The 140,779-nt window shown below is 47.3% G+C and overlaps 3 protein-coding genes across 5 annotated transcripts; 2 read left to right on the top strand and 1 right to left on the bottom strand.

The window, feature by feature from the left end:
- The first annotated feature begins 9,505 nt into the window (after positions 1 to 9,505).
- PAPSS2 (3'-phosphoadenosine 5'-phosphosulfate synthase 2) lies at positions 9,506 to 36,945 on the top strand. Its single transcript, XM_086616204.1, has 13 exons — positions 9,506 to 9,526; positions 24,571 to 24,676; positions 26,870 to 27,105; positions 27,949 to 28,087; positions 28,352 to 28,470; positions 28,584 to 28,697; positions 29,298 to 29,409; positions 31,422 to 31,442; positions 32,769 to 32,974; positions 33,533 to 33,668; positions 34,805 to 35,073; positions 35,938 to 36,167; positions 36,804 to 36,945. The coding sequence occupies exons 1-13, from the start codon at positions 9,506 to 9,508 to the stop codon at positions 36,943 to 36,945; spliced, it is 1,851 nt and encodes a 616-aa protein (XP_086472330.1).
- A 4,124-nt stretch (positions 36,946 to 41,069) lies between these two features.
- Positions 41,070 to 58,480, bottom strand: ATAD1 (ATPase family AAA domain containing 1). Of its 2 annotated transcripts, XM_086616327.1 has the most exons (10): positions 58,458 to 58,480; positions 54,653 to 54,828; positions 52,855 to 52,953; positions 52,454 to 52,574; positions 50,492 to 50,692; positions 49,970 to 50,076; positions 46,680 to 46,769; positions 44,401 to 44,451; positions 42,124 to 42,260; positions 41,070 to 41,589 (listed from the first exon to the last, which is right to left on the bottom strand). In XM_086616327.1, the coding sequence occupies exons 2-10, from the start codon at positions 54,812 to 54,814 to the stop codon at positions 41,469 to 41,471; spliced, it is 1,089 nt and encodes a 362-aa protein (XP_086472453.1). In that variant the 5' UTR covers positions 54,815 to 54,828; positions 58,458 to 58,480; the 3' UTR covers positions 41,070 to 41,468. The 2 variants fall into 2 exon arrangements, with proteins under 2 accessions (XP_086472453.1, XP_086472454.1); XM_086616328.1 differs by lacking the exon at positions 44,401 to 44,451.
- Positions 58,481 to 65,961: 7,481 nt separating this feature from the next.
- On the top strand, positions 65,962 to 116,798 carry PTEN (phosphatase and tensin homolog). 2 transcript variants are annotated; one of them, XM_086617057.1, is made up of 9 exons: positions 65,962 to 66,079; positions 81,970 to 82,054; positions 85,673 to 85,717; positions 90,482 to 90,525; positions 93,929 to 94,167; positions 100,965 to 101,106; positions 102,785 to 102,951; positions 113,851 to 114,075; positions 115,022 to 116,798. In XM_086617057.1, exons 1-9 carry the CDS (start codon positions 66,001 to 66,003, stop codon positions 115,205 to 115,207), a joined length of 1,212 nt encoding a protein of 403 aa, XP_086473183.1. In that variant the 5' UTR covers positions 65,962 to 66,000; the 3' UTR covers positions 115,208 to 116,798. The 2 variants fall into 2 exon arrangements, with proteins under 2 accessions (XP_086473183.1, XP_086473182.1); XM_086617056.1 differs by lacking the exon at positions 113,851 to 114,075 and having other exon boundaries at positions 65,967 to 66,079.
- The last annotated feature ends 23,981 nt before the right edge of the window (positions 116,799 to 140,779 follow it).

The following is a 140,779-nucleotide window of genomic DNA, read 5'->3' on the forward strand; positions in this document are numbered from 1 at the left end:
GGAGAGCTTTCAGGGCGTTTTTAACTGTATTGTGGTTGTTGAGGCCACGTAGTTTGCTGTACCATGAATGTCAACTGACATTTCATCCTGTTGAAAGTTGAAGGGCTGTTACTAAGAGGCTTTTCTTTGTCCTGAGATTCTTCCCAAGCAGTTCAATCTGACTGATGAGGTTACCTGTTTGCTGTCAGGTGCCCCCAGTGCTCCAAACTCAGTTTTCTCTGGTGCTGGCATAAACCAGTAGCTCAAGGCCAGCACAAAAAGACCTCAGCTGGCTTGTTGTGGAAGTCCAGTGGCTGTGCACGATGTTGGACTTGGAGTGAGAGAAGGTTACTGGAGGTGGGTGGGAGGTTTTCCTTCAAGTCACGGAAGCGTAACGGGTGAGCGGCTAAATGGATGTAGATGCTTCACAAAAGAGCTGAGCATAGGAGGAGAGTGGAAGTGTCCACTGTGGTCTGCACTACTTCTGATTACCCCAGACAGAGATGGGCTGAGATCTGAGCCAACATCTCCCCAGGTGCCTTTGGAAAGATGATGGAAGTGTTATAGGTCAGGTTATAGCGACAAAGCAGGGTGAACAAATAAACAAAATTCTCTTCTTTCTCCATCTCTCTTTTTTCTGCTGACAACAGGGCTTGAGTGGCTGGGTCAGCAGTGTAACTCCAGGTGATGTGCTCTGCTTGAAGCCTGGTACAACAGAACTCTCAGAGCAGGGAACCTGCCATTCAGTCAAGTCTCCTGCTTTCTTTCCAGCAAGCAGAGCTTGCCTTATAGTTGTTGCTTTGGTTCAGTGCACTGTATTCTTCTAACTTTTAATGGCTTTTTAAAGGTGGGAACTGAAGCACACCTTGAGGAGGTACATGCTCAGTCTAATGGCATCCAAGACTTGCAAATGCAGAGCCTTCCGCCACCCAGGGATGCTCTGTTGAGGCAATTGAGCCGATGTGAACCACTGAACTGGTGGTCTCATCTGCCTTCTCGCTGGACGTGGGGTGAGCTAACAATTGTGTGTGGAGACAGCCATGGCCCTTTATGAGATGTCCTGGTAGAACATCGGTTCTGCTGTGCCCATTTGCTACAAAATAAAACATTCAGTATGTCTCTTCTCCCTCCTGACAGCTGCCAGGAGCAAAACGGTTGTTTGGTCACCTCCATCGGGTTGCAAGTGCTGAAGATGTGCTTGTTCTCATTGCTCTTTGCCTGTTCCTCCTTTGTTCCAGTGATGCAGTTGATGTTTGAGCTTCATGGGAGGAGGTACTGCTTGCTGTTCCTTTGCCAAAGGACTCCTGGCACACAGCTGGCAGCATGGGCTTGGGCATTTTCCTAGTGACTCGAAGGAAACAGCTAAGAAGAAAAGAAACATTATTTTCTGGTATTTCCTTGTATGCAATATGCATTTTCAAGGACACTCCTTGTCTTGTAGGAAATCGGTGTGTTTGGATAAAGCACCCAACACGTTTCACAACCAGTAAATAATGACACCCTGATTTTTTTTTTTTTAAAGCTCATCACCTATAATTAAGGGTGGCTTTTCTAGGAGAATGGTAAAAAGAGTTGTCTGTGTTATTCTAAAAATTACAAACTTGAGATAAGTTCACCAATCCTAAAGTCTTACAAAAGTTGTCCTTAACGTGGTTTCCTCTAGGAATGGTCATTTATCTCAGTTGGTGGCAGGGTACATCTGTCTTGGTCAGCCTACCCGTGGAACTCCTTACAGCAGGAAAAAGCACGCAGAGAAAGCGCTGCAATTCCACAGTGTGTTGCAGATCCTAAAACGTCTGGCCTTCCACAGGTGTAAAGCCCGAGGAAAACGGGTGGACAACAAAGCCGGTGAGCACGGAGCGGGTGTTCACCGTGCTGGCTGAAAAAGTGCTTGGTGCCAGAGAGAGCTCGTGTTCGTAACCGCCCGGAGACAAGGCAGGGAGCAACGGGTGGGAGCTGCTCCCGTGCGCTGCTGGTTTCTTTGCAACAGGATTAGGATGAACTTAGATTTCAAAATGTTGGGATTTTGAAAAGCTGGCTTTGCTACCTGCCCCTGCTTGTCCAGCTGGAACACCACCTGGCCCATGAAAGGCTGGATTTCCTTGGCTCTTCCTTCACCTCGGGTGCCTCTCCTTCGATCCCGACTGCTTTGGCGACAGTTTTATCTACAAAGATACCAGGCTGCCTATGCCTGAATTCCCAGGTTGCAGCAGTCTGTAGGGAGAGTGAGTCCGTGAAAATGAGCCTTTGGGGTAATTTCAGGATCGGAGATGTTTATTCCAGTATTGTAAAGGGGATAAGGTAGAGATACAGGCCAAAGTCTGTGGCAGGGACAGGAAATCACGTAGGGCAAAGGCAATGGATCTATAGCAGAAAATTACACACAATAAATAAATATCTTTACTGCAATATGACACACCACAAAAAAGATACCCCTTGCCTTGCTTCCAAAGAAATTTGTAAAGTGGATTGTTATTAATTCATGATTCAAGGTGAGTGCAAAGAAAACAACATCCTTTTATGAGTAGAGCAAATTGCAGCATCAAACACTTGCCTTGGCTGAGTTCCTCTGTGTTTGGATCTACAAGCTGCCCTGACCAGCAGTGAAAAGTCAGTCAGGCAGAAATTGCTGGCTTTTTCTGCTGCTATTTTCCTGAAAAATGTTCCTTTCCTTGTAGAACGTCGTCTAAGCCCCAGTAGGGATATATTTTATACTTGTCTTGCTGAGATCCAACCTAAAGATGAGGCAGTGCCAGCAGCCTTCGGGCAAATAAAAGCCCTTTCAGTTCTCATTCTGCTTTTGGCTCCATCACCTTCACCATCTCTGCGTTGTGTCTTCAAAACCTCACCGTGCATGTCTGTGTCCTGAGATGAACACCAGCTCCTGCGCTGCGAAAGCAGCCGTTGCTCCATCATCTCCGTGCCAGCTCACTGGGTGAAGCCGCGTCCGCACTGGGACGTTGAGCCGTTCGGATGGTGGTTTGGAGCCTCCCGTCGGCCCGGACTGGGGGATGGTTTGGGTTTGTGATGCACTTTGAAGTGCCTGCTCCTTGGAGTGAAATCCTTGGCTGTCCTGGGCGCATCGCCCGTTGTTGCCCTTGTAGCAAGGTGCGGTCTGTCTGCAAAAGGGAGCCGGGATCCCTCTGGCTTCCGCAGGGCTGCCAGAAAAATCCATAAGGGTTTAAAGGCAAGCAAAGGAAAGAAGAGAAATATGACCAAGGAAAAAAGAGAAATAAGAGTGAGTGAGGACCCCTGTCAGAACTTAGTTTAGAGATCTGGGTGTTGAGCGGTGCTCAACGGATAGGGCCAATGCTTGTACCTGCTCTGAAAAGGAGAGTGAAACAAGCAGCTGTGTGATGGTACATTTTCCATTATTATAGAATCATAGAATGGTTCGGGCTGGAAGGGACCTTCAAAGGTCATCTAGTCCAACCCCCCTGCAAGGAACAGGGATATCTCCGACTAGATCAGGTTGCTCAGGGCCTCGTCCAACCTGGCCTTGAACGTCTCCAGGGATGGAGCGTCCACCACCTCTCTGGGCAATCTGTTCCAGTGTTCTACAACTCTCATGGTAGAAAATTTTTTCCTAATATCCAATCTGAACCTACCTCCCTCTATTTTAAAACCATTACCCCTTGTCCTATCACAACTGGCCCTCCTGAACAGCCTCTCCCCATCTTTCTGGTAGGCCCCCTTGAGGTACTGGAAGACCGCTATAAGGTCACCCCGGAGCCTCCTCTTCTCCAGGCTGAACAGCCCCAACTCTTTCAGCCTGTCCTCATAGGAAAGGTGCTCCAGCCCTCTTATCATCTTCGTGGCCCTCCTCTGGACCCTCTCCAACTGGTCCATGTCCTTCTTATGTTGAGAGCTCCAGAACTGGATGCAATACTCCAGGTGAGGTCTCACGAGGGCAGAGTAGACTGTTTTCCTAATGATTATGGGGGTTTGCTACGTGCAGGCTTGCTGTGTGGGGCTGTCATTCCAATGGCTGGACCAGTTGCACTGGGAACCTCCAGAGCTGTTGGTTATGGAGCAGAGGGGGTGCAGGGAGGCAAGAGCCTGATGGTGAGCAGTAGCACTTGTGTCGCTGAGGCAGAGTGCTTGGAAAAAGCCCCCTGGAAATCCCAGAGCTGGGTGGGTTCAAGTGAGCCCTGGAGCAGTATGAGAAGTGGGTAGAGGGACAGAGGACAGCACATCTCTGGGAATTGTGTGGAGCACGGCGGTGGCTGCTAAATCATTAGAGGCAGAGACAGTCGTGAAGATAGCAGCTTGTTAAAAGCTCTTCACCCTCGCCCTGCTCTCTGGTGGGCACTACAGGAGGATGCCAAGATGTCCGAGAACGTAAGCTGAAGTTTAATCCATCTCCTGCCTCAGTGATCGGAAGACACTGATTACTGTGACACACTTTTTCCTCTTCTCCCTCCCCTCTTTATTCTAAAACGAGAGCAGTGTTTTGTTTTCCTGACTTCTGGATGGTGCTTTAAAGATGCAAAGACCAAGGTCAGTGCAAAGCTTGTTCCTGGCTCGTTTCTCCCGTTGTGAAATCTTGGCAAACTGGTTTTGGACTTGGAGTTTCTGGCTGGCTGTAGCAGTCCCCAACAGCAGTGGGTGTTGCCAACACTGGAGGTTTCCGTGGCTGATCTGTTGTCACTTCTGGAGCTTTTGTTTATCTCCAACAGCTTTCCCAAAGTTGGGGATGATCCCACGTGTTTGAATTGTAGGACAAGGAGAGGAAAAGATGTTTCCTGCTCTCGTTACGAGGCCTAATTGCTTATGCCAGCAGCTAATGCCCTGCCAGCCTGCCTCTCTGGTGCTTCCACCACCCTGTGCTTTGCTTTTGTAGTTTATAAAACTTTCTGATTTGACATTTCACGAGTGAGGTTTTAGGATCCAGACTCGACTTCTACACAGGATTCCAAACTATTTGTGAAAAGTCACGGGTGAAAGGTGAGGTAGATAAGCTGGAACTGCATGTTCAGTGTCAGAGCTGGTATCTTTGTGGGCTGATGCCAAAGGTGTTACCTATTTTATTTTGTGGAATATTTTTATTTTTCGGAATATTTTTATTTTTCGAAGGTATCAACCTTAATGCATTCGGTATTTGATGAGCAGAATTTGTGAAGGCTCCTAGTGACGGAAGGATGCTCCGTTAACTGGGGCAGCAGCCTCCCCTGGGACTTTGCTGTCTGCAATGACCAAAAGCTTCTGAGCCTGGGTCTGCCTTTTGCAGGTGTTTGTCCACTCCTTTTCCATGTGAGCTCCCTCCTGGGAGCTGTCTTTAGGCTGTTTGTCCTCCGTAGGATCTCTTCCTCACTGCTTGCTGGTGGTGAGTAAACACTCAACTCGCAGAATGATGCTGTGGTGGCTGTGGGCTGGGGGAGCACGGCGGTGCAGGTGCTTCACTCATCACGTAGGAAAACGTCGTCCGAACAAAGCTGGAGAAAGAAGCTGAGAAGAAACGGTGCTGAGATGACAACTTTGTCTCCATCACTTGAAAAACTGAGGCACTGAAGCCTTCGTCTGCAGGTTCCCCAGTGTTAGGAAAGCAAATAAACTGGAGTGGAGACCATCTAGTGATGGAGCTGTCTGAGTGTAGGGGGGATCACTCATCCATCTAGCATAGCCCTGGTGTGCCGGGGAGCTTGGCTTCCATGGCACACAAATTCAAGACTGGCCATCCTTCCCGCTTCCTTGGCTCCTGCTTTGCCAAACATACGACGCGGAGAAGCTGGGAGCCGTGGAGGGTGCGGTGTCACTAGTAACGTTGCAGCTGGTCTTTGGGCTCCTTCTTCTGAGGCTGTGATGTTCATTTGGGTGTTGCTTTTCCAGCGAGGTGTCAGCAAGGTGAGGGAACTCATGCAAGGATTTAAGAGTGCCTAGTTGTGCAAAATCAAGGACAGTGACCTCGCCCTTGACATCTTTCATGTGGGAGAACGCCGCAAGGGACACCCCTCTCCTTCCACGCCACTTGCCCAAAGGCTGCAGTACTTCTGGGATTGATGCCATCCTATGAGCAAAAAGGATGTGGCCTGGTTTGATTTCCACCTCCGCCACGTTACTGGTGGGCAGGGGACTGGGAGTGATGTTTCGTTGGTGGTAGACTTGTCACACTGGACATGTTGATGTTGGTACTGAGGAAAACGGCGGTTGTGTCTGGCTTGCAGGCGTTCACGTTGAGCCTTGGCACCTCGGGGTAATTTCTTGGGTTATTCTGGGATGGCGTTTTTGATGTGGAAGGTGCTGCAGTGGATTTTGAACTGGGAAGATGCTGTAGCAAACGCCTCACAAGCAGCTGCTCACCAGTCCTGTTTGGTGGAGTTATATATAGATTTTGCTCTCTGTGGGCCCTGTTAGTGCAACAGTAGGTTGCACAACGGGCTCTTAAGAAAGCTTTTTGTCTAAAGATTTATTGTCTCTCTGAGATTGAGGTGTCAGGGCACTACCAGCTTTCCAAGACAGCGCTGAATAATCCTTGTTCTGCTGGCACAAGGGCAGATAGCCAGGTCATAACTCCTCCCAGTAAGGAGAGGAACAAAAGTTCTCCCGTCCTGGAAGCAGAGTGAGGATACCTGCGAATAAAAATATTCCCTGTAACGCTTTAGTGTATGTCATAGGGCCCCAAAGTTGCCAAATCATTCCTGAAGGTGCTTTTAACCAAGCTTTTTTTTTGCCATCTGCAGAGATTTTTGACCCCCCTGCCTGCTTTGCTGTGGTGCCGCTCCTTTCCCCAGCTAAACGTAGGCTTAAGCTCTTAATAGCCCGAGTTCTTTAATGAAAATTAATTCAGTGTCACTAATTTGCGTGTCTCTTGAGGTAGGCAACTAGATTTTTTTTCTTTTTTGTGTAATTTCTGCTTCTGTTCCATCAATTACTTCCTTGAAAAGCACACACAAATTAAAACTGTCGGCAATAACCACATATATTTAATTATTAGAAGTTAACGTTACAGAGGTTGATACCATTTTCTGCATTGTGCCTGGGAAAACAGAGGGGAAAACCACCCTCCATCTTTTATACCAAAATGTTTCTTAATTGCTGAAATTCTGAGACAGTCAATTTAGTTCCTAGAACTTTGATGAAGTAAGAAACGAAGAGTGATGCAACAAATGGAGATAGCATTGACTACTTTTCTGTCTCACTGATAGGTATCTAGGGAAACACGGAGGTGTGACATGTCCTCGATGCTATTTTTTCTGTTATGTAGTTACACTAATTTTCTGCCTTTCTACTGACCTTTCTACTGTTCATTTTTAATGAGAAAGAACTTTTTTCCTTCAAAAATGCCCTTACTGGAACTAGTTGTACGTCAGACCAGAATGGTTCGATAGTGGGCTGTGGTTACAGAAGCCCCTCTTTCTGCCTTTTCTTTTACTCAGACCCCTTCTCGCAGCTCCTTTCTTCAGGAAATGTATTTCCCCACTTGCTTTCGTCTCCCAGGCACGTTTTCAACTCTTTTTCTTTACTCAAGATACACAAAGGAAAGATGACATGGTAAGGATGTAAAGATGTCAATTTAATACTCATCCCGTGGAAGAATATTAAATAGTTTTTATCCAACTAAACAGCAACAAAAATAATCTGCCTAAAAGCATTACTTACAGAAATTGAGATGCATAATTAACTCTCATCAGACATAATAACAGGCTCTTCTATGCTCCTGTAGAGCAGAGCCACAAATACGATGACAACTATGGTTAATCTGTCATCAACTGTATTTTCCCTGAGATTTTACATGCTTTTCCTGCCAGGTCAGCATTGATTTGGTCAGTTCTGAAGCTCTCACATGAACATATTTACTCAAATCCGTGTGCAGATAAAAAATGAGATGCTGACTCTGGGTGCTCTGCTTTGAGCATGGCCTAAAGTCACTTCTGAAAGGCACGAAAAGAGAGATGCTAAAAAGTGACCCTGGTATTATTTAGCCGAGTTAATCCCAAATGTAATACCATGGGTTTAACTGGAATTACACTGGGGATTAGTTCAGCTGATACCTGATTGCACTGTAATAGCTGCCTGGCTTCAGGAGTTGGTCGATCAGGTGCTACTGGTCTCCTTCCAGCCCCATTCCTTCACCTTCATGTTGTCCCTGCTTCTCCTTCCCCACACTGGGCCCTGTTCCTCCTCCAGCAGGACCCCATTGGAGGAACCCCATTTATTCCCCTGTCTTTCCTTTCACCTCTCTCTTGGGGTTTCCCATTTTCTGTTTTTAAGGCTCCGTCTCCCACTCATCTCCGGGAGCTTTGCAAAACCCCCCCAATCTTTTTCCTTTTCCATCAAGGGGCTTCATTTGGGGCACCAGCATTTTAAACTCTGCCAGAACGAAGGGCAAAGATAAACCAGGAGTATTTTTATGGTGAAGGACATGTATGGCTGCTGGTGATCGTGTGATGAACAGGTACCAGGAGATGCCCACAACTCCTACGCCCAAAGCAGGCTCTGCATCTTGGACCTAGAGAGAGTGCTTGCTCTTCTGGGCATGATTAGAAGTGAGTTATGTCCTCCTGGAGGAGCGGCAGCACTGTTTGCATAGCTGTCCCCATAGCTCTGGTGGATTCAAGGATGGGCAGGGATCAGGATGAAGTGGTCGGAGCTGGTGCCACGCTGGGTCGGGCCGTGCGTCCCCAGGGGCACACAAATAACATGATGGGCAGATCTACACATCCACGGGGAACGTTTCTGCCTTTGTTGCTGGCTCACGGGCCATCCCGAGGATGTAGCGTGGTTTCCCTCCACCGGGATGTTGCCTGTCCTCTGGTTCAGCACCATGCTGGGAGTTGAGCTTTTCCAGTGATGGACAATTGAGGATTTTTGGCAAAGCAGTCAGGCATGGGCTCCTGTTCCCCTCACCTGCTGAACTTTATCTGCCCATGGACTCTCCTGTGTGTTTCTTTCTACCTTCTCGGTGCTTTGGCCATATGGTTGGAGGTGTTTGGTTTTAGACGTTACTACTCTCCTCCAGAGGTGATTTTTTCGACTCGTTTCACGTGGGCTCCTCTTCCTCCTCTCTCTCCTTGCACGCACGGGCGGTTCCTGGCCTGGATGATGCCAGCTGTTAGGGTGGGGGCCCGCAGCTGGGCCCCACGCCCCCATTTCGGCAACGGAACGGCCCGTGCCCCGCTCCGTGCCCCGAGGGGGCGGGCAGCGCGCTCCGCGCCCGAACTCCTCGGGCAAGTCAACGCGGAGGGAATTTTGGATCCGGGGGGGGGGAGGGGGGTCGTGTCGGTGGGTGTAACACCCCGAGCGGCGACTCGTCCCTCGGGGGGGCCGGAGACGCCGCACCTCGGAGCCCGCTCGCCGGGGCGGGACGGGACGGGGCGGAGGAGGAGGAGGGGGCGGAGGAGGAGGAGGAGGAGGAGGAGGAGGAGGAGGAGGAGGAGGAGGAGGAGGAGGAGGAGGAGGAGGAGGAGGAGGAGGAGAAGGCGGGGGCGGGGGCGGGCACAGGCCGGGAGGGGCCGCCCCCGGGCCGCGCTACGTGTCGCGACAGCCCTTATAGCCGCGGCGCGACGGGGCTCCGGCGCCCGTCACCATGTCGAGCCGGCAGCAGACGGTAGGGCCGCGCCGCGGGGCTGGGGGGGGGGCGCTGCGAGGCGCGTCCCGCTCTCCCAGGGGACCTTCTCCCGGAGCCCCGGGATCGCCGCTTTCCCGGCGGGTGCGCGGGCTCCTGCGGCTCCCGGGAATGTCGCCCGGTGGGACACCCGGGAGTTGTTTCTCCTGGGGACGCCCATCACCTGGCAGCAGGGCGCTAAAACACGTTAGGGTGCTGAGGACGAGCGGTCTCGGTGCGTGTCCGGCGGGTCGGTCGCGCATCTCCCCGCGGGAGTTTTGGCGAATCCACTGGTCGTGTTCGAGCCCTCCGTGGCTGTGCCGAACGCTGCCGGGGCTACGCCGGTCCTCGCCCAGAGCAGCAGCCCCGGCAGCTTCTCTTCTTCCTCTTGGAGGCGGTGCGAAGGCTGAGAGCTGCCCCCCGCTCGCAGCTTTTCGGGATTCCTCTGCCCGGGTCCCACTGGGCAGGAGAAACTGGGCAGCCAGCCGCCACCAGCGCCGGTGGGCTCCCGGCGCTGGTGCAGAGCCAGTTTCAAACAAAACGCCACCGAAACCAGCGCGCAGCAGAGAAGAAAATCTAAAAACCAGAGCGAAACGCAGTTAGAAATTAAAATTGCAAATCGCAGTCGTGGCCAGAAATCAGTTTTCTGCCTGCCGGCTGCCCTCCCTAACTTCTTGGATCTGGGATGCGAGGTCTGTGTCCCTCTGGCTTCCCATGAATTTTTCAGGTTTTAAATCAGAACCATAAGAAATCTTGACGTAAGTCTCTCGGGCTGCTTTTGCTGGTTGATTTTTTATTATTTTTTTAAAAATCTCATTCTAAATTTTTCAGAGGGATGTAATGCTTTTCGAATACACTGGTAAGCTGTCCGGGTAGGAATGCCACCAAAACCACGCGTAACAAAGCACGCCTGTGCGGCGGGGTGTTCTTGGGAATGCGAAAACCTGTGGTTTAGGGATTATTTGAGGGAGGGGAGGGACGAGACGTGAGCCATGTATGGGAGTTTTGTTCATTGCTGTGACAGGAGAGAGGCATTACTGAACTTCCAGAATAATCCCTCTCCTTTACCTCCACCCTGGTCTGGAAAATGACCTTTACAAGCCAGATTGTGGCTAACCTTCGTACCTTAACTGTCAAAACAGGTGACAGTTCAGGCGTGTTTTCACGTGCTCGTCTGCCAGCTATGTGACAGAATGAGAAAAGAGATGATTTCACTAATTACGAGAGTTTTTGGTAATTATGACGAAACAGCGATGATATCCCATGAGCGAACCCTCTGGTCTGTTGCCAGGGACGGGTGTTGCACAAAGCAGAGATGTAGTTCTTGCTCCTGACACAGTCTCCGTGGCTCCTTGGGTTCGGCCATCTCCAGGCACGGGATAAGGCATTTCACTTTGATACGGGGCCCTTGATCAGCACAATTATTTGCAAAGATGTGTTGGAAAACGAAGGTGGGATGCACAGAGTAATTTGCCCCGCTGAGATCCCTGTTATTGCGGCAGCTCGTCCTTCTGTTGCCCCTTATTTCATCCCTGTTCTTCATTCTCCCAGTAACATGAATCCTTATTGCTCCTAAAAATCCTCGTTACTAATAAAATCTTTAATTTTTGCCACTTCTTCATGGTGTGGGTGATGCGTTAATCTTCCTCCCACAGACAAGGTTTTGCGAAGCCGGATTTTTCCAGCATTTTTCACTGCCCGAGAATATGTCAAAAAAATGGGTTTTGCAGGTGATGTGGGTTAGCTGTCAGCTTCTGAAAGGTGCAGTAGTTCTAGCTGTCACCAGACAAACTGGCTGTGTTATTGGACTGTGCTCCTCTTTTTGGAAATGGAATAGTTCTGAGCTCAGGATTTAACCCCCAAATGCAGCCTGAATGTTCTCAGGAGTTTGAGGCTAGCTCGAGGATGTTTTAATTGCACTCCCATTTATTAGTAGAAGCTTATGGTCAGGTACAGAGAAGAAAACCTAGAATTCTTTCCTTCTGCACGTGTTGTCCTTAAAAATTAACAAGGCACCTGAATTCTGCTGAAGACCCCAGGCTCGGTGTGCAGGAATTGATCTTTTGCTGGTTAGTATGGAAACGCTCCCTTCTTTTTTGCTTGTGGAATTGCAAGAGGCATGAAGTCCCGGGCAGTATCCTTCCGTTCAAAGACCTCGTTGACAGAAAGCAGTTGCTTCTGACCAGTTTCAGGACTGAACAACAGTCTTTAATGATGACCTTAAAGACTTAAACGTTCCTTACACAGGCCTCCTGTGTGCCCCAGTGGCGAAATCCTGCTCTCAGGAGTAAGCACACCGTGGAGTAATTGCAGTGAGGAGCACGGAGCTGTGGGACTGCCCTTGTTTATTGTGTGGGCTCTTGCACACTGCAGCATTCAGGGCTGCTGAATTCTTTTAGCCCCGTCGAAACAGCAGCTTGTTCTCCCGACTCCCGGTATTTCCGCAGCTCCTGACCTCTCCCTGCCAAGCAGCGTTTTCCTACCGAGCAGGAGGGTACACATGGCGTAGTGTGCTCCGGAGAGACAGCTTGCCACGCAGCCCCTGGAAGGGCTGGCCACTGGCGGGGGCGACCGGCTGCGTGGCTCGCGTGTCCCCGTGGGCGCGTGGAAAGCGCAGCTCGACGTGTCTCATGAGATCGGTGGGTTCAGAGCCCGGTGCCGGAGTCCTGCCCCTGGCTGTCGGTGGGTGTCCTTAGGGGAGAAGGCAAGCTTGGTGCTGAAACAGCCTTTTTCAAGGTGAGTGTTACAGCTTTGTCATCTGCCTGGTCTTGGAACAGTGTCTCCAGGAGCAGTGTGGCGCGTGGCATCTCTCGCTTGCACCGGGATGCTGTTTCGGTACCCCGGTGGATTCCAAAGCTGTAACTTCTGACAGTTCAGTTTTGCTCGTGTGCACAGTTGCAAACTCTGTGGTCGTACTTAAAGATAAATTAACATGTGAAAAAGCCACACCATCAGATGGTGACCCCGAGGAAATAGGAAGAGGCGTAGTTTCTTTGCCAAAAAAAACTATCTCATGTTGAAAAAACTGCAGCCACGGGGCAGAGTTCAGACGGACTGAGTGCCGTACCGTACGTACAGCTCCGTCAGCTTAATTGCAAAGCAATGGGAAATAAAAAGTTTATTTAAAAAAAAAAAAAACCCAAACCCACCCGTTCATCTCCTTGCACGCTTATTATTGACTCTGTTGCCTTGAACGTGAAGACCAGAACGTCTTTAAGGATGTTCATGTCTGCAGCAGTTGTGGGCGGCTCGTCCCGGTGACGCTTGGCACAGGCGACAGCGCAGCAGAGCCCTGATTTCGGGGAATCAGCGGGGCTTGGTCTGGGTCCAGTTGCTCCAGACACTGGTTCTGATGTTTGATCCAGCGATTCAAAAGTCATGGATTTACGGCCGTGACTTGTTTCATGGAACACCGTGCTCAGCTCGTTGCCCCGTGGCCGCGAAAGGTGATTGTTTTCGGGTTGCTCATTGCGTGCTCGGTATTTCTTGGTTTGTTTTCTGCCACTTTTTTGGCTTTGTGTCTCTTTTCTTCGAAGATCGTGGAAAGGTCAGCGGATTAACTATTTCGATATGCTCTCGTTTCGACTTCTCTCGTTTCCTATAGCTCTCTCCTCTTTTCTCCCTGTTTCTTTTGAAGTCCTTTGCTATTAAAAAGTTACCTTTCCACTCTGTTGCCCCCACCTTGCGCTGTTTTGCGTGCCGGACCAGTATGGTTTATTAACCATACCCTGCTCTGTAAGAGCAAGGATGTTCAATTTGGGGAATTTCAGAGAAGAAAAACTGGGAAAAGTTGCAGGCTCCTAAACATGAATGCTTCTTTCTTTCCGTGGTTCAGGGAGGCTGAGCCCTCCAGGGGATGGGGAGTGGAATAATCAGCTTGGTGCGGTCCAGCCCCAGAAGCTGCAAGCTGGAGACCACGGAGGACCTTCCTCAAGTGCGGGAAGGCTTGGCTGGTGTCCCGTGGCAGTAGGAGCAGCAGGGTATGTTTTCCAGGAAGCTGTGTGCACAGAGCATCTCCTGAGGCTGTACAAGGGTGTGCACGTGGAAAAGTGGAAGGTTTTTTCTGCTGGAGCGAGTGGTTCCTGCCTGAGCACCCCTTCCCTCCAAGGGGAGAGGCAGGTGTGCTCGGAGGTTAATCTTTTGCTTTCCCAACAGGACTGGTGGCTCTTTGGGTTTTACCTTCATCTCCCAGGAGCCTCGTTTGGAGGAGCGCAGTTGAGCACCGCTGCTGGTGGCGGTGGTCATTGTGGTGGGCGCTGCCTGGGGTGGTGGCAGGGGCACCTAAACCTGACCTTAATTTCTCCAGCTCTGAGTCAAAGCACTTTGAGTCAGCGTGTTGTATCCTGTCCTGCTGCTGGACTCCTGGATAAATACAGACTCCAGCCTCGTCTGGTTTTCAGGTCGCATCTGTTATGTCATGGCCAGTCACAAATCTCTGCCAAAACCTGTAACTCAGGGATAGGTTTCCATCCACAGTCTCCTTGGGCAGCCCCTACCAGTGGTTTTAGACAGGACAGCGAATGATTTCCAAGACCTCACGCTACCCAGACACGTGCACTGCAGCTGCAGCTCGGATTCAGGCCACAGGGATTTTGTTTTTCTGGAGGGTTTTGAAGAGAAGCACTTGCATACTTGCATTTTTTTTTTTTTTTTTTTTGGAACTGGGCTCGTGTTGATCCTGGAGGGTGTCTCTAAATAGCCTTCAAAAATGAAAAGGCTTCACCTATCTGAAACCAGGTGTTGTAGATAAACCCACAGCTCTACGTGCCCACAAAAGATAAGTGCAGGGCCCATATTAATGCTCCCAATGACATGTGCTGCCTTGAACTTGTACTTTGGTCACAGTGCTCATACGTGTTGGTATCTTGAAAGTCCATTAAGAGAAACGCCACGTAATTGTTTATTAATTCACTGTTATCGCAAGCACGGTGACTAATGGTTATCTCTGCTTTAGCTCTCAATCCCAGCCGTGAGAAGTGAGAAATAGTTCCTTAATGGTCTTGCAGCTTAATCATTTCTAAGTGAAAATTTGCTCGGAGTGTATCATTAACGAAAGGAGGGATGCAGAGCAGCTCGGTCAAGGCGTTCGGCGTGGATGCGCGGCGCGAAATGGGATGCTGGGAAGTTAGGGTTTTGCTCGTGGGGCTGGTGGCTCGTTCCCAGTGCTGCCTCCTGGCCCTCGCAGAATGGTCCTTTTTTATTTACTTACAGCTTGGCTCGGGGCAACCACGTGTGTCGAAAGTTTTATCTGCTGAGTGGGTGCCAAAACGTGGTGGCCTGTTCGGAGAGCAGGGCTTGAGAAAGGAGCCGGTTTGTGCAAATTTTATCTTTTTTTCTTTTTTTTTTTTAACGTGGCTTCTCTTTAAATGCAGCACTTTGGGTTTGTTGAGGTGAGCTTTTTTTGGTGCGTCTTTGGAAAACCACCGTTTGTACTTACATTTCCAAGACTTTCTGACCTTGAGGTCTTTGCGGCCTCTCTGGCAGAACAAAATGTTTTCTTCGATATCAAACCATTTTTCAGCTTTCCATTGTGGTGCAAAAAAGTGTGTGGGGCAGGAGGTCATTTGTCAGGCTTGCCCAGCCTTCTGATGGGAAGATCTTTTGTTTCTGTTGCCAGTGGGTTGGGAAGAGGGGAAAAAAACCCTCATTTTAGAGGAGGTGACTGCTGCTGCAGGGGGCTGAGTTGTGTGCTTGCCTCTGCTGGGGACCTTGGACATGATGCTGGAGGAGTCACCTCAACCACGGCCGGGGCAACTCATTGCATCTGCTGGTCTGAGACCATGGGGATGGATGTGAGGAGCGTCGAGCTCTTTGAAGCGCTGCTTGAAGTCCAGGGGAGAGCTGCTCTTCAAACATGTGTCATTTTTATAGGGCTTCAACAGGAGCTCAAGTCTTCATCTGCTGTTTGCCTCACTCTCTGCTACTCTCCCGTGGCTGTAAAATTGGGGATGATGCCACCCTCAGAGAGATACTGGGAGTTTGCGTGAACTTTTGAGGGACCAAGTAAGAATAATTCCCAAGGAAACTGTGTGGCTGTCCTTCAACCAGCCTTTGAGTAGCGTGTAAGGACTAAGACTTGTGCCTACACCTGGTTCAGGGAGGGGTGTGGGCAATGCTGAGTAGTCACTCCTTCCAGAAGAGTATGACGTTCTCGGTGCTGACTTAGGCAAGAGTCTGGGCAACCCCGTGTGTGCTCACGTAATTAAAAGCCTGTCTTGCAGCCTGTGTGGGTCAGATGAGGCAGGAAGCCTTTATCGTGGTGTCTCCGAACTTGAGTCCTCAACTTGGACTTGGCTCGTGAAGCTTTTCGTGTAGGTTGGCACATTCAGTGGGATTACGGTGAAAACAAGCCCGCCCTCAGCCGACAGAAACACCGAGGGGATTGAGGAGGTACTGAGGGAGGGGAAGGTCTCCTTGACCCCCTCTGTAGTTTCCAGCAGCAGCTGAGAGTGGGGACCAGGGAAGAGCTTATGGTTGGGACACCATGGTGCATTGTCCCAGCTTCCATTGATTTATGACTTGACATACCAGAGTCGTGCCTTTCTTCCTGATAGTCCTTGATAAAATTTCCTTCCATGAATTCATCTTAATGATTTTTTCCAGCCAAGTGAACTTCTGGCCTGCCCTGCAGAGTTCCTCCATTTAACCGTGTCCTGCGTGGTGGGTCCGGACGAGTTTCCCCGCAGTCCTTCGGACTGCTGCTTTTACACTTTGCAAACCCTAAAAAAAAAATCCCTGAGGTAGAGAGAGATCTCCTGTCACCTCCTGCTGACCACTGACCATTGTAAAGTCAAGTGCATGGCGTTCAGGACGCTGAGTTCAAGGCCACGTGTCCATCCTGAGTATGGAATGAGGCAGGGAGAGGCAGCGTGTGGCCACGACGCTGAGTCCCCACCAACCTGGGCTTGTGTCCAGCTTCATTCTTTCAGCAGGCTGCCATGATGTCCTGTAGAGGAGAAGTGATGCAAGAGGGTTAGTTCTTTCATGGAAATATATATATATTTTAAAGCCTGATGAAGCTGTCTGAAATACAGATCTTCTGTAGCTCCTGCTGCTTATGAAACTGCTAGAAGTTCTCCAAAGGTACAGGATTTCTTTCCTGAAAGGGGTGTGATGGGCATGTTAAAAATAAGTATCTTGTCCCCATGTTGTTTAGAGCCAAGAGGGGCTCGATTCAACCTGTGGTAGCTTGGAGGAGTGGAAGGAGATTCTGCTTTCTTCCTTAGCAGAAGATGGAGCTGGTGTCCCACCTGCCTGCTCATAGCCATGGTTAGATGTTGGCCTCCGAGTTTGAAAGCTTATTGCAAACTGAGTTAACAAGGACACACGGATGCCGTTGCGCCAGTTCAGCGGGCTGTCGGTCATGGATCTGTGCACCGTCGGGCTCCGGATTTGCTGGTGAAGGTCACTGGGCTACACCATCTCTGTGGTTTTTAACTAGTCACCTACCTTCTGGTCACGTATTTCCCTTCTTTTTGGTTTTCTCAGACGTTAAATAGCTATGCTTGATCACTTCCTATGGGTGTTCAATCCCAAAACTTACCTATACTGTAGTGGAGGGCATCCCTGCCCATGGCAAGGGGGTTGGAACTAGATGATCTTTGAGGTCCCTTCCAACCCAAACCATTCTATGATTCTACGATTCTATTTATGTTCCCTCTTTTTGCAAGATAACCATTTTTTTTTGCATTGAGGGTGATCCTGGCATGATCCAGAGCAGCCTTGTAACAGACCCCGGGCATCAAAGCGAAGCAGTTCTCCTTTTGCAACCTCAACCCTGTTGTTTGCAAAGTGAGCGTGAGCCTCGCTGCTGAAACGGGTTCATTCAGGGGAGGGAATTTAGCAGAACTGCTGGACTAGATGACCTTTGAAGGTCCCTTCCAGCCCTAACCATTCTATGATTCTATGACTCTGAAAAATAGGGCAGCCGTGGAAGGATTTCTTGTGGAAATTGTGATTTTTGTCAGCGGCTGACACGATGCTTTGTTTGTCAAATATTTGTTGCCCGTGCAGCTGTCCCTTGTGATTTCTGGAATGAAGACGGGAAGATTGTTTTTAGAACATCTGCCCCGGCCTTGCAAATTCATCCCGAAAACGTAGGAGCGTGGGATGACTCACTACTTTTCCTGTGTCGAGGAAATTAAGAGTAGTGACGTCATCGAATTCAGAGATAAACTCCTGATCTGATTGCCTTCGGAGAGGCCGATTTTTTTCACCCAACCTGCTGATTTGAAGCCACACAGTCTAGAAATTGGCATCTGATTTGCGAGGTTGACCGAAACGTGAGCCTGGTGTTGCTGTTGGGTTGTTTGGGTTTTTTTAATTTTTTTACCAGGGCTGTATAAAACTTGATTGTGGCAACCCAAAACATGCAAATTTATCCCAAGAGAAAAATATTTTAGCTGCGATCGAAAAGAAAGTCTTGCTCAGAGCTCAGAAATTCCTGTGGGTTAAGAAAAAACCCACTTTAGCCAACACCACCTTGAAAACCTCGTGTGTCAGGGATGTTTGGCATCCCCAACCGTCTGTCTCCAAGCTGAAAGACCGCTTGTTTCGGGTAACTGGGATGTCTCTGCTGGTCTCCTGAAGATCTTCTGTGTTACGTTCGTGGCAGGGGACAGGGGCCAAGGCAGAGATGCCAAAAGGAGCGAGTGCCAAAGGCAGAGGGTGCCAAGGAACCCTGTGGTTTATTCAGAGCGCTGAAGGAAGAAGAGGATCCCAGTTCAGCATCCTGCCCGGCGCGAGGGAACGCTGGAACTCCAGCCCCGCAGCCTCTGCGGGGTGTTTGGTGGCACGTCGCTGTGTCACTCAGCCAAGTCTCCAATGAAAACACGTTGTTTCAGCTCAGGTGCAGCTGGTGAGAGAGGAGACGAGTCCCACGTGGGACAGAGAGGGGACAACAGCACGGGAAGCAGGAGGGTGGGTGGTACGGTAGCATGTTGGCTGCTGGAGAAGTCCCACTTCCCCATCTGGACCTTCAGGCTGGGCTCCGTGTCGTGGTGGTGGAATCCTGGGAGGTGGAACGGGCAAAATTTCCAGGGTAACTCCATCTTGGTGGGGTTTTTCCCTGGGAAAGAGTGGAGCTGATTTTGAAACGTTGGCCATCTTAGTCCATTCAATGAATCAGACTCAAGTTTGGGAAAAGTCCGTAGGTTTAGGGTTAGGAGAGCTCAGTCGGGACTTCAGAGACTCTGAGGTTTCTCCACCATTCTTCAGTATGATCATAATCAAATCTTTGCTTCCTCAAGAAAAACCCCGCTCTTCCCACTCTTCCCTCTTTTCTTTTGAGTATAATAGTTTTGCTTCTCGGTGGTCAAGGACTCTTTTTCAGCAGGTTTTTCTCCCATGTTGGTGATGGACACTTTGTCTTCTCAATGACGTCAGCTTGCTCATATGAAAGCGCAGCCGTGGGAATTGCCCTGGTAGAAGAAAATAATTTTTTTTTAAGGAAAAGTCTCATAAACTTAATTTTTATGCATCTGATAGGACAAAAGAAATTTTTTTTTTTTTTTTTTAGTGAGATGGCAGGGTTTGAGAGAGGGTTTTAAACAATAAGTTAAATCAGTCTTTGGAGGCTTGAAGCAGGTGTTTGACTTCAACCTTGAAAGCTTCCTTGATCATTTGATTATTTTAAAAGCCTATTTTACCGTTTGCAAATATGATCAGCTGAAAACGTTTTCAAAGCCTCTATTTTTATTTTATTTTATTTTTTTTTCCCTTCAGGAGAGAGGTCCAGGCTGCAGTCCCAAAATAGGGCGTTTATTAAACGCTTGAGTGGAAAAAAAAATGAATCATATTCCAAATGATGTAAGATAGCCCTAGGAATAAAAACGCAGCTGGGGGAGTCCTGACCCTGCCCTCGCTGTTGGGTCAGGGTTTCCGGGGGGGCCGTGGGCGCTGCCAGTTGGGTGCTGACCACCTTCGTAGGAGACTGCCAGTTTTGCCAAACGAGCTGGACGCGTGATGAACGTGCCCTTAATAGCACCATGCTACAGGAGTGTTTCTCTGCTGGCATCGTTCTTGGGCTGATCTGCGTTTTCCAGAGGGCCTCCCCTCTCCGGAGCAGAATGAACCACGAGCTATGGCTCTTGGACCACTTCCAGCAGTTGGACCTCCGCAGCGGCGGAGGGAAATTAAGGGCACGATGAGGATGTTGGTTTAGACCTTATTGGCCGTTGCGATGACCAGCACGGCTTCGCAGTGACAAATCTTTCCTCCTGCGACATCGGAGAGCTCTGCCTTCTATGGATGGCTGTGAGCAAGCGTTGGCCTGAGGATGTTGCATGTGCTTAGGGGATCTCGGGAATGTCCTGCTCAGCCCCTGTCTCTCCTCCTTTGTTTCCACTCCTTGGCTGTGGCACATGGCACTCGCACTTGGTTCTTGCCCTGGTTCCATTCGTTATGCAGCCGTGGAGAAACGGATAGGTTTGGGCAGGGAAAGATGCTGCCTTGTGTCCTAAAGTCCAGAATTTGTACATAGAATCATAGATTCATAGAATGGTTAGGGCTGGAAGGGACCTTCTAAGGTCATCTAGTCCAACCCCCCTGCAAGGAACAGTTGAGTTTCTAGTGGAAGATGGCAAATTGTCCATATAATTCATTGGGACAACCCTAAATGCTGTTCATGTAGGGCATTTTCTATTAATTGTGCAGTGGTTCTGCTCCTAACAAATGTCAGCCATGGTTGGGAGAGGCCCCCAGTTATGGTGCATTTAGCTCTCAGATGAGAGAAGGTGCTCCCTGATAACACCTCTCCTGTGGGTAGCTACGTGTGACCTACGATTTATATGGGCAAGCTCAGCTGCCCCCTTTTAGGGGCAAATACTTAAGGAAGAGCTGAGGTTACTTTCTCAGATGCCACGAATTGAGAAGTGGTAGCTCTCGGAGCAGAGGACACTGATGGTTCCTCGTTTCCAGCAGGTCTGTGCTATGGTGAGCTCTCGTCCCAGAGGCCCCATCTCTTTATTCAGGAGGAGACTAAGGAAAAGACTTCTGCCTCTACGCGTAACCTACCTTCACAAAGCAAGGGAGCATGTTGTCCCACCAGGGTGGTGGATGAAAAACCTTATTCCTTTTAGAAGCTGGACCAGGAGATGCTTGGCAGGTGGCTCATTCCAGCCTGATCTTAAAGACACCTGAGATCTTGGTGCCTGCCAGTTTGCCAGCCTCATGGAAGGATTCAGTAGGAGGCAAGACCAAAAGCAGAGCTAGGATTTGGCTTCTTGGTCCTGCTGCAGCCTTGGCACAAGGTTTGGAGCCATGTCTTATTTTTTTTTCTCATTTCCTGGATGAGGTAAGCCAAGGTGGGCTGAGGAATGAGATCATGCAGACGTGGCCAAACAGTAGATTTCCAAGGAAAGGAGAGAGTGTGGCAGTGTCCTTCTTAACCATCTTGCTGGCAGAGGCTGCACGGCTCTTCTCTGGAGGCGCTGCCGGCTCGTTTATCGCCTTGCTGGGAGCCTTGTCGGGGGCTGAATTATAGGTAAGAAGTTCCTCTCCCAAACCTCACTTCTTTGATCTAGACTACTGCAACAGTAGCTTGATCTCTGCCTCCCAACACTCTTGCAGTGTACTCTCCTTCTAGATGACACCTCGCCAGGGTTTGCTCTCGGGCCATTGATGCTTATTTTGGATGATGCCTTCACTCCGTTCGATCGTGCTTCATCTCGGGCTTCCCAAGCCGTGTCCCAGCTGGGAGGTGATGAGGTGGGAAGTCAGTGTTTCCTGCTGAACTGCCTGTTCCTGACCAAGCAAGCTGCCAGCCCAGCCTTCTGCCACGTGCTCCCGTTTCTCTCTACCTTTTTTTACTTTTGGTTGTAACCGGCGACAGGAATTCGAGTCGGTGTGTGGCAGGTGGTTGCTCAGGGTTAGGAAGAGTTTACTGGCAAGATTATTAACAAAACAGAAAAATCAGGGATTTGGTACCGTTTGGAGGTCCCAGCAGGTAGGAGAGGTCTGACAGTGTTGCTGAATGGCAAAAATGCCCTCAGTGATGCTTTCCCAAGCTCCAAAAGATGCCAGCGTGCAAAATAAAAGCTCTGAGATGCGTGCACAGCGCAGATTTACGGCACAGCAACGTGTACCTTTAACATAACGATCTCTTTACATCAGCCACGTAGGAATGTGTTGGTTCCTGCATCTTCCCAAGGCACGGACGTTATCGTAGCTCATCTCCCGCAGAACAGATCCAGCAGATGGACATTTTGCCAAAGCAAGCGTGCAGCCGGAGCTCCCACTGCTGCAGAGGGAGCGCAAGAGAGATTTGAAGCACGCAGGTTCGTAGAAGCTCAACATGAGCTGGCACCGTGCGCTGGCAGCCCAGAAAGCCAGCTGTGCCCTGGGCTGCATCCAAAGCAGCGTGGGCAGCAGGGCGAGGGAGGGGATTCTGCCCCTCTGCTCTGCTCTTGTGAGACCCCCCTGCAGTGCTGTGTTCAGCTCTGGAGTCCCCAGCACAAGAAGGACATGGAGCTGCTGCAGCAGGTCTAGAGGAGGCCACAGAGATGATGCGAGGGCTGGAGCACCTCTGCTATGGAGACAGGCTGAGAGAGTTGGGGCTGTTCAGCCTGGAGAAGAGAAGGCTCCGGGGTGATCTTATTGCAGCCTTCCAGTACCTAAAGGGGACCTACAGGAAAGCTGGAGAGGGGCTTTTTATAAGGGCGTGTAGTGACAGGACACGGGGCAATGGCTTTAAACTGAAAGAGAGGAGATTTAGATTGGATAGAAGGAAGAAATTTTTCCCTCTGAGGGTGGTGAGGCACTGGCACGGGTTTCCCAGAGAAGCTGTGGCTGCCCCATCCCTGGAAGTGTTCCAGGCCAGGTTGGATGAGGCTTTGGGCAACCTGGTGTAGTGGAGGGTGTCCCTGCCCATGGCAGGGGGGTTGGAACTGGATGATCTTGGAGGTCCCTTCCAACCCAAACCATTCCATGATTCTGTGATTCTATGCACAGAAATATCGGTCTTGTCTGTTGCAGTTTGCAAACAAATTGCAGAATTCCTGCTCTGCGTTTTTTGGAGCGCCGCGCTCGAGGAGCGCGGAACGAGCGGGCAGGCTGCAGCAGGGCAGGTCTCGCTGCAGGGCTGAGCGGTGGCGAGCTGGCGGGACGGCGAGTTTGGGCGCTCGTGCTTTGCTGGGAGTCCTTGGCCAGAGATTTCAGAGCGTTGCCAGAGCTCAGCCAGGAGCAAACACAGCAGAAACACCCCCGTGTGTCCTGGGAGAAGGGTTTATTTTTGGCTGCATGTGCTTGTTTAGTCTCGACACTGAAGCCTGAACCCCTGGGGACGGGTGGAAATTAACCCCACGGTGGTGCCATCTCACCTCTGCAAGCTCAAAATGTTCAAACAGACTTTTGATGACTCCCTGCAAAAAAAACCCCACAAAAAACAGATCTCAAGCTACTTATCTTTTGTTTTCTGAGTCGCCAGGATGTGTTGAGCTCACTCACTTTTCAGGGTCGGGTCTAGAGAAGTTTTGGGGTTTTGGTTTTGTTTTGCTGTGATACCCGGGCTCTGCGTTTCGGGCAGCATCTCGTCCATCCCCTGCACTCCAACCGCTGAATAATTGATTTTATCCCTTGAAACAACCGCGGAAGGGGGAAGTGATGTCAGGGACCCGCTCCCGTGACTGCAGCAATGAAAATGGGAAGTGAGAGTCCTGGAGCGAGAAGATGTGTTGCTGGAGGTGGTTTGAGACAGCAGCCCTGAAAACCTTTTTAGCCCGGGACTTCCCAGCAAGTCGTATGGTGGTGGCACGGGGTGGGAACTGGTCACCTTGCGCCAGCTCCGGAGCAATTACTTCTCTCTCCCAAGCTTCTTCCAGCGTAATTTACGGGCGTAAAGAGACTGATTTGGGAGCCTTTTGCTAGAACTGAATTGAAAATGGGCATGAAATTCTGAGTATGGTTATAAATGGCTGTGGTGGGAGATTGGTCTCCGCAGGGATGCTGACCTCTCTGAAAGATCACCGAAACAGGTGAGGAGAGGAGGCTGTTTATTCTCTTCCGTTACGGAATAATTTTCATTCGGATTTCTGCGCAGGCAGAGCCCTCTGTTCCATACCAAATACCAAGCCTCCAACTAATTTCAGAGATTTCTAGGTTGGAAAAGACCTTAGAGATCATCCAGTCCAACCGTCCCTAATCCCCCGTTATGATATAATTCAGCCTTTGCTTAATCATGTTTAAGTGTTAAAAAATAAATAATGAAGGCTATTTTACCAACACGTTTAAAAGTGACCTTTTACTTTATTGTCTCTCCCATTTTTTTTTTTTTTTTGTTTCCCTGCCAAATTTGCTTTCTGAATGAAAGACGACCCCTTCCCTGCGGTGACTTCAGACGTAGGGATACTTATCTAGCAAGATGGGAATCGTGGGAAAGCCCAGACCCACTCTTGTAGCGATGATACGAAACGGAGAAACCTCCGTGGGTGAAGAATCTGGCTGGGGAGAAAATATTTCTCTCTCCTTCTTGAGACTTTTCCTTTGGCTGCCTCAGTTGAAGACGTAACCCTCGCAATGAATAAGGTCCTCGTAGATATTTTATGTGCAAAAAGTCTTTTGTTGAAGTGCCGTTGCTGGAGCTCTTTCAGTGCTCTTTCAGGCTGCTCTGCCCACATCAGGCTGACGTTGGGAAGCACCAAAATTCAGTCCTCGGGCTCGGCATCGTGCCGGTCCCTTGTTTGCACCGGGAAGTGCAGGCGGAGGCGTTGGGTGGTGTTTTCTCTACTTCCCATCCCACCGTCTTCCCCGGCTGGCTCTGGGTTAAACGACGCAGGCAAATGAGCACCTTGATTTTTTTTTTTCTTTTGCAAGAGTAATTAAAATAATAGGTGGGTCTGCCTGCGTTTTACAACGCCGAGGAGGCAGGGAGTGTGCCGCCCGCATCTCCGCGTGCCTCCGTGTCCTGCCAGCTGAAGTTGGCTGCAATTGGGTCGTGCGGATTTTTACTGAATTTCTGTTTCTCTCCCTGATATTAGTCCCAGCTGAGATTTCCTCTCGTGCAGCGAGCGACAAGGTGATAAAAGTGGTTTGCTTCGCTTTGTTTTCCTCAGGGATCGACCAACGTGGTTTACCAAGCCCACCATGTCAGCAGGAGTAAAAGAGGACAAGTCGTCGGGACCAGGGGTGGATTCCGAGGCTGCACGGTTTGGCTGACAGGTATTTTCCTGGCTGTGGAAGCATGGTTTTGTGTGTGAAACCCACTTGCCTACATAAGTATGGCTCAGAGGTGGGGATTTGGGATCTGCTGGAAACGTCAGCGTTCCTCGGGAACTGGACATTGCAAACCGTTGACACGTGGGAAACACCGACGACGCGGGGCTGGCACAGCAGGATGTTCTCCCTGGCAGCTGCTGCCCATAACTGATGTTTTTATGAATTTCCCAGCTGTTATCGGGCTCCTTTGAACACGTCAGATGCCCTAAGGGTCGCGCTCGTTGTTCCCAAAGCGTGTGACGGAGGAAGCCTTGGCTCGAATCCAGCCAGTCCCTGGCAACGGAGACGTGCCCAGGGTTGTCCAAAACAGCACGCGGATGTTTTCCTTCTGGTTTGGTGGGAAGTTTATTGGGAGACCTGGGTCTACTGTGTCTAAAGTGACCTCGTGAGCAGCACAACGAGGCGGTCATCTTGTCCGAAGAATAAATACTTCCCAGACAGCGAACCGCCCCGGAGGCGGTTCCTTGCGCAGCCGTTGCGGGTTTCTTCCATCATTTCTCATTCCGTACGGCTTCCGATGGGTTGCCCTTCTCTTCTGCTTGGAAAGATAAACTCAATGTTTGGGGATTAGGGGCTGCTAGAAACGACTGCATTTATTCTGCTCTGCTAATATTTACACAGCTCTGTCTTTTGTTGCTTGTCCAGTTGTTTCTTTGCTTGTTAAATATTGATATTTTCTTTGCCGGAAGATGTTGATAGATGTACTTGGCAGGGTTGGTAAAGCCCTTCTGATTTGCCCTCATATCAGCTTGTGTGCTAGATGTTGGATTAAGGCATGCTCCTCTTTTGTTCTCCTCTTTAATTTCGAAAAGACCAACGCCTAATCTGCTTTACTACCATTTCTGAAGCCAAAAAAAAACCCCTATCCAAGACAATTTCATTCTTTTTTCAAATATCACTCAAAGATCCTGTGTCTGAAAAGTTTGAGCTTCTCTGGCTGGTGATTGTTCTTTGAAAAAGACAGTGGGCTCCTAACTTTCTAACAGTTTAATTTTAAGTGACTATATGGAAGGACATTTCTTTGCATGGATTAAATGGAAGGGGGTTGCCCTGTATTGCCAGCTCAGGAGAGCTATCGGTGAGTCTGTTGTGCTGCAAAACCCAAAGGCATGGCCAGCAGCATTCACCTCTGCCCAGCCACGTTTCCTCTCCAGCACAAACACAGCTGTTCTGCATCAGACCAAAAGTCCACCTCGCCCAGGGTCTTGTCACCATGAGTGGTCAGTAGTAGATGTCATGCCAAGGGTATAAAAACAGGTGAGCAGACGATGCTGTCTCCACAGGAGATTCTCCAAGGCGAAGTGTTTCCTGTAACAGGTGCGGTGTTTGGAGGTGTTCTCTCTCCTAAGTCAAGGTCCTCTTCCACTTCAAGGAGTTTTCAATGTATGGATCCCCACCCAATGGAAAGGAGGAACGTGGTGCTCCAGGTGCACTTGCCGCTTTCTGACACAGCCAGTAGCAAGTGGTTTTTGTGCGAGGGAATGGAGCCGGAACGAGAAGGACCCATCTCGTTTCAAATTGTCGTCCTTCTGGCTGATGACACCAGGAGATGCACGCAGCTGAAGATGCGCTGCTGGTCTACACAACCATCCTGCTCGCGCAGATCCGTGGTTGCTGGGCCTGCAGAAGGAGGTGGCCATGGATGCAGAGAGGCCATTGCTGCTGGAGCCCGTCCCACCCCACACAGTTGCTGCAAGAACCTCTCCTTGGGTTCAGTCTGGGGGAGCAGTTGGCTGTTCATAGGGGGAATAGGAGGAGGAAGAGGAAGATGCTGTGAGACTTACAAGCAACAAGCATCCTTTCAAGCTCCACCTACTTACTGGTACCTATTTGTCCCACCATGGCCCAGCAAGAGATACTTTTGCAGCACTGCTGGGTCAAACCCCTCCAGAAGTTGAGATATAGCAGCTTTTCTCATGGCATTGATGCCACCCCTTCAAAAAGAAGGGTTGGCCAGGGCTTTGTGGTGGTAGCCGTATACTAAAACGATGAGTCCAACTTCCTTACCTCGTTCCTTCCTTAAAGCAACTTCTGGCAGAAGGAGTCTCGTTGCCAGTGTCCCAGGAGGTATCGCGTTACGCTGTCGTTTTCACTCTTTTGACCTCAAACCTGAACCTCACTTTTCTGTCTCCACAGGCCTCTCCGGAGCTGGCAAGACAACCATTAGCTTTGCTCTGGAAGAGTACTTGGTCTCTCACAGCATCCCGTGCTATTCCCTGGACGGAGACAACGTTCGGCATGGCTTGAATAAAAACCTGGGTTTCTCGGCTGGGGACCGCGAGGAGAACATCCGCCGCATCGCGGAGGTGGCCCGGCTGTTCGCCGACGCCGGGCTCGTCTGCATCACTAGTTTCATTTCTCCTTTCGCAAAGGTGAACCTACTGCATCACATTCCGCTCTTTTCTGGGCAGCCTTGGTCTCGTGATTGTTCTTAGGGAAGAGAGATGACGTAGAGGACTTCCTGTTGGATGCTCCTTGTAACTTCTCCGTTCTTTTGTAAAACACCACCGGTACGCAGAACCACACGCAACCGGTACAAACTTCTGGAGGGCAGTTTGACATGACCCCTTTGAATATATTCAACGTAACAAAGAGATGAAAACCTAAGAGAAGTTTAAAATCTCCCTACTATTAACTCCTAAGGAGGCTTGGAAACAACAGCCTGTCGTAGCACTATCACTGCTCTGATGGAAGAAATATTGATTGTGGTTTTGTGCTTCCTGAGAACACCAGGTGGCTGCCGTCGTCAAGCCAATGGAAGCATTCATAGAGTCATTCATAGATTTCTAGGTTGGAAAAGACCTTAGAGATCATCGAGTCCAACCGTCCCTAATCCCCATTAAACCATATCCCTAAGTAGATCATCCACCCTATTCTTAAACACATCCAGGGATGTGCAGTTCCTTTTTTCAACATGGGGCAGATAATTATTCCCATTCCAAAGTTCTGCTGTCCTGCTTAGCGAAGAAATCTTCTCGATGGTTTGGATGGAAAAAAGCTGAAAACAGCTCAAAGTTGTAGATTTTTTGTATTTTTTTTTGGTTTTTCAAGTATCTTTAAGGAAAAGGGGGGAAGGGAGATGAAAAACTGTTATTAGAGTTAGTGCAAATTTCAAAGATCTGCACCAGACTTGCATTTACCTGCGTCCAATTCCAGGGCACATCGTGCTTGCTGCAATTCAAACACAAACCCTTTTCCTGTCTTTCTTCTACCAGGATCGGCAAAACGCACGGAAAATTCACGAGGCAGCTCGACTTCCTTTCTTTGAAATCTTTGTAGACGCTCCTCTGAATATTTGTGAAAGCAGAGATGTGAAGGGCCTGTACAAAAAGGCAAGAGCTGGAGAGATCAAAGGTATGGAAGAGCGAGCTCTTATTCCACCTTTTTCTTTCCGAAGCGTTGGAAAGCCTGTCGCTGCGTCTCTACGCGGAGAAGTGGGTCACTAAAGGCTCTTTGTAGTGCATGAGAGTGTCTTGTTTCCCTAATCTTGCTGTCACAAGTGCCACTTGTAGTGCCCGGTGTGGTTGAACGCTCCCTGGTTGGTTGTACGGGGTTGTTGGCTCTGGGGCACCGAGTATTGACGTTAAAAGGATTCAGTTTGGGTTTCGTTGTCCGTAGGATTCACAGGCATCGACTCAGAGTACGAGAACCCCGAATCTCCTGAACTAGTGTTGAAAACAAACGTTGCGTCGGTCTCCGAGTGTATTCAGCAGGTTGTGGAGCTCCTCCGAACACAAGTAGGTCCTTTTTGTGCCACAGCTCGTAAACCTGCCCGCGGCTACTGACTTCTTGGCGCGCGTGTGGAAACCGGCACGTGGCTTACGATCGCTGTCTTGTCTCTCTCTTCCAGAACATCGTGCCCCGCAGCTCCACTAAGGATGTTCTTGAGCTGTTTGTGCCCGAGAACAAGCTCAGCAGCGTCCGAGCGGAAGCGGAGACGCTGCCGTGCGTAGAGATCACCAAGGTACCGTCCCGCGCAGATGCTGCGCTGTGATTCGGTCGCCCTTTCGCTGTTTGAAGGGCAGAAGCTTCGATGAAGGTGTTGCTTGAGGGGGCCTCTGTTTCTCTGAGGGCTGTGTCCTTTTGTGGCTGTGGTGAGCTGAGACCACTTTCTGCTGTGTCTCCACCCTGCGCTGTAGCAAGCCAAGGCCATCGGTCTCCTTTTGTGTTAGTACAGCCCCGCAAGCAGTTGTGCTGTCAAAGTACATAAGTCTGACTTAAAAATCCCAAACAAAACCCAAACCAACCCCTCTGTGGCTTTCTCCCCCTTTCTGAATGTCCTATGTTGGAAGAAAAGCAAATGAGCGTGTCGTTGGGGCAGAAGGGAGGGAGAAGGTGAGCCGTGACCCGGTGACAGGAATCATAGAATCATAGAATGGGTTGGGTTGGAAGGGACCTCCAAGATCATCCAGTTCCAAGCCCCCTGCCATGGGCAGGGACACCCTCCACTACACCAGGTTGTCCAAAGCCCCATCCAACCTGGCCTTGAACACTCCCAGGGATGGGGCATCCACAGCTTCTCTGGGCAACCTGTTCAGCAGTGCCCTCTGGGTTTGTTTTGCAGCTGGATCTGCAGTGGGTGCAGGTGCTGAGCGAAGGCTGGGCCACTCCGCTGACCGGCTTCATGCGCGAGGTGGAGTACCTGCAAGTGATCCATTTTGGCACCCTGCTCCATGGTACGGACCCCCGCGCCCTGTGCCACCGTCGGCCAGCACGCGATGCTGGCCCCGCCGCGTCGCAGCGTGCGGAAAAGCGTAACGCTCGGCCGCGCCGTCCGTCCGTCCGTCCTTCCTCTCGCGCGTTCACTGGGAGGGCTGGTGAAGGACCGTGCCAAAGGGGATGGAAGGTGCCAAAGTTTACCGTGCCATGGCTCAGGTCCTGGCTCACGGCTTTGACACCTTGCGTGGTGCTGATTAAACATCTCGGCAGCCATCGTGCAGCTCTTTTCATGCTCGGTTATACCAGGGTAAATAAAGATGCAAGCCCAAAGCCAAGTAAGCAGGAAGGCTGCCAGATGAGGTTTGAGGTGGGAGGAGCAGAGCTGGATTTCACTTTCCCCTCTCCCAGTTTCATAGAATCACAGAATCGTAGAATGGTTTGGGTTGGAAGGGACCTCAGAGACCATCCAGTTCCAACCCCCCTGCCACGGGCAGGGACACCCTCCACTACACCAGGTTGCCCAAAGCCTCATCCAACCTGGCCTGGAACACTTCCAGGGATGGGGCAGCCACTACTTCTCTGGGCAACCTGTTCCAGGTTTTTCTTCTTATCGGTTACCGTAGCTTGAAATAATTCAGATTTACCTACTCGTTAGCACCATGTTAGAGGTGCTTCATCCCTGGCAAAGGCCAAGGGTGTTCAGGCAGTGATGGTCTCCAGCTGAGAGCGGAGCAGTGGATAGTTCCATCCCGTTTCACAGCTGTAGGTGCCGTCACTGTGAGTTCACGTGCACGCAGGGCGCTCGCGCTGGGTTTGGTAGACCTGATAGCGATCCCTGGCCTCGGGGCTCTGGGATCTGGGTGAGCGACTCCCTTTGAGTCGTGCCCCGCTTCTAGAGGATCCCGTGGTCATGCTGGCCAGCGACTTGCTGCTGTTAGTAGGACTTGGGCACCGTGCAGCAGGTGCAAAGCTCAGGACTGCTCCCTTTGGACCACAGGAGTGTCCGCGTGGGGGTTTCTGCTTTCAGACACGGCGTAGCCTTTCACCTCCCGCCTGGTGTGCAGACGGTGTTCAAAAGCACGTGTCCTTCTTATCAGACCCTGCTCCGTGGTCTTTGAGCTGTCTGTTGTGCCTGACCAGGTCACAGAGGCGCCCTGTAATGACCGCGTTGCTCCGGAGCTCCGCACTTGGTGCCAGAAGGTCGGCTCAGCGAGTGTGTTTTACCCACAGCAAACCTGTTGGCATCACTGAGCACGGCTCCTCCGGGGTCCGCGGGCATATGTTTAGGGTTTGTAGAGCTCAGTGGGGCCAGGGACAAAGCCCAGGACACCTGCTTTGCTGGATGGATGAGCTTTCCAGAGCAAGATCTGTGCAGTAGAAGGCATCAACATCAGTCCCTGGTCCGCCTTGTCTCCACTGAGGTCTCCAAACTGAACATCTGCATGTTCGGGCCTGCAGGGTGACATCTGGGCAGGAAGAGGAATATCCCTCGTTGGCTTGGATGAGCTTTAGGAAACGGTGGAGAGTTTCCTCGTGGTGCCGAGGCTGGTGTGCGGCATTGCCAAAGGGAGGTTTGAGGCTGGTCTTTCCCGAATCATTAGTCCAGCCCTTTTGCCCTGGGGTGTGGGTGATGTTTTTTGGCAGCTTCTGCTGTGCCCGGAAGGGCTGCGATCCATTTTGATGGACTCGTGCAAGTCAGCGCTCCTCTCGCTCAGACGTGGAGCAGTGAATCCCACCTCGGTGCTCCGAGCAGTTGGATGGGTGAGGTGCTTTGTGTAGGGCCATGATGGCCACCAGGAGGAAAGGTGGATCTGCTGGTGGTAGGGCAGCTCTGCCCTCTGTGCCAGCATGACCCATGTTGGATGGGTGAGTGCCGGGGAGGACCATGACCGTGCCAGCAGCACCCGACCTGTGGTTGGGCCGTGCTTGCTGGAGGTTTTACACCAGCAGCTTTGGTTCTTGCAATGGCTACTGCAACTGGTGCCCGTGAGTGTTAATTATCTTAATTGTTTTTTTTTTATTCTCCCAGGAAGGAATCTCTCTGTAGGTGGTACGTATATAAATGTCGTTAGGTTGTACAGAAATTACGTCAATTTAAAATTTTTTTTTGCTATAAAGTAATTTTTTGAGATTTATTAAAAAAAAATAAATAAATTATGAAGACTAGACACAGGCACGGCCTGTTTATGATTACGCAGTGGCATGGCACACCCCGTGCCCTACCGCCCGGTCTTCACAAAAATCCCAGTCGTGTAATTTCATAATTACCTTCTCTGGAGTGATTTTTTTCTTTAATTCTGCATCTCATGGAGATCCTCAGCTTCAGCTTTTTCCATGCTGACCTTATTGACTGTTCACTGCTGAATAGAATTTAAATGTATGAAGTTCGTATCGATTCGATCTCGTGGGACTGTAGTTATGATTATTCATGAAGGTGCTTGAAAATTGCTGTCCGGCAGACGAATGATGCCTAGTCGTGAATTAAACACAAATGCAAACATTTTAATAAAAGATTTAAAAAAAATCAGAGTCAAAATCCACCAATTAAGACTCTCAGGGGTCCAAAATTTCCTTCGGTCAGATCAGAAGAAATTGAATCGGTGATTTGTTCGTTCTTGTTTGCGAATGGAAACCCACGGGAGAGAGTGGTTCTCCTGAATTCATACCAGGTTATCCCAGGAGAAATGGGAGGAACTTAGTGGAGGACTGGGAAATTGGGGGAGTGGGGATAAAACCAACATGACTTCAAGGTATTTAGGGACAGCGCTGAAATCCGAAGCGACGCGCGCCGACGGAGGCTCGCTGTGTACACACCGAAAACAGATTAAAAGTGGACTCTGCAGAGATACAAAGGAGGAGGAGTAACAGTGTGGAGATAACCAGAAAAAAAAAACAAAGACAAAGACACAAAGCAAAGCGTGGTGGTGTTCTCTCTGTTGGAGGTGTGCAGGGAACGAGATGCCTCAGGGAACACCAAGCTGGAGCCACCTTGGTAGAGGTGGTATTCCTGGCCCAGGAGGTAGGGGTTACATCCAGGGTTGCATTTTTCCAAGTGCTTTTCAATTTTTCAAAGAGACTTTCCCAGGAGCTAGCTGGAGGAGAACCTGGTCTTTCCAGGGAGACAGTGCAGAAAGTAATTAAATGCTCCAGGTGTCTTTGAGACATCTCTGGCCCAAAGATAGGGACTTTTCGTGTTCCACTAACACCACTGTTTATTAGCAGTGCAGGAAAAACGGGCGATGAATAAATCTACATGACGGATGGTGGGTCCCCGAGCTAGTCCTGGAAAATCTGGGAGAACGTGTGCCTCTGGCAACCTCTGTTTACTCAGTGCCCAAGGCTGGAGGATGTTAAAACCCTCCCTCTCTCTTGCCAGACGGCATTGTCAACCTGAGCATCCCCATCGTGCTGCCGATCTCCACGGAGGACAAGGAGCGGCTGAAGGGCTGCGAGGCGCTGGCGCTCAGCTACGAAGGGCGGAGGGTTGCTATCCTGAAGGACCCGGAGTACTTCGAGCACAGGAAGGAGGAGCGCTGTGCCCGCATCTGGGGCACCACCTGCGTGAAGCACCCGCACGTCAGAGTGAGTTTGTCCCCTTGCTGGGCTGGGAAACCTGGCCAGGATGGGCAGAGGCTGGAGAACCAAACCTTTCCAAGACTTTGAGGGCCGTGGGTGTCCTGTCTGCTCTCCAAGCCCAGCTCCTCACTGGGAAACATCATGTCTCGAGTTGCCAGGATTGGATTTTTAGGCTCGCTTGATGCTTAGCTTAGCAAGAGCGTCAGATAACAAGTGCAAGGTGAAAGGGGAAATGAGCATGCTGCCGAGGAGCTGCTCCTTTCCTTCACTCATCTTCACTGGCGTGCCTACATCCAAATGTTCTTAGCATGACCACCACAGCTGGGTGCAGGGGTAGGGTCTCAGCGGCGGATGCCTCACTCCACGGGGTTGCAGGTTGCGCTGCTCATGATGTTCCGTTCACGTGGTTGCTGTAAGAACGTTTTCTGCCTACGATGTGCTGAACGAGAAGGGAAAATCACCCTGCAAGCAGAACCAAGCCTAACGCTTTTCAGAGGAGACTAGGAAAGGGAAGAGGAGATAATTTGCCGTCCCCTCCATAATGCAGGTGTGTGTCATTCACAGATGGTGATGGAGAGCGGAGACTGGCTGGTTGGTGGAGACCTCCTTGTGCTGGAGAAGATCAAGTGGAACGATGGGCTGGACCAGTACCGCCTGACACCGCTCACCCTCAAGCAGAAGTTCAGAGAAATGAACGCTGGTGAGCACCCTGGGTTAGCAGCGGTGGCACGGCTCTTCTTGCCCTACCTGGCACGAGGAGATTTGTGTGATCTCTGATTACTTGCTCTCAAGTTCACGGCACTGGCAAGATCCCTTCTGTGTGCCCCCCAAGCGGCACCGTTTGGGTGGGCTGAGCAGCAAGAGGGACGTGGGCCATGGCACTAAAGGTGGCACAGGGTCCCTTTGGTTGAGGACAGTGCTTGTGATGGGCTGTGTCCTCAATGGGCATCTCCAAGCATGGGACTGGAAGGCGTTGAGCACCCTACTGGTGTCCTCCCTGGTTGGTCAGAGCCTCTCTTTCCACACCTCGGGCGTTTAAAGCCCCGCGCTGACGTGCCTGGCCTTCAGCACAGGTCAGGTGTCCTCTCACAGGTGTCTATCCCAGCAGGCTGGCAGGCATCAGACACCTACCCTCACTTTGGGGAGAGAGCGTTGGCCTTTCTGGAGTTTCCATGGAGCTTGGAGAGGTGGCAGGTCACTTAAGAAGTCAGGGAACTTGGTGGAGGTGCCCAGTGGCGTGTAAAAACATTGTAGGGGAGCTGCTAGGAGTGAAATCGGCCCCAAAGGAAGGATGTGCAATGAAAATGCCTACAAGAAAGATGGGGAGAGGCTGTTCAGGAGGGCCTGTTGTGATAGGACAAGGGGTAATGGTTTTAAAATAGAGGGAGGTAGATTCAGGTTGGATATTAGGAAAAAATTTTTTACCATGAGAGTTGTAGAACACTGGAACAGGTTGCCCAGAGAGGTGGTGGACGCTCCATCCCTGGAGACGTTCAAGGCCAGGTTGGACGAGGCCCTGAGCAACCTGATCTAGTTGGAGATATCCCTGTTCCTTGCAGGGGGGTTGGACTAGATGGCCTTTGAAGGTCCCTTCCAGCCCTAACCATTCTATGATTCTATGAAAATGAACTTGGCAGAGCGATGAAGAAGCACTTATGTGTATGAAACGCTCATCTAAGGTATTTAAGGGCTCCGTCACGTGGAGATAGGAGACATGTTTTATGACATATGGATCTCAGGACTGCCTCGAAATGCGTAGCGCGTGAACGAAGCCGCGGGGTCCGATGGTCAGCGCGAACCTGTGACCCTCCGAATCTTTTTTTTTTTGCCTTTTAGATGCCATCTTCGCGTTTCAGCTGCGCAACCCCGTCCACAACGGGCACGCCCTGCTCATGCAGGACACGCAGCGCCAGCTGTTGGAGAGGGGTTACAAAACCCCCGTGCTCCTCCTGCACCCCCTGGGAGGATGGACCAAAGACGACGACGTCCCGCTGGAGTGGCGGATGAAGCAGCACGCGGCTGTGCTGGAGGAGCGGGTCCTGGACCCCAAGTCGACCGTCGTTGCCATCTTCCCCTCTCCCATGCTCTACGCCGGCCCCACGGAGGTAGCGTAGCCGTTGGCTGCTCGCCGCGACGAGGCGGAATTCCGGCTGTGGGGATGCCTGCTGCCAGCCTGCCCGCACGGCTCCGCACGGCCACGGGGAAGGGAGGCAGGAGCCGTGGCCTCGCTCTTGGCTCCCTCCATGGTTCACCCACAGCTCGCTGCAGCAGCTGTCTCCCAGCAGAGCTCGGCTCCGTGGGCTCCCATGCTTTGGGAAGCTCTGCGGAGAGCTGGGGAGAAGGGGGGCTGGGAACAGACGTCACCACTGTCACCTTTTTCTCTGTCGGGCAGGGACCCCCGTTTGTTTTCTCCTGGTGGTTTCCCTCCTGTCCCTAAATCTATGGGATGAAAGCGGTAGACGCTGAAGCTCTCCTGAAGGAGGAAGGAGAGGGATGCCTGGTCAGCCTTCGCCTGCGCGGGGCTCAAGGGCTGGTGGGCACTGGGTCTGCTTCTTCAAAAAGCAAACTGCCACCTCCATTTGCTGCCAAACTGGAACAAGACCGGTTCCCATCCCCAGCGTTTCCCTTGAAATCACAGAATCGTAGAATCACAGAATAGTTTGGGTTGGAAGGGCCCACAAAGATCATCTAGTTCCAACCCCCCTGCCATGGGCAGGGACACCCTCCACTACACCAGGTTGCCCAAAGCCTCATCCAGCCTGGCCTGGAACACTTCCAGGGATGGGGCAGCCACAGCTTCTCGTCCTTAGGAGATCTGTGGTGTTGCATTGGGTCCCAGCAGTGGAAGATGGGTCTGGGTGGCCTGATTGCCATGAGAAGCTGCAGCAAGGCTGCCGACGCTTCTCCTTCCTTCCTTCCTGCGCGTGGATCTCCTGGATCACTGCTCACCCCATGCCTCTCCTTCGCAGGTGCAGTGGCACTGCCGAGCTCGCATGATCGCCGGGGCCAATTTCTACATCGTGGGGCGGGACCCCGCTGGCATGCCTCACCCCGAGACCAAGAAGGACCTCTACGAGCCCACGCAGGGAGGGAAGGTCCTCAGCATGGCGCCGGGCCTCACCTCGGTGGAAATCATCCCGTTCCGGGTGGCTGCTTACAACAAACTGAAAAGGGCCATGGATTTTTACGACCCGAAAAGGTAACGCGGGTGGCAGCATCGCTGTTCCCGATGGTGGTCTGCGATCGCGTCCGGCTCGCAGCTTGCCAGGGGAGAGGGAGAAGCAGCTGTTGTTCCTCTTAAAGAGAGGAATGGGGGAGGCCTTTGTAGTCACCAGGGAGGGGAAGAAGCATGGTTTGGGGATAAGTGGCAGTAGGACAGCCTCCTGCAGCTGGAGAAGCGCGTTACGTGCAACTCCAGCAATCCCAGAGCAATCCCAACGCTGCTAATCGTAAAGATTCAGCTACATCTGCTGCTAATCGCTGTAGATTCAGGTTGGATATTAGGAAAAAATGTAGATTCAGGTTGGATATTAGGAAAAAATTTTTTACCATGAGAGTTGTAGAACACTGGAACAGGTTGCCCAGAGAGGTGGTGGATGCTCCATCCCTGGAGACGTTCAAGGCCAGGTTGGACGAGGCCCTGAGCAACCTGATCTAGTTGGAGATATCCCTGTTCCTTGCAGGGGGGTTGGACTAGATGACCTTTGAAGGTCCCTTCCAGCCCGAACCATTCTATGATTCTATGATTCTACACCTGGCACGGCGGAAGAGCCGTGCTGGGGACGGCTCGGGCCGGTTGTGCTGATTTCCCTCCTGTCTCTTTTTTTTGCCGCAGTCACAACGATTTTGACTTCATCTCAGGAACGCGCATGCGGAAGCTCGCGCGGGAAGGTCAAAACCCACCGGATGGCTTCATGGCCCCCAAAGCTTGGAAGGTCCTAACCGAGTACTACCAGTCGCTGGAGAAAAAGAATTAACACTCCTCTTCCTCTTCCTCCTCCTCCTCCCTCCTAGAAATACTTGTATTAAGAGTGAGCAGTGATTGATTGATTCCCTACGACACGGATCACTTACTTGGCATTTCCAGTGCTCTGACTGTAGGATTTTCCTGCCTGAGTCAGAGTGGTTTTTACTAATCAGAAACACTTGGAGCCTGGTCCTCCTCCCCTTGACGCTGCCAGGAGCATCCCTGTGGAGCTGGAAGGGGAGGGCAGCTCAGTTCCCAGCTGAGCGTGGCTGCGGGAAGCCCAGCACAGCCTCCGGATCCTTTTGGTGCCACCAAGGCCACGCACCAGCTCCCGGTGCAGAGCTGGGGCCTCGGTACTGGGATAAAACCGTATGGTGGAGCAGGTACTGGGATAAAACCTGCGTGGAGCAGGAATGAAGAAGTGCCTTTCCATGACCCCTGGAAGAGGCAGAGCAGCTGCTGAAGTGAGGAGAGGGAAACGAGCACTCACCGCTTGGATCCAGCTGCTGCCCTCCAGGTTGTGCCTTAAGACAATTTTTGCTGACAAACAGTGGGATTTTTTTTAACAGGATATTTTTGTAATCAGCCTTGACCATCACCAGCTCCTTGTGGCCGAGTCGATTAGTCCCTCTTCTTCCTTGCTTCCTCCTGCTTGACCCCTCTGGTCAAAACAAAACCTGGGCTGAGCGTTGCTGGTGCTCCAAGTTCAGGTTTCCATGGGGACTGTGTGCCCAGGGGATGCTGTCCTGGGAGGCACCGGACAACCCAGGAGATCTCTGAGACATCTGGGGACAGCACGCCAGGAATTGGGGATACTGTTTACGTGCTTTCCTGAGTATCCTCCCACCTGGCAGCATCGGCTCCCCCTTTCCTCTGCCTGCCCTCCTCCCATCCAAAAGGCAAATTAAAGGAAAAAAACCACCAAAATCCCAGAGCCAGGTGGGTACAGCCGGGTAGTAAACCAGGCGAGAGATGGCTGGAGCGCTTCCCATCAACCTGAACCCCACATGGGTACGGGTGACCCGATTCTACGTTGTACCTGCGGGATTCATAGATTTCTAGGTTGGAAAAGACCTTAGAGATCATCGAGTCCAACCATCCCTAATCCCCATTAAACCATATCCCTAAGTAGATCATCCACCCTATTCTTAAACACATCCAGGGATGGCGACGCTGGCTCAACTGGGAGAGCGGCCAGAGGCCAGCAGGAAAATCCTCCCCCCCAGCCACGTGGGATGCCGGTGTGCGAGCAGCAGTGCTGGTGGCTGGTGGAAAGTTACCGCAGACCTTATCTTCTTTTTTTCCCTTCCCCTGGACATGGACTTTGCCGTTGAGCTGGAAGCTTTTCCGCTGACCCGCGGCTCTTGCCGTGGTTTCCGACGGAGCTGCGCGGCGTGACTCAGCACCGAAGCTTTATCCGGCCACCTCTGCGTCTCACCCCTGTCTCGGTGGTGGCTGAGGTTTGGGTGCAACACCCCGCGCTGCTGGGTGGCCTGTGCCTCGGTTTTCCCAGGGAAAGGGCCGATCCCACACGTGCCAGCGGCCAGGAGCGGGCCACCTCCCCGGCCACCGCGCTCAGGCGTGAGGTTTTGAGCAGAAGACAGCCACGCACTTGTTATGGCAACAACCCGAACTGATGCTGTTTGTACTCGTCCTTCCTAGCAGATGCTCCAGGACCAGTCAGAATGTGTCCCAAATGAAATGGGAAGAGCGTTCTCCTCCATCAGTTGTCACTACGAACGGAGCGGCGCTCCGTAAAAACAGTCGCGCTTCCGCTTGAGCCTTAGGGAAGCTCAAACCTGTTTTGTTGTCACCATAGTATGGCCTCTGAGACCATGTACACAATCCAGCATATTTTTGAAAATATTCTGTTTTTCTTTTTTTTCATCAACTGGTTTGTGGTTTTTTTTTTTGTAATTTCTAAGTATTCCGAGCAAAGAGCCCAAAGCTGTCGTTATACCTCAAGAAAACCGCGACACCCACATCAGGAGCTGGAAGCACACTGGTACCAGTGCCTTTTTTTTTTTTTTTTTTTTTTTTTAGCAGGGACCTGGAAGCCAAAACCAATTCTCCCATTTATGACTGGGGTGTTTGTTGGTTTTAAGGTGGGAGATGGTGCTGCTGCCGCTCGCCTTCTAATAATCGGTTCAAAACACCCCCCCCCCACCATCCCCTGCCAAAAATCCAAACGGTTCCAGCAAAACACAAATGTTGTGTTTTCCTTCTAAACTAGCGTGGTGTACTGATTACCTCCGATTCAAATGGATCCGTGGACGAGGTGGGATTTTTTATAGTGTATTTATTAAAGACGTGAGACTGGAATTTGTACCTCGACGAATGCATCTCATGATTTAATATATTCTGAACTTGATACTCTGCTACAAAACACTCACTTTTAGTACAAATAAATATTTATACTTGTACCCAACTCTGACTTTGTAATTTTTTGGGGGGGAGGAAATTACTTCAGCACCTCCTGGCTGCTAAAACCCTGCAGAAATTGCAGGGGGGGGGTGATGCTGTACTGCTTGGTCTCATCCCATCCAGTGCACACACTGTCTACTGGTGACTGCTGTGGCCCATCAGGTCCTAAACAAGCTATTTGCCTGCTGGGAATGTCTGTGATGTTTGGAAAAACACAAAAAGGAGATTGGGTTTGTCCCTATTCCCGTGCGCTCAGTTTGATGCTTAAGCTCCCTGGAGGACACGCTGCACGCTCCCTCTGGTCAAACCAATTGAGATGGGATTCTCCAGCCTGTGCTGGAGCTTTACGGAGTAGGAAGCACCCTGGAAAAGCAAAGGAGGTGCAGGATGGCTTCCAAGCTGTGTTATACCTGAGGAAGGCCAGGCTGGTGCTGTAACAGCTACTGAGAGGGGCTGGGAGAACTTCCGAGTCAGAGCAGGCGCCGAAAAGGAATTGAATAGCTGGAGAACTTCATCTGGCACATGCATAATTCAAACCTCCTGAGAAAACAGCTTCCAGTAAGAGGGACCCCCTCCATGTTTAACTGGGGCTCTCCCAGAGTCGGCGTTGGCTCACACCGCTGCTTCCTGCCCCGTCACTAACGATGTGACTTGTGGGACTAGCATTCCCTATCCCAGACGTTTCAGATTTCCATTGCCCAGTGTTTCTGGTGTCCCTCTTTTCCTACGTCCTTCTGTTAGGGCAACATGCATTTACCACAGACCTTTTTCCTCGGCATCAAAAAGCAAAGTAATGATTAAATCATTAAAAAGTACCAAGTTCGGTACCCGAGGAGATGAAACTGGGTCAAACCAAGACCTACAGCAGCCCCGCGGGTTCCAACAATTCCCAGGACGTATTTCCGTCGCGTTGGGGCACGATCCATAGCATTGTAACAAGAAAAATCAAGTTATTGAAAACCTACCGACAGTAGCTTCACCAAAACACTTGTTGCCACTTACATTTTTAACCCTTTATCCCTACGTAACATGAACTTACTAAAACTGCCACCAGCGAGCACAGCAGAACGTTGCTTAAATCACATTTATAAACCTAAAACCTTTTCCCTTCTCTTCGCCTTGGCGGATCGGAGCACGTGGCAGAGCAAAACATCACGAAACATCCCCCCACACCTCAGGAATTGCGTGACACTCCATGGTACAACGCCACAGTGGGTCTTCCAGAGGAGATGAAATGGCAGCAAGCCCTCGTTGCAATGCAGAGTAGACCAGAAAGCCATAATTTCAGAGAGCTTGTAATATTCTAAGTGGGGCTTTATGAAAGGCCAGTTAAAGATTCTGCTCTGATTACTCACATCAAGGGAAAAAATACAAATAAACCCAGCATTCATTTAAAAAGTCCCAAAAAGCAGAACTCGTACAAAATAAAAACATATTCAAACATTTTTTACAGTAGTTTACTATCTTTACTAAATGGCACCAGGTTTCCAGTGGTCACGTGAAAGAAAAATCAGCAACATCTCAAGTTTTGCCTGGAAGTTACTCTAGAAGCAGATTTCCTATCTCCCTATTTGCTGCTAAAAGGAAGAAGTAAATCTGAACCGAGTATCGACGAATCTTTAATCTACACATCTTCTGGTTTGGTTTGACTCAGTAAGTAGAAAAGATTTTCCATGCTCGTCTTATCTACAGATTATGTCTGTATATATAAAAAAAAAAAAAAAAGTGTGGATATATACATTCCATACACGCACGCTCGAACGGACATACACGAACCGGTAACAGATCGTCTCCGCACCGGTGACTCGCTGAACCCCCGGAACCACGTCAGGACCTGCTTTAAGGCCACACAGTGCATCGACTATGGGACAAGACACAGGCAGTCGCTCTTGGTCTGGGCTGTATTTGTTCCACTTCATGGTCTACTTGTAGTTGCGTGGGACGAAATTGCAGTAACTTAAGAGTTGGTTGTATAAAAACGATTCCAGAAACAGATCTCCTTTATCCAAGGAACATCCCCGCTCCCACCCCCTGCCGCTGTTTTTGCTAACTGATTACCAAAGTGAAACTCAAATCACATCAGAAAATGGCCAAACGCGCTCGTTTGCCTTAATCTAAACTAACGTGCATGAGAACGTTCTGCAGCGTGGCATCCTTCGATTTCCTCATCTTCTCAATCGCCCTGTGGAGATCCTGCTGCTGCACGGGCCGAATTTCGTCCTCGTCGTGGCTTGGAAAGAAAGGAAAAAAGCAAGATGATTACTCAGGTGCTGCGGAACAGCTGTTCAAACGATGAGCAAGTCATCACTGAAAGCTCTGACATGGATCCAAAACGACACTGGAACCATGCCCCTGTCCACCCGTGTACTACCTGCACGTATGGGAGATAATGAGAAGAACATCTCAGCAAGTGGAGTTGGCGCGTGCAAGAGCGTTACCAGCGTGTAAGCCTGGTCATACAGTAACATCACCCCCTTGCTGGTTCCTGCCACCTCCAGCTTGACACCTTGGAACAAACAGTCTCGTTTTCCTAGTCCAAGTGAATAAAGGTGATTTACTTGTTGGGCTTTTTTGTTGTCAAGTGGCAATTTGTCAGGAAAAAAGAGAACTCCTGCTTTCTGCCAGTCATAGCAAGGTTTTCTGACCCTCTATAAAGTTGCAACTCACATCAGAAAACTCAAACTAATCACTGGACGGTGTGTAGCACCGGCAGCATTCACGATTGCTGTCCAGCTATCGCGACAGACGGAATAAAGACACCTACGTCTCTTCTCCACAGGCGGAATTCACGTATTCCCTGACGCAGAGGAGCGCTGCATCCCGGCACATTTCTTTCAGGTCGCTGCCTGAGAAGCCATCAGTCTCTTTAGCAACTTCGAGGAGATCTACGTGCCTGTCCACCTGTCAAAAACCAGAAGGACAGAGTGGGAAAACTCTGACGTCATTCACGTTGTCACCGAGGACAAGACACGGTCACCTCCAAGTAGAGGTTGGAGGTGACCGAGGTGCCTCCAAGGCACCTGTCCTAAGCAGATCCTTTTTAGTCTTGACTTTTTTTGAGAGGTGAAAGAAAATGATTTGATTAACTTACGCTTTGAACCCTCCAAGTAGTTCATTTTTTTTTTCTGGACGTTATTTGAAAGAGCACGTTTTGTTTTCATAAGCTGTCTTTGGACCAGTAACACAGCAAGGCTGGAAAAAGCTCCTGTCACACTTATGCTTTGTTGTTCCCACCTTCCAGTGCTGAACAGGAATTCCAAAAAACTCTCCAAAACTCAGTTGTCTGCCGAGTTACTGCACGACCACCCCTACAGCCACGCAACGGGGAACTCGGAGGCAAAATAACGTGTCCAACTCCCTGCGCTGGATCAGACTGAGCTCCTTCCAGCCCGTGTCCTTCCTTACAGACTCTCTGACAGCAGCCCCTTCCAGCACATTTTCCAACACATCAGTACTTCCTTCTCAAAAAGTTAAAGCCAAACTAGCCTAATAAAAGGCTGAAATTGTGAGATGATAACTTCTCCTAAGAGGGAAACTATCCTGTGGCGATGAAGGCAAAGCCCCAGGTGTGATCTGTGCTGCTTCCAGCTGTTCCTTCAACCCATGCACTCCCCAGGATAACCCAAAAACGCGCCAACATCCACCCTTGCAATTCCCCACCATCTCTCCTGCTTTTCTTGAAGGCCAAGGGTGACAGCGATGCCAGCCGGTTGGCTCCGATCTTGAGCTTGTACCCGAGCCCCAGCTAGCTCCCTGACCTCCTAGACCTGATGGCCTGAAGGCCATCAAGAACCCAACAGAGCAGCGCAGCTGGCTAGGAACGCACAGCATACGGCCACGTTGTGCAGCAGGCATTAACAAGGATTTCCTTTCAAGTGAGAAGGACAAAATCAGACTTTAAGACAGGCAGGGAAACGGAGGGTGACTACACCCGTCATGTGAAGGATGGCCAGGAAGTTTGTCACCCTGGCTGAAAATAAGTTGAGCTTCAGAGATCCAATTCCTCCTCCAGGATAACCGTAACACAGGCTGAATTGTTTCCCCTCCTCTGAAAAAGGTTATTTGTCTGGCTGTGATTCCCTGCCAGATGCTTGCTATACGTTGCGTTCTTTCAGGTCCATGTTCAGCAGCCAATTCAGGTTCCTGCTGATGGCCTTAAGGCCAAGGTGCCACAAGCCCCAGGCCCAGCTGCAGAGGGCAAGGAGCCCCAGAGCCCACCCGCACCCGAGGGCTGGGTGGCTGCAGATCTTCAGGGAGCAATTTCCCCCATATCTCAGTCGTTCGCAACGATGAGCTGGGATTTTCAGGTGTCCTTAAAAAAATTTAAAAATTTTACTAACAAATCGTATTTACTAGGATAGACCTCACCCAAGAGACACTTTGCAACCTCAACTTCAAGACAATTAATGCTGCAGACTAAATTTGGCAGGATCCTCCGACAACAGGTCCCGTATCCTGCCAGCAGACACTACCATACGATATTAGGAACAATTATCTACAGTAGTTTTCCTCTACATGAAATATGAACTATGGATCAAAGTGCAAAGAGCAGCACTATCAAAAAAATGTCATTCTTCCTTTCTTGACTTGAGCCAATAGACTGTAGAGTTTAAAAAAATTCGGTCTCTCTTCTCCCTGCTTCGTGATGTCTTGACACATGTTTCACCGATCAAAGTGATTTCCAAACAGGATTCACCTTCGGCATCTTTAGAGAGATATGTATATGATCTTGTTACGTAACGAGAAAATGGAGACAGAGAAATTAAGTAATTTTCCTCAGAGATGGTGATTCACCACAAAATCCACGGCTGCTGCTCCGACCGAGCCTCGTGCTTAAACCGGGAGGCAACTCTACTGCTTTAATTGAAAGCCACACCTAAACCCACAAAAGATTCTCAAGTTTTAATCAGAAATACCCTGCTAGATAATCTCTGCCTTCCTCCCAAACAGCCAATTACAAAACATGTTTTCTCCAACCCCAGAGCTTGCACTCAGGAGAACAGTAATACAGCAAATTAACCATTAAACCAAGCCTACTTACGTTTTCATTTTTCAAAATGAGCTTCAAGATTGCTTCTCTTTGTTTCAGAGCCTTAAACAGAGGAGAAGAAAGTTAACCAGAGCACAAAAATAAACACACGTGACATCCACCTCAACTTGGCATTGCGTAGGCCTTCGGTCACGGTTCAGCGACACAACCTGATCCCTCAAACCGGAGAGGTGATACACACCAAGGAAACCTCTCGGATGCCAAATCACTCGGCGAAACGAGATCCAGGGTACTCTGACTCCAGGAGCACGGAAAACAAAACATTGGAGCATGTAAGTAGAGGGAAAGGGAAAAACACACTGACATTCAGTCTTACTTTGCCCCAAGTGAAAGCAGCTGTCTCCCAAGATTTCCCATCATCTTTAACCGAGGGCAGACTCTCTAGATTCATAGATTTCATAGATTTCTAGGTTGGAAAAGACCTTAGAGATCATCGAGTCCAACTGTCCCTAATCCCCATTAAACCATATCCCTAAGTAGCTCATCCACCCTATTCTTAAACACATCCAGGGATGGGGACTCAACCACCTCCCTGGGCAGCCTATTCCAGTGGCTGACAACCCTTTCAGAGAAGAAATACTTCCTAACATCCAACCTGAACCTCCCCTGACTAAGCTTGTACCCATTTCCTCTTGTTCTATCACCCATCACTAATGTAAAGAGCCCTTCCCCCACCTCCCCACCATCCCTTCTCAAGTATTTGTAGGCTGAATACAGCCTACAAATCCCTAGATCTAGGGGATGCTTTCAGTATTTTGCTAAATCAGATGAAGAGGATCAAACTGTTGTGCTTAAAAAAATAAAAAATAATACCTATTTCTACAGATGATGCTCGGGAAATTTTAAGCAGTGTAAATCACATACTGCAATGAGGTTGCTGAAAGAAACAGTTAAGTCCTGAGCATGTCCTTCCTAGCAAGGTAAAACACAGGCAGCAAAGAGACTGCTTTTTGTGTCTCCCAAACCCAAACTTGTCCTAAATTCACTTGCATTGTCAAAAGAGAAAAAACTACTCCATGGATACTCTGGCAGCTGAACAAGCTATACTCTGTCTCGAAAAATACTTCTTCCATTTCCTTCTGCCTTGCAGACAATTTCTTAGGAGTAGTTTGGGGCATTTTCACCTCCAACTTGGTTACAAAACCTACAAGGCTTTAGCTGCTCTGCACACCCTCCCAACCCACAGCACGTAAACTACCTCAGCTCGCAATAAAAGGGCTGAAACCCATCTTGGTTGCATCACCAAGTACCACAGACAAGAGACAGGCAGTAAGTTCATGACATGGCTGTGGCAGGGTAAGAAAAGTTACTGCCTGTGCCCTAAGTGGCACCTCCTGTTGCAATTCTGATCCTGGGAGAGGAAGCCAACCCCTGTAATATCCTGAGGCGCTGTTACCTGCGGATAATTCAACCTTCTAACCATGGTTCTCGATAGAAAGACATGATAAAGTACTAAAATATCCATCCTTGCCCCTTACTAACTCAAGAAAAACTTGAGATGAGTAAGGTGTAGGAAACCCCGTGAGCAAGCACCACGAAAAAGCAGTTACTAGGTTATAAACGCTTTGTTTTGAAAAGCATCCACCCACAAGGAGTGAAAGCCAGTTCAAACAAGATGGGTCTGGGAACGTGACTACTGTCTTGCACAATCAAGAAGAGTTTTACTCCTCCAGTTCTAAGTTTCTGCAAAAAATGAATAATAAAGGGCATTTCTGGAGCCAGAAGGGAATATTGACGACCACGACTGAGCTCTTTATAATAATGACACAAAAAATGTCTTGTGATATCGCCAAGTGTTCAAAGGTGACTAAAATACCTTGAAAAGGATGGCAACAGCAAAACTTAGAGTAAGGGCAACCTTGTGATGGCTGCCCTAACTGATAAAGGCCTTAATTACTGCCTGTTTGGTGAAATTGTAGATGCTCCATCCCTGGAAGTGTTCCAGGCCAGGTTGGATGAGGCTTTGGGCAACCTGGTGTAGTGGAGGGTGTCCCTGCCCATGGCAGGGGGGTTGGAACTGGATGATCTTTGAGGTCCCTTCCAACTAACCGCTCTGTGATTCTATGATAAAAGACTCAAGGAATCAAGATTTCTGTGAGAAACTTCACTTTAAAAAGCAAAGCTATATATGTGCTTCTAAAAAACTAAAACCAGCTACAAAATAACACAGTCTGTCTTGGAGAAAAAACCCGGTGCTGGGTGTTTCCTGGCGGATACGGCCCGTAGCTCGGTCACCAGGCACGTTGCTCAGGTGACTCGCCACAACTTACAGGTTGGTTGATGTGAAAGCGGGTGGGCATTCTCCTCATGATGGCGGAGTCCAGGTCCTGAGGACGGTTGGTGGCTCCCATCACTATCACCTGTATGCACCAGCAGAAAAAACTAGTCAGCCTGAAACCAGCTTCCCAAAACGTCGCCACGTCGGAGTTTCAAAGCCAAACACGCCAGACTTCCAGATACCAAGAACATCAACATTCAAGGAAGCTACACAAGGTTTCTTGGTACTCATTTCAGCAACTGGATTTAAACAGGCAGCTTAAACGAGCATTGGTACCACAGAGTGCCATCTGGGTGGAGATTTTTACGTTAGTCTGAAGCCTTCTGAGCCCAGTTTGAAAGTTCAAACTCTGAGCAGTAACCCAAAACTGCTTCTAAGTCTTGTCGATGTCTCTTTAGTTCCTGGGTGGGCTGGAAGGTACTTGAAAGGAGACGTTTCGATAAGGTATTAAAAAAAAATAAATAAAGTGGCATTTTTGTGCTGTGTTGGGAGGGGAAAAAAAAAAAAAAGAAAAAAAAAAAAAGAAAAAAAAGGGCAATGAGTTCATCAGGATGACCAAACGGGCAGCTTGCACTAAAATGTTGTTTCTTTTTTCAGCATGAAAAAAAAAAAAAAGCTCTAGAAGTCAGTAAGAAGCAAACCAGTACACTGTACCAGCAGCACCACAGATGTGTGCAAGCCAAGTTCAACACAAGGAGAGCGTTTCCCTCACTTGACCGCGGTCCAGCTCGTAGTTGAAGAACCAATTTACGTGCCACTCACATCAGCCTTGCTTTCTCATTTGTTACTCTAAGTTATGTACACTGTCAACAGCCAGTCAGGAAAGTGAAAAATGCCAGGGAAATTCATCTCCCATCGAGACAGTTTCCTGACATGCTTCTGGGTCTTTTGTCTGGGGTCACTGTTGCGCAGCCAGGGCCGGGCTGTGTCCCTGAACAGAGCCACCATGCCATCTAGAGGCTTATTTATCCGGTGGCAAATTGCCATGTGCAGAAAAAGCCCCAAAAGCTCATTTTTCGCCAGGGCTCCGGCGTTCTTCACCTCCTAGAAAGCCTCACGCACGGAAGCGCTTCGCTCTTGCCGGCGTGCCAATGTTTGGCTGAGCTGCCTCTTGCAGAGGGGCATCGATGTACCCATGCCAGGTGTCCCCAGGGTCTGCATCGAGGCTCAACACGTTGTTCCCTCCGTGCTGCCGGAGCTGAGGAGCCTTCCCAGAATCATAGGATCATAGAATGGTTAGGGCTGGAAGGGACCTTCAAAGGTCATCTAGTCCAACCCCCCTGCAAGGAACAGGGATATCTCCAACTAGATCAGGTTGCTCAGGGCCTCGTCCAACCGGGCCTTGAACGTCTCCACGGATGGAGCATCCACCACCTCTCTGGGCAACCTGTTCCAGTGTTCTACAACTCTCATGGCTGGGAGGCTTTGGCTGCAGGTTCTGAAGAAGGTGGGAACGCTCCAGAGCGCCAACGCGGCTGCACGGGGCTCCCAGGCTTGAGCTGTCCCTTCCAGAAGCACAGCTCAGTTTTCCAGGCGCTGTGCCCACGTTCCTGGAGGACTCAAGACTACATCCTTGGCACGTTTAGCCCCGAGCTGAACACACTTTCAGGTGCCATCGGCACAGGAAGAAATAACATCCATTGCGACACTTGATTTACAACTTCCTCCTGGTATTTGGGATTTTTGTTACCGTTAACGAAAGCCAAATTTCATCCTTATTCAAAGGAAATTTGTTTGGCAAGGATGAGACGAGCAACCCGAAGCTCCCAAGCAAACATCTGTAATTAACCAAATTAACAGCGAGGTGGCTGTCAAAAACTGAGACGTGGCTTAAAGAACGCTTCCTGAACTGCGATGCCATCTCGGGGAGGAGCTCGAAACACGGCATTGAAACCAAACATTCCTGCGGAAAAAATCCCAAAAATCAGCCCCCTGCGGTGTCTCCAGCCGACTGGTTTTTTTGGGTTTTACTTGGGTGGCTCCCTGCCCCGCAGAGACATCCAGGAGAGGGGTGAGAGTGTCATGTTCAGGCTCCGAACGCCGAACTCGAGCGACGGGCAAGACCACGTACTGCCTTACTGCAGGGAAGGAAAAACTTGACTTGTTCCCAGAAGCTGGCACTATATTGCAGGGAAAAAGATAATATTTTCAAACACTGGAAGAAATGTGTGCTTGCAAGATCACGTTAGGTGCCAGTTAAGTGTTCTTACCATCGGCCTCTTATTAATGGTAAGCAAACACTTGGCTTTAAAGCCCCTCAGTACAAGCAGTCACTGTGTCCTGATCAGTTTTGGAAAAAATCAACTGGAAGAAGTCTTTAGCGCAAGCTTGAGAGAGGAGGAAAAGCAGATTTTGCAAAGAAAGAACTAATGGAGGTCAGAGCCCTGGAGCCAATCCGAAAAAAAATACAGATTTTCAGATTTGTTAATTTTAATTCATTTCAGATTTTTTTAAATTTAATTAAATCTCAGATTTTTTTAATCTGAAAAATACAGATTAAAAAGATGAAAAATTCAGATTAAAAAGATGAAAAATTTGAAATTGGAGAATAGCCACCCTTTTTAAAGGCCTTACAAAGCTTGCTCCAGGTGACAGTCAGAAGCATACCGAGCAGGCTTTCGGCTATGCCAAGTTCGAGTCGTTTGTTTCATAAATGTTTTTTGTTTTGTTTTCACGACATCAGCAGCTTTTGCATTTTTTTTTTTCTCTCCAAAACACAAGACTTCTGTTGAGATTATGGGAGGGGGACGGAAGCGTACGGGAATAATGGGATGGAAGCAGAACTTGTCTTTCAACAAGCTCAACTTCCCTGCCCTTTCAGATCAGCTCCAGAGTCTAGTGCTTGTCCAATGCTTTCCTGGAAAAAAGCAACCAACCTGCAATCTGAGAATACTCAGACCTTTCCATACCTTCCCTGAAATCCAAGATTCACTTCACCAGAAGAGAGTATTGTGGACGAAATGTTTTTCAAAACGGTTTAAAATTCCCGATGTTGGCAGCTCAAACTTTACCGCTTTATTACTGAGACTTTGGATACTTCTGAAAACACCACCTCTTAATGAAAACCAAAATACCTGCAAAAATAGTTTCCTCGGGAAGAAAAATGATCTATTACTAGAACTCATTTCATTCCTGTAGCATACTGGTAATCACCAACGCTGACTGGTAAAGAAACTCTTCTGGCAACGCCTACGTGCGATCTGCTGCTCTCCCAAACGGCTCGATGCACAATAACCGAGGGGGAAGAAGCAAATTATTTTTCTTGTTGTCCTTTGTACTTACTTGGCAGTTGTAATCAGTGTCCAGTCCGTCCCACAGACTCATGAACTGGGCTTTCATCATAGCTGTAGCTTCGTGGTCGGAACTCGAGCGGCTTCGTAGGAAGGAATCTGTATTCAAGGATTCAGTAAAGCGGTTTACTTCCAATCCTGCCACAGAAACCACGCTCTCTGATTTCTCATGTGCAGACCTGTGCTGTTCTCTGTCTTATAAGCACATTTTTTTAAATAAACGTTCTCAACAAATGAAAAATATTTCTTATGATGAAGAACAGGAAAGTGGAATCACCCCACGTTTTTAAGCGCATCTTTTAAATTACGTTACACAAGTATGAACCTACCACGAAATACACAGTTCCTCCTAATTTGCCACCATGACTTCACAATACTACTTGTATCACTAAACCTTGTCCCACTATCGTTCTCTTTAAGGAACAGGTGACAGCAGATCAACACACCCATCGACTTGAACCTAGTTTAACGTCACCCTGCTACAGGTAGTTACAAAAAAAAGACAGCTTTTTACCTATTTCGTCAATAAAAATGATGGACGGTTGGAGCTTTATAGCGAGGGAGAAGACAGCAGCAGCCAGTTTTTGAGACTCTCCGTACCATTTGTCCGTCAGCGTGGAAGGCTGGAGATTAATAAAGCGACAACCTGCTTCCTTCGCTGTGGCTTTGGCGATCAGCGTTTTGCCGCAACCAGGAGGGCCGTAGAGGAGCACTCCTGGAAAAGGAACAGCGTTAAGGGTCTCTGGTAGCTGCACAGGAAACGTGGTGGTGGGACAGACCCGACGGGCTGGAACAGGCTGCCCAGGGAGGTGGTGGAGTCCCCATCCCTGGAGGTGTTTAAAACCCTGTGGATTTGGTCTTGAGGAACATGGTTTAGGGACCCTGACAGCGCAGGGGGAATGGTTGGGCTCGATGATCTTGAGGGTCTCTTCCAACCAGATGATTCTTTGATTCTATGACAGTGTCCAGGCTTGTGTTGCATCCAAGATAAGAAACCAAGCCACACAGCGTTCCATCAAATCAATTACTGAGTTATTTAAGACACCCTTGTTATAAAATTAAAGCTAAGAGCATCTAAAAACAGGTATGGTGAAGCTGAAGAGAGACATTTGTCTGAAAGACGATCGTTTTATTACTGTGACTATACAGGTTACATAAAATTAAAACCCTATTTATTTCCTCTACGCATTGGACGGCCCTTGTTTATAGCCAGTTTCGGCCTTCCGAATAAAACTTAGAACAGAGAAGGAAGAGGATAAAAAAAAAAACAAAAAAAAAAGAGCCCACAAACATTTTAAACAAATTACTCGCCATTAAATATGACATCTCATGTTATTTTTAAACTTGTCATAGTGAAAGAATTCACAGGAGTGAATTTACGTAGTTGTAAAGGAAATAATTTCAAGAAAATATTAAGTCAAACAAGCCTGAAACCCAGAGGATTGCTAGGGTTTTTTTTTTTTTCTGTTTATGTGACTGATGACCACAAACATAATTACTCTGGAGCAATGACTTCCTATTAACACACAGTGCAAGCCACTAGTAAAACTGGGGAGCTTGCCCTATATGGAAAGTCTGCTTTAAAAAGATAAATAAAAAATACTTTTTTCCTTCAGCTTATTAGATCATGACATTAAAGTAATTTTCCAGACAGTTTTAATTTGTGACTTAAACAGAAAGCAGCCTGGAAAAACTAAACCAGTTTTAAACTAAACTTTCATTTTCCATCACTTAGGACACAAAACTGAGATGGTCACAGATACAGGCAGTAATTAACAGTTTTCACAGAATTTTCAGAAGACAGGATTCTAGGGATCAGAGCAGAAAAGATAAATTTTGACGTTGTGTCCAACATTTTAGGTTCAAATTCTGCTTGTTTGGAAAGTTAATTTGTCACCCGTCTGTCTCCTTACTGCCTCAATACCGTGCAAGTCACTCCAGAGAAAAACCAAGGGATCTCCAGAGCAAAAATGGGATCTGTCTCTTTGAATGACTGGAATTTCTAAGACTAGAACACAGAGATGCCTGCAAGATCAGCTTACGGTGAGGTCTCATGTTTATGACTTACGTTTCTATGATACCACAGAAATATTAACCAAGTACACAAAGCTGTACCTCAGCTCACCTCTGCCAGAGGACAAGACGGGGTACAAGAAGAAAAAAAATGGACAATTTAGGCAGTTAAAAACGCAGGCTACATAGATTAGTGCACCAAAACGTAACATCAATAACCAAAAAGCAATTATTGCTTCATTACTAGCATGAAACTTATTCACTAGAGCTTGATTTCACGGCAAGAGAAGAGGAAAAATCTGAGGCTTTTCCTTGGCATCAGTCCTAATGGTTGCACTTTGGACTGGCAACCCACTTCCTCTTTCCTTTCTGAGTAATTATAACTTCTTTTTTTTTTTCTTTCTTTTTTTTAATTACATTATTATTATGTATTTATTATACTACCGTAACATTTCCTTCCTACCTTTTGGTGGCTGTAGGAGCCTGGAATTCTCAAACAAGTATTTCTTCTTGATGGGCAAAATAACGGTGTCTTTCAAATCTGTAATAACATCATCTAAGCCTGCAATATCATTCCAGGTTACCTAATACAGAAAAACAGCATTACAAACCATCACCACAGTCCCTGCCAACAAAAAACATCCACAAGCTTCAAAGTAGTGCAAGGCCTCAAAAATAAAAAAGGCAAGTGATTAAAAATATTCTGCTCTCAACGATGCGATTCTAGTTTTAAATTACAGGAATATTTTCTACGTTATCTCCATAGATACGTATATATGACAAATAACGTAATCCAAAGTCAAAATCAAGATTTCCCACGCCTGAAGTGCTTTCAGCAGAGTTAGAGGGAAAACAGTTTCTTACGTGCATGCTAAGGGGGTCCACGAGATGTGCAGCAATACTCATTTCGTATTCAGTCAGCTTGACGTTCTTCACTCCAATTTGCTTCATTAGTTTTTCAGCCTGGGGGAAATAAAACGCCAAGAAAACGAGAGAAAGAAAACTGAACGCTTAATTCGGAAATTAGTTGTTCAAGAACTGCCACTTGGAGTCTGAAAAAGCTTCTCCACAAGCCACGTTTGAGAAGAGCTCGCATCTTTCTCAAGTGGAAGGGTTCTGCTGTTTCCTAACGACTAAGTCATATGTCTCAGTTCCCATCAAACAAGCCTCACACCAGCCCCCCCGCCCCCAAATCCACAAGCCGTACATTATGACCTGAAAAGCAACAGAAATAAGCATTAAAACACAGAGTTTGTGGTTCAGAACAGGTTTGCAGACATGGGGGCAAGCTCTGTACGGAACAATTTCCATAATCCCTACAGGAGTTTGCAAAGCTGAGACAGGTATGTTTCACTTCAAAAAAAAAAAAGCCCACTGGACCTCACAAACTTTGTATAAAAAGCCTGAAACTTGTTATTAAATAAAACTCCAGAGTTCTTTCACATGCTTAGTAATCTTCATTCACAACCCTGCAAATAACACACACACTTTTTAATTGGAGATATAATTGTGTTATTATAAAAAGCACGCCTCCCTCCAAACATCCACGGCACTGTATCAAGGAGAGATTAATCTATTTTTAAGGGGGGAAAAAAAAAAAAAAAGACAATTCACAGAAGTCAATTTTTTGGATGTACTCAATGTTTTCTTTTTCTCAATTTAAAAGGAAAAGTCATTTGTGGCATCAACACGCTTTCGCAATCCAGTTTCTCTTTACACTCGAACTCGTGGCTAAGTCTGACGTGCTTTGGGGATACTGCAGCCTCTTATATAACAGCTGGCACCAGCACAGATTGTGAAAGCTGATTTTTAAAGCGGGCTCAATTTTGGAACTAAAGATTTCATTGCAAAAAAAATAAAATAAAATAAATCACCCAAACAGAATCGGGTTGCTCAAAACTGCTGTGTGAACCTGTGAAGTTCGTGTCAGCCAGAAAACTAAAAGAAGTTGCAACGTTCCCTTCAATACCTTCCAAGGGAAACATTTAATTTTTGGTTCTGAAATGCACCCTAAATCTTTTCCCAGAGCGTTCACCACCACGAACCATTCCAGTTCAACATAAGGAATGAGGCTTTTCACTTTTTTTCCTCCCCTCTCCAGGGCGTTTTGACTGTGACTGCAGGTGGGGGGAGAAAAGAAGGAGAGGGACAAAGTGCAAGTTATTCTTAAAAAGGAATTTGGACAGCAGTGTTACTCTTTGTCAGGAGTAACCACAGCCCCTGCCTCTGCCATAAAGCTGCCAAAAAAGCAGCAGGGAATTAAGTTATTCCTGCTCCAGGTTTTAAAAAGCAACCAGGAGAGCATTATTTAAGGTGACTGCTGCTGAGCAAAGTTGTCACAAGCAGGAATGGCACTGGGACCACACACTTATGGATAATCAGGAGACAACATCGCGCTCCGGTTCAACTGTTTTTCCACCATTTCAAGCTAGAAATTGCCACTTGTTAAAGAATGTAAGCACTGAAAAGGCTAACAGTCTAGATCCTAAGATTTACTAAAAAATACTGCTTTTTTTTTTTTCCAATTATCATTCCGCATGCTTTTGTAGATTGCTTCGTTGGTTTTGGCCAGTTCGGTTTCCAACCAGCAGATTTCTCTGCATGAACAGTAATGAATGAGAGAGTGTTTCGCAGAAAAATAATAAATAAAACAAAATCCTACCTGTTTCTGAGCTTCTACTTTCTGCTTTCTGGTGGGATCGATGGCGTCGACCATCCACTTAATGGTAAAATACGTTACAGCACCAAATATGGTTAAACGAAAAATTAATCCGACCACTTCATTCCGGCTCAGGGGACGTGAAAACGCTTCGGCGTGGACCATTTTGCCTCTCGACACTATGCAAGAAAAAGCACAGGGAGGGAGAGAAAGAGAGAAAATGAAAGCTGAGAAGATACCTGCCTCATATTTAAACACCGTTTTATAAAAACTATTTGCCGTGCTCGCGGCGGGCGTAAAGCTCACCGCGAAATTATAACGAAATATCTCACCAGTAGCACAACCCCAACATACAAAACTGCTTAAGATTAAAGCTGAAAGTTCCAATTCCACTTTCTGGAAGCTGAGAAGAAACGGTAGCAACAATTTGAGGCCCCACTTCTTGATTGACTACATGCAAAAAGGTCCTGATTCCCCTCTTCCCTCAAGACATCTGCAGTCCTTTCAGCTCTCCGATACCCTAATAAAGGAATACCAAGTTTATATTCCCTTTAAGACTGACATTTTGTGACTGTTATTGACCCAAGAACGCTAAGTCACGGAGACAAAGATAGCTGCGTTATTTCCACCGGGAGTTCTTTTCCCTAAGAGGAAGTTTAAAGTCCAATTGACACGTTAAGGAGCGATCGACGACTTGTACTTGACTAAAATGAGGTTAAGAGCCAGAGCCTCTGCCTGGCAGAGTTATTTTGAGTTATTAATATCCCTGGAAAACTGAAAACGCTGGATGTGGCACACAGCTATCAAGGGAAAAGGCTGGCTGCTGCTCGAGCCAAACCCAGAAAGTACAGCACCTTCAAATCGAGGGAGTGTGCTGCAGAGAAGGAAAAATCTCTTCCTAAAACATTGAAAAACGACTCCTAAAATCGAGGTCCTCTTTCCCCAACCTACTTTCTCCTCAACAGGCGGGGCTTCTGCTTGAGAATCTCCAAGGCTCTCCTCGTTGGGTGCCCGTTTTTTCCCACTGCAAGGGCAAAAGCAGTGGCAACTCCTTTGGCAGCTTCCAACGCTCTCTGGCTGGTCTCCAAACCGAGCCGTCGGCCAGCGAAAAGCCGGACTACCTGCAGCCAAGATATCCTTGAATCCCCCCTCGCCTGGCTAGCGGTCGCGTTCTGTCCACCCCGTATTCCACCCAAAGCGATGCCATCCCATAAATTCTGCATACCAGGACTCCACAGACTGGAATTACGAGAGGCACCGGAATACATTTACCAAAAGACGTCAACGGCTGGCTACTATATTCCAGTGTGGATCACTAAAACGGTTCTGTGCTTTTCTAACTCTTTGTTCTCTGGCTAGAAATTTAAAAATCAAGGCTGCTGCTGCGCGTACCTGCTTGGAAATCAAATAAAATTTGCCTGCTTAGGCATCTAAGCATGTGATGCACGTTTTCTTAAGCCTGTAAAATAAAAGGGCTGTATATTCAGCGAACAAGGAAAAAAAAAGCTTCCAAAAAAGCCCCCAAACCCAATGGAAAAGCCCGCTTCTGACGCAATCCTTGCTCTGCACACCACTAAAAGTCTTCATCAGGAGAGAATTCTAAGGGTGACCTTTCTAAAGGAAGCCCCGCGGACCCCACGTGAATTTTAGCATGTATTTTCTGGGCAAACTGCTACCGGTTAACCAAACTAAACTCCAGTTAACCGGACGGCAAACTCTAGTTAACCAGACTAAACTCCCGTTAACCAGACTAAACTCCAGTTAACCAGACTAAACTCCAGTTAACCAGACTACACCCCAGTTAACCAGATAGCAAACTCTAGCTAACCAGACTAAACTCCAGTCAACCGGACTAAACTCCCGTTAACCAGACTAAACCCCAGTTAACCAGACTACACCCCAGTTAACCAGATGGCAAACTCTAGTTAACTGGACTAAACCCCAGTTAACCAGACTAAACTCCCGTTAACCAGACTACACCCCAGTTAACCAGGTTACACACCAGTTAACCAGATGGCAAACTCTAGTTAACCGGACTAAACTCCAGTTAACCGGACTAAACTCCCATTAACCAGGCTACACCCCAGTTAACCAGATGGCAAACTCTAGTTAACCGGACTAAACTCCAATCAACCGGACTAAACTCCCGTTAACCAGACTAAACCCCAGTTAACCAGACTAAACTCCAGTTAACTGGACTAAACTCCCGTTAACCAGGCTACACCCCAGTTAACCAGATGGCAAACTCTAGTTAACTGGACTAAACTCCAGTCAATCGGACTAAACTCCCGTTTACCAGACTACACCCCAGTTAACCAGACTAAACCCCAGTTAACCGGACTACACCCCAGTTAACCAAATGGCAAACTCTAGTTAACCAGACTAAACTCCCGTTAACCAGACTACACCCCAGTTAACCAGGCTACACACCAGTTAACCAGATGGCAAACTCTAGTTAACCGGACTAAACTCCAGTTAACCGGACTAAACTCCCATTAACCAGGCTACACCCCAGTTAACCAGACTAAACCCCAGTTAACCAGGCTACACCTCAGTTAACCAGGCTACACCCCAGTTAACCAGATGGCAAACTCTAGTTAACTGGATTAAACTCCAGTCAACCAGACTAAACTCCCGTTAACCAGACTAAGCCCCAGTTAACCAGACTAAACTCCCGTTAACTGGACTAAACTCCTGTTAACCAGGCTACACTCCAGTTAACCAGATGGCAAACTCTAGTTAACTGGACTAAACTCCAGTCAATCGGACTAAACTCCCGTTAACCAGACTAAACCCCAGTTAACCAGACTAAACTCCCGTTAACTGGACTAAACTCCTGTTAACCAGGCTACACCCCAGTTAACCAGATGGCAAACTCTAGTTAACCGGACTAAACTCCAATCAACCGGACTAAACTCCCGTTAACCAGACTAAACCCCAGTTAACCAGACTAAACTCCCATTAACTGGACTAAACTCCCGTTAACCAGGCTACACCCCAGTTAACCAGATGGCAAACTCTAGTTAACTGGACTAAACTCCAGTCAATCGGACTAAACTCCCGTTAACCAGACTACACCCCAGTTAACCGGACTAAACCCCAGTTAACCGGACTACACCCCAGTTAACCAGATGGCAAACTCTAGTTAACCAGACTAAACTCCAGTCAACCGAACTAAACCCCAGTTAATCAGACTAAACCCCAGTTAATCAGACTAAACTCCAGCTAACCAGACTACACCCCAGTTAACAGGACGACACCCCAGTTAACAGGACGACACCCCAGTTAACAGGACTACACCCCAGTTAACCGGACTACACCCCAGTTAACCGGACGGCCACACCGCAGCTCGGTTTAGCTCCGCCCGCCCGCGCCTCAAATACTCAAGGAGAAACCGAAAGGAGAAGGGGCCCGATCCTGCTGGGGGCCCGATCCTGCTCTGCTCCCGACCCCCCCCCCCCCCCCCCCGCCCGCCCCCGAGCCCTCGGCCCGTTCAAGGGCTCGGCGTGACCCCCCCGTTCACCGCGAGGAAGCGGCCGGTTCCCGGTCGGGCCGCCGAAACCACCGCCGCCCCCGGGGGCTGAGCGGAGGGACGGGGCCGGGCCGCGCCCTGCAGCCCGCCGGGCACGGGCAGGAGCGGGGCTCGGGGGGCCCGGCCATGGCGGCGCGGCGGGGCGAGGCGAGGCGAGGGCGGCACCGGGCCGGCCGCGCCGCCCGTGACCTTCCCGCCGCCCGGCGGGGACCGGCGGGGCGGGGGCTGCCGCTCGCTCCGCCGCCGCGCTGTTCACTCACTCACTCACTCACTCACCCCTCGAGCCGGGCTCTCGGGCAGGCGGCGCGGCGGCGGCCGCACGGGCGGAGGAAGGCGGAGGAAGGCGGCGGAGAGCGGGCCCGGGCTCGGCGGCGGCGCGTCCGGCGCTTCCCGGCTCCGACCGGCGCCCGCCGCCCCGCACGAAGGTTCCGCCGCGGTAGCCCGGGGGCTCCCCGCGCCCTGCCCCGGACACGCTCCGGTTCCTCTGGGAAGCAGCGGCGTTTCCCAGTTTGGAAAACGCAGGGATTGGAAGGATTTGGGATGCTCCTGGGAGCTGCCGGAATTATTTATTCAAAATAATCAAAATCTGAGCGTTCGTCGGTAGTTTGCTAACAGCTATGGAGGTGCTGGTTTTCCCGTTTCAACTTGTGATGGAAACGTTGGAGTCACTCCAACAGAATATAGGAATAGAATACAGGAACAGGAAATGTCCAGAAGAAGGTTAAAATATAGGAACAGAAAAATGTCCACAAAAAGGTTAAAATAAGGGGATCTCTGTAATAAGTGTAATTGGTGCGAAGTTTTGGCAGCTCGCCTCCAACCCTTCTGCTCTCGTGTCGGTGCCTCGGAAGTTTTAAAGCCTTTCCGACCTAGCTTTGCTCCCGGGAGAGCCTTATCACTTTTATTCTTCATACATTGTCCAGGGGCTTCCTAGTGAAATCAGGAGCAGCTGCCTTTTCCTACGACGGCGATTTTATCACGGGGCATTTTTAAATGTCACCCTGTGTACAAGAACGCAGATGCTTCGTCACCGAGGATGCTACTGATACGGACCAGGACCTGTGGAGCAGATCTACTGCTTCTGCTCCATCATCTCTCCACCACCACCACCTCAGGTAGAGAACGTGATGCCAAATTTCCTTCCCGCAGCTGACCTGGCTCGTGCCGAAACTCAGGCACGCTCTCCAGTGACCCCAGTGGGATGTTATCCACCTCCCCAGTGCCTGTCATTGCATTGGCAACACGTGGTGTTTCTGTCATTAAAAACACGTGCAAAAAAAAAACCCTCACGTTCTCAACGTGATTGTGATTTTACCAAAGTGCTGTTCCAGCAGTTTGGGTTCGGTTCCATTTATTGGCTTAATATACACCAACCCCCCCTAAACATTAAAAAAACCCAAAGTTTTGAAACCATTTTTGCTTTTTCATCAGGATGGATGAATCAGTATTTCCCTCCTATTGCTTTGTGTGCTGTAGCTCTTCCGAATAAAAAGTGTATTTAATCAGAAAATAAATGTATCAATGTCCAAATGTACCCACTGATGTGCAGAAGGCCACCCTTTTCTGCTGCTCCTCCAGTCTTTGGCGGTAAGTAAGATGATAATTGAGAGAATTTTTTTTTTTTCCATCAGTGTAGAATATGTGAGCAGTTCCCCTTTGATGTTTTAAAAATGAGCTGGATATAATCAGCCATGCTGATGGCTTTTGCTGTTAATTTGAGGCTCGTACTCGTTCTTGCAATCACGCCTTTTGAACAGAAAAAGGATAATCCGTCGTTTCACCGTCTGTGTTTCATGAACTAGGAAAACGCTATTGTGTCCAATTACCATCACCGTAGGAAAATATTTAGGACCACCTGTTTTTCCTCTCACTCTTAAAAGAAAATGACATCTGTTCTGCTGCAATTAAGGAGAAACGCAAACACGCACACAAGTAATAAAAGCTCGAAACCTGTATTTTGTTCACTGCTATTTGACAGCTGTGGCGGTAACCTTTGAAAGAAATCCTCTGCTGAAAAATATTTAACAAAAATTGTGAGAGATGCAATTTTTCAGAAGTCAGATTGAAGGTGAGGTTGATGCAGAATGCGTAAATTGCATCGGGTCCTAATTTCTCAAACTATTGAGAGATTACCATTTCTTGAACAAACAGTTCTTAAAAATGGTGAGAAACACCAAATTCATCCTGCTTTCCTAAATAGTCTCAAAATCTCTACATAGAATCATAGAATCATGGAATGGTTTGGGTTGGAAGGGACCTCAGATCATCTAGTTCCAACCTCACTGCTATGGGCAGGGACACCCTCCACTACACCAGGTTGCTCAAAGCCCCATCCAACCTGGCCTTGAACACTGCCAGGGATGGGGCGGCCACAGCTTCTCTGGGAAACCTGGTCCAGGGCTTCACCACCCTCAATGTAAAAAGCCTGAAGGCTTCAGGTAGGACCTGACTCATTCTAGAAGCTGATGCTACAGAGGTCTCCATGAAGTCTCTGTCCCTCTGATACTGCTGGAGCTGGAGCACCTGGCCACGACCAGGTGTTGCTTTGCCATTGCTTGTGCTGTCCATGCACCACGTTGATGAGGAGCTGCAAGAACCAGGTGAGTACCAGCCTTCTGCTGACTGACTGTTCCTTTCCAGTGTTAATGTGAATTGGGCCTTAGCTTTCAACTTGAATCTTCTAATAAAAGCATCTGTCTGAAAGAGAAATGTACTGGAAATCATGGGTTTATACTGGAAAAAAAAGGTCTTTGTGGCAGCTTGGCATGCCTCGGCTGCTGCGGATCATGGAGTATGCTTCCTACTTAAGGACAGATCTAGAAAGCGGTACCCTAAGTTGAAACTCATTCGGCATACTTTATAGATCTTGGTTTTGCAGCTGTGGAAAAAGAGAGTATTTTGGGATTTTTTTTTTTTGACTGCTATTGAAAAATGAGATTGCAAATTTCCCCCAAATTGGGAAAGTTCAAGTTGAATGCATGGATGACTCGGTTGGGCTCTAGAAGATTGTAGCTCTTGAATACAAGACTAGAAGATCACCAAAAGGACCTGGTGTAGTTGGAAAACTCATCGGAGAAGGTAAGATGCGCGGTGTACGTACTGTTTTGCTTTTGACTGCTGGGTGCTTTGCTACGAAACGTGTTATTTTTGGTGAACTTTGTTCTCCAGTCAGTGCAGGCTGACCCGAGCTTTACCAGTGACCTGGACGGGAGCAAGACGGGAAAGGAGTGGTATATTAAAATCAGAGGGGTCTGTGGTAGGTAGTTGGAGGTAGGAAGGGGGTTTGCAAGACACAGGGAACAACAAAATACCAAGAGGGGCAATAGGGATGAAATGAGACAAATAGAAAGCAAAGCAAAGTGTATGGAAAGAACAAAATGAGAGATGGGAAAGTAAAGAACAAGCTGGAGGAAAGGAGATACCTAGGAACAGCTTCGCAATTGGGTAAAAGCACATAGTGGTTTTTCCCCAGAAGACTCTTCTGAGCTTCACCAACTTGCAGGTGAAAGACTTTCTGAGTCAGAGGATGCGTTTTATTTTATGGCTGATTTTTTTCATGAATTTCTCTACTCTCTCCTCAAAAGCTTTGGGCGTCCGCAGCGTTTTGTGGTCAAGCCCCACAATTTAACTCCACGCCACTACCTACTTCTATCGTTCTGAACCTGTCACCAGCTAGTTTCATCTAGAACCCCGACATTTTCTGTTCAAGAAACGGCAAGTGCAAGCAGTCCTTGTCCAACCTCTTCAGTAACTTCAGATTTTATAGACCTCTAGCTAACTTTTTAACCTCTAGCTAACTTCAACTCAACCGTAGGCAGAGTTGAAGATGGAGGCACAGCATGAATATTAACGGTGGCCTAATTATGTTCTCCTTCCCTATCCTACCGGTTGCTGGCATAGTCTCGCAGGTTGGATCAGGAGATTTCAGCACTGGGTTGTTACAAAGATCACCGCTGCACGGGGTGATGAAAAGCTGTCCCAGGCCTTGCTGACCCAATGGTCACTGACAGACATCTACTGCTTAGGCTGCTTTCTAGCCTTGGTCTGACTTGGAATTGGGAATCTAGCACAAGGACTTTCAATGAAGTCATATCGACCTTCTAGCGGCGTGTATGTAGCCGAATGTTAGGAAGAGTGGGGCAGTCTTAGGACTTGAAGGACTTTCAGAAACGTTTACACAGATGGTCTTGATTTGCTAGCCACATCTCCATTATTATCTCTGGATAACCTCTGAGCCCGGGACCTAAAAGTAGGTTTCGTGGCTGCGTTTCATACATCCGAAGTTTGGGAAAGGAACAGTACGATCTCACTGCACGCACACGGGTTGATCCCAAAATAACTACTAGCTGCCAAAGTGATCACGAAAACAAGGCCCTCAGAGGTCTTGGGAGCAACGTTCCCAGCGGAGTTTGGAAGGGATTAATACCATTGTCCTTGGCGCTGGCGAGATACCCTCGGGAACGCTGCACGTCATTCTGGTCATCTCTATTGGAGAGAAATGATGAAAGTGGAGCAGAAAGTCTGGAGATGAAGGAGAGCAGGAAGTCAGGGAGCTCAGCTAGCTTAGCGTTGTCTGACGATGGCCAAGAGGGACATTTCCGCCCGTGAGTGCACAAAGGGTAAAAAGGGTAAACGAGTAGGAGCTATTGAAGGCCAATGCTGGCACAAGAATAAATGGATACAAACCAGTCACAAATATATTTAGCATGAAAATCAGAAGGTTCTGGGAACAGCTTCCCAGTGGGAATAATGGTGGCAAAAGATCTTAAGATGAAACTTGATAGGTTTATGAAAGGAATTACATAATATAGCATTTGCAAAGGCTGCAGCAACCCAGGAAATCCCTCCATCTTATGTTCCAGTTTATTTTGGGCCCTTAAAGGCAAAGCAGAGCATTTCGCCCTCCCATTCCTCTTCCCGCTCCAGCCACCTACAGCCAGACTTCAGCATCCCTCTTAAAAGCCGTTTAAAGATGGAACAAGACACTGAATTTGGCATGCACTTCTGAATTCCTCGTTGCTGTTCCTCAGAAAGGAAAAGGAGAGCTTGGCACAGTATTGCCTGATTTATATACGCAAAAATTGATATTTAATAAATCTTCTCGTACACACAGAGTAGTATGTTTGCTCCAGTTTTTCCTACTTGCCAGACCTGCTTATTAACCAATTTCCCACAGCATCCGGCCAGTATGTGAGTGCTCTTTTTCTCCAAGCCACCCTGCTCAAATGTATTCCATAGCCATGCCCTGGGCCAAGCAAACCACGGAGAGATTTCCTGCTCGCGTTTCTGCAAGGGCCGTCTTCACTGTGGTCTGCTGGGTCTACCAAGGTAGAGTCTCCTCAGTAAGGTGTCTTCCCCTGCCAGCCTCAGAAGCGTGTCAGGTGGACTTGAGAATTAAACCCAGGATCTGTTCTATAGGAAGATACCTGCCTGGTTTACGTCATCTTCTTTTTTATGGAGAGAAGGGAAAAAGAGGAGCATGGGTTCTACTCTTCCCGTCAGGCTGGTCCTTTCCATGGTGTCTGTTTTCTAGTTGTGTAAGAAGTGGTTTCCTTTTCCTTTTGTTTCTGTTCCTTGTGGATTTTTGGAGATGTCCATCACCCCTTTACAAAACAAACAACTCCCTTCTTGCTCCCTGTAAATAGGCTTCCTTCAAAGGTATCTTTGACCCGCATGGGATATTCCTCACATTCCTTACCGTCCAACGAGAAGGCAGAATTTGTGAGGAAGGCAAACTTCCAAATTTATTTGCCTCGTAACCCCGTACTATCCTGCAAGCTCTCCTGATCCCTTAGCAGCTGGGGCAGATGCTGACCTCCAGCAGACTCCATTTCGACGCTTTACAGAAGTCACACGTTCCAAGCTGCCTTAAAATTTGGTTTTATATTTTTTTATCTCAACAGGCTAGCGTTTCACCTGCCTGCAAAAGTAAGGAATAAAATCACGCCAAGCCCCATCCCCCAAACACACCACACCAAACCTTGGGAAAGATGGAGACTGACAAGCGAGGCTGCAGCCAGCATCCATCTCCAGAGGCGCAGGCTGCACCGGGCTACCTGGCGGTCATTTTCCCGCAAATCCTTAACACCGGCAATTCCCAAAGACTTCCCGCAGCTTTCGGCACAGAGCGCGCACGACCTTGTGCAACGGGATTTATCTGCTCAAGTTTTAAAGGGATTGAAGGGCCGGTTCGGAGATCCGAGCGACAGCGCTTCCCCCCGCCGCGACAACCGGGATCGATGGGGGTCGGAAAGCTTCACCCGAGAGCCGGTGACCCGGTGTGACCGGGACGGGACGGGACGGGGGGGGGGGCACTTCCACATGCCGCCGCCGCGCTCGGTCACCGGTGACCCCGCCGCCCCGGGGCCCGGGCGGCTGCAGAGGGCAGCAGGCACCCACGTACCGCGGCGGGAGGCGGAGGGCAGCGGCGCCGGCTCACTCAACCTTAACGCTAACGGCGCCGCGGCGGCCCGGGGAGGGCGAAGCCCCCGGGGACGCGCTGCCGCCCCGGCCTCTCCTCGCGGGGATCGCGGCCCGCGCCCGTGACCCCCCTCCCTCGCTCGGTACGCCGGAGCGGGGCCCCCCGGCGGACCCGGGAAGCTCCGCGGGGCGGGCGCAGCCGCGGCGGCAGCTGCCCGCGCTACGGGACGGCCTGACCGGGGGAGGGCGGGGGGACCCCGGTCCTGGCGCCCGCCGCGGGCCCCGAGAGCGTAAGGCCGGCTCCGTACAGGCCCGGCTGCTGCAGCGCGGGGCTCCGGCGGGCGGCGGAAGAAGCGGACGCCGCCGCCGCCGCCACCCGCTCCGCTCCGCTCCGCCCGGCCCGGCCCGGCCACTTCCGCCCGCGGGGGAGGCGCCGCCGGGAGCGCAGCGGCCGCCCACGTGACTGGACGCAGCACGGCCGCTTTACGCGCCTCACCGCTCCGCCCGTATCCCTCCGCCCGCGCGGGGCTGTGAGACGGGGGCGCGGCGCGGTGAGGGGCGGACGGGCCGGGCCGGTGGGTGAGGGGCGAGGACAGGCGCGGCGGGGTGGGGGGGGGGGGGGAGGGACGACGGCGCGGCGGGGCGGCGGCCGGCCGGTTGTTCAGGGACTACTTTGTCGGGGCGGCGGAGGTGGCGGCGGGGGCGGGGCGGCGCTGCCTGCCCTCTCGGAAGCTGCAGCCATGATGGGAGCCTAGCGCTGGCGCGGCGCTGCTGGGCGCGGAGCAGGCCGGGGGGGATGAGCCGGGCCGCGCCGCCGGCCCGCACGCCCTGAGGAGCCGCCGCCGCTGCCGCCGCCCCGCCGCGGAGCGCCCGCCCGCCCGCCCGCCCGGCCCCACCGCGCGGCTCCGGGCCCGCCGCCGCCGCTACCGCCGCCGCCGCCGCCCCGGGCGGGGAGCGGAGCGGGGCGGAGCGGGGCCGGGCCGGGGGGGCGCCCCGCGCCGCTGTCACCATTGCTGGGGCCCGGAGCGCCGGAGAGCTGCTCTCTCCGCCTCCGCCTCGCTCGCCTCAAAGACGGCGGCGGCGGCGGCACCCTCAGGGACTCGGCCCGGCTCCGGACCCTCCCTGCTCGGCCGCCGCCGCCGCTGCTCCCGCCCCGCTCGGCGCAGCGGCGGCAGCAGGAGGAGGAGGAGGAGGGGGCAGCCGCCGCCGCCGGGAGCCGCCGCCGCCGCCGCGGGGGGAGGCGGGCCCGCCTGGGGCTGAGCCGCCGGCGCAGCAGGCCCCGCTCCCGGGGCCGCCCGGCGGCCGCCGCTCCGCCGCCGCTTCCCGGCCCCGCGCCCCGCCGCCGCCGCCGCCTCCCGGCCCCTGCGCGCTGTCCCGGAGCGGCCCTCGGCTGCCAGACATGACCGCCATCATCAAAGAGATCGTCAGCAGGAACAAAAGGCGATACCAGGAGGATGGCTTCGACCTGGACCTGACCTGTATCCTCCCGGCGGGGACGGGGCCCGGCACCGGGCGCCGCACGTACAGCGATTGCATCAGACCTGCGCGGCGGTTACCTAACGCCGTTCCCCGGTACCGCTCCGCCGGGAGACCGCCGCCTGCCACCGGGGCTCGCCCGGGCCGCCGCCGCCGCCTCGGCCCTCCTTTTGTCCGGGCGGATTAACGGGGGCTCCGTGATGGCGAGGATTAACGTTAGCGCTCCTCGGCGGGCGCAGCCGGCCCGCCTGCTGCCGCCCCCGTGCCGCCGAGGTGCTGCCCCCCTACCCTACCCTACCCCCACCCCGCTGCCCGGGGTGCCCCTGCCCGCTCCGGGGCTGCCGCTTATCTCTGGCTATGTTGATTTTTCGGCTCGCATAGCAAATATGCTTGTGTCCCGCCGTGACTCAACGTCCAGAGCGCGTTTGTTTAATTTTTTTCTATTATTTAGTTATTTATCTTGAATCGCAGATAGAACCGCGGCAGAGCTACGGCTTCGCTCGGGTCTGCGCGTCCGGAGAGGCGAAGCCTGCCCTGGTTTTGGGAAGGCAGAGCTTGTGCTCGGTCGCAGCACGGTGCGGCCGAGTCCTCGGCGTCGAGAGGTGGCGATTGCTTCTTCCAGATGAAAAAAAAAAAAAAAAATCATCCCTCTTTACCCGATGGCGATGTGTGGACTGCGCTTTGGCGTGACCTCGGATACGGCAGGCGCCGGGACGCGTTCCGAACGGGAGCGCGTTGGGTCTCGCCGAGGAGGGCTGCGATTCTGGGGTGTGTAATTAGGATGCGATTACGACTAATGAGTCAAGGCCGTAGAGGAGCTTTGCTGGTGCGCAGCTCTGGTGGCCTCGCGAACAGATGTGCTGTGCTGCGGCGGCAGGCAGATGTTGAGCTTTGAATGCCTTGCAGAGTTCGTGGTGTGTAGGGGCTGTGGTGTGGGCATGGTCTTCCTCCGTGGTGGAGGAAGGTCGTTATTGTGCTTGAGAGGTTTTGGAGCGAGAGCCTCGATTAGAAGTTGGAACCGTCGTAGGAAAACTGAACGTGGACACCAGTATTCAGAGCTAGGCTTGTCCCTAGAGAGAGCGGGCTTTCTGTTCTGCAGCAGGCTCGGGGTGAAATTTCTGGGGTTTTGGAGCAATTACACTCATGTCTTAGCCAGTGCTGCAGATAAATCCAGTTCTGGGGCAGGATCAAAACCAGTAACAGCTATAACGAGCGCAGAGCTCGTGCTGTTGCATTCGAGCTTCGGCCTAAAATTTTGGTGGCTTAAAAATGACCTGAAAGATTCTCGACTTCAGCAGGTGGCGGCTGAGCTTTTTTGGTTAGAAAACAGCAGCTCCGGTACTGTGCTTTGTCCATGGTGTTGATAAAATGTAATTTTAGGCTTTTTAAGCATTTTTAAACGTGGTTGTTCTGTTGGCCTGCGACTGGGGCAGCTGTAACGCTGATGTAGGCCAGCGCCATTAACAACAGAAGTCTTGAGTGAAGAGTTTTTGGTTCTGCGAGCGATGAGTTTGCCAGGAACTTCTGGGGTTCTGAAAGAGTGAAGCTGTGACAAAACAATGAGGTTTTGGCTTTGCGGGTGAAGAGTTCGGTGTTCTGGGTATCTTTGCCCAGATGTGTCATTGGTAGGGAGAGAGGTTTTTTGACGTAAACCCATCTTTTTCACTAGTGATCTGCCCCTGGCGAGGAAATTGGTGAATGTTGAACCTGGATTTTCTTGTTCAAGGTTGCTGCTGACATGCCAAATGGAGTTCATTGCTTATTTTTCACTTTTTTTTTTTCTCGTTAGTTTTATTCTTGGAATTTTGCGTTAGAAGTAGGCCACTGAACGCTGAGTTTGAGCGAGTTTTTGTAAAAGAGGTAGCTGGCTGCAGTTCTGTAATGAAATTTATAGAAAAGGTGCTTTTTTTCATGATTGCAAGAATATCTTTGGAATGAAGCTTATGCTCACAGTCTTTTTTTTTGGTAGCTGCACGTTTTGAGCAGATAATTAATGAATAAAGATTGTACAGTATAATGGCTTTGCTTGAAGGCTGACACTGCTGCAGAAGTGAAAGTTTAATTTTTTTGTCACTTCGTGCTGGCTTCTTGGCGATGTTCTTTTTGCAGGATTTTGATGGGATTGTTGATCATTGAAAAATAACCCGTTTATTTCTTACATGTGTAGACAGAGGGCCTGAGCTGGGAGTCAGCTCTCCAACCCTGCCACGTTAGATGAAGAAGGAGAAAACTTGAAACCTAAGTGAGCTGGTGGGGAAGGCATGCGGTGCGTGGTAGGAGGAGCGGGTTTTAAGTTCTCAAAGGTCCTTCTCATCATGTGCTGGAGCTGAAAATTTAGAGACTGAAACAAGCTGCTATCTGCGTTTCTGCTGTTGGTCAGCTTTGCTTCCCTGCACGCCCGTATCTGTAGGAGTGTCCTTTGTTGCAGATTACTGGTTATCTTAGGGTAGCTGCTTCTGTCAAGCTACAAGAGAAAGGCTGAGACGAGTTGGGTAGCCCCGTGATTTGGGCACTCACCCGGGATAAGGCAAGCGGAGGTGCGAGTCTTCTCCTGCGGTGAATGTTTCTGTACCAGTAGCTCGGTGGTGGTGGCTTCAAAATACTCAGTAGCTGGCGATCACTACCTGGGCTTTGGGAGGTGGAGAATAAAAGGAACCTACAGTGAATCCAGGTGAGGTGCCTGATCTTCAGCCTCTATTCTTGTCTCCTACCTGTCTTTGCGGGAGGGTTTGTGTCTCAGTGTCCCAGGTGGACAAAGACTTGCAGTCTTTACATTTCAGCCACGATGGATTGTCCCGAGGCATTGCAGGGGGTACCCGAGTGCCAAAAGGCAGGCTGGGTGGGTGTTGGAGTGCCAAGGTCCCCTTTGAGGACCTCTATTTTTTTCATTTATCCTTTTAAAACCGATGCAGACGAATGTGTGGTACAGTACATCATCTTGGGACTCTCAGTTCCTGATGAGTTCATTAAGAATTCGTTTGTGGATAGTGTAGGATTTTAGGAAAGGGAGGCAGTGACTTCTCCAGCTCAGTAGTTTTACATACACAATATGAAAATCTTCCTATGTGCTAATCATGAAACAAGTACGAAAACATAACTGACATTACATTTCATCTAATTGAATGTTCTTTTCTCTCTAAACAGTCTTTTTCTGCACCTCTTGGGGAAAAAATAATTGAAATTAGAAGAGAAGTTTTTTAAAAAAATAACTGAAATTAAAAGAGGAAAGGGTTTTAAAGGTGGAGACGTTAAAATCAGCTTTTCAAGACTTTAGTTCAGGTATTGTATTTATTCCCGATTGATTTGGGTTTCTGTTTCCATAGTACTGGATACCTTTTGGTGCAAATGGGCAAGAAGGAAAGTTTGGATTAGCGACTTTCTTCTAAGATTTCATTCGGATGCAACAACCAATATATTTTCTGAGGCACTATAGTCTTTGGAGTTTCCGAAACGACGCAGTTAGTCCGTTGACCGTTTCACTGCAGGGAACAGCGAAGGGAGAACGCTTGTGTGCAAGTCTTGCACGTTGCATTGTGTCTGAAGAGCTCCGTGCGTGGCTGAGTTTAGCGAGTGGCTTAACTATTTGAGAGGAAAGTGGAAAAAAAAAAAAAATTGTGTAACTGCTTCTCGGGCCCATTATAGCTTTGATTAAACTTTGTCTCGTCTTTCCAGGCCTTCTGTTGTGCATGAAAATGGCCACCTAGCCTGAGCACAGGGTAGAGCATGCCTGCCCTGATGCTTAACTGAAGCATGTGTAGCTGGTGACCTACATAGTCGTGTAAAGTGCAGCAATATTCCGTAAAGATTAGATTATTTACAGGACTTGTGTGTAGCTTGTCTCGTGTAACGAAGGGCAGAGAGCGCTACGATTGCGAGTGGAAGCTTCCGAGAATGTGATATTGCTTTGTGCTGTTTGAGAATCCTAAAGCTTTTTGCATTGTTAATGAAATTTTAAATGACGTGACTTCACTCAAAATGGCTCAGCTTCCAGGAAAAAAAGGGAATTAGTGGCATGAGGTGCATACCGAGTTTAAAAATAGAGCCCGAGTTGGAAATGCCAGTCGTTTAAAATACTCGGTTTCATTTTAAAATTGAAGTTTGTTGGATGTTTTGTAACAAGTTGGGGTTTTTTTTTTGCACAAGCACAGTAAGGGCTGGTAAGGGTTTAAAAGAAACTGGAAGAAACCAACTGGCAGAGCATTTTATTGGTGCAAAAGTATTTCTTTGTTCCAGAGTAACCATGTTACTTAGCAGTGTTAAGAGCCCGGCAGGCTCGTTTTGCTTCTGGAGCCTGGGACAGTCTTGGGTTTTGGACAAGAAGGTTAGTGCCAGTTTTGCTCTGAATTCATCTGAGAAGCCTGTTCGAATAGACAGCAGTGAAATGGTGCCAGCTGGAGACTTCTCAGAGTTTGGTTCCGTTACCTGCTTGCTGTAGGAGGTATCCATCCCATCCTGGGAAAACCGGTCTTTCTGCACATGGCAAGGCTAAAGATTTTTGCATGGTCCTGATGGAAACAATTTTCCAGATGGGGAAAGCAAGGTGGTGAGAGATGCAAGTGTGTTCCTGCATTTTCTCTTCTGGGGTTAGAGACGGTGCTGGATCACCTTTCCTCCCTTTCCACCCTGCTTTTCCACGGCAGTTGCTTGGAAAGGGGCTGGACAAATCACACTTACCTCAAAGTAGTGTGGGCTTCCCAATGAACTACTCCATCTTGCATCATCAGAGATTTTTAATCCCTGTGCAGCGTTGCTGGAGGCTGTTTGCACAAGCTAAACACGGAGTTAAAAAATAACTGCTTGTGCACGCTTCTAAATCGACAGAAGCTGCAAACTGGTTCTTGGTTTCGCGTAGCTCTGCTGGCGGAGCGGTGGTTGTATGTTCTTTCAAAGGTGGGGAAAGAAACATGTAGAGCCAACGTGGACACCTCATAAAATTTTCTTAAATGATGACCTTTTAGAAAAAAAACCAACTGAAAATCTTCGCTGAGATCTGTTTGTAAGCTCAGTTAAGTGTGTGTCTCTTTCAGAACATCCAGAGCTTTGCTGTTAAACATTGCGAGGGTGATGCTGAATAAAGTGCAGCCTTTCATAGGGCTGGTGCTGCTCTTGAGCATCTCTTGAGGAAAACTCCCAAGTTCATCTTCATTATCTCTTACAATGAGGACTGATGAGGTGTTGGCACTTGGGGCCCTTGAGAAATCGTCTTTGTTGAGGCTGGTCAGTGGCTTTGGTGAGGACAGTTAGGTTGGCGTTGGGGTCTTCTGAAAATCCCACCCGTTGAGCTCTCGGTGTGATGGGTTGGCCGTGCATTAACGCTGGGTCCAACTTGAGTCTTGAGGAAGGTTGATGAATTTTGGAAGTGTGCCTTTCTAGGAACTTGCGCCAGTCAGGAAGGCCTTTCTGTCCTCAAGACAGTTACATGTGACTTCACTGACTTCATGGGATGATTATGGTGTTTTTAGGGAGAGGATCTAGCCTTGAGCGTGCCGCTTACGCAACACTCGAAGCGGCTATTGTTGCTGCAGGACCATACGTGCGGAGAGGTTGCCTGGCTCTTGGTGGCTGCTAGGCTGGGGATCAGCAGATTTCTCTGGGGCACAAACGGGTTTTTTCTGTGCTGTCCAGTGCTACACTTGATGGATCTCATTTAAGAACTTTTTTTATGACCAGAAGGTTTCGAAGTCCAGTGACTGTTGTAGAGAAAGCTAGAATTTGCCAAGTGATGCGTTAAAACACCACGTAGAGGAATACAGAACTTTCTAATTCTCTTCCAGAAGTTGAGTGACTGTATTTTCCATTTTCTTCCTTGTAGGATGATTTGGATGCTTAAAACCTCTTTGTTGTGGCAGCAATTGGTATAATTTGTTCCGTAATAATAAGACTGAAAGAACGTGATTTATTAACACGTTATGTTAAACCCCCCCCGTGTTAAAAAACACAAAGCCATGCCAGAACTAAATTTCGGAACGTAGTAACTACAAAAGTTGAAGTTTTGTGCGTAAAGTTTCTGTCCGCTGAGTTGCTTTTTTGCTGGTTGTGAATCTCTGGGTAGTTTCTTAAGTGAAATTATATTTTTCAGGAATTAATGTCGTTGCCACATTAATGCTGCATAAGCTGACAAGTAATATCTCTGGTACCTTAGCCTAGAGTCTTCCCTCATAACGTGTTTAAACAAGAAAATAGTTCTCATATAGTGATTTAAGGGACCATAGTTGTGTTCTAACGAACTGGGAGGGAGGGAATAGGCAGTTGAGCTGTCAAATCCCTTAATTACATTACAGGCCAAAGTTGCTGTCATTAGTCATAACTAACTCCCTTTCAAAGCCCACCTCCTTCCCTGTTCGAGAGCCCAGCGAGTCATCTGGAACGTGGAGCTAACGTGGGATTCGTGTGTCTAACGTAGAGTGGATATCGAAGGTCAATTCTTGCGTGGCTTTTTCGGGAGGCTAGATGGGATATAGCCCGGAGTTGGGAGCAGTGGTTGCTGGATATGCCTGATGCCTCATCTTAAATGCTAAGGTAGGTGTGGGCTCCTTTGGTTTGGCACTTCTGGGGAGATTTTGGGGATTAAAGCTGTTGCACGTTCGTGCGAGTTCCTGGGATGCGATGTCCAGACTGTAGGAAGGGAGTTAATTTGAAAATCCGGGAACGTGAAGTGACCCTATAGTGCAGGATCTCTTCTGAAACACGCATGCTGTGTGGGCGCTTGGCTCTGCTTCGGGTTCAGAGGTTGCTGTTAGCTTTTGAATATATCTTAGGTTCAGAATGATATTCCAGATGTAAACAAATCCCTGTTCCAGTTCCTAATTCAAGCTAGCACCCTCTGTGCTCCTGTCATCATCTGCTTCGTTTACGGTCTCGCCTCTACGAGGCCCTGGAAAAAAGAAGTTTGGTGGAATGGAAGTAAATAATCGTGCAATTAGGCCGTGTATCGTGGTGCATAAATCTAGGTTATCTTAACAGCGATTTTTAGGCAACGGAGCTAAAGCAGTGGGCCCTGTGATTCAAATGGTAATCGGCTGTGCGGCGAAAAAATTAAACTGGGCTGCTCCACGTTTGGGATGATGACTATTGCAAAAGCTGGCATTGTTCCCTGCGAAGATGAAGCCCCAGCTTCGCAGCCCCAACGTGCAGCAGTGCATAAAAACTGCTTAATATCCAGTTTTTTTTTTTGTAGTGGAGTGCTTAAGAAATGGCTTTATAAACTTAATTCTGCCTTTGTGGCGCTGTAGTGTAATAGCTTTTAATGGCATGATTAATTTTTTGAGAGGCCTCTGCTTAATTCTTTGCATGGCCTGGGTATGTATCGGGCTGGAATTGAAGTAGTTGTGTGTTTTCCATTCTTTAATTTCTTGGGTGGGTGAGTTGGAGGAGTAATGTCCTTTTTTTTTTGTACTAACATTGAGAGGAGGAAGACGCTAGATCTCTTTAGAGTGGAATTAATGTTGCCTACTCGGGGCTCGTTAGTTGAGAAATAGTTTATTAGGATGGCCTTACGTCTTGTTTTGCTGCTTGCCTTTATCTCCTCTTGGATGACCGCTCCCCCACCCCCAAATTAAGGTTTGGTAAGTTCATACAGATCCTAGTTTTTGTGGCTTATGTTTCATAAAGCTTCTTAGTGTGACATACTTGTGCTCCAGCCCAATAGCTGTTTTGAATTCCCTTGTCTCTGAAAGTTTTGGATGTCCTTTCAGACTTGCAGAAAGTTGAGACCGAGCCATTTTTCACTTCCTGTCAGTAAATATCAAAGTAGTGACTCTCTGTGCTGACTTCTTTTTGCTGAATAAAATTCTTGTGTTTTTCCGTGGGTGTTTGAGGTTAGGATATGCTTAAGTACACAGCGGTGCTTCTTTAAAGGCGATCCTGCAAAGCATGGTGGTGTGCCGAAACACGTACCGGGGAGGTCCCGTGCTCTGCCTTGACACAGCCTGTGTTGAATTTGGTTCCTTGGTTAGAACACGTCAGTTTGGCACTTCGGAAGTCTCAAACTGAGATGCAGCAAGTCAAGCTTCTCATGTACGTAGTGTCCTACGGAGAAGATCCGCTCTACAAACGCATTACCTTGAGGACAGCTGCTCGGTCGCCCCTCGCCACCAGTGCAGCTCTTGGCTGCCGTGCGTTGCTGCAGCTCGTTGGGATGCCAAGATAAGTATGATGAGATGCAATGCAGCTTGTTCCAAAGTGTGAGCAGAAACAAGAAAACCTTCTTAACAGGACCTCTGCATGTTTTCATCTCGAGAAGCTTTTCTAGGGTTTTGTTCAGTGCTGTAGACCTGGACTTGAGTAAGGAGTTGAGGCCCAGTTCTGACTCCTCAGCTGAAGAGTTCTTTCCATCAAACTTTAGATGAGTAATATAATTGCATCATTTCTTACGCTTCTGTTTGCTCTTGGCTTTTTCTTAATGACAAGGGGAGCTTTTTCTGTGTCCTGTAGTATCATCAGCTATTTTAGAGGGATTTGCAGCTCTTCACAACAAGCTCATGTTTCCTTTACTATCTTTCTTTGTGATTCCAAACCATGTTCAAATGGAAGTTTAAGGCATGTTCTTCTGAGTCTTTGTCAGAACAAGCTCTTCTGTAGAGTAGACATCTTCTTTCATGCTTCTCTGTTACCTTTTTTTGTACTTTCGCTGTGAGGTTTATGAAGTTGATATGGTGTTTTGCCAAAAAAAAAAAAAAGCCTGCTTATTACCTAGATGACGTGTGGGATTTTTCCAGTCTTCTTGACCCTGTTAGCTGTTCAGCAAAGCCTCCATATGGCCGAGAGCTCCAGGACACATTTCATACACCTCACAGATGAAAGGAGAGACTCTTGCTCTTGGAATACTTCCCAAATGCGATATACTGAGCAGGTCCAGAAGCCCTGCTGTGGGATGGAAGTGAGTTGAGGATATAGCTGGTTCCCAAGAGAACCTGGCAGTATCATCTTCAAGCATCTTCTGATTTACTACGTCTTGCTGTGGGAATTTGAGTTCCCCTCCAGACTTCTTGTCAGTTCCATGACCTCATCTGGACAGGTTTGCCTCCTGGGTACGAAGGAGCTGCAGTTTTGTTGTTCCTTGTTTAGATTGCGGCATTTAAATTGCAAACTGAAAGTTTAAAAAATTAAAAAAAAAAAAAAAGAAAGGGTTGTAGTTGAAATATTGAGCATTAAGGGGTTAAATGCATTTCTTCTAAATCATAAAATGTTTCTCTCAGCCACATCTGAGTTGGTCTCTTTTCTTGCTTGTTCTTTAAGGCACAGATGGTAGAGTTGGCAAGTGCAGCTGGCTGGCTACAAGGAATCCTCCTTTGCTCTGAAGAACTTTCTTCCTGTTCATTTCCTCTATACTTCCTGATTATCCAGGCTCATAGAAAAATAGTAAACTTATTTTGCGTTTCATGCTGCTTAATGGAAATGCAGCTTATTAAAAAAAAAAGGTAGACATGTGTACAGGCTAAACAGTATATGTGCTAGGAAACTTTTCTGGATTTGGCTGGGTATATTTTCCTGTGTCTTTTTTTTTTTTTTTGTAGGGATGCTGTCAAGAAAATGGCACTAATAAGAGCTTGGCCATTTGTCAGGACTCTTAAATCTGTTTGAGGATGGAGTGTGGACACTTCTCGTAACACTCCCCCTGTAGCTTCAGGCTGTCAAGCTGTTGAACAGCAAGAACAGTTCGTGTTTTTTTGTTTTTTTTTTGTCCCTTGCTGTCACGATACGGACTTGTTTAAGCTGGAGTTAAAGGGCTCGAGGTTACCACACTAACGTTTTGTCGTGGACACATTTCATAACTGGTAGGGCCAGCTGCGCCGCTAGACCGCGGTGCGTGGTTACCGCAGTCAGAGCTTCAAAAATCGCTGGCAAATGGAGACAACAAAGCAACTTTCGGAGACTTCAGAGTCCCCGGTGCTCCTCTGCTCTCTGGTGTCACTATCAAACGGGAATTAGGAGTTGGCAGCTTGGCCACCCCGTGCCAGAAGCTGGTTTCCTTCGCGCGGTGGCTCTCCGAAGCCGGAGGGTGATGGGTGATGCGTAGCGGAGCTAAACTGGCAGCAGCTTGGGCGCAAATGAGGAGCGGAGTAAAGCGAGCACATGCCTTGCTTGCCTGAACTGGAAGTGAAAATTTGCATTCCTGGCAGTTGCCAAGCTTCTTTTTCAGGCCACAGATTCACCAATTTAAATCTGTTCTTTGTTAACCGAGATTCGTATTTGGAAGCTGGAAACCGAGGGGTGGGAAAAATGGATTATCGTCCTCATATTTGCAAGTGTCAGGTTCAGGTTTTGCACTAAGTTTTAACTCCAAAGCATTGCTTGAACAGTGACCATCATTCGCAGCTTCAGGAACTCTCAGCTTGTTTTAAATTTCCTTTTTAAAGAGAGATGAAGATGTCTGATGCCTGGTGGGTCTTCCTGAAGCCTTGGATCGTGAAGGGCTAATCGTTTTAATGTTGTTCTTTCTTTGCGTCGTTATTCAAAATCCATCGTCGGTGTTGGGTTTAAAAAGCAAAGCTCTGTGTAAATTCTTAGGCCCTGCATGCTCTAGCACGCTTATAAAATAGGAAGATTAGGTCATTTGCTTTCTGTTTTTCTGGTATAGCTGCCGTCGTGAGCAGGGCGAGGATAAGGGATTAAATACTTTGTCTGAAATAGGACTTCGTAAAATTACTTAGAAATTCTCGTGAATCACCTTCTAGATGCTAATTGAGAATGTTGATCGTTGCAGGAAAGGCTATAATAACTGTCTATTTTTGCAACTTGTGGCCGCCTAAGAAGTGAAGAATTGGTAAATATTTCGGTATGCTTTTTTGGCCACCTTCCATTATTAGGAAAAAGGCGGAATTTGTGAGCAAAATCAGTTATAGGACCAACATGAGTCATTTGCTTTTTTATAGATGTGTATGTGTTTAAAATTTAGAGTGTACACTGCACATTCTTTAATTTGCTCTTGGCATCATGTGAATATATAGACAGCTATTTTTGACAGTGATTATAACTGCTGATTTGCATAATGATACAGGATTTTTCTCATAGCAACTGGAAAGACTATCATCTTTAGCATGTGGGAACGATTTCAGGCTTTAAGAGCCGTGTTTTGTTAAATCTACAAACAGCAAAAGTGTTTCTGGAGTGGCGTATGGACAAAAATTCGCTTCGGTACGTCTTCAGTATTGACAAAGCATCGCTTTTCCGCCGTGGCGTTGGGTAACTCGGCAAATTATGGGGTGCTTTCATTTTGAGGACCCTTGGGTGCAGCGTGGCGTTGTCTTCGTTCATTGAAAGCTCAAGTTTTGCAGTTAGAAGTATGAACTTGAGCAGAGGGTGGCATTTTAGGCTTTGGGCATGAGGCTTTGGGCAGCCTCATGTAGTGGAGGGTGTCCCTGCCCATGGTAGGGGGCTTGGAACGAGATGATCTCTGAGGTCCCTTCCAAGCCAAACCATTCCATGATTCTATGATTTTAGTGTTTTGCTGTTGCGCATCATGAGGCTGTCTCATGCCATTTTTTTTTTCCTATTAGGATTGCTAACTAAAATCCCAGCCTCCGTGCTCACAAGCTTGAGAAAGGAATGAGTGCCTTAAAAACTGTTGAAACCGTTTCTGGGAATGGGTTTCTTAAGAGCGAGCTACCCTGTGGCAGGGTTTATTTTACGTTTTTTAGAAAACCTATTTCAAATTTGGGTGCTTAGGACAGTTTGATTGACTTTTGTTTTGCCTGTGTTGTAGAACTGCCTCGGTAAACGGCTGAGGCTTTGTCCATTTACATTTGCCTGTCTGGGGGGGGGAAAAAAAGCTTGGAATTGATAACAAACTTGCTATGTGTTTTAATTTTAGATAGCTGGAAGAACTGATGATTTATCAGTGTCGTTACCAATTTCGTTATGACTCAGAATTCTTGCTTTGAATGTAAGCCCAGCTTTTCCAAGCTCCTTTGTAAGAAATCTCGTCTGGGTAGCGAATATTTTAATTTCAGCTTTAGAAATCAGTGTGAGGTTCACCGAGGTGCGAAAAGCAGTGTCTCTGAACCGTTGAGCATGGCTAGTGATAGAAGAACTTGCTGAAGATGATGCTCAGTGGATGGTTGCTCCCATAGCTGGCTCGGCTCCGTACCCTGCTGTGCTGTGATCACAGGCTGAGGAGGAGGAGGAGGAGGACTGTTTTGCTCCCCAACATCAGGAAAAAAGCAAGCTAGTGATGTAGAGGCAACCATCCCCTTCACTTCCTGCAGATCTTGGGGCATCTTTTTGAAATTCAGATATTTTGCAGGAGAGGAAAGGGTGGTTTTATGGCAGCTTTGTCAATTAAGTGACGAAACTGCCGTTTCTGCCCAGAGGTTTAGATGGTCCGTGCAAACGGCGACAGCGCTTCCGCTCCCTTCTTCCATCTTGCGTGGCTCCTTCAAGCGAAAGGCGTTCTTCAGTTGCTGGAAGCAACAAAAGAGCTTCGGAGCAACGTGCTGCCTGTATTAGAAACACACAAAACGCTCTCCCACCACCGGCAAGACGAATGCGTTTGTCATAGTTGTCGCTTGCCTTTGTTGGGTGCAGGTGAAGCCTTCGGCCTCGCACGCGCGCCGCGGAAGGGTGTCGTTGGCTCGCCGCGGCCGGCGGCCCCAACACCAGATGTGTGGCAGAGAGGAGAGCGATGCGTGTGAACTGCCTTCCAGTCCAACACTCGGAGATGGTTCTCCATACCTCAGGACTGTCATGTTGAGGTGAGGGAGAGACTGGCTCGCCTGTTTGAAAAGCAATCCCGTTTTTCTAAAAACAGCTCCTCCTCCCCCTCGCCACGTTCGCTGTCAGATATTGGTTTTTCAGCAACGCTTCAGTTTTTATGCTGTTGGGTTGCAGAACCCCAGAGCATTCAGCACTTTTATTGGATCAGCATCCGTCAATTGATTCACACCATTACCCCTGCCCCCACCATTTGAAATCTCTTTCCAAAATGGAAAAGGCGTTCCACAATATTTCCAATACCAGATCTGGGTGTAAAAAATGTGCTGGTGATAATGCAGGGTTAAGGTTAAGCGTTCAGTTCTGCTGGCTTGCTCCTATTTGAAAGGAGGAATGCAGCATGTACCGCTCGTGCATCACCCTCCAGGAGCGAGGGAGGGGAGAGGGGATCACATGGAATGCGGGAGCCAAAAGGGAATCGTGCTTTCCGACAGCGTGAGACCGCCCTGGTTATTTTGGAACTTTTTATCTCCCTCTGCCTGCGTGTTTTGAGGCTTTGGTGTTTGGACAAGTCTGGGAGGCTGCAAACTGGAAACGCTGCTGTTAAGATGTTCTGTTCCCTTCGCTTGGGATGGCTGTCTGCTTTGCTTCCATCTTGCACCAGCTGGGAATCCTGGAAAGTATCTCGTTTCTTAGCCTCTCGGAGAGGAAAAGCCAACAGCAGAAGAAAAGCATCTGAACATAAACTGCAGGCTGAAACGTGTGGAGGGGGAAGAAAAAAAAAAAAAGTATAGTAAAGCTCACGGTTGCGAATAGAGATTTGAGAAAGTTACGTGGTAATTTGGTGAAGTTGGGGCGTCTGTCTCATGGGTGATACTGTAGTGGAAACTGAGTTTTGTTTCGATGCAGCGTGCCAAAAGGAATTTATTTTACCCCTGTTGCTAGCAGGAGCGCTCGCCTTCTCCGGAGAAGTGCTGGAGAAAAGCAGTCTTAAATACTGGATTTATTTTGCCGTGGTAATTTATACAGGTCAGGAAGGAGGGAGGGCTGGGGTGTGCTAGCTGGAAGTCAGGTAATTCACTGTTAGAAGGCGCAGAGCAGGTGCCCATGGTTTACAACCAGTTTCTGCTGACTGATAAGCTGGTATTGCTAATTACCTAGAGCCTTTTGTTAATTTGACAAAGAGGCGTGGACTGCTTGTGGAGTAAAATACCTGCAGAGTGGAGTTCAAAGTTTAAGACTTGTGTGATTTGATAGTATCTGAAGTTATCACAAGCTCTGAAAGTTAAGCAACTTCGTGGTTTTTTTTTTCGAGATAAGCTTTTTTTTTTACTGTTTGGGCAAGTACAGAATAAGTTGGAAAGCAGACGTGACCCCCTTTCCGTGTCTGTATTTAAGGCAGCTAACAGATATTTATTTGGATTTCTCAAAAGCTTTCATATTTTTCTCATTGTCTGCATAAATCACCTTTCAAATAGTCCAGGCAGACCAATGTCTGTTAATACTTGGATTCCAACGTAGTAAATGCTCGTTTTTTTTTTTTTTGAGAGTGGAAAACATTATTTCCCTGTGCTCAGTCCTTAATGTTTTTCTCAAGTCTTGCAGTTAGCAAACTGTGTAAGCGCAGAACTTGGTCCCTGCTGCTTCCTCGTGAGTACTTAGGCTTGTGGGAATGCTGCAAGGATGGAGTAAAGGAGTTTGTATCCTACTTCAGGCTTTTCTTTGTGTACGAGTAGCTGGAACGTTAGTATCTTGGAAGCTTCCATTCTGACGATTACTCTTTGGAGCTCTGTTCTGTTTTAACCATAAAAATAAAAAGGGATTCATACAATTATGGAACAATTTAGTTTGAAAGAGACCTCTGGAAATGACCTGTTTCAGCCCCCTTGTACAAAGCAGGGCCAACTTCAAACATGCCATGCTTTGTTCTCGCTGCTTCTAAAATTAGTGTGAGGAGGAGTATGGTAATGCAGTAGGGTATGGTCTGTTTTCGAGCTGCTGGTTTCATTTCTGGTTCGCTTTTCAGTCGAGCTTCTTCGGTGTGTTATCATTTCTAATAATGTTTAAAACTTGGGAGTACTTTCTTTTCTTGAGTTCTGTTTGGAAAAAACCCCATGAAATCCGTGTATCATTACACTACCAGGAAAATAAATACCAATCATTTGCTGGCAGTTCGTTGTGAATTCGTTACTACATTGGCTCTAGATGTAAACTTAGGATTTTCTTATTTGGCCTTTTTCCTTAACACTAGTTTGTTTTTGCTGAGAGGTACTTTTCTGAAGTTCTGTATCTCAGGTTGCTTTTGACAAGTGAATTACAAGTAGTTCAGAATAAGAAGCTAGAATATTTTTCCGGAAGTATGGAATTGCTTTTTTAATAAACGAGATCTGTAACCCTTTTCAGATATCTACACTCCTATCTATTGCGATATTCAAGGCCAGGTTGGATGAGGCTTTGGGCAACCTGGTGTAGTGGAGGGTGTCCCTGCCCACGGCAGGGGGGTTGGAACTGAATGGTCTTTGAGGTCCCTTCCAACCCAAACCGTTGTAGGATACCTTACATTTAGGCATTCAGAGCTACCTTAGCAGCTGCTATAGTGATCTGTTGGATAGAAATCATGGAAAGTGATAAAAACATGAGTGTTTATGTAGCCTTGCCAGGGCTTGCATGCCTGAAGTGCACTTTTGGGTTTGTTTTACTCTTTTGTGTCGTATACCTATTTTGGGATCAGTACGGACTTGGGCATGGGTTTTAATTTGGAACATCTTGCCATTCAGTCACACGAGACTGTTTGAATAGTTTCCCATCGGATTTAATATGGTACTCACAGTGTAGAGAAAGAGCAGTATGTAGCAGCTATGTGATCCTAGAGAGATGATGACTCTGCTTTTCTAGTGGATTGGCTTCCTAATGGATGTTAACCATCAGCTGCCTCATAGCATAGACTTCTAGTAAATCATCTGTCTGAGATGTAAGGAGATTTTTGTTCCAGTGGCTGTGGTCAAAGTACTGTGTTTTCAGAAGTTTCCCTTCCGAGTTCCCCACCACCACCTTTTTCTCAGCTTTTTTTTGGAAAAGATCCCTTATTACTGCATGTAGAAAACAGAATTGTTGGCATATGGGAGTCAGTTGGAGTTGTTGCTCCGACTTTGATATAGTTAAACATTTGATTCATGTCCGTTTAATATTATAGTAGAAATTTCACATGCTTTACAAATGTTTCCATAACTTGTGCATTCAGATATTTATCCAAACATAATTGCTATGGGTTTTCCTGCGGAGAGACTTGAAGGAGTGTACCGGAACAACATTGATGATGTAGTAAGGTAAGGCTTCATTTTTCTTAACTCGTTGTTGTAAATCTGATGTATCCTTTTCTACACTCATTTATGTTCTGCTGAGGAAAGGATGTGTGTTCTGACTTGTAGTAATGGCAAGTTTTTTGCATCTTGTGGATAATTGCCTTATTGGCTTTCCTGAAAAATATTGGAAACAATGAAAATGATATTTTCAAGAAATTTAAGCCACGCTTCTGTTCTTGGTTGATCTCAAATGCATGTAATCTGCTTTTTAGTGAGAAAAACTGATTTCAGTAAATTGTCTTGGGGTAAAAGGAAGTTCTTTGCTTTTAGAAAGATGTCGGTCCATGCCTCTGTTCCTGGTGTTGAAAGTTTCCGTAGGTAGCTGATGGCATTTCAGAATATGTTAGCCCATATCCTCTCTTCAGTCAATTAAATGAAGTGCTTGAGAAGTTAATTCTGATTTCAAGTAGTAAATACAGGTGACTTTGGGTAAAGGCTTTTACATCTGGCTGTGTTCAATAGTTGTGGGTGAGGAGAAAAATCAGCTAAAATTCGTTGTTGCTGGTGATGCTTTATAGCATAAAAAAAACCCCAAAAAACAAAAACCAACAAACCAAGCCAAAAAAAAAACACCCCAAACTAAACCTACACATTGTGATTTTTAACATCAAATGAAGTTATCTACTCTGAACTGGTGGCTACAACTGTGGAAGGGGTACTTAGTGTTTTAGGAGCATTGTTGTAATTTGTTTAGTCAACACCCTGCCTGGAGAATGCAGTGTGAGAGGGCTTTAAAAACGAAATACTTGGCAGAAGCTGCCAAATATTAGTGGTTTTAGGATCCTAAGTTACGATTTTTTTTTTTAAGTCATGTGTGATGCTTTTGAGATCTTGGGCATTTGAGGACATGGGTTCAGTAGCTCTCCAAGAGGCTTGATGTTTGGGGATGAGGGGGATAATGTAAGGGACACAGTTATGCAGCAAAGTTAGAAGTAGGTGTATGTGGTGGATGCTCCATCCCTGGAGATGTTCAAGGCCAGGTTGGACGAGGCCCTGAGCAACCTGATCTAGTTGGAGATATCCCTGTTCCTTGCAGGGGGGTTGGACTAGATGACCTTTGAAGGTCCCTTCCAGCCCTAACCATTCTATGATTCTATGTGGGCCAAGGAGGTGCTGCTCCCAGGTTGAGCTGCCACAGAAGGTCTCTCGTAGTCGTTGGCAGGCAGGAGGAGCGCTGCTCGAACTTCACTGCTAGTTGTTTGCATCAAAGTTGGTACAGAAATGAGTGGGGACGGCCACACTGGGAGGAATCGTAACCCTCGACTGAGAATGGGTCGTCTGGAGCAGCGACCTCCCCGCGCAGCTGCAGGATGACTTCAAGGGAGTTTCGGGTTTGCGTGTTTAACCGTCGTGACGAAGCTGGCAATCCACGAATAGCACCGAAAATACCAGAGGCTGGGTTTGACCAGGCGTGCAGGAGCGACCTTGTTCTGCCACCCGGCCGCGAGGAGAAGTCACTTTTCCAGAGCTGGTCAGATCCGTTGGGTTGAGCATAGCAAGCTTCTTGGAGAGCATGTAGGTCTTTGCTAGAGTCATTAAGAGACGTGAAGTTGTGTCTTTTAATCACACCATTGCACGCAAGAAAAAGCTTTTGCTGTCCTTCTGGGATGGTTAAGGGGTGTCCCACAACCTCCAGCTATCTAACCACCTTTCTGTGCCAGTCAGAGCCACCTTTTCATTCAGTTGATGTGGGCGTTGCATCTGCTACATGAAACCCGTGGTCGCTGATGGACTCCACCTTCGGAAATCAGAGAATGGGGGCAAAGGCTGGGCTTGAAATAACCAACGTGGGAATAATCCAAATAAATAATAACAGGCCTTTGAAGGCCTTCTTCCATTCACAGCACTGGTTTCAGTTGCTTCTGTAGGAAGAAAATGTATTTTATTGGTTAAGTATGTGCATATGTGTGAATTAGACTTCTGAAAGGGAATAACTACATCATTACTAAGTTGTCCATAAACACCAATCAGGAGGAGTGCAGTGATCACCTAAAAGTGTCCTCAACCAAATGAAGTTCCAGAGAGATGTAACTGAAGTGACCGTAGGGAACTGGATGCTGAAGTAGTGTTGTGTTTGCCCCCTGTTTTTTAAACAAGAATTTAAAGCACAAAATGGGATCGTGCAGCGTTCTGCGTGTTGCGGTCAGCAGGTCCTTATCTGCTCCTGTCATCTTTTTATTGTGGATTTTTTTTTTTTTTTTTTTTTACCAAGAGCTTTTTATGCAGAAATTCAACGTGTTTGAGCTCCGGAGCAATTGGTATTGAGCCAGGATATGCCAGTGTGTGGGTTTTTTTTTCTGAATAGCTGGTATCCTGACAAATGTAACGCTAATACTGTATGAGAAGTACGACCTGGACTGCTGTTTCCATGTGACTGACGCTTTGAGAGGTTTTGGATGGAATTTTTGTCCTTGGAAAAATTGCACGAAAGCTTATACTCAGCGTTGTGGGTATTACTGGCAGAGTCAGCTCTCTTTTCTCTCCGGTGTGTTTTAAACAAGTGGGAACATCTCCTGAACCAAGTCACCGCATCCACCATCTTCCTTAATCTCCCAAAGTTTTGCCAACAGAGGCGCCAGTGGGAGTGCCGGAATATTTTTGGCGATGGAAATTGGAATCTCGTACTCGATGCCGCACGAGGAGCGTTCACATCTGTTCTCGTTTTAACGCGTCGACTTAACCACAGACTTCTTCTAGGTTCTTCTGGAATATTATGACTGATAACCAGAGCTTGTTTTCGCTGGAGCTTTCCAGGATTTTAGCAGCTAGTGTTTCTTTTCAATTTGAACAGCATGTTCTGTCATGGCTAATTAAATTCCTTCTGGCTGATGTGCAGATACACACTGTTGATGATGTTAAGTGTAAACATTTGTATGTTATTTCTTCTTGAACATTGCCAGGTGACACATCATATATAATCACAGCAATTTTGATGAATCATGTTTGCAGTTTGGCTCTCCGGGGCCTGGTTGGGAAGTTTTTTTGTGACAAAGCGAGCACGAAAGCGAAACGAGTGTGAAAAAGTACAGTGGTCTTCCTCCTCCTTTCCGAGCCCAGAATATCAGCGGGCACTGTCCTCAGGCTTCAGTGGCAAATAACGGCTGCTTTAAAAACCTGGTATTGAAATAAATGATTCTGGCTGTTGTAACTGGAATACAAAAGTGATTTTAACAGCTTTTTCCATTGGAAGTACCACTGTGGCAAAATATTTTGCATGGACAATTAAATTGGAAGTAATACCTTGTGGTATCGATACTTTCTGCTGTGAAAAGAAACAGCCCTTCCTCTGGGCGCGCAGGTATGTTAGAAACCAGTGCAAATTGGTCCATGCAATAAATATTTCAGTTGCAGGGTCAGGTCTTGGTCTCCTCGCTCGCACAAGTAGTCTTACTCATCCAAATAATCCGGGAGTAGGAATGAGGTCTGCAACACGCCGCCTCCTTGACTTTGGGACACAGCTGGGACTTGGGATGCAGAACGGCGCGCGCCGGGTGGTGCTTGAACAATGCTGCAAATTAAGGTCACCACGATTGCAATGTGTATTAATACATGCCTTCTGTTTTTTTTTTTCTTTTCTTTAAGGTTTTTGGATTCAAAGCATAAAAACCATTACAAGATATACAATCTGTAAGTACGCTCTTCTAGATGTGTTTTCCGAAATAACGAGTTCTAAAAATAGCTTATGAGTGAAAGTGGCTTGTTGCTGTACTGAAGCAGAGCTAGAGATCTTTTGCACGTTTCTTAAACAATTAAGCCTGATTGAGAGCCCTGTTTCTTCGTTTAGGGAGCTGAGCGAGGTTAAATGAAACGCTGGTGTGTGTTCATCTTACTCGACTTGGCATCTCGCCCATCTGGAGCTTGTACTGTGTGATTAAAAAGTGAAAAGTAATTCACAGCAGGCTTTCTGTTAATGTATTAATGTCCACAGTGAAGAAATTGCCAAATATTTTTGTGGTTTTTTTTTTTTTTGGTGTATTGGTACCCAGGTTCTGTTTGCTTCCTCACTCTTCTTGACTGTCCCTGTTTATTCCTTTGAAAAAGTGATCGCAGCAATGGGTAACGTGATGGTTTCTCACTTTCGTGACTGTAATGCTTTCCTCTGAAAATTTAGTTATGCAGAAAGCTGTTCTCGTTACAGAAGGGATTTTTTGTGTTGTTGTTCCTTGGTCATCTTTATGTGTTAGCTTAGGCTAATTTCATTTGTATAAATGATTTGGTGATGTCAGCTAATGCTGAAAAGTAGGTCATGGTTTTCCTACCCCTCGTTTTTTTTTCCCCAGAAATCTGTTGAAGTTGTATTGATTCTCTGAGCTGTTAAGACTTTCTTTATTTTTTTAAATGAATATGTTTCTACATATCTTCAATTCGTGGAAGAATTACTGTAGTGTGGAGATCCAGGCAATGCATTACATCGTCATCTGTTGGTCATTAAAAATAAGTATTTAAATACGCCTCTAAATCAGTCGAAGGGTTACAGGTCAAGCAACTCCGTGTCCTGCTGTTGGAGTGAAGTGATACTAGAAGCTGAGAAGTTGTGTCTTGGTTATGGAAGTTGTCTGTAAAGCCTGGGGTAGGATGGGACAGAAAAAGATAACATAAATAAAATGCGCGTTAAAATAAACTCCTTGGACGCCTTTCATACAGTTCAGTAACAAAATTTTCTCCAGCTTAGAAGCTCTCTAGTGTTAGGCTTTTAATAAATGCTGTTGTGGTGACACTTAATGGGTAGAAGGGACAATGCTTCCTACAACAGCTGATAAAGAGGTAACTTTCTGGATATCTTCCTTCTGGAGCTCGGTGCTGGAGATCTGTAGCATATAAAATCTAACTACCGTGGTTTTATTGCACCTCCCTGAAGCCTCCTGACAGCTTCTGCTTGGTTTGGTGGTAGGCACAACTTAATTTCTTCCTGCTTCTTGGGGCTGAGGTCAGCTGTTGGCTGCTGGGAAGCATGGCTCTGGTGTCACTTAGAAGATTGGGGTTTGCTGAGCTGCCTGATCCTGAGCTTATTGTTTTGGATCGGCTCGGGAGGTGACAGGTAAAAATACTGGGTGGCTGTGTGTTAACTTCTAGGCTTGGTCAGAAAGTCAGAGCTTAGGGGGACCTGTGCATCTTCACAAGTAGCTCCTCAGGGAGGTGGTGCTTGCAAAGTTTCCACTTGGTGTGCTAACAGCCTCCTTTCACTTCAGGAAAAAAAAGCAAAAACCAGTCCCCCACCTTTACAGAGGAACAACTTCAAAGTTTTTAAGTGAGAAGAGCTGTGATGAGACAAATGCTTTTGACATTTACATGACTGATATGTAAAAAACTAAATGAAAATGAAAACTATTATGTTTTCAGCTGTGGAAAGAAGTTGCCCAAGTGTGCCGAAGGCTTTCGTCTTCAAGTTCTTCCTATAAAAATTTCTTTATAGGAAGAACTATATATTTCTTCCTATAAGTTCTTCTTATAGTTTCTTATAGTTCTTCCTATAAAAATTTTAACTTTTCGGTGCATGAACCCCGCATTGATTTTCCTTCTGCAGGATAAAAGATCCTTTTCAAGTGGGTGGGTTTTCTTCTTCCCCAAAACATGGATCAGTTGCAAATGAAGATTCAAGTGATGACTGCACAACTGGGAAAGGATGGCTTTTAAACTGGCTGCCTAGGGAGGCCAGGTTATCTCTTGATCTTTATGAGGGCAGAATTCATCCACACGTGTGGTACATAAATGTCATTAGGTGAATTGTTGCAGTGTTTGGCCCTGAGATGGGAGGAAACTGCAGCCTTCAGGTGGTTTGGAGGAGAGCATCTCTGTACGTGAAGCTTTGTAAATAATCGACTGTTGTCTGCGCTTCAACGGAGGAGGTGGGAGTTGAGAGCAGTTATGTGATGAGATTCAGAATTATTTCAGGCACTGTCACGGGGTTTGAGTTCCCTCAAGGTAGCTGGTATGTGAAGTTCCTAATAATGTGTCTAGTGAGCGGTTTTACTTAAAAGGATTTAGGGAGATTTTTCTGAACTGATGCTTACATGATGTCGCTTGTGCCTCATCCTTGCATCTTGACTTTTAACTTCCCAGTGAATGTTGGAGCAACCAGTTTCATTTTGTTTCTTGTTTGTGTTGTTTTTTTCTCATGGGTGCATTTAACCCTTTGCTGTTTCTTCAGTGTTCTTTATTTTAACATGTTCTTTCACTTTTCCTCTCCTGACTGCCAAATTGTTACCTCCCCTATTGAAATAATCTCCATCTTCTCCAGTATATTTCTTTTAACAGGCAGATAATTAAAGGAAGGAGCTGGAATGAGCAATGTGGATTTTATGCTTTCTGTACCTCTGTGTTCATGGGGTTGGTGTAGACTTTGGCATGGGCTGCCATCTTCTCGGTAACCTACAGTCCTGTCGTCAGAGGGGTCGTGGTTATGATCAGAAAGGTCCACTTAGCAGCTGGGTTGCTTTAAACTTACTTTAATCGTAAGGAAGATTACAAGAACTGTGCCAACCCACTCATCACCCTCAAAATCCAAAAAAATTTTTTTTTTATCCAAAAATATTTTTTATCCAAAAAAATTTTTGCCCATGTGTGGTGGTGTTTTTTTTTTTGATGTCTTGAAGACTTTCATCTCGTACTACCCCTTTGAACTGGGTGTTTCTTTAAAAGGAAGAAGGAAACTGTCTTGGAGAAGATGCTTTGTGTTAACTGCTTTGCTTCCTAGCAGACTCAACTTCCAAAGTTCATGTGCTGACTAGCTTGCAAGAGGCTTTGCCCAGCATGGCTGATGGCTGCTCCAGGCGTGGTGACTCCAGCCTGGGTGTACATGCTGCATCTAACCTTTCTTCTTGAAGGCTCGGGTGCAGATAATGTGTTTTTGAGTCCCATCTGCCAGCTTAACCTGTGCCGTATCGCCTCTGACCCAGAGAAAGTGTCAGCAACGTGATCAGAGCTGTAAAAACTGCCAGACTTTTCCCTAGCAGAGCCCAGAGTTGAGAAGGCTCTGGAATTCAGAGAAAGGGAAGCGCTGAGTGCATGTGCAACCCCAGCAGACCTGCCTCTGTCCCTGGGGTATGAGTCTCGTGGACAAAGCTCAGTGCAGCACGTGCGAGGCTCCGGTTACGTGCAACAGTCATACACGTAGGAGCCTAAAAATTTGCGTGTCTGAAAGTGTTGAGTAAGCTCCGTACGGCTCCAAAGGCTGCAGTCATAACATATCACTTAAGGAAAGATAAGTTCATACCAGTCCTGAAACTGGTGTGGGTATCTGAACCCTATGAAGAGGTTATCATCAGATGAGAAGGTCTAGATGTGTTTCGTCTACTGAAATGACTCCCAGTCGTGGTGTTTCAACCCGTAGTCCTGTTGTTTCAAGGCAGGATTGTTCTCATTTTCCTTTCTGAACTGCTTTTTCGCTTGCATCGTGTAGCGGTGTGTGGTTTTGCCTGCAGAGAGCAACTCCAAGGAAAGTTACGGAGGGCATCCACTTCTTGGCTCCTCTCACCTTACCCCCAACATCTAATCCAGCTTGTTCCCTTACGGCATGGCATTTTGGCTCTGTTAGAGCCCTGCTGATTGGATTGTTGATTTCTGGTTACTTGCCAAGGGACAAACATGAGTAATCCTGCAAGACTGATGCAGCGTGGTTTGCTGTGCTGCTAGCTAGCCAGAGTGGTGAGACAGGCGTTGATGCAACTCCAAAGTCTTCGGAAATACGCCGTTTTCCAGGAGTTGTGAGGGGATAACTGGCCGACTGGCCTTCTGGGATTTTTTGGGGTTCACCTAATTTCAAGAACAAACGCCAAGTTGCGAGCAGTAACGCAACCTCCGCTTGATACAAGCGGTCTCCACTATAACATTCAGTGGTGCTCCCAGTTGCCCGCGGCGATCTTGTGATGGTGTAACTGGAGGAGGAATGCTCACTCAGGTTGCGCTAGCCAAGGGTCCTTGACGTGTCCTTGTGATCCCCATCACCCCTAGCACCCATGTTGTCGAGGTGTTTGGACGCGTGCGTGGAGTTGGCTGGCTTGGGTGAAGGTGGTAGCCGTCCACTTTTGTGTGGGAGTGTGAAGCTGCTCGAGTGGCTGGGGCCATTAATACTACAGAGTTAAAAAGTAGTAGTGTATCACCTTACTTGTGTGAATGTCTCCTTTGAGAGGCACAATGACTTAAACAGACCGAGGGACTGCGCTTGCCATGGGGTAAGGAATTGTTTTTCAGTAAAATAACTGGTATTTTAGTGAGCAGCTTTAGACATCTGCACCAAAGCACTTTTTCTGGCTATAACCTCTGGCTGTAGTTTTAAATCATGTAGTTTAAAATCATGATTTTCCCATATGCTGATCTGTATGCTCCAAGGTGGGACGGCTGTTGGGAGCCTCGGAGACTTGACTTGACCTCCTGTCTATTTTTATTTTTCAGATGTGCTGAGAGACATTATGACACCGCCAAATTTAACTGCAGAGGTACGTTTTGACTGTCCCGTATGCGTTCTTCTCTTTAAACTCCGGTGTTTCTGAATGGAGGTAGGAAGGAGCAGCTGCTGAATAGTAACGTAGGCGATGTGGGCACAAGGAATAGGTGTCAGATTGCTTGAGTCATTGGAGAAACTTGCTGTGTTCTTGGTGCTTTCAAAAAAGGATGTTCCTGGCAGTTGACTAGATCAAGATCTGATACGGCAATCAGAAGCCTACTGTTGTGAAAATTTTTGCAGAATGGGCTGTATGGAAGTTTCTGTTCAATTCAGTGTGCAAACTTACTGTAAAATTTAGATGTAAAAATGGAAAATTTTAGATGTAAAGCTTAGAGAAGTCCGATTTTTATGCAGAAGCATCACTTGGAATAAAAATGGAGAACACTTAAGCTGCTGTCATTATTCATATAAAACAACTTTTTGAAGATCTGGAACAAACTTTCAGTTGCTTTAAAAAAAAAAAATAATTCCCACGTGATGCCTCTTTGAGATGAGTTGGCTCTTAGATGCTTCGCAGAGCTAGCAGAGCCAGTGGGGAAACTTTTTGGGGCTCCTTTTGATCAGGCCCTTGGTGAGTGGAAACTGATGTACCTGTTTTATCAGCATTAACTCCCCAGGTGATAAATAAATACAGATTTACCTTTACTCTTTGTGCAGAGGAACATCTCTGTGCACAGTAGTAGAGCTTGTAGTTCCCCAATTCGTCCTTCAGAATGGCTCAGTAGATAAGGAGCACTTGTGGTGTATGTAGTTGTTGGAGATGAATAAATTTTGGCCTTACTGGCTAATATGACATCATAGCAGGGGTTCAACTTGATTTTTATTATTATTGTTGTTTCAAACCATCCTTCTAGTTGTAAAGAGGGTGTTCAGAACATGACCCAAATGTCATTGGCTGGTTTAATGTCTGAATATAGAAGGACTGAAATTGTCATGTTGAAGTCATCTTTGCTTCTGAGTTGCTCTTACGCTGTTGAATGAGCGTCCTCAAACTTCTCTCAATACACACAAGCCAGAAAAAAAATGTATTTTGAGATCTGCTTGAGCAGTACTTTGGGCAAGAGGAGCAAAGGTGTAAATGAAAAGGACGTACTTCTGATATGTCCAGAACATAGGCTTGCTTTAATTTACGTTTTTGATTACAGGGGTGCTCAGATCCCTTCATGGTCAATCCCAGCCCAGAATGTTGTGTGTGACAGTACCTTTCACAGCTCTTCTGCATAAGACAGCACTGTTGTAGGGAGCTCCATGTTACATTTTTGTCTTTTCATCCCCAGATTAGTTACCTCAGAGAAGTAAATTGGTGACTCAGGGATTCCCTTAGCATTGGAAGAACAGTTCTGCTCTAAAACCCTCTGAAGTGAATTAATTTCCAAGGAAACTTCTTATTTGTGCATTTTGCATGAAACGCTGTAGTAGTTCGTTATTCAGCTTTGATGCTCTTGCATCAAATTCAAAACCAAACATTGAAAGCAAAGCTTGTCACCTTCTTTGGACTCTAGCATTCTGTCTAGGGTTTTTGCAGTTTCTGAAGTACTTCCATGCTGGAAATTGCCTTCTGCTTTGCCACAGGCTTTCCTTTCTATTTTTTTTTTTCCACTCCTTTATGTGCTATGGGATTTTTCTTGCAACGTCTAGGAGAGAGTAATTGGAACCATTCTCCGTGCTGTGTGCTCCAGTGTTAGGAACTAAAATCGTGGAGGACCTGCACCCTCTCAAGGACCTGCTCAAGATTGTGCAGCTTAATGTTTCCTAAAGTTGCTTTCTGACTCTTAATCCCTCTGCACCATCACAGGGCACCCATTTCATCTGCTCCTCGTTCCTCTTCTTTGAAGAAAATACCGCAAGGCTTGCCTTTGATCCCAGATCTTGGAGAGCATCTTCAGCGTGCTGTTACCACTTGGGATTTTTCAGGCTGTTCTCACAGGACTACTTTGTCTCTCCTTTTCGCAGGAACCTTGTTGGAGATAGTTAAGATAGACTCAAAGTCGTACAGACAACTTCACAGCATCTTCTAACAGCTTCTTTTCTTAAGGGCTTCTAATTAAATTCGTTTACATCTGCTGCAAAAACTGACATCTCTGAGTTCACACAAAACAATCATTTGAGGAGTCTTTGGATCTTCCGTGTGGAAGAATTTATTAGTGTGTGTTCACGTTCATTAACCTTTGCTGCTTCTTTAGCAAAGATTATTCGCTTCATCGGGCTTCCCAGTTTGGTCTGCTGGGAGATTAAGTGGGTGGTCTGTACTGCAAGTGAATAAACTGTCCTTGCAGTTCCCTCCAAAAGGCTTCGAACTTGTGCTGCAGTAATTTAGGAGTTCCATACCTTCATCCCTCACTTCTGCTCTTGAAGTCCTTGGAGGTTCTTCAAAAGGAGCCTTGCGTGTGTGACAAGAGAGTAGCACTTACAAAACGAATACAAACACCAACAAATGCATTCATTTTTAGACCAGAAAAGGAAATGGTGTTTCTAGCCGAGAATTTTTAAGTTAACCAGAGATGTATTTATAAGATCCCAAGTCTTGTCAATCGAGAATTGGGGGGCACTTTATAAAGTGTTATTCTCCTGACAAAACTAGTCCAGCCCTCGGTAATTCTGCCAGTCAGCACAGCGTTGTCTGTCCTCTGAGGTGTTAGAGGTTTGGGTGCTTGTCTCTGCTTGTTGCTTATTTTTTTGTTCTCCTGAGTTTTCTTTCATTTCTTGCACGTTCACTTGAAATACTTTCCACCTCTAGATGGAAGAAAGCGTTTGCGTGTGTATCTCCATAGAAGAAAAAGGACAGCCTTGTTCAGTGATTTGACTTTAAAACCCTTAAGTATTGCAAGTGCCTTGTGTGACATTTCTTCTTGGATTACCATTTTTTGAATATGGAAATTGCAGGTTTTTTGGTTCAAAACCCCTTTGAGCAAATTTGAGTTCGTTCCCAACGCAGACCCAAGTGCGGTCAGAATTTTTCGGTGGAATTCCTGTTGTCTGGTCAGTGACTGAGGTCTGGCCCTGTTTTCTCTCAGCGGGCAGTCTAATTATTGCTTGAGTAATGGGTTTTCACAAGGTTATTCTTTTGTGCCAATGCACTTTTAAATTCTAGAAAATTTGTGATGTAAGATCCAGAGTCTGTGCCACTGATTTCGGTAGCGGTGTGAAATAGTCTCGTCGTGTAGCAGGGTGCTTGCTTATGTATTACTAGAGAAATGTCTACAATGCATATAATATGATATAATATGCAGTACGTTGCTGAATAATATTGGAATAAAAATATATATCCATGTATGAGATGGGGGTTTATTTAGAAATTAAATTTTTTGCACGCCGGTCACAAAGTTGACGTGTCCTGCTTGAGCTTGCTGCAATTTCCATCTGAGATTTTGAGAAATTACTACTTCTCGTTGCAGTTGCACAGTACCCTTTTGAAGACCATAACCCACCACAGCTAGAGCTTATCAAACCCTTTTGCGAAGATCTTGACCAATGGCTAAGTGAAGATGACAATCATGTTGCAGCAATCCACTGTAAAGCTGGAAAGGGACGAACTGGTGTAATGATTTGTGCGTATTTGTTGCATCGAGGCAAGTTTTTAAAGGCTCAAGAAGCCCTAGATTTCTATGGGGAAGTAAGGACCAGAGACAAGAAGGTGAGCTATTTTCTGTTCTTCTCTTACCTGTGTTGTTATGCTTTTCAGCTTGAGATCAATTCAAATAGTCAAGCCCTTTAAGAAATGGCCAGCAGAAATGGCCTTTAATTGCGTGGGCAGCAGGTCGAGGGAGGGGGTTCTGCCCCTCTACTCTGCTCTCCTGAGACCCCGCCTGGAATACTGTGTTCAGCTCTGGGGTCCCCAGCACAAGAAGGACATGGAGCTGCTGGAGCGGGGCCAGAGGAGGCCACAAAGATGATCCGAGGGCTGGAGCATCTCTGCTATGGAGACAGGCTGAGAGAGTTGGGGCTGTTCAGCCTGGAGAAGAGAAGGCTCCGGGGTGATCTTCTAGCAGCTTTCCAGTACCTAAAGGGGGCCTACAGGAAAGCTGGAGAGGGGCTTTTGACAAGGGTGTGTAGTGACAGGACACGGGGCAATGGCTTTAAACTGAAAGAGGGCAGATTTAGGTTGGATATAGGAAAGAAATTTTTCACTGTGAGGGTGGTGAGGCACTGGAACAGGTTGCCCAGAGAAGCTGTGGCTGCCCCATCCCTGGAAGTGTTCAAGGCCAGGTTGGATGAGGCTTTGAGCAACCTGGTGTAGTGGAGGGTGTCCCTGCCGATGGCAGGGGGGTTGGAACTGGATGATCTTTGAGGTCCCTTCCAACCCAACCCATTCTATGATTCTAAATACTTTCTATCAGTCGTGATATCTGGTTTGATTTAGCTTCAACATTGTTGGATCAGTGAAGTTCTAAATGAAAAAGCTTTCCTAAGCAGCAGTAGCAATTAGTCACAACGCTAAAACAGTCTGGTTTTTCCATCTCCTGTTCAAGAAGCTCTGGACAGTTTATTTTAACAAGCTTTTTAAATAGCATTCTGCTGCGTGCTGCATCGAACAGGCAGTCGACGAGTGAACTTTCTCGTTCAGCATTTTCAGCCCACATAAGAGGATTGTTCTAGCGTGTTGTGTCTGAATGGGCGAGTTGTTCGTCTCCTCAGGTTCTCTTAACTTCTGCGGTGGTGTTTGGAGATGTGCAGTCGTTGCAGTGCGTGTTACGGTTGAATGACCCTACTGGAAGAGTCTGTTGTTGGATGCCCCGTTCCAATGAAAGGCTGGTTAGACCCAGGCACTGGCTGCCCTCAGTCTGCTTCACGAGGTGCTGCCGTTTCGTTTCTTGTCTCCTGAGGAGAAATGGGAGCATCTCGTTTCAGGGAAGTTATGTTCACAGCTACAAGAGCTTTCTGTTAAGACCTTGTCAGTGGTGCAGACAGACTTAGTAACTGTACATTGGACCTTCCTGGCATGGTTATGCCTCATTAATGGGAATTTAACCTCCTCATTTGAAATCTCCTCCAAATATAACAAGGTGTGACTTGCAAGGTCACTTCAGGAAGCTTCCCTGCTCATCTTCCATCGTTTCCTTGTGTATGTTGGTAGAGCAGCCCAGGGGGATCATCCCGGCAGGCCAGTTTCAGCCTACTCAAGTACAGAGCTCTCTGTGTTGCTGTAATATTTGCATAAAGTATTAATTTCACAGCCTGTAGACCTCTAATAAGCAGAGTTTCGTGTTTGAAGGCTCTCAAGAGCAGAAGTGTCACCTAAGGAATTGTAGAATTTGGCTGTTAATTCATTGGAAGGAGCAAATAACTTGTTGGTTTGCTCTCTTTACGAGATGGAGCTGTTATTCCATGTACTGCTGAGAAGATAGTTGTGTGTGGTGTAATGCTAAAGCAGAGCCAGTGCCAAGGTTTCCCATGAAAACTTGGTGGTTTTTGGTAAGAGTGCATGACGGTGAAGAGGAATGAGCTGCGTGATGAGCAAACAGCGTGGATTACTCCGTGTTATCTGAAGAGACGAATGAGAGGAGGAGGGCCACGAAGATGATAAGAGGGCTGGAGCACCTTTCCTATGAGGACAGGCTGAAAGAGTTGGGGCTGTTCAACCTGAAGAAGAGGAGGCTCCGGAGTGACCTTATAGCGGTCTTCCAGTACCTCAAGGGGGCCTACAAGAAAGATGGGGAGAGGCTGTTCAGGAGGGCCAGTTGTGATAGGACAAGGGGTAATGGTTTTAAAATAGAGGGAGGTAGATTCAGATTGGATATTAGGAAAAAATTTTTTACCATGAGAGTTGTAGAACACTGGAACAGGTTGCCCAGAGAGGTGGTGGATGCACCATCCCTGGAGACGTTCAAGGCCAGGTTGGACGAGGCCCTGAGCAACCTGATCTAGTTGGAGATACCCCTGTTCCTTGCAGGGGGGTTGGACTAGATGACCTTTGAAGGTCCCTTCCAGCCCTAACCATTCTATGATTCTATGAAATATAAAACCGACGGAACAAACACGCGGTGAAGCATGTTGTGCCTCGGTTTCCCTTTTGTAAAGAGAGGGTAGTATTTCTGCACGGGTAAGGTCAGTGAGGTGTTCCTCAGTACCCCAGTGCTCCCTCTGGCATGCTCGAGGTAACGGAGAGCTTAGTAATCAGGAATAGTGAGAGCCTTGTTTAGCATCACTGTAAATATTTTCTGTAACCAGCAGCTCTGTTTTGGTTTCAATGTCTCTGCTGCAAGAGTTGAGTTGTTGGGGTTTTCCCCCCCCCCCCCCTTCCAGCTCCACTTGAGCATGGTTATCTTTATGTGAACAGTGGGCAGCATGTGATTCCCATAATCCTTGAAGTGGTGTTTATAAACAGATATTCCAGTGCAGGTTCTGGGAGCTTTTTCTTCCGTCGTGGCCCATATTTCAGTGTTACATGTCAAGTGCTGCTCTCTCATTTGACACTTCACCACACCTTTATGTAACTGGCTTCCTGAACTCGGAGTAAATGAGACATCAAAAGAGCTGTTTGCACCTAGGGACAAGAAGATGCTTTGCTTTTTTTTTTTTTTTTTCTTGTTGCTGAACCAGCACATGTGTGATGAAGGAACACTGGCTTTAATTAGGTACCAAATTTTCTTCGTTTCAAGCCTGCACAAGGTGTGCACTTTGTATGTACCCGCTCAGAATAGCGTAGCTAAATCGCTGTTGCCGTTAACGTGCACGGCCAAGTGATTCTCAGAAGGATTTAGTCCGTGCTGGCAGGAAGTGGGAGTCTAATTGCAAGAGGAAGTATGACTAATTGGTCAAGAGAACAACCTTGAGTACTTCTGGAGCAAGCTTTTCCCAGGTACCTGCTGGGACAAGCAGCTTCACAGAGGCCTTTAGATGTTAAGTGAGAGTTGTTGTAGATGAGGCTGGCAGTTGCCAGATGGTCTGTTAATGTACTCTCTTCCCTGGGAAAAGTAGCAGGGAGTAAGGTGTTCAGAACTGAGTCTAAAAGTCTCTCTCTGACCAAAAACTGTTGGTATTTTGGTTTTTTTTCCTCCTCTATAAGCTGCCCATCTTGACTTCTGTAACTCATCATAGTAGGGGGAACTTTTTCAGAAGGAGGGAATAATGAAGATGAGAAAGTACTGGCTAAATGGTTGTGTCTATCAGTCACCACTGCTCTAGTAGAGCAGGACTGATTTCCATTTTCTCTTTGAGCCAAGGGAGACAAGCTGTTTTCTGAAATTGGATAAAGAACTGTAATTTTCCAACCCATTTTCAGACCTGAGGGAGAAGTAAACCCTCCAAAAAGTCTTCTAAAAAGCTGCTGCTTGCACTATTTGAAGTGGTTAGCTTATTACCTCTTTTTTTTTTCCTTAAGATGGACACTGAAATACTACTGTGATGATGGAGGCTTGACACCTTCCTACAGCTGGAGAAGGTCTTTATTTATTCCTCCTTCTACCTTGAAGGGTTTTATGGTGAGGATTAGACTCAGAAGTGACCATACTCTACTCAATGGATAGGTAGAGGGAAAAACTCTACCTATTGGTGGGAAAAACTACTCAAGTGCTTGAGCTGGAGCTCATCCTTTCAGGAGCATTCTTTGACCGTCATAACGTTGTATTTTTAGGAATGGCTCCTAATAGCAGTGTAACTGAACAGGAAATGGAAACCAGTTATTTCATGCGAGCAAGTCTCAGAATGACTCTTTGAGCAGGGTAGATATCCAGTGTCTGATGTGTCAGAGCTGACCTGATGCCTGTTCCATGTACTCAGGTGACAAGCTCTGCCAAACCCGATGCTGCAAGCCTAGTCTGAGGCTGCAGCTTTAGCTTGATTCTCATAGTAGGGCGTATTATTCGAGTGAACGTGGGAATAAGGCTTCCCAAAACGTTTCTTCTTCATAGCACTGCCCATGCAACACTGAGAGGAGAACCAGGAGCAGCACCTGACAGTTTTTGTGATGTCTACACCGCTCGGCAGTGCTCTGTGAAACTCTGGCGTAGGGACTAGAGAAGTTTATCTAATGTCCATTTAAAAAATGGTGATGATGATAGAAGGGAAACATAAGCTTTGAGGAGAAAATACTTAAACTGCTTCCCTGTTCTTTTTTAGAATCACAGAACGGTTTGGGTTGGAAGGGACCTTCAAGATCATCCAGTTCCAACCCCCTTGCCATGGGCAGGGACACCCTCCACTACACCAGGTTGCCCAAAGCCTCATCCAACCTGGCCTTGAACACTTCCAGGGATGGGACAGCCACAACTTCTCTGGGCAACCTGTTCCAGTGCCTCACCACCCTCAGAGGGAAGAATTTCTTCTTTAGTTCTAATGGAAATCTCCCCTCTTTCAGTTTGAAGCCATTGCCCCATGTCCTGTCACTATACACCCTTGTCCAAAGTCCCTCTCCAGCTTCTTGTAGCCCCTTCAGGTACTGGAAGGTGCTGGAAGGTCTCCCTGGAGCCATCTCTTCTCCAGGCTGAACAGCCCGAACTCTCAGCCGGTCTTCATAGTAGAGGTGCTCCAGCCCTCAGATCATCTTTGTATTCTTCTTGAGTAAAACTAAGTGGGGGTTGGTTGTACCTCTTGGAACATTAGCTTGTTATGAAAATGTTCTGCTTTGAAGTCAGACCTTTGGAAAACGGAGAACTTTCTGTTCCTCTTCAGTGTGGCTGGTTCTTAGGATCTCAGGGTAAAGGCTACATCTCCAGGGAGTAAAAATCTCTGGCTAGAGGGATAAAACTGCCCTCTTGGATGAGAACTGGTTTTGCTTTGAGATCGACTATTGCTTTATATAGCTGCAAAAGTGACTGTTCCCTTCGTTCCGGTTGTCCTGCAAAAGTGGGCTGGGATTTCTCCTTGGGGAACATCCATGAAGAAGCTATGAGCGGAGAAGGATGCGTTTTCCTTACCTGCGTGGTTTTGTTCTGATGAATAGTGTTGGCAAATTACTGATGGTTTGCTCTGAGGCTGGGATTTTCTCAGTCATGAGGCTCAGATCCAAGGAAAGCAAACTTTAAAGCTCCCTGAGAAGTGAGTCTGATACCTACTGAGATGACATCTGAACCAAAAACATGGTCAGTGTCGATGGCTACTTAAGTTCAGTGTAGAACTGCTGCAGGGAAAAGTCTTTTGTGTAATTTAGAAACAGCTGAAGTGGTAAGGAGACAGACTTATCAATATTTTTTTTAAGGAATGGCAGGAAATGGATATTGTCAGGTGTGCAGAATAGATGCTTACTCAATTAGAAGTCCTCTGACCACTCTTAGCTTATGGCTGTTGTAAGGTGAAGCAGATATTAGAACTAACAGTTCATAAAAATACTGTGTTGTAGGTTTTGTGACCAAAATGCTCATAGGCTTCTATATGGAAACCTTTCCAGTTTATCTCCAGTTTATTGCAGTTTCACATTTAGTTTTAACGTGAAAGTTTACTTACTGATGCTGTTGCAAACGTTGTAGTATGGGTTGTTATAAACCATGGGATGCATTTTCTAGGAAATGAAATTATTCTTCATCTTGATCACTTTTGCTTGAAAATATTAGCTATAACAGCTTTAAAACTGTTCCCTTACTTGAAGTTTAGTTTGATTTAAAATCAGTAATAAAATCATTCTTTGGTTGTATGTTCTCAAAGCAACTGTTGACTTCAGAGTTGTAATTCAACTGGGATAACAGTTTGGGATATTGGGCCTATATTGAGGAATCTTTCCACTTTTGGTTTTTGTGAAAACATTTCAGAAGGGCATTTTGTTAATGGAAGGGAGCGTCAGTCTTGAGCAGAGTGATATTAAGAAACAAAATTAGTCTTTTGACTTCAGCTGCTGTGGAAATGCAATTCCTGTGTAGGTGCTTCAAAATTAGAGTATGTTCAAGGTGCCTCATGCTTAATGTCTGACACTCCCCACCTTCAAAAAGAAGAGCTTTTTCTCTTCTTCCTCTTAAACACTCTGCAGGACGAGTACAAGAGCCGTGGACACATGTCTAGGAACAGGGGAACGCGTACGTGGGCTGTGTTTGGGAATGCTTTGGAGGTGAATTGTGCCTTTGCTAGTCCTTCAGGTGCCCAGGATGGCCCGTGGTGAAGGAATCACTGAGGGTTGTCACGAGTTACTGTCCTGCAAACTGTTTCTGGGCAGTGCTGCCCTGCTTTCTAGGTACAGCCAGCTTAGAAACTTCACGCCGTGGGTTGGTCTCCAGTGCAGCTGCTGCAGGGATACACTCAGCATAGATCCTGATGGTTTATTCCAGGTGCTTTAGCCATCTTTTCATTCGTGGTTTATTTGCCTTTAGTTATATTTTTTATATATATATATAAATAAATATATATATAAATAAATATATATATAAATAAATATATATATAAATAAATATATATATAAAAGTATATATATACACACCTGCTGAGGTATTGAGCAGGAGCTCTGTCCATGATGCTAATAAATGGTCTTGATGGTTTTTGACTTTTTTTTTTTTCCCTTCTGTTTAGGGAGTGACAATTCCCAGTCAGAGACGCTACGTGTACTACTATAGCTACCTGTTAAAGAATCACCTGGATTACAGACCAGTGGCACTGCTGTTTCACAAGATGATGTTTGAAACAATTCCCATGTTCAGCAGCGGAACTTGCAGTAAGAGATTTATTTGTTTAGATATTTGCTCCTTACTTCTATAAAAAGCCTTTTTTTTTTTATAGCAACTCTTGCTATATAAATTGCTGAAAAACATTTGCTTAATGGCGTATGGGCTTCAAATGCAGCAACATCATTCTTGCCATGATGTTTAAAAATAAATAAAAAAATGGATTCAACTGGGTAAAAATCTAATTAACTCTGGAATAAACTTTTCTTTATATGGAGGCTTATAAAGTATTAATACACCTGTAAATGATTAGTCTGCTTTGCTGATACACAGTGTTTTAGGAAGGAGCAGCAGATTCCTTGAAACTTCGAAGTATAAATATGAATTTACTTCTGTCCTTCTGTGGGCTGTGTTACAAGGCAGTGACTGCATAGCGTTGCGTGTTCATTTTTTCTTAGTGGAAAAACTCTTTCTAATGGTTTTGCTATGGGGATTGCTGCTATGTGTAATTAATTCCAGTGCCTCCTGTGGCTTTGATTAAAATTGCACTATTAATATTGTTGTAAGACAGTACCTGAACGTGTAACGCACGTAAACAATCAAGCAACTTGTCAGGTTAGCTGTATTTACAGGAGGAGGAGGAGAAAGGGAGGAGCCTCTGCCAAAAAACCTCTGCCTCTAGGGTAGAGGTGTGGAGGTTACAGATTTCTCCAGTCACCAGTTATTTGATGTTTTGCATAAACTGTGCTATACTTGCGAAATCGAGCTATGAATGGCTCGCGTGCTGTTAGCGTGCCATTTTCACAGCAGGATGTTGGGAGAAACAAAAGATTTGCTGAGCACCTGAGAAGACAGATACCAACAAAGAAGTGAGGAGCAAATGCAGAAAGACTTCTTTGAACAAGTTGCATTTAATATTTCTGGCTTTCACGCCGGCGTCTGGCAATTTCTGGAGAAAATCTGCTTAGGCTGCACCGAAAAAACCCTCGTAACTTCAGCTGTTACCTCTGCAGATTTAATTTGGAAAGTTGTGCCGTGGCTGGTGCTTTTGTGGTGATGGTGATGTACAGGACAGACGTACAGTCTGTGCCTGCATACATAGTCTGTCGGTGCTGGTTGGTTTGTGTATTAATGTTAAATTTTGTCCTTGTTTTTGTTTGTGTAACAGTTCTGTTTGTAGAAACCAGTTTGTGCTGGCATGACTGCCCACTCTGCAATTGGAAGAAGAGATGGGAGAGAATAAAACCCCTCATTTATGTCCATATAATATAGAGATGAGAGGCAATATGCAAGGAAGAGTCAAGAAGTTTAACTCTGGAATAAACTTTTCTTTATATGGAGGCTTATAAAGCATTAATACACCTGTAAATGATTAATCTGCTTTGCTGATACGCAGCGTTTTAGGAAGGAACAGCAGATTCCTTAGCAGATGTGCAAGGAAAAGTCTCTTCATGTAGTCATTTCTTGTTATGTTAGAAAGAAACAGCAACTTTTTCAGAACTCTACAGTTGCCTGAGAGTATTGCTGCAAAGGACAGAAAGCTTTTAGCTTGTTTCCAGTGACATCTAGCCAAGTTTGATGCCCCTCAGTGCTGATACTTATTTAACTTTCAGAATATCTTCTGAAATCTTCCCCAGTAGCTTGGGGTTGTGATTCTGATACTCGTGTTTTGCTTTTTTGCCACTCGAAGGCGTTTCTTACAAAGCGTCGCTCTGTTTTGCCCTGCAGATCCTCAGTTTGTGGTGTACCAGCTAAAGGTAAAGATATTCACCTCCCCTTCAGGACCCTCAAGACGTGAAGACAAGTATATGTACTTTGAATTCCCTCAACCTTTGCCGGTGTGCGGTGATATCAAAGTGGAATTTTTCCACAAACAGAACAAGATGTTGAAAAAGGTTGGTTTTCTCACTTGTCTGGAAAATGTTGTCGGGCCGATCCCGGTGCGGGGCTGCAATGTTGGTTATTCTTCAGCGATGTATAATCAGTATTTAATTCTCTGATGTCTATGTTTCCCGAGGAGACAATCTACCACAAAATGAAAGCCTGGATATTTTGAGAGTCGGTGAGAATTAAGGACAAAGGTTGGATAAAAATTATGCTGGATATGTATTGCAGTCGTTTGGGTAGTAGTGAGTAATCTAATTGAGGAAGAAACATTCTCATTCTAAAAATAGACTTGCGTACTGAGCAAGTTAACTCCAGCTGTTTTCTTCACTAAATTTTCCGAAGGTTTGAGCAGGCACAGAAGATCCTGTCTGTGCTCTTGGCTCGTTTCTACCCGTCTGTCAGACTTGGTTGAATTTCTGAGATAATTGAGTTCCTACGCACCTTGTAAAAGTGTCTCTGCAATCTCTTCAGCCATCTCTCAGTTCCCAGCTGCAGTGCCTTGACATTAGACGTTTAGAGAATTCACTCAGAACTTCATCAGTGGCTCGATTGTGGAAAAAATTAATCTAGAACTTACTCTGACACCAAAGTCAGTGAGTTCTGAAAGATGAATGCCTCATCGCTGGGTTTCATTAATTCTGGTGCTTGTGGAGCTAGTTTGCATCTGCCAGAGTGAAAGGTGAGGAGGAGACCGTGTTGATTAAAGGCTGCCTTTGTATTTGCTACTTAAAATTTTTTGTGAATTCACTGTTTAATGGGTCCTGTAAAACTTCAGAGCGTTCATTGAGCGAATCCTGTGTGCAGGCAAAGCATAACAACAAGAAAATGCTGGAGTGGGCTGGGAGACAAACATAAGTGATGAGTCTCTTATAACTGTGCACGCAGGTTGTACCTACTAGATTTTTGTAAATACACAGGCACACCATTCTGTGTGCTTTTTCAGTTACAAGGTATATTTGACTAGTTTAATGGTGTCATTTCACTAAGTGGAAATACCGTGTTCTGTTGCTTGCTCTGTGCTGATACCTGCAAAAGTTGATAAGCAGTTTCTTGATGGGAGTGTTGTCTTCTCCCTGCTCAATGAGGTGTTTTAGTTGGTCGACGTGGCTGTGTGCAATACAGGGAACTGTAAACCAAAGCATTTTAAAAGCAGAAATTCTGCTTGACGCCAGCATTAAAATTACTGACTTTTAAAACAGACTTTTAAAGGAGCACCCAGATAAGCACCGTGAGCTACACGTGAAGGATGCAGGGAGGAAATGAAACAAAACCCAGACATCTGAGACAAGGTCCTGTTTTATCTGGTCTCTGCCCCGTCTTAACTGGGAATTTGTCGTTATTTTTTTGTCTTCAGTACCACATGGGTTGCAAATGGACTTTGTAGGAAGCATTGTGCTGCTCTACACCTCCCCGAGCGAGCCCCCGAAATACCAGTGCACAGCTCACTTGCTGGATCTTGTCTCTGTAGCACCAGGAAGGAGCTCCTGTGTGTGCTTTACCTCTAGAGAGAGCACAGTGACAGCGTAAGCCAGAGCTCCTGGCTATCACATAAAACTTCTGTAACAGAAATTCAGCCTTCAAGAGCGTGTAAAACTGTCTGCAGAAACGCGGCAAGCGTGTTACTACGCTGTGGTTTCACTTCAGTGTGTCACAGCAGCCATGGTTTCCTTTCTGAAGAATCTCTTTGTAGTTTCTTCTGAGTAGCTGGTTGATTTCTTTTTTCTCTTTTGGTCTATTCTTATCAAGTACCCGAACTGTTCAGGTTCTGTGGATTGCAGATAGTGCAGAGGTGCTGCTTTTCTCTGTTTTCGGACTGCTAGGGCCAAGAAACGCTGAGATGGTGAAAGCTCTTCTTTCCACATCTGCAGGCTTTTCTGAGAGATAGAAACTGTCCCTTCACCAGTCTTTTGTAAAGGAACCACCTTGATAATCTGCCTCAAAGATCTAGTGTCTTAATTGCCCTCAACCGTTTGTGAGAACGGAGGCCAAAAAAAGTAAGGTGTATGGTGTGACACAGTTCTGGGAAGACCACCTCTGTTAGCTCCGCTGTCAGTGCGGACACGAATTGAGGGCATCTGGGACTGGGTCTGTAGATCCTCGCAGATGTTAGTCTCTTTTGTGAAACCACTGCTGAGATGTTCGTTTGGAGAATCAGTGAAGTATTCCACCCCTGACACATGCTTTGGCACTAGAGGGCCTTCCACTCTGGAGACTTGTCGTGTTTTGGAGAAGATCACCTCTATGCAGTGATCACCTAATTGATGAGGAACATCATAATTAGGAGTAACAGGATCTTATCTTTCAGAGATTCTGGTTTATTCGCATGTGTTTATGAAAGCTGGAATTACAGGTCTGTTGCCTGTCACAGGTTCTTGCTCTTCTAAGGTTTTGTTGACAGATTTATAGGTAGCCACTAAACAGATTTTCCTGGAGGTGCTGGTTGAAGAGAAGCTCACCATGAGCTGGCAATGTGCACTTGCAGCCCAGAAAGCCAACCGTGTCCTGGGCTGCATCCAAAGCAGCGTGGGCAGCAGGGCGAGGGAGGGGATGCTGCCCCTCTGCTCTGCTCTCCTGAGACCCCCCCTGCAGTGCTGCGTTCAGCTCTGGGGCCCCAACACGAGAAGGACATGGAGCTGCTGGAGCGGGTCAAGAGGAGGCCACGAAGATGATCCGAGGGCTGGAGCAGCTCTGCTATGAAGACAGGCTGAGAGAGTTGGGGCTGTTCAGCCTGGAGAAGAGAAGACTCCGGGGTGATCTTATTGCAGCCTCCCAGTACTTAAAGGGGCTACAGGAAAGCTGGAGAGGGGCTTTGGACAAGGGCGTGTAGTGACAGGACATGGGGCAATGGCTTTAAACTGAAAGAGGGGAGATTTAGGTTGAATATAAGGAAGAAGTTTTTCCCTCTGAGGGTGGTGAGGCACTGGAACAGGTTGCCCAGAGAAGCTGTGGCTGCCCCATCCCTGGCAGTGTTCAAGGCCAGGTTGGATGAGGCTTTGGGCAACCTGGTGTAGTGGAGGGTGTCCCTGCCCATGGCAGGAGGGTTGGAACTAGCTGATCTTTGAGGTCCCTTCCAACCCAAACCGTTCCATAATTCTTGCACATGCTTAAAGGCATCACTTACCTATCAGTCTGCATTTTAACTTTCCGTAAGAAACCTAATCAAAAAAACAAGAACACTAATTACAAGTGTAATTCTCTACCCGTTCTGGGCCTTAAGCTGGACAATGACTGTCGCATCTCTGGACATCTGTCCTGCTAGGTCTGGTTTGGTATTTGATACCACTGATCTCAGCTGAAATGCTCCAGATTCACTCACCTGTACTTGCTTTCAGATTTCTTAATCCTCTGAAGATCAGTAGCATTATCTGCAGAGCCTCTCTAGTATGGAGGGTCCTCCTCAGCATTGATCAAGCTCTTCTTGGAGAAAATGGTTGCACATGAAACAAAACACACTTGACTTGAAGCACCGAGTGTTGCACTGTCAGTGTGAAATTTAAAAGCAGTCAAGTGTCCTGTTTTGTTGGTTTTGTAAGGGTAAAACTTAATTTAAGCAAATTCAATGGCTAGTGAGAGCTGACCTCAGCCAAGGGATTATTGGTGCTGGTGAGAAGATGTTGGTAAGAGAGTGACCACTTTGAAAAAGTTATCCTGTTTCAGTTCTTCCATAATCTGTGCCACCTGATATCAGTTAGTAAGTCCACAATTTTTGGTCTTTCCTTGCCTAATATGTTTACTTTTTTCTTGGACCGTTTCTTCAGTATGATGGAGCTCCTTCCTTTCGAGAATGAAACACGTGCTCCTACGAGAACAAAATGGCTTGAGGCTCGAGTACACTTATGTATGAATTTCTGATGGCTAGAAGCTGTTAATTTGGGGGATTTCTTGATCATGTTTTCTTGTTTTTCTGACTTACTGCTTGGCTGTTCTTCCAGCTCAGACTGCTGCTGTAGTCTCTCTAGGTTTGCTTCCATGTATCTGCGTGAAGCCTTTTTCTTCCGGTGATTGATACTGACATGATAAAAGTATTTCAGAGTGTCCTTACGTCACTTGGTTCAATGACAGTCTGTTTAAAAATAATACAGAGATCTCGTAATCTTCCTGCCTGCAGAGCCTGGGGGTAAAGGAGACCTTTTTCAGGAGTCCTCCCAGTATAGATGAGAGGAAAACATTGGTGTGTTTTTTTTTTTTTTCTAAGTCACTGCTGTTTTCTACGCAGACTTTAGCGTGGGCGAGGCTGGCGGCGTTGTTTGAGCTGTTGGGTGTGCCATTTCATCTCTTGAGTCTGCAGGGATGAGAAGTTCTGCTGCACAGTTCAAGAGGACTTTGGGTGGTTGCTGTTTAGCGAACACTGAAGAACGAACTCTGCAAATGTCAGGAGACTTGAACTGTTGATCTGAAAATGGTACAAGAAGTTCCATCAGCCGTGACTCTGGGAAGGCTGTGAGGCCAGAGCGAAACAGGTCGAAACACGATCTCCATCTTCTGATTGCTGGATGGCATCTCCAAAACCCTTAGCTGGTGCTGCAAAGTGATTGAGTGCCTGTAGATCTCTGCAAAAGGAGGATACAGGGACTCCCAGCTGATGTTTTAAATGATCTTGGATTTCAATCTCAGTCTGCAATTAGAGGCAAATAACGGCTCTAGAGTGAGGTATATTTTTTTTTTCTGTCGGTCTGAGAACAGAAAAAGTGCACAAAGTAGGGATAAGAATTGCATGTCAAAATAGTGTGATTAAAATCAGCTTTTGTCTAAAGTATCTGATACCGCACTCTAGATTTTATGGTACAGATTTGGTTATGGGAAGAAATAGATCTGAGATTTCTTTTTTTTTAAGGCAGATGCCTGTGATGTAGCTGGAAGTGAAGCAAAACATGTTCAAAAAAAAGCCTCTAGCTAATACTCATTTTCAGAAGGCTGGTCATTAAACGGCGTTCCTGTGAGCACTTGGCCTGGTATTCTGATTTGCTATATAAAGCCCAAGTTCAGCTCATGCCTCGATTTTTAAAATTCCGATCTTTGGCCCGTATTACCTCAATTTTCGTTGTCTTCCGTGAAATATCTGGGAGCCTGACACTTTAGCTGAAGCTGGCTGAATCCTCACTTTGAGTAATGAGTTTGGGTTTTCAGTGAAAGCAGTGACACAGTTATTAGCCTTAAGAGGTAATTCCAAAAACCATGACCAAGTCTTCCCTCAATTTGAGCGGCTGTGCCATATCCTAGTACCCATGAACTTAGTTTATTAAACTAATTAAGTTAGTGTAGTGGGAAAGGAAGGAAAATAACTCGATGCTTTAAAAAGCTGGAGGGAGATAAAAGGATAAATAACCAGCTCAGCCAAGTTGTATTGTTTAGTTTGAGTCCCCAAAGACCTCTGGAAATTTATCCCAAGGAAAACAGATTAAAAGATGTCTAGTGAGGAGTTTGTCATCTGTCTTGTCTTCTGCAGACTCTATCAGTAAAGCTGAGTCCCTGCCGTTGCTTGTTCAGGCAGGCTCTTAAGTGCCAAGTAAATCCTTCCTGGTTCTGCTCCACCTGATGAAGGTGAGGCATGACAAGACCATGCCTCCTGCTTCTGCTGGCATTGGTTTACATCCAGTGGCCTTGTTTGTTTTGGCACTGCTTTCCTGCAAAGCTGCTTCAGCACTATTGGTACAAACCATTTGCCATCCATCTGCTGCGGAGTGTTCATCAATTTTGTCTTCTGCTCTGCTGACCTGCCTAGAGGTGTCATAGGTGGCACTTAGGACCAGTACCAACGGGCATTGCTGCTTCCGCATTACGGTCCAGAACAAGGATGAAACAGCTGTACCATCACCCCAGCTACAAGAGGTGGACCCTTAACTGTGGTCATGGTGTGGAAATGCACTTTCTTCTCTAAATCCTCATTGGAAGGCTGACCTGTTCACCAGTGGTGAGACTGCAGGTGGAATATCCACTTGCTTACAGAGCTATTGGATGCTGGAAACATCAACTCGGGCTTGCCTTTTCCTGCTGTTTAATTGCAGATGATGCCTAGATTCCAAATCCCTCCTGTTCTGTAGCTGGAAAGCTGATGCCTTTGGTTGTTTCTCTTTTGACCTGAGCTGGTCTTTCAGGTTGAACAGGACTAGCAGTCTCATGTCCTTAGAGAGCTATGTATCTTTTGAGGGACTTACCATCTGGGCATAGGAGGAGCCTGGTCCAGGTTACCCTGAAGACATCTTCACGGGGATTTTGCCTACTGCCACTTTCTTCACAAGACATCAAAGGCTGATGACCCTTTGGAGCATTACAGAAGAATAAACCCTCTTGCCTAGCATGTTCATCCTCTACTTCCAGATCCTGGGGTGGGCATTTTTAAGACTGTTTCTGAGGTAGTGTTAGTGAAGAGGAGGATATATGAGCAGTTTGGGCCTGGCAAGAACCTACCAACTGCTGTCTTGCATGAATGGGCTCCAACAAGGCTTCTTCATGAATGTGATGTCTTGAAGGGACTTGGTAGCAGTGGCAAACATCTGTTCATCTCCCAAGACAGTTGTAATTACAGCACATTCATTTGGTAGATTAACTTGATTCCCAAAGGTACCGGAGAGGCATGCATCAAAGGCATGCATGGAACTTCTTCACTACCGGAAGGGTTTCTGACTGAATTATTTAACTTTTGTCTTTTGCACTTCCTTACAGGTTGGGGGTCTCTTAAATGCTTACAGAAATGCTCATAAGCTGGAAGTGGTTTTGTATGCCTTGCTTAAAATACTGAAAATGGATCTACTGAACTTTGGTAGAGAGGGCAGGTAGAAATTGTTTCATCAGACACTTCTGAATGCCTAATATTTGTGTGCTTATGTGTTTTTTTTTTATTAATTGGTGAGGAAGAAGAATATAAGTGAAGAAGTAGTCCAGCTCTTCCCTGCCCCCTTCTCGTTGGCCCAGGAAAACATTGTGATGTTTTGCAGGTGCCACGTTGCCTTCAGCAGGGAGGCATGCTCATATGGTACACACTGGAACCATTTCTGTTCCACCTCTGATTCCTGTCCCCCTGCTAACCAACAGAGGTGAATATCTAGGAAGATGGGGCAGGACCTGGAATTTCTAGTAAGAAACAGGAATTAGATCTGGTAAACCAAAATATATAAATTAGCTCAGAAGGAGTTGGTTTGTGTTCTGGTCCTGTATAATATCGAGGCATGTTACATTCTGGTATGTGCTGGCTTTGTCACCCCTGCGTCTTTAACAGAAATGCAGAAATTTCTGGTCACAAATTTCACGTTCACAAGCCCTGGTCCTCATGGGGCACTTCAGCCACCCCAGTATCTGTTGGAGGGGCAGCACAGCAGGGCACAAGCAGTCCAGGAGGTTCCTGGAATGCGTTGATGATAACTTCCTTCTCCAAGCAGTAGGGGAACCAATGAGGAGAGGTGCTTTGCTGGACCTTATCCTTGCCAACAAGGTGGAGCTGGTGGGGAATGTGAAGCTCAAGGGCAGCCTTGACTCTAGTGACCATGAAATGATGGAGTTCAAGATCCTTAGGACGGCAAGGTGGGCACTTAGCAAGCTCACTATCCTGGGTTTCAGGAGAGCAGACTTTGGCCTCTTTGGGAATCTCCTTGGTAGAGTATGATGGGATAAAGCCCTGGAGGGAAGAGGAGCCCAAGAAAGCTGGTTAATATTCCAGGATCACTTCCTCAGAACTCAGGAACGATGCATCCCAACAAAGAGAAAGTCAGGTAAAAACACCAGGAGGCCTGCCTGGATGAACAAGGAGCTGCTGGACCGATTCAAACACAAAAAGGAATCCCACAGAGGGTGGAAGCAAGGACAGGTGGTCTGGGGAGAATACAGAGAAATTGTCCAAGCAACCAGGGATCAGGTTAGGAAAGTTAAAGCCCTGATAGAGTTAAATTTGGCCAGGGACATCAGGGGCAACAAAAAACTTCTATAGGTATGTCAGTGATAAAAGGAGGACTAGGGAAAACGTGGGCCCTCTCTGGAAGGAAACAGGGGACCTGGTTACCCAGGATATGGAGAAGGCTGAGGTTCTCAATGGCTGTTTTGCCTCAGTCTTCACTGGCAAGAGCTCCAGCTGCACAGCCCAAGTCACAGAAGGCAAAGGCAGGGACTGGGAGAATGAAGAACCACCCACTGTGGAAGACCAGGTCTGAGACCATCTAAAGACCCCGAAGGTGGACAGGGCCATGGGGCCTGATGAGATGCATTCATGGGGCCTGAGGGAACTGACAGATGAAGTTGCTAAACCATTATCCATCATATTTGAGAAGTCGTGGCAGTCCGGTGAAGTTCCGACCAACTGGAAAAGGGGAAACAGCCCCTGTTTTTAAAAAGGAAAAAAAAGAAGACCCAGGGAACTACAGGCCAGTCAGTCTCACCTCTGTTCCCGGCAACATCATGGAGCAGATCCTCTTGGCAACTATGCTGAGGTACATGGGGAAAAAAGAGCCAACATGGCAAACAGTGCCTGACAAATTTAGTGGCCCCTAAGATGGGGTTACAGCATTGATGGATAAGGCAAGAGCAAATGATGTCATCTACCTGGACATGTCCAAAGCATTTGACACTGTCCCACACGACATCCTTGTCTCTAAATTGGAGAGACAAGGATTTGATGGATGGACCACTCGGTGGATAAGCAATTGGCTGGATGGTTGCACTCAAAGAGTTGTGGTCAACAGTTCAATGTCCAAGTGGAGGCCAGTGACGAGTGGTGTTCCTCAGGGGTTAGTACTGAGACCAGTGCTATTTCACGTCTTTGTCAGCGACATGAACAGTGAGATCGAGTGCACCCTCAGCAAGTTTGCAGATGACACCAAGCTGCGTGGTGTTGTGGACACGCTGGAGGGAAGGGATGCCATCCAGAGGGACCTTGACAGGCTGGAGAGGTGGGCCTGTGAGAACCTCATGAAGTTCAACAAGGCCAAGTGCAAGGTCCTGCACGTGGGTCGGGACAATCCCAAGCACAAGTACAGGCTGGGCGGAGAATGGATTGAGAGCAGCCCTGAGGAGAAGGACTTGGGGGTGTTGGTTGATGAGAAGCTCAACATGAGCTGGCAATGTGCACTGGCAGCCCAGAAAGCCAACCGTGTCCTGGGCTGCATCCGAAGCAGCGTGGGCAGGAGGGTGAGGGAGGGGATTCTGCCCCTCTGCTCTGCTCTTGTGAGACCCCCTGCAGTGCTGTGTTCAGCTCTGGAGTCCCCAACATCAGAAGTACATGGAGCTGTTGGAGTGGGTCCAGAGGAGGCTACAAAAATGATGCGAGGGCTGGAGCAGCTCTGCTATGAAGACAGGCTGAGAGAGTTGGGGCTGTTCAGCCTGGAGAAGAGAAGGCTCCAGGGAAACCTTCTAGCAGCCTTCCAGTACCTGAAGGGGCTACAAGAAATCTGGAGAGGGGCTTTTGACAAGGGTGTGTAGTGACAGGACATGGGGCAATGGATTCAAACTGAAAGAGGGGAGATTTCGAGTAGATCCAAGGAAGAAATTCTTCCCTCTGAGGGTGGTGAGGCACTGGCACAGGTTGCCCAGAGAAGCTGTGGCTGCCCCATCCCTGGAAGTGTTCAAGGCCAGGCTGGATGAGGCTTTGAGCAACCTGGTGTAGTGGAGGGTGTCCCTGCCCATGGCAGGGGGGTTGGAACTAGATGATCTTTGAGGTCCCTTCCAGCCCAAACCATTCTGTGATTCTGAGTACTGACTGTTGTGAGAAGAGTGGCTGTTTGCATTTTGGATATTTTGCATGAAAACTCAGAATAAGATAGAAGGTTTCAATTGTGAAAAGGAAGTAAATGTAGCTCGGTTTCAGATGGAGAAGTGCTTAGTGTGCGAGTTGCGACCGACCTGATGGCAGTTGATCTTGGAAACATCAGCTCTCGACTGACAAAACTAAGGCAAGTGGGAGAACTAAAACATTCAGTGCATCCAATGGAGCTGTTTAGCTGAGAGCTTTAAGGTGAAGTTCCTGGGTGTGTCATCTTCAGAGATTGTTCAGCCAAGAGCAAAACGTTGCTGCTTGTTCTGTAGCACATACGGAGATAGACACACCGACCCTGCCGGTGATAATAAGCATACTGGTACCAGCTAGTTCTCCAGTGACTTTTTAAAATCACTGATACGTTGATAATTTTGCCTCTTTGTACAGGTCTACCTGTTGCAGTGGATAGTCTAACTTGCACCTTTTCAGCTGTCAAGGGTCACCTGTCAAGTTCTGCTTAAGTTCATTGCACTTAAACTGTCAATGCCTCATCTTCTCCTGGAAAACTTCCTGTTGAGTAGAAGGACCGCAGGCACCTTCAGAGTCTGACCTTCTCTTTGTACTGGTCAGCAAACACCTGGGTGGTAGAAACCATCTCCGTGGAGCAGTAATGAATCCACTGCGATAGGAATCCCGTGTTTGTAGGGTGGTTTTGCTCAATTACAGCCACTTCTTGTATGAAAAATTAAGGAAAACGTTCCGTTACGCGGGAAGCTGTGGGGAAGGATGGCCTCTGTTGATAAATATTACTCGCCCAAGCTGGTTCACACAGGTTGTCTCTTGGATTTGGCTGCTGTTTGGAAGGTATGAGCAAAAAAACCCCAGTCTCTTTCTGCCTTCTAACTACAAGTTAACACTTGTTTGTTGTTAATCTGCTTTTTTTTTTTTTTGTAGATACAGCTTGTTTTAAAACCAACTTTCGATAAGGAGTGACTTCTGAAAGCTGAATTGGTTAAAATGGAGTTTGCTTCATGCAGTTTTGTGTGTTGTTCAGGAGAATTGGTGAAAATGTCTTTGCATGCAATGTAACCAGTGACGTACTGTTGTCCAAACCAGTTTTGCCTGACGTTACCCGTTTGTTTTTGACCAGATGATGATATTAGTCTGACTGAATGTGTCGCTAGTGAAAACTAAAGCGATCTTGTTATTTGTGTTCTTCCTCCCCCAGGACAAAATGTTTCACTTTTGGGTAAATACATTCTTCATAGGACTGGATGAAAATTCAGACAAAGTAGAAAATGGAAGTCTAGTTGCAGATCAGGAACTCGATGGTATTTTCAGTACAGAGCGCTCAGATAACGATAAGGAGTATTTAATCCTTACATTAACAAAAAACGATCTAGACAAAGCAAATAAAGACAAAGCCAACAGATATTTCTCTCCAAACTTCAAGGTCAGTATATATTATGGGTAAACAAAGCCAAAAAGCTGCATGACGTGATCTGATTTGTCTGTCTTGCCTGATGGAGGAACCGTTTGAAACTGCTGTCAACGTAGAAATCGAATTTGTGTATTAGTATTGCCACCACTTAGCAAAGCTTCCGGCTTTGGAAGTTTATCTGCTTTTTGGGAAGTCGATAGATGGTGAGAGACTGGGAGTAAAGGCTTTGGGTTGTTTCAAAGCCATTAGAGACCAGTAGTAGGAGACCCTGGTGGTGTTTCCTGTACCAGCTGCATTGCCAGGAGCTCTGAGCTGAACATTTGCAGAGGAGCCTGCTTCCCAGGAATACCTTACCCTGTGAGTTCAGCTTGAACCAGTATGAGCCTTTGCCGGCACTGGTTTTACAAATGAAAAAGGCCTTTTTAAGAATTTTGGCGTTTTTTAACTTGCTCGTAAAATATCAGACCCCAGGAGTGCTCGTTTGAAGGTAATGGTCAGAGTTGCTTGTTGGGAAGTTGCTTGGGTCATACTTTTCACACACACAAGTCACCAAGTTAGTGTTTTGTTGGTTCCTGGGCACTCTTATTTGTGCTCCCGGAGGTGTAGAAGGTAGGATGGTCAAAAAGCTGAGCGTGGCACCGCCTGCCGTGGTGGTACGTCCTGCTGCTGCAACTCCAGGGTACCAGGGGTTGGTGCAGATACGCAGGACTCCTTCAGCTGGGCTTGAAGAACCTGCTGCTTTGCTGGTTTTTTATTTTCTCCGGGGTGGTTGTGAGTGGCTGTCTAACCTTAGAAGACCTCTTTCTTTATGTCCTTCTTTCCAGAGTAGAAAGAAGGGCACTGGTGTGATTCAGTGTAGCGAAAGGAACCACGCTGTTAAAAATTGCATTGTTACTTGTGCTCGGTTAAAGTCCAGGGTCCCTTTTTAAATGTCTTTTTTTTTTTTCTCCTTTCCCAGGTGAAGCTATTTTTCACAAAAACAGTAGAAGAGCCATCAAATCCAGAGGCTAGCAGTTCAACTTCTGTAACACCAGATGTTAGTGACAATGAACCTGATCATTATAGATACTCTGACACCACTGACTCTGATCCAGAGAATGAACCTTTTGATGAAGATCAGCATACGCAGATTACAAAAGTCTGAATATTTTTTTTATCGGAGATAAAAAAAAAAACCCACACACAAAAAAAAAAACCCAACCACGAAGAGTGACAAACTTGAATAAACTGAAAAAAGGACCTTTTTAAATGGCAGAAGGACATAGTGTCAGATTACCAATTATAGGAACAATTCTTTCCTGACCAATCTTGTTTTGCCCTATAAATCTACAGGGTTTGACACTTGTCCAGTTGGAGAAAAAAAAAAAAAGTTACTCTGATGTGTATATACCTTTTTGTGTCAAAAGGACATTAAAACTTCAATTAGGAACTATAAACATGGCACTTTCCCATTTTATTCCAGTTTTATAAAAGTGGAGACAGACCTAATGTGTATACGTAGGAATTTTTTCCTTTTGTGTTCTGTCACCAAACGAAGTTTCGAAAATATACAGGTTCACATCCTGCCCCTTTTTTTGCACTTGTGTGGCAACAGAAAAGTCTGCAGTTGGCTCAGAGATGTTTCTAGAAGGTTTTACTACATTCTAATTGCATGTATTTTGGATGGGGGATGGAAAGTAATGCTCAGAAAGGAATAAGAGTCTGCTGGAGCTTGGCCCGTGTACCATATCCGGCTCTTTACGTGCACCTTTCTTTAGCATGCTGCCGTAATTCATCCTGGACAATTGAAGAGTCGCCGCTGTCACTGCTTGTTGTTTGTGCATTTTATTTTTTTTTTTTTCCAGTGTAATGGTGCTAGAAAAGGCAGCTAGAGGGAGTGATTCTGTATTAGGGGTACAGGAGTGAACCTTCGCGACATCCTAAAGGACCCGCAAATGAAGGGAGAAAAAAATTATTGGGGTCACAGAAAGGAAACACAGCAACAATGACTTAACCATACAAATGTGGAGGCTATCGACTAAAACGTGGGCTTGAAACAAATTGTTACCAAATTTGACAATGATTTATTGGGGTTTTTTTTCGTCTGAATTGTAATGGCTGCTCCATCTCCTGTGTAATCAAGGCCAGTGCTAAAAGTCAGATGCTATTCCTGCATACATCAGTCAACATCTTACATTTATATTATTAGTTTTTTCAATCATATTCCTGCTGTGAATACTTCGTGTGCTGCCTCGCAAGCTTTTTTTCCTCATTAATATACAAATATTTTGTAATGGTGCACAGGAAATTTCAATTGGAGATTCTCCAGGTTAGTGTTTGTTTTGAAGATTTACGATGCATTTATTCAATCAAACCTCTGTCAGCCGTTCCACCCCTTTGACCTTACACATTCTATTACAATGAGTTTTGCAGTTTTGCACACTTTTTTTAAAAAAAAAAAAAAAATGTCGTTAACTGTTAGGGAATTTTACTTGAATACTCAGTACCTATAATGTTTTAAAAACAGACATTACACACGATCCAGAGGAAACCGGCGCTGCAGTCCATTCTCAACACTGTGTGTACATGAAGATGTGTCCTTTTTTAAGAAGCAGAGCTTGTCCCAAATGTATTATTTGCTACTTAAAAAGAACAAACCAGCCACCCACCAGATTAGATTTCGAAACCAGCAGTTGTTTGTTGGTAGGGATGTCACCAGGAGTAGGGCTTGAGATTCCCGTTGGGTGTGTGATTGGCACCCCGGACTGCAGATGCCTTGGAGTGCAACCACCGTCGCCTACAAACGTTGAAGTAGCTGACAAAAATCGTTCTCCCAAAATTGATGCTTTTTTGTTTTTTTAGGATGTAACACCCCCCCTTCCTTTTAATTAACTTATTGGTGCTGACATTGGAGTTCATTAGCTGTGTTCTCACGTCGGTAACAACTGCGTATGGAATCTGTAAGGGCCCTGTACAACAGCATTAATGGTAAGAATTTGGATGAGACAAAGCAGGACTTCCAGTAATTACTATTGGTAAACAAAGGTATAAAGTGCTTTTCTTGGTTTTTTTCCTCCTATCTGTCGGTCAGTTTTGCTCATCAGATGCATGATTCTAACAAACCTCTAACAAAGCTGATCAAATATTTTCTGACTTATAGGCTTAATTAGACTTTAATAGCTTAATGGATCAAGATTGCTGGTTCCAGTGCTCGTTATTCCCACTGTTACTGACGAGCAGGAGGTGGTTACCTTGGGACGTGACGTTTAACTCTTACCCTTCGAATCATGTTTCACCTTGTCTGTTGTTTTTTGTTGTTTGTTTTTTTTTTTTTTAACAGTTGGAAGTTGTGTTGGCTAATAAACAAAAATGTTCATGCTTTAAAAGTATTCGGATATTGACACTGCTGCGTGTCCCACTTTGGATAATAAAATTGGATTGGTGCGGTTCCGGTATGTAACACTGAGGGCCGGAGCGGAAATCATGACGCGATGGGCTTTTGCACTGTTACTTTTCCTTTGGAATGTGAAGGTTGGAGTGAGGGTTTTGATTTTTTTTTTTTTGAATGTTTCGATGTCTTTGAGAAGCCTTGCTTACATTTTATGGTGTAGTCATTGGAAATGGAAAAATGGCATTATATATATATTATATATATAAATATATATTATACATACTCTCCTATACTTTATTTCAGTTACCACCCCCATAGAAGTTGACAAGAATTACTATGACTGAAAGGTTTTTGAGTCCTTATTAAAATTTTATTTATGACAGTATTCATAATTAGCTTGAACTGCATTCTGTAGGTAATCTTTCCTTGAGTTTCTGGACTATATGCTTAAACCTTTTTGGATGTGCAGCAGCTTACATGTCTGAAACTACTTGAAGGCATCACTTTGGTAAGAGCTTACTGTTAGGCCCTGAAGCATCCCCTAGTCATTGGTAGCCCCACTCCAAATATTTGCCACAGCTATTAAAAGGGCAGTTGTATAAATAGCATCCGGATTCGTTCCTGTGGCACACATTGTAAACTGAAGTGGAGTTTACATGCAGCATCAAACGTTTCAGCTTTCAAAAACAAAAACAAAACAAAAAAAAAGGAAAAAAATTAAAATAGGATGCTAGTGTGCAAGTTCCATGTTTAGTCCTAGCGAATGTGTGCAATATGTTAACGATGCCTGTGGTTGCCACGAAGTGCCTCGTTTACCTTTTAAATACTGTTAGAAAGTGTCATGCATGCAGATGGATGGGGTGGAACTGTGCACTAAAAGGGGCTCCAACTGCAGCGTTTGGCAGAGCTGCCTTTCTCTGCCGGTTCAAATTCTCAGTCTGTTTTCATATAGCATATATATATATATATATAGATACTAAAAGGAAAAAAAAAAAATAAATAAATCAGTCTGTTAAGCAGCCTTACTCTGATTCAGCCTCTTCAAATACTCTTGTGCTGTGCAACAGTGGCTCTGTGTGTAATGCTATGCACTGAGAATACACAAAACCCAAGTATGATATGTACAGGATAATGCCTCATACAAATCCGATGTCCGTTTGTTATTGTGTTTAACAACCCTTTATCTCTTTAGTGTTAAAACTCCACTGAAAACTGATTAAAGTCTCATTCTTGTCACTGTGTGGGTGTTTTCTTGAAGGATTTCGAGGGTGGAAGTGGCCAGCTAAAGTGTTGCGCTTGTAAGCCGTGCGATTTTTGAGCACGGCCGTTAGAGCCAAGGATGCTCCGTGTGTGTCAAGGGATTTTGAGGGATCTGCAGCTTAAAACCCTTTTCTGTTCGAAGGGTTTAAACAAGCATAGGTATTGGAAGAGCAGATTGTGTGTGGTGAGATCCAGCCCTTTTCCACGATGCTGCTAGCGAGTGGCAGGACCGCTTTCCCGGGGAACTAAGCCATTTTGAGCCTCCAAGTAAGAGAACCCTGTCCAAAATGGGCTTTACCTTATTATTAACGTCAACCGATCCATCTCCAGCAAAATGATACGCGAGTCAAACCTGAGAAGTCTGCTCCTAAAGTGGCTTTAAATTGGCAATGAGATTATTTTTCCCCAGTGGAAAAAGCGTGTTCGGCGCGTATGTCGAGTTCTTGGTTTGGGGTTTCTGCTGTTCTTGTTGCTCATCCGTTTTTAAACCTTAAGAAATACTACGTGGTCTTCTCCTTTTGCGTTAGGGTTACCCTTTGGGACTGTGGGAAGGAGAGACTGATGGCTCAGCGAGTAGCCTCTGCGTTTCTCGTGATGGCGAGGAACCAGGGTGCTGTTCTGCACCCCGGGGATGCCGAATCGGGTTACTTCAGGGAACTCTTGTTATTCCTCCTTCCCGCTGGTGATAACGTCGGCCCCGTGTCACATCTGGCTGAGCGTCTCCCAAATACGTGCGCGTCAAGCAGGGGTTTAGTGCCGTGGCCCGTTCTGCTCCTCGGTGGTAAGAGAAGTGGAAAGTAGTTTTGGTGCTTTATGGGGTTGGAGGTTTTGCCAACTGGCCCTTTCAGGTGAATGACACGGTTGAGGGCTTTCCACTGTTTTAATCAAACAGCAGGCACTACTCCCCATTCTGTTAACGCACATTCCTTTTTTTGGACAAGCTTGTTTTTCCTCCAGAAAGCGAAAGTAGAGTGGGAAGGTGTAGAAAGCAAGAATGGAAATCAAGCTTTAAGGAAAGTAGTCTGGGCCGCGTTCAGTGTGTTGAGTAGCTTCTATAAATACGTAGATCTATATATACGAAGGGCTTCTAGTCTGAAGACAGGTGGAAAGTGCCTTTGCAACGTGGATGGAGTGTTGTATGTGATTTGTCCTCTTGCCCTGTTGACTACAAGCCCCATGCTCCAGCCCTTAGCAGCTAAAAGCCACTTCTAGAAGAAAAAAAATGTTCATTTTTTTCCATTTATTGCTGTGCATATGAGCGTGCCGGTGAGTAACGTGATGACCGCGTTTCCCGGGATGGTGCTGGGTGATGCTCCCACGTGCTCTGACCCTGCACCTGCGGTCCCCGTGTCCTCCTCTGACCACCTCTCCTGCCGAAGCTTCGGCGTGGGTGCTGTGGTGAGCTTTGGCTACCTCCAGTGTCCGCAGCAAACAGCGACTCGGTTAGTGTGGGTCTCTTTTTAGACAGCCGTGGAGTGATCGTTAATAATTAATTGTGTCTTTTTTTAAAACTGCAGCCAGAGTTATAAATGACACTTTTTTAAGAAGGAGTTATGTTGGTAGCAGACATCTCTTAAAACACTTTTTTTTGGGTTTTTTTGGCAGTTGGTTGGCATTGTGGTTATGAAATGAGTGGTGACATCTGCTAGTGACGATGTTTCTATATCAGTCTAACCAGATTCCCTAAGGTGAGGCGCCGCTGTGATCCCTGGCCCCTTGCCACGGGTGGGTGATGGTGTGTGTGTTCTGGATCCAGTGGGAGCCAGGAGGCTGTTGGACCCCCCTGCAAGGGGTGGACCAAAAAAAAACCCAAAAAAAGCCCAACAAACCAGCCCTACAGACTATTGATGCGAAGGGAGGGCAGGTCAAACGGATAACGAGCTGGTTCGATTTTTGGAAGATGTCTTCTCAAAAACGTAATATGAATTGCTTGCTACTTCTGCTTCTTTCATTTCTTCTTGATCTTATTTTTTTGGTGTCTTCTCAAACCCCATTGTTTCCTCATCTATCCTTGGTAGTTCTGGTCCTTTTTTCATGCAATTGAAAGAGCATCTCGTGCCTAGGCAGACCAGAAAATACGTTTATTTTGAACTAATGTGTCTACTAGACTAGAACCCAACACTTTTTTTTTTTTGCCTTTTGGTATCTCTTTCTCCCTGCGCTTTGAGGCTTTTATATGATGTTTTGGGGTTCATCCCCCCATGGTTTTCTTATTTTCTGCTTTTCTTCTGTGGCTTCAAACTTTTTAGCCACTGGTATCTTTGTTGCAGTATAAGACAGGTAATTCTCTTCTGCCTCTTTCTTATTTAATTTTTTTTTTTTTTGCGGGGGGGGGAGTTTTGAGGGGAGAGATTAGGTTCAGTTGGAGATTTTTTGGGGTTTTTTTTGTATACAAAGCTTTAGTCTGAAGGCATAGCAAGGAGAAACGCTTTTAGGTTGCTTTTCTTGAAAGAATAGCTCTGAAAAACGTGAGGGATTGCACGAGTTCAGCAAACACGTTTGCGTTCCTTCAGCCCGGTGGGAAAGACGAGCGCGTGTGCTTGACGAGTGCTGAAGAACCTCCCCAAAAAACCTTGTGAATTAACTGCAGGGCTGCGTTTTCCAGCTGCGAGTGTTTCCGTACGGGTCATACTGACTATGGTAAAGGAGAAAAGAGGTTTAGTGATTTTTATTTTTTGAGGACTCTGGCGCTTGGTAACTTCCCTCGCGTCCCGTAGCCGACTTCAGTCGGTGAAAGTTTGGCCATCGTGGGGCATCTTTTTCCTGCTTCAGAGCCTGTTGGTGTAGGAGTTTGAAGTTGATAAAAGGTGACATTTTAGAGGCTGAAGTTTGTACTTTAAAATACCCTTTGTATAATTCAGGCTGCCGAAGGCTCTACTATTTTTTGACGTTGGCCTTTAACAGACTAGCGATAGTTATCGTGATTATGTGGGGTTTAGAAGTTGAAGGGGCCAAAAGCAGGTGGGAAATGCTGGATCAAGAAATTCGAGCGGGCTGGACAGATATCCACCATCCTCCATAACGTTTGTGCAGTAGAAGGAGAACAGCGGAAGAAAATGGGAAGGATTCTGTGATGGAAACGTGCACGAGTGAACGTTTTACATGGAAATTACTGAGTTTCGAGGATAAGAAGGCAAAGTCTTTGATGTAAAGCAGGATTTGGTAATGGGAGAGAGAAACCTCGTGGGTGGAGGCATGGAACTTGTGAGAAAACGGGTGGCGGTGCATGTTTAGATGGATTTGCTGAGGTTTTGCAAAGACGGTGTAAAACAGCTGATGAGAGGTGTCCGAGAGGCATCTGGAGGGCTGAGCTTAGGCAGGAGATGAATTCAGGAGGTTGGCTTGGGGATCACTTGCTTTAAAGTAGTGTTTGAAGCTATGGAAACGGATGCCTGACAGCTGTAGACCGTAGGTAGGGCTGCAACCAGCTTAGGAGAACGTTGACATTTGCGTGGGAGGATGGTGAAGAGCCCGTGTAAAGATCAAGCAGCAGTGAAAGCAGACCAGTAACATCCACTCGCGAGCGAAAAGGAGAGTTATTGCCTTTCTCTGAACGTTGGGAAAGACTTGGCTTCTTCCTAAGTTTTCTGGAAATCCAGATACAGCGTGAAGTAGCTCTGGTCTGTGATTTCGGGCCGTCTGAAGGTTCAGTGTTGCTCAGATCTGACTTGCAGGTGGGCTGCTGGGGCAAACCAACTTGCAGCTGGGACGTTCTGGAGAGGGCTGAGGGCCTCATGGCATCCTGCAGCCCCTCTGGAAGAGGAAAGGGCTGGAAGCATATGGGAAACACTGAACTGAGAAATGCAGAGAAATAATAAAAAGCAGCAGCAGCAGGAGGTGCTTCTTCCAAGTTGGGATTATTTTAACCCCAGAGGGTTGTCCATCCTCTTGGCTCTCAATTTAGCTCTTTTGTGTAGAAAGGAAGGAAAAGCTTTGTACAGGAACCCAAGCTCACAGCTCCTGTATTCGTGCCTTGCTTTATGAACCTGGAAAGGCACTTCTTACCATGTGTCTCCAGGATGATGTCCCCTCCTCTTCCTGTTGAGCATAGAGAGATGACACCTGGTGCCATATCGGTTACATTCCTCGAGTGGAAGGCATTTTGCTGCTTGGTTATTTCTTGAGGTGCTGCTAGCTTTCTCTCACTGCTTGGCTTCTGATGTCTTCTTCAAAGGCCACCTTTTGAACCGTGTGCTCCTTGTGAGAGTTTCATCCTCTCACCAGTGGCGCTCCGACATCTCTTCGTGGCCTGGAGGCTCCTCCACACCTCAGAACCATGGTCATTTCCCAAGCCCTTAACAAGAGCTTACACTCTGAATCTTGTTGCTTGAGTGCACTGACAAGACACCCTGTGACCGATGCTGCCAAGTCAACCGTGAGCATCGTTGTGCCGATTCACCTTGAGCAAACCTGTTCCTCAGGAGGTGTCTGGTGTTCTTGCCTAGCAGTTGGCACACGTCCAGACTGATGCAGGTCGTATGCCCCCGAGATGGTTCTGTAGTCCTTTGATGAAGGCTTGCTCCTGAGTGTGGAACACCCTGTACTGGTTTTGTCACAGGAATTTTGCCACCAACGTTGCTGCTTCTCCTTCGCTTCTGCTTGTGCTGGAGGCACCAAGTTTTGGGTCTGGGAAATAAGGTGCTGTGAACCGTTCCTCTAACTCCAGCTTTTTTCCTAAGTTGGTGAATACTCTCGCGCTTTTGAGTCCATCCGAGACTTCTCTGCCCATCAGAGGCCGTTTACTGGTTGCCAACTTCTTAACTCATCCTCCCTTAAAGCAGGTGGAAGGATGGCACCCAAGGGTGAAGTTCACGTGTCCTTTTCTGGTTGGGTCTGTGCTGCAGCATTCCAGGGGATGCCCTTGCTTCCCCTGAAGCAACCCACAGCAAAGAAGGAAGATGCTGCAAGGAGCAAGCTTTGCCTTCTCCATCTCTCCAGCTCCATCTGGCAAACAGGTTCCAGGAGAGCGAGATCTGGAGATCTTATTGTAGGGGAATAAGGTAAGATCTGCTGAACTTTTATGTTCGTAGAGGATAAAACCCTACTTGATTGATAAAAATTGTGGCTTTGGCAGAGCATCTCTTGGTTGGTATCTGCAAGGCGATTTGATGCTGGTGGTGGAATTGTGGAATACTTGACGCCGGCCTGTTGTTGATGTTGTCCCAGGGTGCTCAGTTGCTGCATTAACCAAGCAGGGAGAAGCAGATGGTCACTGTTTTGCTGGGAAGGACTGGAATTGGGGATGCCAGCCACTGTCAACGAGATCAACTTTTAATTTTGCCCAGCTCCTCTGCTGTTCCTGCGGGTGACGACAAGATTGCAGCACAGCGAGAAGTTGGGACCTGTGCGTTAGTTTGTGTCTTTGGTGAAGGTCCCAACCTGTGATCAGGAGTTAGCTGGGATTGCTTGCTCGGCTTGCGTACTTTGCAGAGATGTTTCCCTCTCCACTCACCCTCGTCCCTCTTCTTCCCTGTCCTCGTAGCAAAAAAAAACCCGACCAACTTTGGAGTAGGAAATTTTGCTTACTCTGGCTCAAAGTAGTGCAAGAGCATGACTTCAGGCTCCCCTGGGGAGGTAGGACTCATTTGTTAAGGATTTGATGTTTCGCAACACGAGGAGATGGATGGGTGGGTGCACCCTTGTGCATACAAACTCTCCGTGGTGGTGATTTTCATTTGGTGCTCGCAGCTGGGGCTTGCCAAGGAGGTGGGAAGATATGACACGAGAAGGTCGGAATATATGACACAAGGAGGTGGATGTGCCCTGGAGCAGCTTTGTTGGCCAAAGAGGGGCTGAGTAAAGCAATGTGGCTGGGAAAGGAAATGAGTTTGGGATCGATTAAGCATAAGACAGTCTTCTGAGAGCACTTTGGGACCTTGATGCAGTAATGGCCCCTTCAGTGAGACACTGTGGCATGAGCTGACTAAGAAGCATTTTCCAAAAATCAAATTACCTGTCGGTGTTAAGATGTTCAAGGTGTGATTTTTGACATATTAGTGACAGCAACCTGGTGTTCTCGCTTTGATACTCGTCCACCTTTTGAAGAGTGCATTTTGCTAACGAAGTTCATGACCTTTTTTTGGATGAGACACTGTGCCCACTTCATCTGATGGGTGTCTACGGCTGAACTTGTTATAAATCAACCCACTTCCTTGCAGCAGTTGCATAGGAGCTGGTTTGGTCTTGCACGGTTTCAGAACAAGAAGTCAGTAGTCAATGGGTCAGCTATTTCTCCGGTGCTTTCGCTTTGATGCACCGTTCTCGCTTGATACCTGCAGCTTTGGGTGATTTCTCTCTGTAACGCTGCTCCTGAGATGACTCATGGCAGAAGTGAGCTCGCTGCTACTTGTCACTCCCTCTTGACAAAACCATTGGTGGTTGGCTCGTTTGCACATCTGTTTGTCGGGCTGGAGTGATTTATTTCAAATCGTGCGTATTCATGTACAGCAGAGTTTGTGAAGTGCTGTCCAAGTCCTCTCTTGCCTCTTTCCACATGGAGCACTTCCTTCATGAAGAGTTAAGAGACCTTAGGGGCCACATGCAACTCGATGATGGAAATAGTTGCACCGTAGCACGTTTGATTAATGCCTCCTGGCTTTTCCAAAAAGTTGAAGTCCTTCAGACAAAGTGAGCTTGGCTGAACTGCAGGAAGAATGAGAAGACGAGAGGGAGAGGCAAGGTGAAACGCCTGGCCAAGGAGGTGGAAGGGAGGTAAAGGAAGCTGAGTGTCCATATGACTACATATCTGAAGGAAAACCTGAAATGCAAGAATTGAATAGCCCGTGGCCGGCTCCTTGCTTTGGATGGTTGGGTTGGTTGGTTTTTTTAGCTCAGCATCTTGCTGTCAAGAGCAACAGTTTTGGATGTACATCTGTGTGACTGTATAACCGTTTGGGTTTCTAGCTTCTTGAAACGGGTGTCCTGCCGCTGTGGCTGGAGGTGACTGTTCAGGGATGAGTAAGAACAGGGTATGCACATACAAGGCTGGCCCGTAACCAAAAACGGTCGGTGATGAGGGACTTCCTGAGCCTGATATGGTTTGTAGCGACCTTCGATACATTCATCTTCAAAGCACAGGTCCAATTTCTCCTCAAATTGGTGTATAAACTCTTTGAATCCATTGCATCTTTGGGCAAGGGGTTTCACAGGTCCTTTGACCTCTTTCTTGGGTGAAGTGAGGAGACATCTCCTCAACTTCAGTTGATCCCTCCTAGTCCTTGTGTTGGACGAGACAGTGGAAGGCCAGTCTATTGTCCTCCTTTCTGCGCCACTTGCCGTTTGGTAGATTTCTGGCAAACACATCTCTTCTCCCGACTGAAGACTTCTAGCCTGACCTGCACTTGGAAAAACAGCACTTCAGGGAAAAAAAGACCTCTCCAAAGTTTTATGCCATGGCAAAAGCATCCTTTTAGGAGCAATTTGCACGGCGACTGTGTTTCACCTTGTCACTTCACGTGCAGCTGTGTCTACTGGACCCGTGCAGAGTTTGCATTTCCCAAGGGATGATGCAGTTTTGCGTCATCGTTTTTGTGGCTTGGGGGGTACGTAGGTACTGGCGGAGTAGTGACACTTTGGTGGGGAGATGGGCACGGATGGTTTTCCCTGCGGGATTTACGTGGCAGAAGTCCTGGGTGTGCAGGTCCATGGGCTGTTGCATGTGGCCTGGCTGCCCATCAATGCAGATGACGTAACGTATTAGGAAAAAATTTTTTACCATGAGAGTTGTAGAACACTGGAACAGGTTGCCCAGAGAGGTGGTGGATGCTCCATCCCTGGAGACGTTCAAGGCCAGGTTGGACGAGGCCCTGAGCAACCTGATCTAGTTGGAGATATCCCTGTTCCTTGCAGGGGGGTTGGACTAGATGACCTTTGAAGGTCCCTTCCAGCCCTAACCATTCTATGATTCTATGATTATTGCTAAAATGCTTTTTCTGTCTGACCCACGTGTTGAATTTGAAGTCTGAAGACCAAAATCAGCGTCTCCGTCTCAAGCCCGTCTTTCCTTTTTTCTTTTTAATTGAAGCCCATTAAGCTTGAATAAGCGTTTTGAATTACTGAGCTGGTTTCACAGTGTTCATGCCTAATAATTTTTTTATTTTTTATGTCACAGGAGAGTTGGTCCTCACCTGTTTTCCCCCTCTTTGCTGCATTTCTGAGATGATCCAGGCTTTTATTCCCAGCAAACCTTTGCTTGCCCAGGCCATCATGCACTGCTGCCCTCCTATCAGCATGCTCCTTTGGTGCTGTGCAGGCAGCTGGGAAAGGGTTAATCCCCCCTGCAGGGATGTCTCCCCAAGGCATGCTTCAATAAAGGTGGTGGTCCTGCTCTGCTCTCAGCCACCTGTCTCACCAGAGTTGCAGCTTGACTTTTTTGGTTGTTTTTCATCCCGTTTGCTGCCAGAAGTTGCCTTTTTATCTTATCTGTGGTCTTTCACCGCGAGCTGATGTGGTCCCCGCTCTGATTTCTGCTGCGGAGCTCAGCGCCGGGGTGCAGGGCTGCCGCAGGACAGCTGTCATCTCCAAAAACTCTGTTTTCCTTTAGCCTTTCTGCCTCCTTCGTCGCAGAAATTAATAAAAGTCGAGCCGCTTCGCGCGGCGCGCGCGCGCTGGCTGCTGCTCTTGCTTGCCTTAACGTTGGTGCTTAACCTCTTTAGGGTTGGAAAAAACAACTGTCATCCTGTGATCTGACCTTCTCAGGTTGAGCTTAGAGCATCTTTTTAAAGATTTTTGGGGGTTTTTTTTCAATGCAAAATATGCTGATACTGGACCAGTTCAACCTGGAGGTGCCGAAGCAGGCTTTTATCACGGGAGCCTCTACCAAAGCTTGAGGCCATACGGAACCACTTCCAACTTGTCCTGCTGCTGCAAGGTGCCCATGTCCCATTGCAGGGTGCGTGCTCCCCAGGAGTAGCTTCCTCTTGGCTTTCTCATCTCCCTCCTTGCAGCCTTTCCTCCTTCTCTTGCTTAGCTGGATTCCTGGTAAAAGGACAAAAAAAACCCCAAAAAACTACTTTTCTGAGTTAGATCCTAAATAAGGGGCCTGAACTGAATTCTTTCCATCCGACAGGCACGTGGCACATCCCTGACACTCACCAAAAGTGCAGGGAATGGCAAAGTCTAAAACCCGTCGGCTTTGCACCGGGCTTGTGCGCGTTTGGGCTTTGCCCGTTGTTGCCCAGGCATCTTCTGACCGTTTGAATTAAATGTGGAATAACCAAACCCTGGTGTGGCACACGGATGGAAATGCCCTTCTCGCAGCTCCCTCAGGGGTTGGGTATGGCTCAAAACAGCAGGAGGTGGTTACCACCTTATCCAGGTGGTATCTTCCTCCTCCAGGCTGTCAGAGTTGCTCACAGGGCTGAGATGCTGATGGTTTTCCACTCCCATGAAGAATCAGAGGATTAAAAATCCCCACCCTCCTTCTGTATTGGGATAATCCAAGAAAACATGAGACTTTCTCAGGTTTGGGCATCGTCTCCTGGATGCTGCAGATGGAGCATCCGGTGTGCAGTGGCGTGGGGGTGCTGGTGCCTTGAGTTCAACTCTTGGTCTCGTGTTGGGTGTAACCGAGACTGAAACCTGATGGATTTCCTGCCCTCCTCTCCCCACCACACGCTGCCGCGGGCCCTGCTGCTCACATGGCCAATCACCTCTTCAAATGGATGTTTTCCCACAAAAAAGTGTTGCCAAGTCAGTGATTTATTTTTTTTTCCAACAAAAACCCCGTCATGGTCTGGAAGAATTTCTCACCTGTTGGATTTAATAGCAATGAGCTTCCAGGCCGTGCTGTAAAATCTGCCCACAAGGCTAATTAATGGAATAGGAAATTGTATTTCTCCCCCATAAATGAATCTAAGAAGGTATTTTCACCTCCAAAAGACCCAAAGCAGAGGGCTACTAATGGTGGTTTTATTCCAGATTCTGCTCACATGAGGAGGGACTGGGATGTGTGGGCAGGCAGAGCGACGTCTCCATGGCCAAAGAGCTGGGAGCTGATGGGGTAGGAGGTTATCCAGGAATTAAATCGAGCAGGGCAGCCAGAAGGGAGATGATGCTGCTTGAAATCACAGGACCTTGTCCAAGCACCTCTGCTTGACCACACATCGAGGTCTCACGTTAAAGGGTGCTGGTTTGCCACACCTGCTCCCTCCCTGGGGGTGTGACAGCCGCCCAAACCGGGCATCAGGGACCCCTTGAGTAAGCCTTGCCTGGCCTGGGTTGAGAGGGTTGTGTCCGTTTACCCACCCACAAGAAAGCTTTTGCTTTCTCAAAGACACGTTATTCGTGCCGTTTGCTCACGTCGCTCTGTCCAAGCGTTTTAGCTTCACAGGCAAATCATTTAGTTGCCCGCTGGCTCCGGTTTTCCGACCCATATTTGATTAATGAGGTCACCAGTAACATTTCTGAGCATCCCAAGTCTGCTGCAGGGCGATGGGGGATTTAAGCATAGCTGAAGGTCAATGAAACTCGGGATTCGCCCTTCCTTACGCTCCCAAAAAAGAGCCCAAAGGCTCCTAAAATACTCCAGATGTCTTGGAAAACGGAACTCCCCGCTTGCCTTGATGTAGCCAAACCCCGCGTTGCCGAACAGACGAAATTAAACTGAGATGTGTCCCTGTGGAATTCAAATTGGGTGATTTATGACTAGTTAGAACAGAACACAATGTTTTTGATCAGAAGAGACCGACAATGATCAAATTGGATATTAGGCTCCCTGAAAATCTCCCTGAATTTCTCCTCTGTGCAAACTTTTCTTCAGTCGAGCGCGATTTCGCACTTGCATATGATTTAATTCACTATTTTATATATATAAGCACTATGATGTGTAACTTTTGTGCATGCAGTCCCGTGAAATACTGCCTGTTTTCTAATAGGAAATAAAAAAACGTAGACCTTGCTAAAAATATCGGTGTTGTTATTGTGCGTAGTGATGGCAGGATAAGGCTTGTGCTCTGAGCAGCATCGGATTTTATTCATGAGACATTTCCTCTTTTTTTAAAAAAAAAAAAATAAAAAGTTTTAAAAGTCTCTCTGGAGAGCAGCAACACTTTTTCATGCGGCAACAGACTCATCACTTCTGATTTTATTCCGTGTAGTGGGTGCAAGAGGGATGCCAAAGGCTTTCCTGCATCGGAGGACGCGGGAGCAGCTTTGGGATGTCGCAGACGGTGCTGGTGTCTGTTAGGCATCTTCTGACCAACGCTATTTGTCTGAATTCCCAGGAATGCTGCTTGTTCTTCAGAGCGGAAAAATGTTCTATTTTTGGCCACGACTACTTTTTTTTTCTTTTTTTTTCTGGGAAAATGAAGTTTCAAACAAAGCATGGCAAGGGTTCGTGTGTGTGTAGGTCTTGGTGGTGTGTAACGGGGATGGAGCGAGGCTTCGCAAACGAGCTTCAGGCAGATACATGAGGAACCTATTAATGCTCTCCTTGCAATTTAAGGCTAAGAAAATGCACCATTAAGTGGATGATGCTGGAGACTGTGGCGTGCTGGAGTGGAGGCAGACTTGGATATGTGGGAAAAATGTCTCTTTGACCAGAAAAAGATCAAAACAAACGGGTAAATAAACATAGACGCGTATGTCTCAGGACTGAAAAAAAAGGAGATACATCATGGATCAAAACCCCCAGCGGCGTTCAGGAAGGCCCGGGTGAGCACAGGGCCAGCAATGGGGCTAATAAAGGAAAAAAAGCCATTTTGGAGTGGCAGCTCAAGGCTGGGAGGTGGCTCCAGCCATCCTGCAGTTCCTGGTGGTGGTGTGGGCTGATGATGGGGCTCCTTGTAGCCCTCTCCCCCAGCCTGTGGGGTTTCACCGGGAGAGGTGACCCGCTCTGAGGTGGCTTCCAAAACGGTCAACAGTTTGTTCTTATTGCAGGTTATTGATCAAAAGGTTGGTTGTGCGCAGCTCCCTGTGTGATGTTCTCTGGGTGAAGAAATGTTTCCTCATGTCTAGCTGGAACCTGTGGATGGAGATCTGGGACTGCGGCCCCTCGTATCACCTGTTGCTTCCAGGAAGGGTTTGGCCCCTTCCATCCCTTCCATCCCCACCCATGCCACAGCCAGGAGGTGCTCTCAGATGCCACCAGCATCCCCCATGGCCAGACCCAACAAGCCCATTCGCGTTGCAAACCCTGGATTGCTTGTGCGCTTGGACAGCTTGAACCATTGCTGGTGAGATGGAGTTAGACACCAAAGGGAATGTTACTAGGAAGGACCAGACTGGCTCGTCTGCTTCTGGGTGATGGCTTAGAGAGGGATTTTTGGCTTCACTTTTTGCTGGTTCCTTCTCCTGTGATAGGTGATGCCATGTGTTGAAGTGTTTTAGGGACGTAGCCTTTTTCAACCTCCTTTTTAAACAAAACCAGCGACCGGAGAATCTCAAATGCGTTTGGAGTCGGCGACAAACGAGCCCCAAACTGCTTTCCTTTAGAAACTGCCCTGCAAAAACTCTGCGTTGAGATCTCTCCGAAATACTTTGAAGTAGTACTGAAGCAGGAAGTTAATTAGAGCTGCTTTGATGTCTTACAGCGTGTTTGAACAGCTGCTTTGGCAGCAGCACGAGCTAACGTGGTGTAGTGCGTGCCCTCGAGAGCCCGCCTTGCCCCTTCCAGGCCCATCGTTTTCTTTCCTAAGAGCCCAAACTCACTTGCACGAGGACTTGGGAGAAGAGAATGGCCAAACCTCATCAGACTGCTGCTTTTTATGATTTCTTTTTTTTTAAAGTAATAATAATAATAGTGGTGTTGCAGCCACGATCTAAAATTTCCCTGTTTCTCACTTCTGTTTTCAGTTGTCTGGCTCCCAAGTTTTCCAGCAGGCTAACATTTTCCATGGCTTGTCTGCATTTAAATGACTTCCCTGGATGTTTTTAAATGAAATCATTGCAGTGAAGAAGTTTGAGCTGTCTCTGCTTGGTAAAGAACCTCTGTATAGCCTGAAAGTAAAGGTTTTGACCCTGTTGGTCCACCCTCTTGGAGGAAAACCCTCGTGCTTGCTGGCGAACATGAACTGAAATATTTTACTGCCGTGATTAATGATTGGGTTTGGGCAATAGGCTCTGTCATGGAAAAAAATTGCCTCTTCTGAAGTTGTTCCTCACTGCAGCTGTGACTTTTATCCTTCTTTCTTGTCTTTTGACTGATTTTTAAACTACTCTCAAGACTTTGATTTTTGTTATGTTTTTTATGATTTTGATTGAACGAGTGATGCTTTGGAGTTCCACCCTCCGCATCAAGTCCTACTCTTAGTCTTGTTCCTACTCTTAGTCTTGTTCCTTGAATCATAGAATAGAATCATAGAATCATAGAATGGTTTGGGTTGGAAGGGACCTTAAAGATCATCTAGTTCCAACCCCCCTGCCATGGGCAGGGACACCCTCCACTACACCAGGTTGCCCAAAGCCTCATCCAACCTGTCCTTGAACACTGCCAGGGATGGGGCATCCACAACTTCTCTGGGCAACCTGTTCCAGTGCCTCACCACTCTCAGAGTGAAAAATTTCTTTCTTAGATCTAACCTAAATCTGCCCATGAAGCCCATCTCCACGTCAGACAAGAAGGAAGTGGAGAAACCTCGTTTATTATTTGATGTGCGTGTGCAAGTCTTCGCATCACCTCTCTGTTGTGCTGCTCCTCCTCCCGTGGTTTTAAGGTGAAACGACAACACGGCATTAAGGCTGGAGAAGCAACCTTAGGTGAAAAGTCCTAGGTCAGTCCTTCTGGCCTACAAGGCAGCTTCTTGCTATGACTGTGTGCTTGTGGGCAGCGTGACGGTCTTTGTCCTAAACGTAATGGAAAGGGCTGCACCTTTTCCTAGAACAGGATTCAGTACTCAGAGGTACCCTGGTGTGGGAGTTTGGACTCGCAGAGCAGCTCCAGCCCAAGCAGAGCTCCAGCAGCACTTTTACCCACAGTTCCCTTGGTTGTATTCTGCCCACGTCAGGTTGATCTTAAGCAAGGTCAATGTCTGAGTGTAGAGTTAAAAAAGAAAAAAAAAAAAAAGCAAGATTTTGGTGACCGTGGGGAGTAAAACAAATAAAATTGAGAAAAAGGAGTTTTTTTTCCCAGCTTGCACACCTGCAACCGCCCTTTTTTAGCTTAATGCATGTGTCCATAAAAAGGAGACAAACACGGATGTTGGTCACACAATAGGGCTGAAAGTGGTGACTAGTTTAATCGTGGGATGGGGGAACATCTGCAGGCTTTTTCACTCCTCTTTGCTCCTCCTCTTTTGGCTTTGGGTGAGTTTTTAGGACAACGTCGGGGCAGGGCTGAGCCATAAACGTAGGGGCAGGTCAGCGGAGGCTGTGAATCTGTGGGGCTCTGCCGAAGTTTGTCCCGTTGACAGCAGCAGGAGGATCTGGCTTTGCAGAATCACTGATCCACAAGGTCCGAAGTGTGTGCTCATAGAATGGTTTGGGTTGGAAGGGACCTCAAAGATCATCCAGTTCCAACCCCCCTGCCATGGGCAGGGACACCCTCCACTACACCAGGTTGCCCAAAGCCTCATCCAGCCTGGCCTTGAACACTTCCAGGGATGGGGCAGCCACAGCTTCTCTGGGCAACCTGTGCCAGTGCCTCACCACACTCAATGTAAAGAATTTCTTTCTTAGATCTAACCTAAATCTCCCCTCTTTCAGTATAAATCCATTGCCCCTTGTCCTATCACTACATGCCCTTGTAAAAAGTCCCTCTCCAGCTTTCCTGTAGCCCCTTTAGGTACTGGAAGGCTGCTATAAGATCACCCCGGAGCCTTCTCTTCTCCAGGAGGACAAGCAGACTCGGCATGTTTCTCCTGGAGGCGCTCTCCAAGGCGAGGCTGGAGGACAGGTCCCACCAAAGCCCCATCACACCTCCCGAGCACCTCTGCTGGGTTCAGCATCGCTTCTGCAAACCCTCGGCCCCGGACCCACCTGCCTTCTGCAATGACTGGAGCAACATCTTTGCCCAGTCATGACTCTCCTCTCCTGGCCTCCAGCCTGCCCCTTTGCTGCCATCGATGAACAGCAACATCCTTCCCCAACCTGAACGCGCGCACGGAACGGGATTGTCACCTCGAAGCATCGGGGTGTGCGCGCGCAGGCGGGTAAAAAGCACGGGCACGTTGCCCTGTTAGGCATCTCGGGACCTCTTCTCCTCTCTCTGAAGTTGGGATTGCTTTTCCACCACTTCCCCTTTGAATATAACTTATTTAATGCCCCTCCATCTCCAACTCCTAAATCTAGTTCTCTCCTGACTTTCCCCCCGCTGTTTTTCTTCATCAGCCGTAGCACTAGAAATCTCTCAGCGGTGACTTTTGCCTCCCTGGAGCTACGTCATCACCGTGTGAAGCCCCCTGGAAGATCTTCCCATCTGGTTGCTGGACGCAGACCATGGTTATCCCTGAAGCCATAAATACTTGCACCTCATTTAACGAGTGCTGCAGCCGGGGCGTGCGGCTGGTGTTAATTACGTTTTGGAAATTAAATGCTTGTGGGGCTTCTTTTCAGGGTGAAAATTGGTGCTTTTTTTGCAAGAGTCAACGGAGCCTGCGGCAGGGTGTCTCCAGTTGGATGGCCAATGCACTACGGGGTGTGGGGTGGAAAGAGCAAGAAGATAGAATCATAGAATGGTTAGGGTTGGAAGGGACCTCAAAGATCATCCAGTTCCAAATAACTTGTGGCTGATCACCTAGTAGAAGCTTTGAACTTGCTATTTATTACTATTCATTATTAATTATATTTGTTGTGCTATTCGTATTTTGCAGGAATCATCACTGGGTTCTCCTGCCATGGAAAACTCATGTCTGTGTTACAGTTCGTGAAACACTTACTGGCTTTTCTGGAAAGAAAGGGAAGTTGTTAAAGCGTAACTGTTTTTTTCATATAAATGAAAACTTTTTTTTTCATATAAATGATCCCTTTCACCTTTAAAATTTTTTTTTTTTTACACAGCATCCCAGATCTGTGACTCTTAAAAGCTCTAGAAAACCCGTCACCTTCAGATGTTTTTTAAATTAGCAAGGTGCCCATGAGGGCTGGAGGGCGTGGGTCCATGGGCATTGCCCACGGGCAGCCCTGGCTGAGGTTCACCCCTCTGCCCTGCTCAGGGCTGTTCACTCCTCTCTCTCCTTAAAGCAGAGATGCTGTCAGTCGTTGCTGCTTTTCTCGTCGTCTACAGCTGAGCCCTACGCAAGGCTGATGAGGTGGGAGGGATGCAACAGCTACATCACCATCTTGTAGTTCCCCATCCTCCAGTGCCAACACTACCAAGATGTTGGCACATTGTGCATTGCTACAAGATGACTGTGTGGGTGAGGATACGCTGTCTCGTGGGGAAGATGGAGCCCATCAAAGAAGAGAACAGCTATTGTGGGAAATGATGTACCTGGGAGAGCCTGGGCTTGTGGGACATCGGCTGCTCTCCTATTGAATGGGCACATTTGGTTGGTTTGATGGAGGATGTGGCTGCATTAGACTATCTCCAAAAGAGGAGACTGAGAGGAAGCCATGCCATCATGTAGCAAAGCATCATGATGTGACAGCAAACAGAAGCACCTGAGAACCTGAAGGAATAATGTGGTGAAGTGTTTAGTGGAAGAGAGAGGATGGAGCTCAGGATCAGAGAATACTTGCGGTCAGAAGAGCCTTCTGGAGGTCTCTAGTCCAATCTTTACCTAACGTGAGGCTAGTTGTGAAGTTACTTCATACCAATGCTGCTAGCTTCTGCCTGCAAATGGCATTGCTGAAATCAGGTGGGATGGCTTTCCTGGGATGTCAGACTGCTGAGTTCAAAGACCTGCTTAGAAAGGCACTTGACCTTCAGGATCCTTCCTCTTGCAAATGGTGTCTGTCACCAAGCCGCCAAAAATGCGGAGAGGGAGGGGAAAAGTGCTCTTGAATGTCTGCAGGTCAATGTCTTTCCAGGAAAAAAAAAGGAAATAATGGTATTTGGCTCATGCTAGAGAACAAACATAAAACCTGCCTAAATTGCCATCTGCCGTAGAGGAAAGGGAAGAGCATGTTTACCATGGCAGACTTGAGGGGGATGCAGGCTGTCAGAATTATAAAATATTCTTGGAATTGCTAAATGTTAAAGATGATAATTCCACCTCAGAAAGTCTCATGGAGCAGATGAAATCTGTTAAACATCAACTCGACGCAAAATGAAACTGGGCATCGGTGTAGGAATTAGCTGCTGTTCGGTCCCAGTTTATCAGGACTTGCTCAAGGGTGATTTGCCAGTTGCTCTAACGCCTGTAAACTGGTGAGGAAGGCTGTGCTGGTGAAAAAAAACAAGTTGGCACAGAGGGGAAGTCAAGAGAGTTTGACTTCCATTCAAAGTGGAAACCAAACCAAGCCTCGGAAAAGTCTGCAAGAGACAGAAATAGCAAACGGAGAGCCATGGTTGCCGATGAGATGTCAGGAGTTGTTCAAAACTGGCGAAGAAGTAAGAGTAAATGAGAAGAAATTTTGGGCCAGTGGGATTAAAAGTAGAAGACGAATGCTAATGTCTCCCCTTCATGCTGCCAACGTCACCATCAGGAGAACTGAGCCTTCAGGAAGGTGGAGTTGGTTCCCAGTGGATGAGGTTAAGTGGTCAGGTTTAAGCCTTAGAAGATGAATTACATTGGGATAAATTGACCAGGAAGGTGTTGGAGGTTCTTGAAGTCTGAAAAATCTCCCTTGGGACCCTGTGCTAGTAGGGGAGAGGCATGGTGGGCAAACACTAATGCCCTCGTACGTCACTATCTGAATGAAAACCAGCCACGACAACACCTTTGGCTTTTGGATAAGTAGCTCCTGACAGCTTTGAAGAAGACTGAGCAGCTCTGAGAGCTGCTGAGAGCTCCCAAACCCTACTATTGAGATGGTGGCAGCTTCCAGAGAGGCTGCAGGAAGACAACTCAAGGCATTCTGAAACTGAAGGTGGGCCTAAGTCCCAGCAGCAGTGAGGGGGGATGACGTAATTAACACTGCTTGGTGGGCAATCATGGAAAAACACCAAGTCAAGCCTTTTCTACTCATGGCTGGTGAGTTTTATATGTTCCATCTGACACGGATGAAACACGTTTGACTCCTGTGTAGGCATTATATCTGTCCTGCAAGACAGACTTGAGTAGGAGATGTCTAAACATGTACGTGGAACACGTTAACGGGATGAAAACTGGCTGGTAAGCCTGGACATCCCTGTAAGTGGGAATAATCGGAGAGTGTGATTCCCACAGCGAGGGCCTGGCCTGGATTGATTCTTGGCCACATACAATTTTTTTTATTAAAAAGAAATATTAAAATTTTGGTGGCGTTTGCATTACCCTTCTGCGCTGCTCTGCGGGGTGAAGCCTTGCCAAGTGTCGTTTTCGTGTTTTTATGAACTTTTTGTGCTGATGAGCTTTTTCCAGCGCTGGCCCTGGTCCCGCAGCAGAAGTGCCAGTTGGTCCCAGTGCCGGGATCGACCGGGCTGGGTCCAGCCCAGCGTTGTGCAATGCTGTCCTTGGCTGCCACTTGGGCTCCTCGTTGCCCTGCACGACTCGTTCCTGCATCCTCGCACCAGCAGTGGGTGTTACGGCTTCTTTTTCACCTTGCCATGGTTATTCTGGAAGAACCAAATCGACCAACCAACCAACTGTATGGAAGTAGTAAGGTAAATAAGAGGTTGCAGGCAAATAAAATCAAGATAGCACTTGGAAAAGCCAAGTAATGCAGAATTTGGGTAAATTCTGCTGAAGCTGCCTGGTTTGTCTGCTGCCACTTCTGAGGCCGGCTGCGGAGCTGAATAAAAGCCTTGGGAGCAAGCCAACCAGATGCTATTCTTAAAGTAAAAAGGGAAAAAAAGGGAAAAAGGAAAAAGAAAAGCAGACACACCAGGATCCAACATCTGCTAGTGGCCTCGGCATCGCAGGCTGGGGTTGCAGCACGGTGGGGACTGAAGCAGGGGCTGCAGGTGTCCACTGTCCGCAGGTACCACCTCCGCTGTCCAAAACCCCTTGAGAAACCTCTTGCAAGGCAAACCCTGGTGTCCAGCTGCCACCTAAAGAGAGGAGGATGTCTTAGACGGCAGAAGTGTGCTGCATCATTGCTTCTGGCACTGCAAATCAGCACTGATGATGGGGGATTAAAAGGAAAAAGCCTGTGTGGTGGGACAGATGGCCTCAGCTGAACTTCCAAATGGTGGCTCTTTAGCCCGAAGTCCCACTCGCACGTCAACTTCAAATGGACACTCAACAGGTATTTTTGTGTAGACCAAGACATTTGATGACTGTTCTGAGAAAAAAAAAAAACCACCAGGATCTGCCATGACATCAGCCTGAGTGCAGGTTAGTGATGGAAAGCCTTGGGTAGGGCAGCACCCTTGGAGGTCCCTAGGGCCAATATTGCAGGTGCAGCAGGTCGCTGGGGGCTGTTTCCAGGTGAGTTGGGGCATCCCTGAGGATGGAGATCCCCCACTACTTGGGGACCTGTCCTAGGGATGCTCTACTCATACAGGGAAGATCACTCTTTCCTCTGCGGTGCTTAAGGCACCCAGGGAATAAACCACGAAGCACAACTGTCGATGCTTAAATTTGTGGATTTTGTTTCCATGAAGAGTCTAAAAGCCTTGCTTAAATCCAGTGTCCCTTTGAAGAATCATATCCTGCTCGTAGAGCGGCAGAGTATGACCTTGTCGAACCGTGATTCCCTAAAAGCAACCAAACCACTAATGATGGACATGTGGTTATTTTGGGATGTGGGGTTCCTGTTACTTGGTTTGTTTTCAGTTTTTCTTGAGCGAGTTTGGACATGGAGATCTGTGGGGTTTCTGTCTGGATTTGATAACAGGGGCCAAATGGAGACACTTGAAACATCTCTGTGGTTTGCTACTTGATTCAACAGACCTCTGAAAAATTGTCTCACAGAAGGAATTTGGGGGGAGGTAAGGGTTTGCCTTTCAAATGTAGTTGTGATAGGGGATGAAAAGCAACGAAAAACAGCAGCATACAGAAAAAAACTCAACAAAATAGGCAGAAAATTTGTACTAAATCAGAGGCTGGCTGCAGCATTATTTCCTTGCTTGCTAAAATCCGGAGTGACTCAGCCCTCTTGTTTGGTTTTGGCATCGAGGGTGCAGACTGGACCTGCTCTCCAGGAGGCTAGCAGGTCTAAACCCGACGGAGATGCTTTCAAAAAGAGCTTGTCCTTAGAGGAAAAGCTGGTTCCACTTTGTGAAGACACATCGTGACGATCTGGGTAGCCCAGGGGAGAAACAGCGAAGATGGATTATGCTCATATGACAAATCTGAGGCGTGGGATCCATATAGGTGGTGTTGGATGGATAAAAGGGATGGAGAGCTGGCGGAAGGAGACTGATGATGGAGGGGACGTGGGGTACCAAGGGGTGGGGAGCTAGTCCAGAGGCAGCCGTGAAGCTCAGCCCTGTCCAGGGCTGCGCTGGGCAAAGCTCATGCAGCAGGTCTGGGGAAGGCATAATTCTCTCTGCTTGGCACTGGAGATCCACATCTGGATACTGGGAACGCTTTGGTGCCCCCCAGTACGAGAGAGACCTCTGCAAACTGGAGCGAGTCCGGTGCAGGGCCCCATGGTGGCTGAGGTTTTCTTTCAAGGGAAGAATAAATGGTATTTTTGTTTCTTTTTAAGGTAACAGGCACAGTGTTTTGAAATGGGCGCAAGGAAATCCTCCCTGCAATACGTATTTCTCTTCCACAAAATCCAGGGAACCTGCTTTTTTTGTTTGGTTTTTTGTTTTTTTATGTCTTCCAGAGGTGATCGTAAGCATTTGTGCACAGCTGCAAAGTCGAGACGCTGCGCGCGGGGGCTGACTCGAAGCGCGGAGGTTCGAGCGACTGATTTTTATTTAGAAAGTTTCAAATCCACTTACTTCCAACACAACTGGTTGTGCTCATTTATTAACTTCCTTCTCCACCTCATTTACTGCGTGGCAGATGCTCACACCCAGGAAACGTGGGCTTGCATAACTGAAACTTTTGCAACTTGAATGTTCAGCGGTAACTTTGGCTTCTATTTTTTTTTTTTTTTAATTTTATTTTTTTTTTTTTAAATTGTGCTTTGCAGCCTCCGCCGTGCGTGCAGGTCCGTAGTAACGGCGTGGTGTTAATTCCTAGGCTGAGTAAAGCAGAGCCACTTTCTTCCTCCGACAGGTGATCAAAGCTCTGAGAACCAGCTCTGCATAACGTAGGAACTAGCTGGTTCTCGAGGGGGTGTGCTCAAAACAAAGCACGTCGAGCAAAAACGTGAAGTGACGACACGGGATGCACAGATCCTTGAATTCACTTGTTTCATTTGGGCTATCAGCATCGTCTGAATACCATGGATAAACACCTGGGGTAGCCAAGGGCTCATCCCAAGCTCACTCATTGCATGCCACATTAGAAAAAAAATGAGTAGCTCCATATTTGTAATAATACTTGGAATAATCTTGCCATTTACCCTTAATTTCAGTTGGAGGGTTTCATTGTTTGGAGGGTGCAAGTGAAGAAGGAAAGCTCATCTCATCCCGCAAAAGCATGGCTGGGTTTGATTTTTAATTTGCAGCGAGCGTATTCCAGGGCGTGACTGCCCTTGTCTCCTGTGTGCAGGAGCAGGGATCTAATTCCCCCGGGGATCTCCTCCCTGCACGAGGATCTAGTCTCCCTTCTCCTGGCATTGCTCCGTGCTCTCACAGCTCCTCATGCTGCAAGGTCTCAAGCCTGGGCTCTGCAACAGGGCCAAGTTACACGTTTGCACAAGTGATCTCCTCCATGCAACCAGCCAAGCTATTGGATGTTGGGAGATGATGACTGTACTCGTGGTGCTGAGCTGCTTATATTTTCATTTGTTGGAGTATCACAGTACCTCAAGGGGGCCTACAAGAAAGATGGGGAGAGGCTGTTCAGGAGGGCCTGTTGTGATAGGACAAGGGGTAATGGTTTTAAAATAGAGGGAGGTAGATTCAGATTGGATATTAGGACAAAATTTTTTGCCATGAGAGTTGTAGAACACTGGAACAGGTTGCCCAGAGAGGTGGTGGATGCTCCATCCCTGGTGACGTTCAAGGCCAGGTTGGACGAGGCCCTGAGCAACCTGATCTAGTTGGAGATATCCCTGTTCCTT

Source organism: Tauraco erythrolophus, chromosome 9, assembly GCF_009769465.1.
Source record: "Tauraco erythrolophus isolate bTauEry1 chromosome 9, bTauEry1.pri, whole genome shotgun sequence".
Lineage (NCBI taxonomy): Eukaryota > Metazoa > Chordata > Aves > Musophagiformes > Musophagidae > Tauraco > Tauraco erythrolophus.

What these genes read in the sequence shown, in the direction of transcription:
- PTEN (XM_086617057.1), top strand. Translation starts at nt 66,001, where the DNA reads ATGACCGCCATCATCAAAGAGATCGTCAGCAGGAACAAAAGGCGATAC. An exon ending in TAAGGACCAGAGACAAGAAG is followed by an intron (nt 94,168 to 100,964) that starts GTGAGCTATTTT and finishes CCTTCTGTTTAG; the next exon opens with GGAGTGACAATTCCCAGTCA. An exon ending in GTTCAGCAGCGGAACTTGCA is followed by an intron (nt 101,107 to 102,784) that starts GTAAGAGATTTA and finishes TTTGCCCTGCAG; the next exon opens with ATCCTCAGTTTGTGGTGTAC.
- ATAD1 (XM_086616327.1), bottom strand. Translation starts at nt 54,814, where the DNA reads ATGGTCCACGCCGAAGCGTTTTCACGTCCCCTGAGCCGGAATGAAGTG. An exon ending in GCTTTCACATCAACCAACCT is followed by an intron (nt 44,452 to 46,679) that starts GTAAGTTGTGGC and finishes CCTCTGTTTAAG; the next exon opens with GCTCTGAAACAAAGAGAAGC. An exon ending in TCCGCCTGTGGAGAAGAGAC is followed by an intron (nt 41,590 to 42,123) that starts GTAGGTGTCTTT and finishes TTTCTTTCCAAG; the next exon opens with CCACGACGAGGACGAAATTC.
- PAPSS2 (XM_086616204.1), top strand. Translation starts at nt 9,506, where the DNA reads ATGTCGAGCCGGCAGCAGACG. An exon ending in TCATTTCTCCTTTCGCAAAG is followed by an intron (nt 27,106 to 27,948) that starts GTGAACCTACTG and finishes TTCTTCTACCAG; the next exon opens with GATCGGCAAAACGCACGGAA. An exon ending in TGAAGCACCCGCACGTCAGA is followed by an intron (nt 32,975 to 33,532) that starts GTGAGTTTGTCC and finishes TGTCATTCACAG; the next exon opens with ATGGTGATGGAGAGCGGAGA.